The following is a 124,990-nucleotide window of genomic DNA, read 5'->3' as shown; positions in this document are numbered from 1 at the left end:
CCCTGAGTGTGGGTGTCAGTGAGGAGGCCCAGGTAATCTATTGGGCCTTGGGTAGTATTTATCCCTGGCAAACAAATAGACTTTGATTGCCCATCCCACAATGAGGGATGCTTTCTCAGCCTGGACTCTTGTGGGAGGGTCTAGGCCCTGCTCTGGATGAAATGACAGATTCTGGAGATCCACCATGGAGGGCCTCACCCTCCCTGGGGATCAGAGTGGAGATTTGGTGGGGGGACTGGGAGGCATAAGGGGGAGGGCAGGGTGGGAGGAGAGGGAGAGGGAGCTAGGATTGACATGTGAAACAAGCTTGTTTCTAACTTAAATTTTAAAAAGGAAGAGGAAAAAGCCAGAAAGGCACAGTAGAATAAAGAAAGCATCACCAACAAATGGTGCTGGTCTAACTGGATATCTGCATCTGCATTGATGGAAGAATGTAAGTAGATCCATATCTACTACATTGCACAAAACTCAAGTCCAAGAGGATCACAGACCTCAACATTAAACCAGATATACTGAAACTGATAAAATAGAAAGTAGGGAATAACCTTGAACACATTGGAATAGGACACAACTTCTTGAACAGAACACTGATAGCACAGACACTAAGAGCAACAATAAGAGGGACCTCATGAAACTGAAATTTGTCTGTAAGGCAAAGGACACCATCTATAAGACAAAGAGACAGCCTAGTGAATAAGAAAAGATTTTCATGAACCCTTCATCTGATAGAGGGCTAACACCCAAAATATATAAAGAACTCAAGAAACTATACATCAATGAACCAAATATAAAAGGGGTATATATATCTAAATATAGAATTCTCAATAGAGGAACTCCAAATGGCTGAGAAACACTTGAAAAACTTCCAACATCCTTATATATCAGAAAAGTGCAAACAAAAATGATTCTGAGATTCCATCTTACACCTGTAAGAATGATTAAGATCAAAAACACAAGTGACAGCTCATGTTGGTGAGGTTGTGGAGGGTAAACTTTTACAGCTGCTATGGAAATCAACAGGGTGATTCCTCAGAAAACCAGGAATTGATTTACCTCACAGGCCAGTTATACCACTCTTGGGCATGTAATCAAAGGATACTCTCATGAAGACACTTGCTCAATTATGTTCATAGTTTATTGATAATAGCCAGAAACTGGAAACAACAAAGATGACCCTCAACTGAAGAAAATGTGGTATGAATCCCACAATGAGGGATGCTCTCTCAGTCTGGACTCTTGGGGGAGGGCCTAAGCCCTGCCCTGAATGAAATGACACACTCCAGATATTCCCCATGGAGGGCCTCAAACAACCTGGGGAACGGAGTGGAGATTGGGGAGAGGGCTGGGGAGGTTGGTGGGAGGGCAGGGGAGGAGGGGAGGGAGAGGGAGCTGCGATTGACATGTGAAGCAACCTTGTTTCTAATTTAAATTTAAAAAAGCAAAAAAAAAAGAAAGAAAATGATATGGCCATTTTCAGATTCCACAGACAGTGAGGTCAATGTGTGTGTGTGTGTGTGTGTGTGTGTGTGTGTGTGTGTGTATGATTATGTATGTATTTCATTTTATCTTTATTCTTTACATTTTTTAATTTTAATTTTAAATAGCTTGTTTTACATGTCAATCCCAGGTCCCTCTCCCTCCCCTCCTCTCGCACCCCCCCACCATGCCCCCATCCTCCCACCCTATTGCCAATTCCTTCTGCATAGGGGATATCTAGAGTCTATCATTTCACTCAGGGTAGGGTCCAGGCACTCCTCTAAGAGTCCAGGCAGAGAGAGCAACCCTCTTTGTGTTATGGACACACGATGTCCGTTAGTATTTGAGGGATAAACACTGATCCACTGCTCAGGACCCAATAGGTAGCCCAGGGCTCCTCACTGACTCTCACATTCATGGGGTCTGGATGGGTCCCATGCTGGCTTAGGGGTCCAAGAGCTCTTCTCTGTTCAGATCAGCTGTCTCTGTTGGTTTTGCCAGCCCATTCTTTGCCAATTTGCTCATCGGTCCTCTCTCTCTGTCGCTGGGTTCCTTGGGTTCTGTTCAGTATTTAACTGTGGGTGTTTGCCTCTGCTTCCATCAGTAACTGGATGAAGGTTCCAGGATGGTTATAGACATCAAGTTCACTATCAGGAATGGTCATTCGAGGTGGTCTCTACACTATTGCTTAGCTTTGCCAATTGGTGTCATCCCTTTAGATCACTAGAGGTCACAATGGTGCCTGATCTGTCTTCTAACCTATGATTCCCTCTTCCCACTCTCCTACCCCCCCCCAGTCAACCTTCCTGTTCCTCCACAACCTACTCTCTATTCCACTTCTCCCTCTCTCAATTTCCCAGGTTCCCCTCCCCGCTCGCCATGCTCCCCATCTGTACAGAGGATCTTGCCTCATTTCTCTTCTCTTGGGCACCATGCATATCTTTTAGGTTCTTTCCTGTTTCCCAGACTCTCCGTCAGTGGAAGTGCAGACTGGCACTCTCCTGATCCATGTCAAAAATCCATATATGAGTAAGTACATACCATGTTTGTCTTTTTGTGACTGGGTTACATCACTCAGGATGGTTTCTTCCAGTGCTATCCATTTACCTGCGAATTTCAAGATTCCATTGTTTTTTTCTGTTGAGTAATACTCCATTGTGTAAATGTACCACATTTTCTCTACCCACTCTTCAGTTGAGGGGCATCTAGGTTGCTTCCAGGTTCTGGCTATTACAAATAATGCTGCTATGAACATAGTGGAGCAGATGCCCTTGTTGTGTGAATTTGCCTCTTTTGGATATATGCCTAAGAGTGGAATTACTGGGTCTTGTGGTAGATTGATTCCCATTTTTCTGAGGAATCTCCATACTGCTTTCCAAAGTGGCTGTGCGAATTGGCACTCCCACGAGCAGTGGAGGAGTGTTCCCCTCTCTCCACATCCTCTCCAGCATAAATTGTCTTCGGTGTTTTTTATTTTAGCCATTCTGACAGGAGTAAGATGGTATCTCAAAGTTGTTTTGATTTGCATTTCCCTGATGGCTAAGGATGTTGAGCACTTTCATAAGTGTCTCTTGGCCATTTTAGCCTCCTCTATTGAGAATTCTCTGTTTAGCTCTGTACCCCACCTTTTAATCGGATCCTTTGGTGTTTTGGAGACTTGCTTCTTTGTAAATTTCGGAGATTAGCCCTCTGTCAGATGTGGGGTCAGTGAATATCTTTTCCCATTCTGTGGACTGTCTTTCTGTCTTGTTGACTGTGTCCTTTGCCTTACAGAAGCTTTTTAGTTTCAGGAGGTCCCATTTATTAATTGTCTGTGCCACTGGTGTTATGTTCAGGAAGTGGTCTCCTGTACCAACTCGTTGAAGGGTATCTCTCACTTTCTCTTCTAAAAGTTTCAGTGTGGCTGGATTAATGTTGAGATCTTTGATCCATTTGGACTTAAGTTTTGTACAAGGTGATAAACATGGATCTATTTGCAGTATTCTGCATACCAGTACCCAGGTATGCCAGCACCATTTGTTGAAGATACTTTCTTTTATCCATTGTATAGTTTTAGCTTCTTTGTCAAAAATCAAGTGTTCATAGGTGTGTGGTTAAAATCAGGGGTTTCAATTTGGTTCCATTGGCCTATTTTTGTGCCAATACCAAGCTGTTTTCAGGACTATATCTCTATAATAGAGCTTGAAGTCAGGTATGGTGATGCCTCCTGAATTTCCTTTAATGTATAGGGTTATTTTGGCTATCCTGGGCCTTTTGTTTTTCCATATAAAATTGATTAATGTTCTTTCCAGGTCTGTGAAGAATTGTGCCGGAATTTTGATAGGGATTGCATTGAATCTGTAGACTGCTTTTGGCAAGATTGCCATTTTTATTATGTTGATCCTACCAATCCAAGAGCATGGGAGATCTTTCCATTTTCTGGTTTCCTCTTTGATTTCTTTCTTTAAAGACTCAAAGTTCTTGATATACAGGTCTTTCACTTCCTTGGTTAACATTATCCCCAGATATTTGATGCTGTTTATGGCTATTGTAAAGGGTGAGGTTTCTCTGATTTCTTTCTCGGTCACTTCATCATCTGTATATAATAGGGCCACTGATTTTTTTGAGTTTACCTTGTATCCTACCACTTTGCTGAAGGTGTTTGTCAGCTCTAGGAATTCCCTTGCTGAGTTTTTCGGGTCACTTATGTAAACTATCATATCATCTGCAAATAGTGAAAGTTAGAATTCTACCAGAAATTCAAAGAAGAGTTAATTCCAATACTCCTCAAAGTATTCCACACAATAGAAGCAGGAGGATCACTGCCAAACTCTTTTCATGAGGCTACAATTACCTTGATACCCAAGCCACACAAAGACACAACTAAGAAAGAAAACTATAGACAAATTTCCCTCATGAACATTGATGCAAAAATACTCAATAAAATACTCGCAAACCGGATTCAAGAACACATCAGAAAAATCATCCACCATGATCAAGTAGGCTTCATCCCAGGAATGCAGGGATGGTTCAATATTAGCAAATCTATCAATGTAATCCACCATATAAACAGTCTGCGAAAGAAAAACCACATGATCAGCTCACTAGATGCTGAAAAAGCCTTTGACAAAATCCAGCACCCCTTCATGATAAAGATCCTAGAGAGATCAGGGATAACAGGAACATACCTGAATATACTAAAAGCAATATACAGTAAACCAACAGCTAACACCAAGCTAAATGAAGAGAAACTCAAAGCAATTCCTCTAAAATCAGGAACAAGACAAGGCTGTCCACTCTCTCCATATCTCTTCAATGTTGTACTTGAAGTCCTAGCTATAGCAATAAGAAAGCAAAAGGAGATAAAGGGGATACAAATAGGAAAAGAAGAAGTCAAACTTTCACTATTTGCAGATGATATTTTTTACATTCTAATCCCAGTTGCTACTCTCTCCGTCTTCCTGCTCCCCCGACTTTCCCTCATGCCCCCTTTTGCTTTCAGAGAGAGTAAGGACTCCAATGGTGAGTCAACAAAGGCCATCCCATTACCACATTGAGGCAGCACCAAGGTGCTCCGCACACTCTAGGCTGAAGAAGGTATCTCGCCATAGGAAGCAGGATCTAAAAAGCCAGTTGGTACAATATTGCTAGATCCTGCTCCCCCCTCCAATGACCACACACACTTCTCACCCCATCTACTGTCCCTGAATTCAGGTGCCCTAATGGTCCTATACAGGTTCCCCAACTGTTAGTCCAGAGTCGGTGAGCTCCCACTAGCTTGGGTCTGGTGTTTCTGTGGATATCCCCATCCTGGTCTTGACCCCTTTGCTCTTATTATTATCTTCCCTCTCTTCTACTGGACTCCATGATTTCAACCCAGTGGTTAGTTGTGGATCTCTGCATCTGCTTCCATCACCTACTAGATGAAGTTTCTGTCATGACAATCATGGTATTCCTTGATATGACTATAGGGGAAGGCCAGTTCAAGCACCCTCTCTACTATTACTTAGAATTTTATCTGGGGTCATCCTTGTTTATTCCTGAGAATTGTGCGAGTGCCAGTTTTCCCACTAATCCCATAATAGCTCCTCTATCAAGATAATTCTTTCTTTGCTCCCTCCTCTGTCCTTCCCCAATTTGACCATCCCGTTTCTTCATATTCACTTCCCCATTACCCTTCCTTCTTCCCCTCTCCCCTACCATGGCCATCCCTCTCATTCTCCTGATTTACTCAGGTGAGCTTATATATTTCCCATTTCCCCTTACTAGGCAGATCCTTGCATGTCTTTCTTAGGATCTTCTTTGTTACCAGTTTCCACACTCAGTGAGGACATCATACATACATACATACATACATACATACATACATGCATAAGCACATACATACATAACATACATTTAAATGCTCAGGGAGGAGGACCATAGGCCACATGGTCCTATAACCCTCCTCCTACTCTGCCATCTCCCTTTAAAACGTTGACATTTTTTATTCTGAAGAGTGACACATAGTGAGGTTGGCTCCAGAAGGCAGATAAGGAAGACTGCCGGGTAGGTGAAGAATCAGGGGAAGATGTGACAGGAGAAAACAAGTGCCTACTACAAGAGATCCACTGTTGAAAATCACAAAGACAAGCATTGCTGTTTAAAAAGGGAGAAATATTGCAAAGTAACTGGCAATCTTAACTGTAATGGAAATTTTACTGGTCACATAGTCAGTAGCATGGCTTAGACAATGTGGTACAAAACTCACAATGTGTTCAACAGACAAGTTGTTTCATGGATTAGGGTGGAGATCGGTACACAATGTCTTCACCTCTTAAAATCTCTGACAAAACCACATGATGACTTTCCAGTCCACATTAACAACAGGAGGCAGGTGGTTATAGAACAGAACATGTTTTCACATTTGGAAGAGGACCCAGTGACTGCAGGTCAGGGGGCATGTGAGAATGAAGGACTACAAACAGCACAGCCAGTAACATGTCTCACAGACTCCCCTTGTTGCCCAGTACAAAAGAGGCTCTGCCTCTCGTGGTCAAATGACAAGGAAGAAGGATTACCCTGCCAGGTTGCCTGCACCCTCAGAGCTATCAAGGCACTCATAATGGCTTGTAGGCATGTGTTTCCAGGCCTCTACCAGCTCCTTCTATCATGCAGAAGCTATACACTGAGCACTGCAGTGTGGTTGCTAGGCAGCAACCCGGAGCAATGCCCAACTCCCTCATTTGAATAAGCCCACCCCACCCTACCTGTATGGCATACATGCCAGTTAAATGCTGGTTCCTCTTGACAATGTAAAGAGAGGTGCAATCTACACTCCCAGATGCTCTCTTGGATCATCAGAGTCTTTTAGCAGCTGAGAAATGCAGAGCATGCATAGATCCCCGGTACTACCACTAATTAACCCATGGGATACTTTCCACTGCTGGCCCGAGACAAGCAAGAGTAAACAGAAAGGCAAACTGGCCTCCCCACCTTCCAGTCTATGAGACCTGTATACCCAGGCCACAGCTGTGTATACTGGGATTACTGGAAAACATGGGACTCCTGAAATCAGTCCCGACAAACATTCACCAATAATCACCAGTGTCTGACACCATAACGATGCCAGGCAGACCTACAGTCTTACCTGCTCCCTGGACTGTCCATACTGAGCCTCTTATCTCTTTGCCTCCCTGTCTAAATGAAACCATTCATTTCCTGTCCTGCTGTGTGTCTTAAATTATTTTATTGATGCCAGCAAGAGCTTGGGTGGGGTGAGTGGGTCAGGGGTGATGCACAGTTATGAAATCCCAAGTCAACCTTCGCTATGACAATAACTGAGTGGACACATGGGCAATTCCTCCAGAAATCCACGATCTGCTGTGGCTGAGGAAGAAATCTTTTCTTCCATGTAGGGTCACACAACTGAATATTTCAGCTGATATAGAACATTGTGTCGCTGCCTAAAGCCTATATTCCTTCGCTTAAACTTATGAGAGTTGCAAGCTTATCTGTTTCTCCTACGCAGAATGTGCATCCCATCATACTTAAAATTCTTTTCGTGGGGCCACTCAAAAAACTGACATCAAGAAGGCATACAGAAAACATATGTATGTCTTATATATACATATATACATTCATATTTATACACACACATACACACACATATGATGTTGGTTCTTCATAACAGAAAATGGGAGCACTGAGATGGAAGGAAAATGAGTGAAAACTCTGTGTGTGAATCACATCATGGGGGATCAGGGTTCCTTGGTACCCAGTTTCCTTTTTAATAGTCTAACTCACACCACCACACCCACAAAGGCATGAGAAAAGCCATAAACAGAAAAGTTGAAGCCTTTCCTAGGACAATTCCCATCTTGGCACAAGTGTGGGGACTCATCCAAAGGCAGCTGAGGAGAGCCCAGGGCATTGAGCTGGCCAGAACACAATGTCTTAGTCAGATTTCACCTCCATCCTCTGGGAGGCAGCTCCTTAGCCTTCTTCCATCCTCTACTTGACCATCCTCTGGAACATTCTCATGCTTTCCTGCTGCCTCTATAGCGGGAACATCTGCTCTGGCTGCTGCTGCCCCCCGTACACTCTGGCAAGGTGCTAGATCTGTGGGCTCCCAGGTTGAGGGTGAGGCCACTGAGGCCCTGAATCAGCATTTCCCAGGAGGGAGTGTTGGAAGCTGTGTTCCTCTCTCCACTCTTCCCAGCAATGCTCAGAACATGGTTCTGGCATTGGAGCGAATTCTGATCTCTGTCACTCAAAGGAGAGCCTCTGAATTCCCGTTCAAGAACGTAAGGTGCGGGATTGACATGTAAAACAAGCTATTTAAAATTAAAATAAAAAAATAAAAAATAAACAAATAAAAGAACGTAAGGTGCCATGTGATTCTGGTGCCAACATTTCGAGTGTCTCGGGACATCTTTCTTCCTCTGAAGAAAGCCCTGCTTTTCCCAGTAGTGTAGCCCCAGGGCCTTCTTTTCATGGCCTGCATCTGGAGAAGCCCCTCTGACAGATTATCAGAGACACCTGGGTCAGGGCTGCTACTTAGGCTCAGATCACTGAGGCCCATACTTAGCTTTTCTGAGAAGGAAGGCTGAGAGCCTGCTTAGGTCTCTTGGATGCTTGTCATAGTGGTCATGAGGGAGGTCATGGAAATCGACATTGGATCCCATTTCTGCAGCGGATCCATGGGGAAGCCACACTGAGTCCTGGTTCCAGGAGGAAAAGTGAAGGTGGATGCTTGTGGAATAACTAGGCAATAGCCAGGAGGAATGTGTGCAGCCAGGAAAATCCAGACTGTAACAAGAGGTGAGAAGACAAGAAAGAAAGCCCATGATTATTCATCTCACTTTGTCCCTCATCTTCAACACAGGGCCACTTCCCGGGCTGTATCCAACGGTTACATGAGATGACACATGTCCAGAGAGCTCAGCACAGGGCCTGGCACATCATCAGCATTCCTGCCATGGCAGCTGGTTCTCCTTCTATTGCCTGACAGCTCATGAGGAAGGTACCATAGGGTGAATAACACTGATTCTTGCCTGACTCCCCTGACCCATAATTCTCAAAGGCATCTCTTATGCAATGTATCAACAGTGATGGACATTCTTCGTAAATGTTTGTACATATTTGAAGGGTAGAATTTTATGGGCTTACAAGGATTTGATCCCTAGAACCTACAAGTCTCTGGTGGTCACCCTACTAATCATTGACTTGCCATGCTGCCCTAGAAGCTGCTGTTTTGCCTGTGGGAACATTTCCATGGCATACACTGACATCAGACCAAAATTCCTCTCTTAGTGATGAGAATGCAAGAATCTTGGCAGGGTGTTTCATTGACTCAGAGACATATCTTTCCTATGTAGCAATATGTGACCTTAGACAAGAGCTTAAAAGTGAGTTTTTCAATTCACTAAATTTCAGGAATAGAAGTAGCACAGAGAGCTGACTACTGGTCAACTATTTGAATGCTGTCTTGATATTACCTCCTGTATTCCTAGACCTACTCATCAACTGGCATGTGACAAACACAGCCAAACTCCTCTTGCCCTCGGCAATTCCAGCTTTTTTATTCTTTCAGTTGTGTGGGCTCACTGCTCCTGGAAGCATGTCTGGCAGGTGCAAACTGATGTGTTACACAAAAGCATCTCCTTGTCCAAGTGCAAGGAATGTGAAACATGGGAAGAAAAACAAAAGGGATACTGAACAACCTGGGTAAGAGTGGCATCAGTGACAGAGAACAAAATCTAGAGTCTCAGTCTTCTCTCTCAGTCTTCTCAGTGCAGTAGGTATCTATGTCCCAGGAATTCCTTGCGGTCACAGGTGATGGGTGTGTTTGAGGGCTGAGTGTGGGAGGTATTGGTGTAGGTTGCTTGCAGGGGTCTTTCCTGCTGGCCTGCTAGTGTAACAGAGATGGGTGGGGGGAAGGCCTGGGGTTTTTCCCTAAGTCCTTGGGCTGAGAGGAGGTTTGGTCAAGATGGAATCCTGGTCATTCACTTCTCAATCTGCTCTGTGTAGTAGATGACTATGTCCCAGGGAGACCTGTCTGAGTCTCAGGGAAGCCCTGAATATCTTGAGAGGAGGACCGTGATCATCAAGAGGGAAAATGTATTCCAGGAAACCATTGTCCTGAAGATGGGCCGTCACCAGTTATCATTAAGCTTAAAATCCTCCTGTCTGTGGTTGGCTGAGCAGAGTAGAGTAGAGTGCAGGGAAAAGGCCATGCCAGGGACCTTCTTTAGTTACAGCATGGAAGAGAAAAAGCCAACTCCATGGGAGGGGAAAAAGCAGAGGCATAGTTTCTGATGACTTTGATGAATTATGTGGGACGAGTCTCTCTCTGTCATACAGTCTCTGCCTCACTGTCTTCCTTTCTCCCTGCCCCTCTCTTGACATCTGTATCTGCCTTTGTATTTCCTGAATCTCATGCTCAGGAGGCTCTATGATTGAATGGCAGCTGACTGGCAGTGCAGCAAGCGCCAGTATTTAGCATCCTCTTCTTGGAATCAGTTTCTTCACTCCAGTGCAGTAGCAAACTTAACTTGATCACCTCCCATACAGGTTAACAAGCATGGAGAATTTCCATTGTCAGTTGTCCCTTCAAGCCTGAGCATAGGGAGCATGGAATGCCTACCTCAGCCTCCACTGTTTTCTGACTGCCTTTCAAGAGTGTGAAAATACAGTCACTGTGGAGAGAGCTTGGTCAACGTCACCTTGCTGCTCTCTGCAGGCAGGGGTGTGACTATGCCTCGTGATCTGATCATCTCAGAAGAAGAGAAGGGTGGAGTTGAGGCAAGAATACATTCAACAACCTAAAGAGCAATATGGCAACACTAGAAATTAATGATTCTATATCAGAAAGACATGAACATCACAATGCAGAAGAAGCAGAAGAAAACCACCTAAAAATATGTTGATCGAGATTACAGAGGCCCTTAATGAATAAATATCTTAAAGAAATGGAGGAAAACACAAAAAAGGGAAGAAGTCAATAAATCCCATATAGAAAACTAAGAAAAAATAAAAAAATCCAAGACTTTAAAACTGAAATGGAAGAAATAAAGAAAACAAACTGGAGGGAATTCTGGAAATGGAAAGTCTGGATAAATGAATAGGAGCTACAGATGCAAGCATAAAAAACAGAATCCAAGAGATGGAGAGACGATCTCAGGCATTTAAGATACGATAGAGGAAATTGATACATCGGTGAAAGAAAACATAAAAGTCAATAGTCATACCACAAAATGTACAGAAAATCTAGGAAACCCAGGAAAGACCAAAACTAAGAATAATAGGCATAGAAGAAGTCCAGCTAAAAGGCACACAGAATATATTCAACAAAATCATAGAAGAAAACTTTCCCAATCTAAAGAAGGAAATTCCCATGAAGATACAAGAAGCATACAGAGTACCAAATAAATCGAGTCCCCCAAAACAACAACATCAGCAACAGCAGTCCTCTTGACGCATAAGAATCCAATCACAAAATATACAGAATAAAGAAAGAATATAAAGAGGGGCAAAGGAAAATGACAAGTAACCTATAAAGGCAGATAAATCAGAATAGCACCCAAATTCTCAATGGAGACTCTCAAAGGCAAAAGGTCCTGGACAGATATTGTGCAAACTCTAAGACACCGTCGATGCTAACCCAGACTACTATACCCAGCAAAGCTTTCAATCACTATAGATGTAGAAAACAAGATATCCCATGATAAAATCAGAATTAAACTGTACCTATCCATAAATCCAGCCCACCAGACAGCACTAGAAGGAAAAGTGCAACCCAAGGTGTTTAGATGGACACATGAATTTAAAGGCAATAGACAATCCCACGCCAAAAAAATCCAAAAAGAGGAAGCACATACACATGCACATGTACACTCACACACACATGCACACACAAACACACACACACACACACACACACACACACACACACACACACACACACACACTACCACCACCACAAAAAATAGCAGGACCCAACAACCACTGGTCATGGATATCACTCAATATCAATGGACTTCACTCACCTATAATAAAACACAAGCTAACAGAATGGATACAAAAACAGGATCCATCCTTCTGCTGCATACAAGAAACACACTTCAACTTCAAAGACAGATATTTCCTCAGGCTAAAGGAATAGGGAAAGACTTTCTAAGCATGTAGCTATCCTAATATCTAAAAGAATGACCCCAAACTAAAGGTAATGAAAAGAGATGATGAATGACATTTCATATTCAACACAGGAAAAATCCATCAAGAAGAAGTCTTAATCCTGAGCAAAAGTGTCTCATATACAAGTGCACTCACATTTGTAAAAGACACATTACTAAAGCTTAAATCACATTTCAAACCCCACACATGAATAGCGGGAGACGTCAACACCCCATGCTCACTCTGGACAGGTCTGCCAGACAGAAAGTTAAAAGAGACATGAGTGATTCAACATATGTTATGACTCAAATGGGCTTAGCAGACATCCATAGAACATTCCACTCAAACACAAAAGAATAAAACTTTTCCTCAGCACCCCATGGAACCTCTCTAAAACTGAGCACATATTCAGCCACAAAACAAATCTCCACAGACACAAAAAGATTCGAATAAAGCCTGAATCCTATTGGATTATCATGACTTAAATTCAGAATTCAACAACAGCACAAATTCTAGAAAGCATACAAAATCATGGAAATTGAACAATGCACAAGTGAATCATCCCTTGGGTAGGAAGAAATAAAGACAGAAATTAAAGCTTTCCTAGAATTAAAAAAAGGAATATTCAACACACCCAAACTTATGGGACACTGTGAATTCAGTGCTAAGAGGAAAGTTAATAGCACAAGGGACTACCTGAAGAATATGGAGAAATCTCACACTAGCAAATTGTAAAAACACATGAAAGCTCTTAAGTAAAAAGAAGCAAACTCACCCAGGAGAAGTAGGTGACAAGAAATAATCAAATTGAGGGCTGAAATCAATAAAATAGAAACAAACAGAAGAAAAGAACACAAACTAAACAATGAGCTGTTTCTTTAAGAAAATCAGCAAGATTGACAAGCCTTTATCTGAACTAACAAAAAGGCACAGAATACCCAAATTAACAAAATCAGCAAAGAAAAGGGGTACATAACAAAAACCAGTACTCCACAAAATTTGAAAATTAAAAAAAATGGGCAGTTTTCTAGATAAGTTCTACATCCCAAAATTAAATCAAGACCAGATAAACAATTTAAATATACCTATAACTCTTATAGAAATAGACACAGTCATCAAAAGTCTCCCAGCCAAAAAAATCCCAGGACCAGATAGATTCAGTGCAGAATTCTATCAGAATTGAAAGAAGAGCTAACTCAAAAACTCCTGAAATGGTTCCACACAATGGAAACAGGAGGAACATTACCAAACTCCTATTAGGAGGCTAAAGTTACCCTGGTACTGAAACCACACAAATATACCACAAGGAAAAACAATTACATACCAGTATCCCTCATGAACATTGATGCAAAAATAATCCATAAAATACTGGCAAACTAAATCCAAGAACAAATCCAAAAATCATTCCCCATGGCCAAGTAAAATTCATCCTAGAGATACATGGTTGATTCAACTCATGGAAATCTATCAATGTAATCCACCATATAAACAAACAGAAAGAAAAAAACCACATGATCTTATCATTAGATGCTGACAAAGCCTTTGAAAAATTCAACACCCTTTCATGATAAATGTATTGGAGAGATCAGGAATACAAGGAACATATCTAAACATAATAAATACAATATACAAACAGCTAGCCTGAACAAGGGGGAGCTCTTGGACCCCAGACTGATGGCTGGGAGGCCAACATAGGACTGATCCAGACTCCCTGAATGTGGCTGCCAGTGAGGAGGCCTAGGCAATCTAAGGGGCCTTGGGTAGTAGATCAGTATTTACCACTGGCATACTAATGGATTTTAGGTGCCCATCCCACAATGAAGGATGCTCCCTCAGCCTGAACTCTTGGGGAGGGCCTAGGCCCTGCCCTGAACAAAATGACAGACTCTGGAGATCCCCCATGAAGGGTCTCACCCTCACTGAGGAATGGAGTGGGGACTGGATGGGGCATGGGGGGAACTGGTGGGGGTGGGGGAGGAGAGGTGGGAGAGGGAGCTGGGATTGACATGTGAAGAAAGATTGTTTCTAATTTAAATTTTAAAAGCAATATACGGCAAACCAGCAGCCAACAACAAACTAAATGGAGAGAAACTCAATGCAATTCCATTAAAATAAGGAACAAGACAAGGTTGCCCACTCTCTCCATCTGTATTCAATATAGTACTTGAAGTTCTAGCTAAAGCAATAAGACAACAAAAGGAGATCAAGGGGATACAAATTGGGAAGGTAGAACTCAAATTATCAATATTCATGAATGATATGATAGTATACATGACTGACCCCAAAAACTTGATCTGGGAGCCCCTAAAGCTGATAAACACTTTCAGCAAAGTGGCAGCATACAATATTGATTAACTCAAAAAATCAGAAGCCCACTTTGGACAAATGATAAACGGGCTGAGAAAGAAATCAGAGAAACATCACCCTTTACAATAGCCACAAACAACATAAAATTTCTTGGGGTAATGATAAACAAACAAGTGAAAGAACTGTAAAGCAAGAACATTGAGTCATTAAAGAAAGAAATTAAAAAAGATACCAGAAAATGGAAAGATCTCCCATGCTCCTGGATAGGTAGCATCTTCATATTAGAAATGGCAATGTTAAGAAAAGCAATCTACAGATGCAAGGCAATCCCCATCAAAATCCCAGCACAATTCTTCACAAACCTTGAAAGAACAATGCTCAGCTTATATGGAAAAATAAAAAAACCCAGAATAGCTAAAACAATCCTGTACAATAAAGGAACTTCCGAATGTATCAGCATCCCTGACTTCAAACTCTTCTATAGAGCTATAGTAAAAAACAAACAAAAAAACAGTTTGGTATTGGCATAAAAACAGATGCATGGATGAATAGGATTAAATTGAAGACCCTGAAATTAATCCAAACACCTATGATCACTTCTTTTTTGATAAAGAAGCAAAAAATGGTACAGTGAAAAAAGGAACAAATCTTACCAAATGGTGCTGGCATAACTGGATGTCAACATGTAGAAGACTGCAAGTAGATCCATATCTATGCCCATGAAGAAAACTCAAATCCAAGTGGATTAAGGGGGTCAATATAAATCCAGCGACATTAAATTTTGTAGAAAAGAAAGTAGGAAGTGGCTTTGAAAGCATTGGCTAAGGAGATCAATTCTTTAATGTAACACCATTTTCACAGACACTGAAAGCAACAATCAATAAATTGGACCTCATGAAGCTGAAAACCTTCTATAAGGGAAAAGTCACAGTCAATAAGACAAATTGACAGCCTCAAGAATGGTAAAAGATCTTCATCAATCCCATATCATGCTGATCTACTAATAAAGAAATCAAGAAACAAACATCAAAATACAAAATAACCCAAATGAAAAGTGGAGTATGGTGCTAAACAGAGAATTCTCAACAGAAAAATCTTAAATAGCCTGAAGACATATAAGGAAGAGCTACCCATCCTTAATCATCAGAGAAAAACAAATCAAAACAATGCTAAGATATCATCTTACATCTGTCAGAATGCATCAGATCAAGAATACTGAGGAAAGCTTATGTTGGAAAGGATATGGAATCAGGGGGACACTCCTCCACTGCTGGTGGGAGTGCAAACTTGTACAGCCATTTTACAAATCAGTATTGCATCAAGTTCACTATCAGAAATAGGCATTCGAGATGGTCTCTACACTATTGCTTAGCTTGCCAATTGGTGTCATCCATTTAAATCACTAGAGGTCACAATGGTGCCTGATCTGTCTTCTACCAGAGACTGATGGAAGCAGAGGTAAACACCCACAGTTAAATACTGAACAGAACCCAAGGAATCCAGCGACAGAAAGAGAGGAGCGATGAGCAAATTGGCAAAGAATGGGCTGGCAAAACCAGCAGAGACAGCTGATCTGAACAGGGAAGAGCTCTTGGACCCCAGACCGACAGCTGGGAGGTCAGCATGGGACTGATCCAGACCCCCTGAATGTGAGAGTCAATGAGGAGGCCTGGGCTACGTATGGGGTCCTGAGCAATGGATCAGTGTTTATCCCTCGAATACTAACAGACATCGTGTGTCCATAACACAAAGAGGGTTGCTCTCTCTCCCTGGACTCTTAGGGAAGTGCCTGGACCCTACCCTGACTGAAATGATAGACTCTAGATATCCCCTATGCGGAAGGATTTGGCAATAGGGTGAGAGGATGGGGGGATGGTGAGGGGGTGTGGGAGGAGGGGAGGGAGAGGGAACTGGGATTGACATGTAAAACAAGCTATTTAAAATTTTAAAAATGTTTAAAAATCAGTATTTCCTTTTTGGCCTTTATTTATTTTATTACTTTAATTTTAAATAGCTTGCTTCACATGTCAATCCCAGTTTCCTCTCCCTCCCCTCCTCCCGCACCCCCACCATCCCCCCCCAGCCTCCCACCCTATCCCCACATCCTTCCAGGTAGGAGATATCTAGAGTCTATCATTTCACTCAGGGCAGGGTCCAGGCACTCCCCTAAGAGTGCAGGCTGAGAGAGCATCCCTCCATGTGGAATGGGTTCCCAGAGTGAATCTGTATGCCAGGAATAAATACTGCTCTACTCTCCAAGGTTCCACAGATTGCCGAGGCCTCCTATAGAACCCCCAGATTGGAGGGGTGTCTGGATCAGTCTTATGCTGTCTCCTCAGTCATCAGTCTGGGGTCCATGTGTTCCCCTTTGTTTAGGTCAGCTGCCTCTGGGGGTTTCGTCAGTCTGATCTTTATTCCTTTGCTCATCACTCCTCTTTGCAACTGGGTTACAGGAGGTCAATTTGGTTCCCAGCTGTGGGTGTCTGCCTCTGCCTCCGTCAGCCACTGGATGAGAGTTTTAGGATGGCATATAAGGTAGTCATCATTCTCATTATCATGGGATGACATTTAAGGTAGCCTTAATGCCAGTTGGTGTCATTCTTGTAGATCTGTGAAGATCTCACTAGTGCCAGATCTCTCCTCCAACTTATAATGGCTCCCAATTGGGAATCATTCTACCTCAAGACCCAGAGATACCACTCTTGGGCATTTACCAAAGGATGTCCAATCATAGCACAAGGACATCTGTCCAACTATATAATAGCAGCAGTATTTGTAATAGCCAGAATCTGGAAACAACCTAGATGTCCTTCAACTGAAGAATGGATAAGGAAAATGTGGTACATTTACACAGAGGAATACTACTCAGCTGTAAAAAACTGAAGACCTCATGAAATTCGCATGCAAATGGATGGAACTAGAAAAGCCAATCCCAAGTGAGGTAACCCAGACTCAGAAAGACAAACACAGTAAGTGTTCACTCATAAGCAGATATTAGATATAATGCAAAGAATAACCAGACTATAATCCACAGTTCCAGAGGAGCTAGGTAACAATGAAGAGTCTAAGAGGGACAAATGGATATCCCTAGGAAGGGAAATTAGATGAGATCTATGGGAGAAACATGGGGTGGAGACTGGTAAGATGGAGGGAAAGGGGATAGAGAATTTCTGAGAATGGAATGGACGAGGGGAGCAGGATGCATTGGAAGAGCAATGAAGGAAATGTCTTCACAGAGAGCCACCGCCCCCTTCCTGCTATTCTTCCACTGCCCGCGTTCTGCAACTGGAGATACCACAAGGGCTGCTGCCTCTGCAGGGACAGCAGATGCTGCTTGGGTGAGTGCGCTGCCTCAGCTGCAGGCTACCAGCTTAGCCCAGCGTGTCAAAAGTGACAAATGCCCATACCCCACATTGGCAAGAAAGATCTATAAGGGATGTTCTTCTAAAACAGGAGAGGGTAAGCAGACACAGAAAGTGAATCAAGCTGCCATCTGATACAGCAAGAATGGGGGTGTGACACCTTCATGCTAATGGAGTGTTGGGAACTGCACCAATGGTAGCCATCCCACTTGGCCACCAGAGCAAGTGCTGCCCTCCGGACTAGGTGAAATGGCTTCAGAGCCTTCTGAGGTGTATACCCAAGGCTGTGATGCCAAAATGCAACCCCCCCAAAAATTATTGAAATCACGCTGGTGGGTAGAGTTCCTTCTGGACCTGGAACTGGAATGCATTTGTCTATGCACTGCAGTGTACTCAAGGCATCTGGGCACTGATCCAAACCACCAGGCAACAACCAGGGCATACAGCAAGATTTCCAAGCTGGAGTTGCTTAAGGGCAACTGGCACAAGCAGACAGCCCGTGACAAAGTCCCATCCTAAGCGTCTGATTCTCATGCAGACAATGTACAAAAGACTTACAGTAGAGTCAAGAAAAACTTCAGATAGCACTAAGAGTTCCAGAATTTAACAGTACTTAACATTATTTAACAATGATAAATGGGACTTAATATCCCAGGGCTGGAGTGAGAGGCAGGTCCCTCTGATCTGTCACAGAAGGACAAGCGTTGCTTGGCATTTTAAACACAATTTACTAAAAGTACTTGCTGTGGGATGGTAGCAGTAAAGGACAGACATTTTAACAGAAGTCAATAAGTAGGCTAAAGTAGGTTTAAAAGTGACCTGATTTGTAAAAGGACATCTAGAGCACAGAGGGAAAAGCAGTAACCACTGTGTCTTCTTACTGCTTTCAGTGGTTTTTGTTTTTCTTGCTGTATGAGCTGGCAGCTTTATTTACTTCCTGGGTCTGTTTTTCCTCTCCTGTTTTAAGGAGGAGATGGCAGCTGAGGCAGCACATTCATACAAGCAGCATCTGCTGTCCCTGCAGAGGCAGCAGCCCTTGTGTTAGCTCCAGTAGCTGAACTGACCAGGGCAGTGGAAGAGTTCTTGGGGCAGACAGACTAGGGCAGAAATGGTGGGGAGCAGAAGGAGAGGATGCAACAAGGGACAGCAGAGATGCAGAGGAGGAAGAGCTCTGATGCTGGAGAAAGACAAGAGGCTGTGCGGAGCCAGGAATGAGAAAGGATGGAATCTCCCTCCCCGGAAGAGTATGAGGAGTTGGGAATGGCAGAAGGTCTTGAGATTCTAGGTCTTCAACGTGTGACAATAGCACAAATCAGGGGACAAGGGTCTCAACATTGCAGACCTGGGATGCTGGCCTCAAGGAACTGAGCTTCCTAAGGAACAAGTGTAGAACTTCGAAGTTCTTACTAGTTCTGGTCCTCTCTTCTGCTCAGAATCAAGGATTGCATTGGCTCCATTGTCTCACAGACACTGGGGGTTAAATCCTTGAGTAATAAGCCTCCAAGCAAGGATCAGGCAGCCAAAGTCTTTAGATTATTAAGTCTTACATAGAATTTAGTACTATTATTCTGACGAATTGAAATAATATTAAACTTCCCTCTAACTTGTATTTATTCCACACATTAGTTCATCTAAGAACTCTGCCTTTTGAAGCAGATGGCAATTAACACAAAATCTTTAATGGTCAACATGAAGAGAGTAATTGATTTGGTATGCCCCCATCTCCCTGAATGGTATATGTAAAGCATGAATCTGTCCCTTCCAATTTCCCTGGGGTCCCCAAGAAGAAGGGAAGCAAAGACTGTCAAAGTCAGAGGTGGCTGACATTTGTAGGGAAACTCCATTTTTGGACACACAAGACAGAACTGATGCCCACCTGAATTCAAAGGCAGCTGTGACCACATTCACAACACCTACACAAGATAAACCCAGGAAAAATCTCAGCACTGATTAGGGAGTAGCTCATGAATTTACACCCCTAGCTGAGGATCTCTCAGCAATTGATGGTTATTGGGGAAGATTCCAGTTTTATTAGGAATTTGGCTCCTGAGAGGGACCCAGGCTCCAGTAGACTTCCATAAACCCACACATATATAGGCACCATTACGTGGTCTCAGGAGGATGTGAAAAGGTACATGGAGATGGGAGGTGAAGGTGGCAGGAGGGACAGAAGAGAAATTTTAAGTAGGTGTGATGAGAGTAAGTTATATGAACCTGTGAATCAATAGAATTTTAAAAATGGTTAAAGGACCTGACACCAAGCCTTAATTTTTGTTTTCAATCACATTCCACTCAACCACTATACATAGATCATAACATTGAGCTTTGGGCAGTAGATCAGTACTCATCCCGAATATACACAGGGACTTTGGACGCCCATCCAACAATGTGAGATGCACTCTCACCCTGAACTCTTGGGGGAGGGTCTAGGCCCTGCCCTGGAAGAAATGACAGATTATGGACACCCCGATGGAGGGCCTCACCCTCCCTGGGGAAATGAGGGGATATTAAGGGGGTTTGGGGGGAGGGCACGGGAGGAGGGGAGGGAAACAGAGAGGGACCTGGAACTGACTTGTGAAGCAACCTTGTTTCTAATTTAAATTTAAATTTAAAAATAAATAATAAAAAATTTAGATAAAGACAAAAATAAGGAAAAATTCCAATTGTAACCAGCAATAGATTCTGCAAATAATATGTGTAAACGTTTTTTGTCTATGTATGAATTTTGCATTTTATATACAGCTTAGTTTTTTTAAATGGTTTATTTGAAAAGTCTTTAAGCTTAGTGAGACAACTGACCATGAGTGTTCTGTCTGACACTAAAGCAAGATTAAAAACTACAGAAGGATAAGTGAACTCAGAAAAATATATGGCTACAAAAAAACTATCAATTATCTTTAATTAAATTGCTGCTGAATAATATCCCTATAAAAACATATTCAAGAACACTACCATCAATATCACAAACTATTTGTGGAGAGAGGGTAGGTGGAAGGCATAAGGGAATGAAGCATTAAAATACATTGGAGATACAGTTTCAAGTAAGCATTCAGCCAGAGTTTCATGGTGGCAGTCAAGGGAACTAGCTACAGTGACATAATAATTGTTGTTATAGCAACAGGAATGATCTCACTGTACACGAGTGGTATCTGTTTGTAGCCACTAGAGAAAAGAACAGAAGAGCAGCTACAGCAGAGAAGCTCTACGTACCTTGAAACGTGCCCTGTGGCAGGGCCGAGAATCCTATAAACTGGAGCGAATATATAACTGGGTGACAAGAATGGGCCTGGCCAGGTAGAGTTTTAACATTTGTCCATTAATTTTTTTCATGTGTTTGGTCTCAAACAGTAGTTCAAATGAATATTCTGGCTTGGGGATCTTGAACTTGTCTTGGGTACGCATGGAATTTCTGTTGAATATATTTCCTTCACTGCCCGGTGCCATCTGCCTGCAGAGTGTGTGAATCCAGCAGAGCAGTCCTGACTGGTTCATTCCTAGACAAGGTCACAGATTTGGGTATTGGAACAGGGCTGAAAGTTAAGCACCCAAAAGTCAATTGCTGAATGATGACAGATTTTCCTCTCCCTTTTTAAACTATTTTCAGGAAGAGGCCACGAGAAGACAACGAGGAAGGCAAGCAACATGCTCCTCATTCAAAGAGGAATAAGAAGAACCAGGACTTCCAGGACTCTTGCGTTGTAGAGGTACGAGCCACAGTCACACAGCTTCTCCATTTGACTCATTGCCATACTACAGCATTCATTCTCAACGACACGATGACAAGAGAAGCTTCCCAGATGCCCTCATGAAAGTCTCCTCCTTGGCTGCAATGGTTTTGAGACAGAGCAGCATTTTTAGTGTTGTCTTAAGCAAGGATTTACAACACAACATAACACAACACAATACAACACAGACAGGGCCAACAGAGAGGCTTTCCTGAATAAAGTCGGGAGGAATGGGCTTCCAGGAATTTCCCCACTTTACAAAGGGGGAAGAATTGAATCCCGTCTTCTATGGTTAGAACAGAAATAAACTTGAAGAACAGATATGCATGCTACTAGCTGCAAAGATCTTCTTGCTTTCTTCCTGAAAGTAAAGTGGGGGTTGTGTGTAGGAATTTGGGGAAAATTTAGCAATGCTTGTACTGAGGAGCTGACATTTCAACGTCAAGAGTCTTAAGTTAACAACCAGGAAGTGGGTAAGGTAGCATGGTTTGAAAGGAAGCATAACTCAGTGAGGAGGGAGCACTGTAAAGGTTTACTGGACAAGGCTCACTAGATAATGAGTAAGTAGGGTTCATTTTGTCCCACCTCAAGCAAGAGATACAGGGCTTCTCCACATGTGTCAATCCTCTAGGACACAAACAGGTTTGGGATGAAATGTACCTAGTTTGGCTCTAGTCACCAAGGAGTGTTCTTGACCCATAGAATTCTCTCTTGCATGTGGTCACAAAATATGAATACTGGCCTTTGTTTCCAATGTTAGCATCTTTAGACCTTCACATGTAAATCTGATCCCTGGATCACAGGTATGAGATATGGTAGTGCAAACATAAAGACTGAAAGCCTCTGTACCTGTCTGTCTTCCTCATAAAGAACAAGGGCTTCACAGTGTTTTCCTGATGACTGGGTAAAGCAGGAAATAGAAAGTGCGAGGAGAGCATGAAGATTACTGGTACAGATCCCAGACTTCACTCTGCTTTTGATCACACGGAACCACTGCTCAAGCTCCAAGGAAAGAAGCAGAAAGACAAATGAGAAACATACATTAAGGGCCTCACACCTATTTAGTTTAGACAACTATGCACCCTGATTTTCCCCACCTGTTAGGACTATAGCTCTTTGTGACAGCACTGTTTCAAGCAGGAAAATTTAAGCTGTCTGCTGGAATATTTGATAACCTGTTTTATTTCTTTCTGTTATTACCAGTTTGTGGTCTGTAATACTTAGTTTAGCGGTCTGACTGACAGGACATAGAACCACCTGAGATAAGAATCTCTTTTTAAAACTCTTTTGTATTCTTTGATATTTCATGCTTAAATACACTATTTCTTGATCATTGTCACCTGAAACATCTCCTGCATCTTTACCCTGGACCATTTCTATACTACCCTGGACTTCCCCAACATGTATCTGTCTAGACTTCCTATCCTACTTTTGATTGATTAAGTATGCACCTATTTAACCCACTGTGTCCAGCTAGTTCTTCTGAAGTGCACAGAGCCTTGGGGTCATCCACTGATGGCCAGGGTCCATCTCCCCAGAGAGAAGTGACTCTTCCTTCTCTAGCAGCCATCAATTGCCAATAGCGCCTACACTGGAGGTTCAGCCACAATAGCAGCTCCCAGGAGATTTTCCTGGCTTTTGTGTGTTCAGGTCTTGGAAGGTAACCACAGCGACCATGTGTTCACATGTGCCATAGTCATACCATAACCAGGGACAGTATTTCACAGCGCTCCTCCATGTAATCTGTCTCTTGTGTTCTTTCTGCCTCCTCATCTGCAATACTGCCTGAAGCCTAATGGCAGGGGCGGGTGGATGTAGATGTCCCATCTGTGGCTGAGCACTCACGGTTGCTTAGTGTCAGTGCTTAGAATAGTTATGTTTATTTACATTGACCACTACTCATTGCAACTACAAGTTCCTCTAACCAGTGTGGAGAACAGCGCAGACATGCATGCAAACATAAATATATGCAATGCAGATTAACAACATGATCATTTAGCAGAAGTTTAGTAAGCCCTCCCCCAGCATTTCCAAGGAACAATGAGCTCACTAATAATAGGATTAGACTCTGTTTACAGTGTCAAAATATACTAACTCATATGAATCAGAACTCACATCCAATGAGGAGAACAAATGATTAGCCCCAGGAAGAGAATTGCAAGCACTAGAGAAGTGCGTTCATCATGCCTTGCAGACCATTATTATACCATACATTGTCCAGCCATGGGTGTGATCACTGATGATGTTTCTGTCACTAATGCCAGCATAACACCTTTTGGGTACTATGAACATTGGTTTGCTGGGAGTGTTTCCTGTTGATTTCAAAACTGATTTTCCTATGACCTATAACAACAGTATTCAGTGGCTCAGCTACAGTGTCCTACCAACTTGTTCTGTTGAGCAACCAAGAGTAGTGACAAATCAACTTTGCTATTTGGTCACATTTGGGGATGTTGGGTCAATATGGAGGTAATTTGTGTGCAATACTGAGATTTTCCTTAATAACCTATGGCTTTTGGGAATAACACTTAGCACTATTTTTGTTTAAAATAGCATCTATTGGGCCTGGAGACATGACTCAGTCATTTAGAATAATGTCTGGTGTTCCGGAAGACCTGAGTTCAAGTCCCTGCAACACATCACCTGTCTGTAATTCAAGTTCCAGGACATCTGACACCTTCACACAGACATACATGCAGGCAAAACACCAGTGCATATAGAATAAATAAATCATTAAAGCAATAGCACGTATGACCTCGTTTTCCATCTGGTGCATTTGCATAAAGCTTCTTCATACATCCTTAGTTTTCTATCACATGTCCACATCCTCACTTCTTGTGTCCACTCCTTTCCCCTATTCTCACCTGAACTTGTCTCCACCAGCATGCCCCTCACGTTCTTTCCTATCCCACGTCTTCCACCACCTCCTCTTACTATGCATTTTACTTGGGGTCTAAGGTCATCTGTTCTCCTGTTGATTCTTTCGGCACACTTAACTTTGGTTGACCCTTGTCACAACTCCTCCGTTTCTCATTCCCATCTCTTCACAAACTGTTTGAACCTTTCTGACACCAGGATTTCTACTCTCTACTTTCATTTACTAGTATTCTGCTATTTCCCGTTCTTTCTGCAAACTTCCCCCAATCCTATGGGCTGTGTATAGTTTCTTGATTTCAAGATGGACTCCAGGATGAGCACACAATACAAAATTGGAAACTAGGACCCACAGAGGAGTGAAAAGATGCGGTGTTTGCCCTTTGAGGGATAGAGTGACCTTTTTCTAGTTCAATTTATTGACTTTCAAAAAGTCTTACTTGGGAATTATTGAAATTATATTGGGAGCCGGAGAAATAGCTCAGTTGGTAGAGTATTAGACTGAAATCATGTTGGGATATGTCTGTGCGGGTCATCTTGATTGTTAGTGAATATGGAGAGACCCAGCTCATTGCAGGTGGTGCCACTGCCTGGGCAAGGCATCCAGAATATACAGGAGAAAAGGAAAGTCGGCTATAAGCAAAGGATCAACCAAGCAAAGATTCCTGTGCTTATTCTCTCTCTGATCCTGACTGTAGGTGAGATGTTGCTCTTATATTCCTGCTGTGACTTCCTGTCAATACGGGATGAAAACCTGTGTCTGTAAGACATAGGAAACCTTTCAACCCTGAGTTGATTTGGTCAAGGTGTTTTCTCACAGCAACAAAAATTAAATGAGCAGGGGTCCATTTAAATCCCTATGGATTTCTTTGTATGATCTGCATGATAGAACTTCTTTTTTATTATTAATTTTTTTAAGTTTAAATTTAGATTGGAAACATGGTTGTTTCACAAGTCAGTTCCAGATCCCTCTCCCTTTCCCTCCCTACCTCCCGTGCCCTCCCCCCAACTCCTCCATTATCCCCTCATTTCCCCAGGGAGGGTGAGGCCCTCCATGGGGGTGTGCATAGACTGTCATTTCATCCAGGACAGGGCCTAGACCCTCCCCGCAAATGTTCAGGGTGAGAGTTCATCTCACATTGTTAGATGGGATTCCAAAGTCCATGTACATACTCGGGATGAATACTGATCTACTGCCCAACGCTGAATAGATTACCTAGGCCTCCTCACTGACACCCACAATCAGGGGGTCTTGATCTGTCCCATGTTGGATTCCCAGGCATCAGTCTGGGATTCAAGAGTTAACCCTTAGCAGGTCAGCTGTTTCTGGGGTTAAACCAGCCCAGTCTTAACTCCTTTGGTCATCAGTCCTCTCTCTCTGTTACTGGCTTTCTTGAGTTCAGCTCAGTTAGCCGTGGGAGTCTGCCTCTTCTTCCATCAGGCACTGAATGAAGTTTCTGTTTCCCAGACTCTCTGGCCATGGGATTGTAGGCTGGCACTCCCCAGATCTATGTCTAAAATCCATATATGAGAGAGTACATGCCATGTTTCTCTTTTTGTGAATGTGTTACCTCATTCAGAATGGTTTCTTCTAGTGCCATCCATTTGCCTGCAAATCTCAGGATTCCATTTTTTTCTGCTGAATACTACTCCATTGTGTAAATGTACCACATTTTCTCTACCCACTCTTCGGTGGAGGGGCATCTAGGTTGCTTCCAAATTCTGGCTATTACAAATAATGCTGCTATGAACATAGTGGAACAGACATCCTTGTTGTATGAATGGGCATCTTTTGGATATATGCCTAAGAGTGGAGTTGCTGGGTCTTGTGGTAGGTTTATTCCCATTTTCCTGAGGAATCTCCATACTGTTTTCCAAAGTGGCTGAACCAGTTGGCACTCCCACCAGCAATGGAGTAGTGTTCCTCTTTCACCACATCCTCTCCAGCATAAATTGTCATTGGTGTTTTTGATTTTAGCCATTCTGACAGGAGTGAGATGGTATCTCAGAGTTGTTTTGATTTGCATTTCCCGGATGGCTAAGGATGTTGAGCACTTTCTCAAGTGCCTCTCAGCCATTTTAGACTCCTCTATTGAAAACTCTCTATTTAGTTCTGCAGCCCACTTTTTAATAGGGTCCTTTGGTGTTTTGGAGACTTGCTTCTTGAGTTCTTTGTAAATTTTGGAGATCAACCCTCTGTCAGATGTGGGATTAGTGAATATTTTTCCCATTCTGTGGGCTGCCTTTTTGTCTTGCTGACTGTGTCCTTTGCCTTACAGAAGCTTCTCAGTTTCAGTAGGTCCCATTTATTAATTGTTGATCTCACTGTCTGTGCTACTGTGTACCAATTCGTTCAAGGGTACCACCCACTTTCTCTTCTAGGAGGTTCAGTGTGGCTGGATTTATGTTGAGGTCTTTGATCCATTTGGACTTAAATTTTGTGCATGGCGATAAACATGGATCGATCCGCATTCTTCTACATGCCAGCCTCCAGTTATGCCAGCACCGTTTGTTGAAGATGCTTTCTTTATTCCATTGTATATTTTTAGCTTCTTTGTCAAAGATCAGATGTTCATACATGTGTGGGTTAACATCAAAGTTTTCAATTCGATTCCATTGGTCTACCTGTCTGTTTTTGTGCCAATACCAAGCTGTTTTCAGGACTATAGCTCTATAATAGAGCTTGAAATCAGGGATGGTGATGCCTCCAGACGTTGCCTTGTTGAACAGGTTTGTTTCGGCTATCCTGGGTCTTTTTTTCCATACAAAATTGATTATTGTTCTTTCAAGGTCTGTGAAGAATTGTGCTGGGATTTTAATGGGGATTGCATTGAATCTGTAGATTGCTTTTGGCAGGATTGCCACTTTTACTGCATTGATCCTGCCTATCGAAGAGCATGGGAGATCTTTCCATTTTCTGAGGGCTTCTTTAATTTCTTTCTTTAAAGATTCAAAGTTCTTGCGATGCAGGTCTTTCACTTGTTTGGTTAGCGTTACCCCAAGGTATTTTATGTTGTTTGTGGCAATTGTAAAGGGTGATGTTTCTCTGATTTCTTTCTCAGCCCTTTTATCATCTGTATATAGTAGGGCTACTGATTTTCTTGAGTTGATCTTGTAGCCTGCCACTTTGCTGAAGGTGTTAGTGAGCTGTAAGAGTTCCCTGGTAGAGTTCCTTGTGTCATTTATGTAAACTATCATATCATCTGCAAACAGTGAAAGTGACCGCTTCCTTCCCAATTTGTATCCGCTTGATCCCCTTTTGTTGTCATATGGCTCTGGCTAGACCTTCAACTACAATTTTGAAAAGGTACGGAGAGAGTGGACAACCTTGTTTTGCTCCTGATTTCAGAGGAATTGCGTTGAGTTTCTGTCCATTTAGTTTGATGTTAGCTGTTGGTTTACTGTATATAGCTTTTATTATGTTTAAGTATGTTCCTGTTATCCCAGATCTCTCCAAGACCTTTATCATGAAGGGGTGTTGGATTTTGTCAAAGGCTTTTTCAGCATCTAGTGAGATGATCATGTGACTTTTGTTTTTCAGCGTGTTTATATGGTGGATTACGTTGATGGATTTTCATATGTTGTACCATCCCTGCATCCCTGGGATGAAACCTACTTGATTGTGGTGAATGATTGTTTTGGTGTGTTCTTGGATCCAATTTGCCAGTATTTTATTGAGTATTTTGGCATCAATGTTCATGAGGGATATTGGTCTGAAGTTCTCTTTCTTAGTTGTGTCTTTGTGTGGCTTGGGGATCAAGGTTATTGAAGCCTCATAAAAAGAGTTTGTCAAAGACCCTTCTACTTCTATTGCATGGAATACTTTGAGAAGAATTAGTATGAGCTGTTCTTTGAATTTCTGGTAGAATTCTGCACTGAGGCCATTTGGACCTAAGCTTTTTTTGGTTGGGAGACATTTGATGACTGCTTCTATTTCCATAGGGGTTATAGGTCTATTTAAATTGCTTATCTGTTCTTGATTTAATTTTGGCAAGTGATAGCTAGGAAGTCTTCCATTTCCTTTAAATTTTCGAATTTTGTGGAGTACAGGTTTTCAAAGTATGACCTGATGATTCTCTGGATTTCCTCAGAGTCCATTGTTATGTCCCCCTTTTCATTTCTTATTTTGTTAATTTGCATGTTCAGTCTCTGCTGTTTGGTAAGTTTGGACAAAGGTTTGTCTATCTTGTTGATTTTCTCAAAGAACCAACTCTTCGTTGCATTGATTATTTGTATTGTTTTCCTAGTTTCTACTTTATTGATTTCAGCCCTCAATTTGATTATTTCCTGGCGTGTACTCCTCCTCGGGGAGTTTGCTTCCTTGTGTTCTAGAGCTTTCAGCTTTGCTGTTAATTCTCTTGTATAACTGTTCTCCAGTTTCTACATGTGGGCACTTAGAACTATGAACTTCCCCCAAAGCACTGCTTTCAAAGTGTCCCATAGGTTTGGGTATGTTGTGTCTTCATTTGCAATGAATTCAAGGAAGTTTTTAATTTCTTTTATTATTTCTTCTTTGACCCAGGAATGGTACAGTTGAGCATTATTCAATTTCCATGAGTTTGTAGGTTTTCTGCAATTTGTGTTTTTGTTGAATTCTAATTTTAAAGCATGGTGGTCTGATAAGATGCATGGAGTTATTCCAATTTTTTTTGTAGCTGCTGAGGTTTGATATGTTGCCAAGTATGTGGTCGATTTTTGAGAAGGTTCCATGTGGTGGTGATAAGAAGGTATACTCTTTTTATGTGGATGAAATGTTCTATAGATGTCTGTTAAATCCAGTTGGGCCATTACTTCTATTAGAACCTTTGCTTCTTTGTTGAGTTTCTGTCTGGTATTCCTGTCTAGTGGTGAGAGTGTTGTGTTGAAATCTCCCACTATATGGGTGTGGGGCTTTATATGTGGTTTAAATTTTAGTAATGTTTCTTTTACAAATGTGGATGCCTTTGTATTTGGGGCATAGATGTTCAGGATAGACAATTTTTCTTGGTGGATTTCGCCTGTGATGAGTATGTAATGACCTCCTTCATCTATGCTGATTGATTTTATTTTAAAGTCTAATTTGTTAGATATTAGGATTGCTACCCCTGCTTGTTTCTTGGGTCCATTTGATTGAAAAAATTTTTGTCTGTCTTTGAGGGTGAGGTGTGTTTCTCGTATGCAGCAGAAGGATGGGTTCTGTCTTCGAATCCATTCTGCTACCCTGTGTTTTTTTATGGATGAGTTAAGGCCATTAATGTTGAGGGGTATTAATGACTATTGATTGCTTCTTCGATTTGCAATGGTTGTTTTTGGTGGAATTATGTGTGGAATTTCACCCCTTTGTTATTTTGGCTGTTGGTAGAGAGGGATTCTCTAATGCCTTTGTTTTTCTGGATGTAGTTAACTTCCTTGGGTTGGAGTTTTCCTTCCAGAACTTTCTGTAGGGCTGGGTTAGTGGATACATATTGCTTTAATCTAATTTTGTCATGGAATATCTTGTTTTATCCGTCTATAGTGATTGAGAGCTTTGCCGGGTATAGTAGTCTGGGCTGGCATCCATGGTCTCTTAGTGTTGGTAGAATATCTATCCAGGACCTTCTGGCTTTCAGAATTTCCATGGAGAAGTCAGGTGTAATTCTGTTAGGTCTGCCTTTATATGTTACTTGGCCTTTTTCCTTAGCTGCTCTTAATATTCTTTCTTTATTCTGTGTATTTGGGGTCTTGATTTTGATGTGGCGAGGGGACTTTTTTTTGTGATCCACTCTATTTGGTGTTCTGTAAGCTTCTTGTACCTTCATTGGCATGTCTTTCTTAAGGTTGGGAAAGTTTTCTTCTATGATTTTGTTGAGTATGTTTTCTGCCCCTTTGAGGTGGTTTTCTTCTCCTTCTTCTATACTTATTATTCTTAGTTTTGGTCTTTTCATGGTGTCCCATATATCCTGGATGTTTTGTGTTAAGGATTTGTTGGACTTAAGATTTTGTTTGGTTGATGAATCCATTTCTCCTAGTGTATCTTCAACACCTGAGATTCTCTCTTCCATCTCTAGTGTTCTGTTGGTAATGCTTGTATCGGTAGTACCTGACCATTTGCCCAACTTTTCTATTTCCTGCCTTTCTTCAGATTGTGTTTTTTTATTGTCTCTATGTCAGTTTTCAACCCTTGCACTGTTTGCATTGTTTCATGCAATTTTCAGTTTATCTTTTCGTCCATTTGTTGCATTTTATGAATTTTCTGGTTTGTTTTTTCTTCCACTTCTTGCGTTTTTGGTTTGCTTTTTCTTCCATTTCTTGCATTTTTTCTTTTACTTTTTCTTCCAGTTCTTGTATTTTTGGTTTGTTTTTTCTTCCATTTCCTGCCTTTTTTTGGTTTGTTTCTTCTTCCATTTCTTTCATTTTTGTTTTGTTTTTTCTTCCATTTCTTGCATATTTGCTTTGTTTTTTCTTCCATTTCTTTGAGGGATTTTCCTATATCCTCTTTTAGGGCCTCTATCATTTTCATGAAAGTGGTTTTAAGGTCATTCTCTTCTGCTTCATTTGCATTGGACTGTTGGAGTCTTGCTGGTGTGGAGTCTCTAGAATCTGTTGGTGTCATATTTGTTTTTCTGTTGCTGAGTGTGTTTTTGTATTGTCTCTTTCCCATCTCTTCTTCTAGTGAGTGCAGAAAGAGCCCCTTACTGGTCTGGTGTTTAGGGGACCAGTGTTCCCTTTTGGTGGGTGCTAGCAAGTCCAATAATCTGGTGGTTCTTCTATTCCTTGTCCTTGTTCTGGTCCCTGAACCTGCTGGAACAGCTGGTCCCCTGGTCTCCCTGGATCAGCTAGTTTCCTAGTCTTGTTGGTGGGAGAGAAGTTCTGGAGTCTGGGGTGTTTGGCTCCCGCCAGGATTGGAAGCTCTGTGTAGTTCCCAGGCGATCCATGATAGAACTTCTTGAAGAAGTCATTAGAAGTCTCTGAGTCTCTTATCAAGTGAAGAGATTTCATTAGTTGTGTGTCAAAGCCTAAGCATTTATATCTTGAAAGATACATTCATTGTACCTGTTTACTTGGGTAGGGGATCTCTGACAAAGATGGCGCACTAGCCCATGGAGCATGCCAAAGTATGCTGTCTTCCTTCTCACCTTTGATTCTAAGCTGCTGCCTGCATTCCCACGACCTTCTGTTTGACAGTTCTTACCTACAGCTGCTCACTCCACCTTACATTTTTCTTTTCTTTTCTTTTTTCTTAAATATTTTTCTTACTTTTTTATTTTAGAAGCACTCTTATTTATATATCAATCCTCCCATTCCATCAACCTTCTGTCCTACCATGTACTCCACCAATGCCCCAACCCATCTCCCCACACACACCCCAAGGATAGTGAGACCCATCACAGGGTGTCATCAAAGTCCCTCCGATCATTTGGGGGCTGCAACAGTATCCCTCCATAGGGAATGGGCTTCCAAAGTACATTTGTGTTCCACTGTTAGAGGTCCCATAGACTGCCCTGGCCTTCTAGCTGGCACTCTCATTCAGAGTGCTTGCTTCGTTCGAATGCTTGTTCCCCAGCTTTATGACTAGGGTCTTGGGGCTCTTACTAGGTCAGGTCAACTGTTTCTGGGGTCTTTTCCAGCACAGTCTTGGCTCCTTTTCTTATCCCTCCTCCCTCTCTGCAGCTAGATCCCAAGAGTATGGCTTACTGTTTAGCTGTGAGTACCATTTCTGCTTCGATCAAATATTGTATGAAGACTCTAAGAGTAGCAACCAATGTAGTCATCAATCTAATATTAGGGGAAGGGAATCAAGGTCCACCTCTACACAATTTCCTAGATTCCTAATTGGGGTCATCCTTTGGATCCCCTGACATTTCCCCTGTGCCAGACCTCTCTCCAAACCTATATTAGCACCCTCTATCAAGGCATCTCCTTTCTTGCCCTCCCCTGTCTCAGTTCCCCTGTTCTCCTTCCAAGTCCCCTTCTGCTCCTCTCCCCTTCCCACCTTCCTCCTCTAACCCACATGCTCCAAATTTGCTCAGGGGTTCTTGTTCCCCTCCCCATCTTCAGGGGATCATGAATTCTTCTCTGGGGGGGTTCTCCTTGTTTCCTAGTTTCTCTGATAGTGTGGATTGTAGGCTGTTAGTCCTTTGTTAAATGTCTGATATCCATATATGATTAAGGACACAGCCTGCTTGTCTTTCTGTGATTGTGGTACCTCAGTCAGGATGTTTCCTTCCAGTTCCATCCATTTGCCTGTGAGTTTCAAGATTTCATCATATTTTCCACTGAGTAATACTCCATTGTGTAAACGTACCACATTTTCTTAATCTATTCTTCGGTTGATGGGCATCTAGGTTACTGCCAGATTCTGGCTGTTAAAAAGAGGTAGACTGATTCCCATTTTCCTGAGAAACACCATACTGATATCCAAAGTGGTCTTGCAATTTTGCACTCTCACCAGAGATTGAGGGCAAGAAGGAGAGAGACATTGCAAGAGAGAAGTACTTAAATATGTATCTATTCACTGTCATAATATTACGCTTATGCATGTCTTCTTGACTGAGCATTTGGTATTGAATAACCAATTGTATTGCCCTTTTCTCCCATGTGTGTTTTGGATTTTGTAGCATTGAGGTGTCCTCGGCATTCCCTGTCTATTTTGCAATGTATGTTGTGGTTGTACTTCAGTTCATAATTAGGCCATCATGATGGAGGGACTTTATGGCTGTAGCTTCTGGCATTCCTAGGAGACACAGTCTCACAGCAAACTCCAAGATCTCCACTTCTAACACTCTTTCTGTCCCCTCTTCCACTATGTTCATTGTGTCCACTGTGACTGCTATCTACCATGCTGCACTTTTGTTACTTGTGCTGTTCTTGAATGGTCTCTGTCTGTAGTTAAAAGAAGTTTCCATGATTATGCATGGGGACTTCCCTTCTCTGTAAGTATAAGGATAATATGTGGAATGTAGTTAGAGATTATGCTGACTTAATAAACTGGCAGTTACTGGTTCTCCACATTTCATTACTGTATCTACCACTGGGCCGTTGTCTAGATTTCCTATACCAGGTTTCCTCTTTCTTGAGTGGGCCTAAGGATGAATAAGGATCTGTAAGTCACCACTAATGTAGGTACACTTAGTATTTTCTTACCATGCTAGGCCTTGAAATAGCATGTGACTACCCAGTATTCTGTCACAATGCAGCCCCGATAAGGAAGGCTCCCAGCCACTGAGAAGAAAGTCCCAGGGTTGATTCTCTGTCTCGTCCTCTAATACAACTCTAGCAATTCTCAGGAAGCCATGCAGCTTCTTGAGCTCTGTGTTAAACATGCAGATTTTACTAAGGCCTTGAACAAAGTATAAATTGTCTTGCACATGGGCCTAGGCCACATCATCATTGTTTATCACACTTGGAATTTTTAAATGGTGAGACCTTCTTCCCCAAATTCATCTTAATGATGCTTTTATTTTGTGGAATGCATGGATTTGCAAGGACATGCCCATAATAAGAGCTAAACTGTGTTTAGAATGCAGGGATGCCAGAGTGGGCTTTGTGTGGCTAGAGAGATGGGTCAGCAGTTGCAGACAGTAGTTTCTCTCTCAGAGGACATGAACATCCATATTGAGGGGTTCCAACACCTGTAATTCCAGCTAGTGAGCATGCTTTTCACTATTCTGGCCTGCATAGGCACATAAGTATTCATCTTGCACATCGCATGTGCTCAGGAACACATAAATGAATCAATCTTGTTAATTATCCATTTGTTTATTTGTTTTTATTGTTTTAGAGACATGATTTCACTGTGTAGTCTGGCTGTCCTGGAACTCAGTCTGCACAACAGAGACCTGACTTCCTCTTACTCACATGTGCAGGGTAAAAGCATATACTGATACCAACATAGCCAATAAACATCCCTTTTTTGTAAAGGATTGGTCTTCCTACTTGAGTGCGCATTGTGAACAGATGTTTATGGAGGCAGTCAGAACATGCTAGGAAGCATTCATGTGTCAATGAAATTTTGGACAGTCTTGGAACTTCTCAGGTCTTGTATGTTCTAGTGAAAGAACTGGTTGTTGGCTGGGCATTGTGGCACATGCCTTTAATCCCAGCACTCAGGAGGCAGAGGCAGGCGGTTCTCTGTGAGTTTGAGGCAAGCCTGGTCTACAGAGCAAGTTCCAGGACAGCCTCCAAAACAATACAGAAAAACCCTGTCTCGAAAAACAAAACAAAAAAAGAATTCGTAGTCTATAAAACTCAGATGTAGGAAGAGGGAAATATTTCTGTTATGAAGAGCAGTTTTCCATGTCAAAGGGGCAGTCTGATCAAGCAGTAAACAAATCCCCACTGTATTAAAATATCTCTAATTCAAGGATTCCTTCTCAAGGTCATTCTCACAGCAAGACTGTTAAAAACTCCAGGCTTCATAACTGGGACGACTGTTGATAGGGTTCATAGCCTTGTAGATGGAGAAAGCACTACTGTAGGATGAGGGAGGTAGACTGTGTTTTCCAATTTGTAGGGCACTGAGCCCTCTTCTGAAGGTCTCTTCTAGAACTACATACAATTCAGGAACCTCGTTTAGATGTCAGGAGGAACTGAGTCCCATAATCTGTTTTCACTGGCATAATCATAGCATCTGTGATTCAATTAATTACACTGGGAATCTGGATTTTCTCTATACATTACTTGAAAATGAGTTGGAAAGTGAAGATACCCAGTTGCAAACTGCACAGGTATGTGGTGGTTTGAGTAAGAATGGCCCCAATAGACTCATATATTGAAATGCATGATCCTCAGTAGCTAAACCTGTTTTGGAAGGATTAGGAGATGTAGCCTTGTTGGAGGAGGTATGGGTTTTGAAGTTTCAAGTACCCATGCCATGCCATTCCCAGGTAGTTCTCTCTCAGTCTGTCACTCTGTCTTTCTGTCTCTGTCTCTCTGTCACTCTCTCTGTCTCTGTCTGTCTTTGTCTCTGTCTCTGTCTCTCTGTCTCTCTCTCTCTCTCTCCCTCTCTCTCTCTCGATTGCTTGCTCGCTCTTGGTTTTGTCCCAAATTATCTGCTCTCAGCACCTGTTGCAGCACCTGCTAACATGAGCCCACCAACGTGGTCATAGACTCTAACTACCCTCTAAAACTTAGGTCTCCAGTAGGTTTTCCATGAACTGCCTTGGTCATGGTGTCTTAACGACAATAGAAAGTAACTATAATAATATAACTGGAATGTTTTCCAACCAATTATTAGTATTGAAATTTATTAACTATACCTCAGTGTTTTCAAATGACTTGAGAAATACAGACATCCCATAAGAAAGCAGGGACATCATTGTGTATAAGCAAAAGCATGACTATGTTAACCTTGTTGCCAGAAATGGACCTGAAGACTCTATTTAATTAATAGATGTAGTATAATTTAGATTAGTTTAATTTACTTCAGCCTTTTTTATTTCTTCCTTTCCTCTTTTCTGCATTCCTGGATGGCTCCCTGTCAGACTCTGTCTCTCTGTTTTGGCAGGTTCTCAATACACAGCAGGGTTGGCCTGGATCTCAGTATGTAATCCATCAGGGCCTCCACATCCTCCTACCTTAGCCTCCCAGATGCTGGTATTTCATGTTTGTGCTAACATGCCCTTCCAGTCAATTCTCCTATACAAATTGGTAACTGCTTGCTGGTTCTTAATATTTAAGATGCTGAAGGTGTACAACCAGTCAGTATACATTATTGTAATGATGCCACTACACAACCAAGGTAAAAGTTTTATAATTTCATTAGAAACTAGAGGCTGATCATCTTTGCTTTTTTTCACAATGACTTTGAAGAGTTCCCTTGTGGGTTGTGAGGATTCCTGTAAGTTCTCCTAGGCAAGGGGTGTCTCAGGATAATCAAGGAAACATCAACTTGGCTATGTTTCCAAATATGAACATAAAATTCTGAAGGTGTACAATCTGTCAATGAACATTATTGTAATGAGACCACTACACATCAGAGGTAAAGTTTTTGTAAGTCAACTAGAAATTAGAGTCTGAACTTTTACTGTTTTATTCACAATGACTCTGAAGAATTCCCCTATGAGCTGTGAGTTTTCCTGTAAGTTCTCCTAGGCAAGGGGGTCTCAGGAGACTCAAGTAAACATAAACTGGCTGTGTTGCCAAAGATGACCATAACAATGACATTGTGATCCTCCAACCTCCACCTGACTCTACAAGAGTGCTTCTTTTTTTTGAAATTCCAACTTTCTTATGGTCTTTTTGGGAGCCAGGCATGAAAGCGGTGCAGAGATATATATGAAGTAAAATGCCCATATACATATGCATACAATAAAATCTGAAAAATACCTACAATACCAAAACATTCCAACTGTTGTGCCAAAATTTTGAACCCCAAAATCACCAAGATACCCATTCCAATGCAAAAGCAAAGAGTCTTTTATTATTTTGTTGTGTTGCTCTTGGTCTCTCTAATCCATAGGATGAAATTGCAAATCAGTTTAGTTTGCAGTCAGGAGTGCTTCTTAGCACCTGCTGTTCTGAGCTGGTTTTCAAGCCAGGACTTCCTGTGTGCTAGGGAGCTCTCTACCAACGTTACCATATACTCAGCCCCATAATGTACTATATCCCCTCTTCATATTATGCTTACATCTTCATGACACAAGAGTATAAACCAAATATGCTTCCATTTGTGATGGTTGCCTTACTTGCCTTTTTGTACAGAAGATAGTCCATCAAAAAAGTAAAACCCACACCAAACAACCAAGAAAGGAAATCTACCTAAGGGAACCAGAACCTGTACTAGATGTTTTTACCAATGAGATAGGTACATGGCTTTTGATTTATAAGCAAACTATATAGTGAAAGTGCTATGTGGAGATGTTTACACTGCAGGCCTTAGAAGGGGTATAGTTTGTCTGGTTTCCTCAGAGACCATGTTCACAAACATAGCCCTTGTAACCAGTAATAGCTATTAGACAGTTACTCACACAGATTCATTTGGCTTCTGTGTCTCTCAAGAAGAGTCTATGAATGCATGAATCTCGGTACATAAATACTTACTGTCATTTGATACTTCAGGTGATGTAGTGAGTTGAGGACTTCCACATGACCTGAGAATGATGACATGTCTTGGTTTCTGTCACAATCAGTTCCTACCTGGAAAAAATGGCCTTAAAGATATACAATACCAATATTGTTCAACATTTCTGTTCACATAAGCATCATTGTGATCACCTTGATAGTATTAAGATTACAGGCAAGCAGTTCCTGAGTGTGTGCACAAGTTTGTGTGTTGTACCCAATGAGATGGAAGCCAAGGTCCCATGCATGTGAGGAAAACAATCTTCCTCTGAATTTCATCCCTAGTCTACAGAGTCCCAGAATATAGCTCTTTAGGGTATAATATAATGTCACTACATATCATTACTAATATGACAGAGTGAAGTTATTTCCAGGACAGACAACATTAAGAACAAGCAAATCGTATACAAACTATAGCATACCCACAAATAGGAGACCAGGGGTGTTAGTCAACAGGATTGTTGAATTTTGACATACAGCTGCCATTAAAACATATCAAAAGCACTTTGAGATGAGTGGAGTCTTGAATTTTTACATGCCCACTCTAGGACATAGGTATGGAAAGACCCTCTTATTTGTATGTATGCACATATGTGTAAATGGAACTTTCCCCATCATTTCTTTGCCACGTTAGGGCATGACATACATATTACTTATTTTGGTACTAATACTGATCACATTCTGCAGCACTGATTGCTGCTTTCCCTGGAGCTTGGGAGCTTACTTCCCTGGTGCAGATAATCAGAATGCATGGTGACAATGGGTCAAAGGATATATGGTGGGAGTTTGAGTGAGAAAGTTTGTGTTCTTACCCTTTTCTTGACATTCCTAGAGACCGGACTTTGGGCCCATCACACATCTCCTTCCTTGTCTGCCAAATGGGTGCTATTCAGGTTGAGCAATAGTGCTGTTGTGAGGAGTAAATGAGCTATCCAAGTGATTGCACTTTATGGACAGTGAAGCCTTTTATAGAGTGTGATGCTTTCAAGATGAACAGAAAATGATGACAATATCATAATAGTCATCCTCCTTCTATCTTTCTCCTTCCAGTCGTCAAGTTGTGGTAATGCATGGAGCCACAGCGGCACCAGTAACAACAATGCAGAAAGTATGTCAGAGAACACCTTAAACAAGACCGTGCCTGAATTTAACTACAATGCCTACGAGATCTCCCAGGAGGATGATGTAGTGTTGGAAGGTCAAGGACCTTATTCTCATATTAACCAGATACTGAAGGAGGCCCATTTCTACAGCCTGCAGAAGAGAAGACAATCTCTGATGTGATAGCCTATGCACTACCTCATCCCTTGTTTATAAAAAGCAATGGCATTCACACAAAGCAGTCTCGACTTTTGTCTGTATTTCAGTAAGAGGTCAATGGGCATTTGTACTCTTTCACTGTTTTGTTCCACCATTTAGAATTCCAAGGGTCTTCATGATGCTTTGATATATTTTCTGTCAATACTGGTGTCCAATTCATGTTGAATAGCAACAGGAGGACTTCTGATACTGTCCAATACGGTTTGGGTTCTAATTCACTCTTTTAGGTTCTCCATGTTAAATGTAATTTTTAAATGTGACTCCTTTTTCTGAAAGTCTAAGTGTGCCAGAAAAGTGTGTGCTTTTTATTAAAACGTAAAAGGGCAAACAACATCAACAAAAAATCCAACACCAAACCAGTAATGAGCATTGGGGAGGAGGGAGAATGTGACTTGTTCTCATTCTGAAATGAAAGGCATGGCTGCTCTTTACAAGGGATATATTACACAGAATTTGATCTCTACATCTGATGGGGCAATGTCTCCCCATGTAGTTGTTAAAGTGAAGCCTGTTTCTAGTATCTGCACTCTTTGCATTCCAAGGGAGAAGCCTTCCTCCTTTAATGTTCCCACGTGTGCCCTTCAGACCTGTGGAATGCACTGGCAGTTCTGTCAGTGAAGTGCTTTGCAATGCTGTGGCTTAAGTTCGAAGTCTAGATATGAACAGCTTATGTGTTGTTCCTTAAAGATCTATTTGTTATGTCTAATGTTGATAAACTATAAGCTGCTGTACACCATAGCTGATTTCTTAGGTGTTGTAAAGCTGGGTCAATGACTGTTTGTTGTATAACAATCCTTTAGAAAGAGGCGTTTTCACAGCATCAAAACAATACAGTTGTTTGGGGTGGAGTGGACCAGTGATTGGCCTGCCAGGAGGACATAACAACAGACACTGAGGAAATCCAGAGAATCATCAGGTCATACTTTGAAAACCTGTACTCCACAAGATTCTAAAATTTAAAGGAAGTGGACAACTTCCTGGAAAGATATCACCTACCAAAATCAAATCAAGAACAGGTAAGCTATTTTAATACACCTATAACCCCTACGGAAATAGAAGCAGTCGTCAAAAGTATCCCAACCAAAAAAAGCCCAGGGCCACAAGGCATTAGTGCAGAATTTTACCAGTAATTCAAAGAACAGCTTCTACCAATTCTCCTCAAAGGATTTCATGCAATAGAAGCAGAAGGGTCTTTGCCAAAATCTTTTTACGAGGATTCAATAACATTTGATACCCAAGCCACACAAAGACTCAACTAAGAAAGAGAACTTCAGACCAATTTCCCTCATGGAAATTGATGCAAAAATACTCAATAAAATACTGGCAAATTGGATCCAAGTACACATCAGAAAACTCAACCACCATGATCAAGTAGGCTTCACTCCAGGGATGCAGGGATGGTTCAACATACGAAAATCTTTCAATATAATCCACCATATAAACAAGCTGGGGAACAAAAATCATAAGATCATCTCACTAGATGCTGAAAAAGCCTTTGACAAAATCCAGCACCCCATCATGGCAAAGGTCTTGGAGAGATCTGGGATAACAGGAACATACCTACACATAATAAAAGCTATATACAGCAAACCAACAGCCAACATCAAACTAAATGGACAGAAACTCAAAGCGATTCAGGCAAAATCAAGAACAACACAAGGCTGTCCCCTCTCCCCATAACTCTTCAATATTGTACTGGAAGTTCTAGCTAGAGCAATAAGACAACAAAAGGAGATCAAGGGGATACAAATTGGAAAGGAAGAGGTAAAACTATCACTATTTGCAGATGATATGTTAGTTTACATACATAAGTGACCCGAATAACTCTACCGGGAACTCTTACAGCTGATTAACACCTTCAGAAAAGTGGCAAGAACAAGATCAACTCAAAAAAATCGGTAGCCCTACTATATACAGAAGATAAGAGGGCTGAGGAAGAAATCAGTGAAACATGACCCTTTACAATTGCCACACACAAGATAAAATACCATGCGGTAATGCTAACCAAATAAGTGAAAAACCTGTATCCCAAGAACTTTGAGTCTTTAAAGAAAGAAATTAAAGAAGACACCAGAAAATGGAAAGATCTCCCATGCTCTTGGATAGGTAGGATCAATATAGTAAAAATGGCAATCCTGCCAAAAGGAATCTATATGCTCAATGCAATCCCCATAAAAATCCCAGCACAATTCTTCACAGACCATGAAAGAACAATTCTCAACTTTATATGGCAAAACAAAAGACCCAGGATAGCCAAGACAATCCTGCTCAACAAGGCAACATCTCTAGGCATCACCATTCCTGACTTCACGCTCTATTATATAGCTGTAGTCCTGAAAGCTGCTAGGTATTGGCACAAAAATAGACAGGTAGACCAGTGGAATTGAATTTAACACTCTGAGATTAATTCACAAACCTATGAATAGATGATTTTCAACAAAGAAGCTAAAATTATACAACGGAAAAAAGATAGCATCTTCAACAAATGGTGCTGGCATAACTGGATATTGGCATGTAGAAGGCTGCAAATAGATCCATGTCTATTGCCATGCACAAAACTTAAGTCCAAATAGATCAAAGACCTCAACATAAATCCAGCCACACTGAACCTGTTAGAAGAGAAAGTGGGAGGTACCCTTGAAAGAATTGGTACAGGAGACCGCTTCCTAAACATAACACCAATAGCACAAGCACTGAGATGGACAATTAATAAATGGGACCTCCTGAAAGGAGTAGCTTCTGTACGGCAAAGGACACAGTCAGCAAGGCAAAAAGGCAACCCACAGATTGGGAAAAGATATTCACTAACCCCACATCTGACAGAGGGCTGATCTCCAAAATTTACAAAGAACTCAAGAAGCAAGGGTCCAAAACACCAAAGGACCCAATTAAAAAGTGGGGGACTGAACTAAATAGAGATTGCTCAATAGAGTAGACTAAAATGTCTGAGAGACACTTGAGAAAGTGCTCAACATCCTTAGCCATTAGGGAAATGCAAATCAAAACAACCTGAGATATCATCTTACTCCGGTCAAATGTCTAAAAGCAAAAACACCAGTGAAAGCTTATGCTGGAGGAGATGTGGAGAAAGGGGAACACTCATCCATTGTTGGTGGAGTGCAAACTTGTACAGTCACTCTGAAAATCAGTATGGAGATTCCTCACGAAAATGGGAATCAGTCTACCACACGACTCAGCAATTGCACTCTTAGGCATATACTCAAAAGACGACCATTCATACAACAAGGATGTCTGTTCCACTAAGTTCATAGCAGAATTATTTGTAATAGCTAGATCCTGGAAGCAACCTAGATGCCCCACAACTGAAGAGTGGATAGAGAAAATTTGGTACATTTACACAATGGAGTACTAGTCAGCGGAAAAAAAACAACGGAATATTGAAATTTGCAGGCAAATGGATGGCTCTAGAAGAAACCATCCTGAGTAAGGTAACCCAGTCAAAGAAATACAAACATGGTATGTACTCACTCATATATGGATCTAGACATGGATCAGGGAAGTGTCAGCCTACAATACCAGGGTTAGTGAGTCTGGGAAACTGGAGGGTTCCCAAGAGATATCCATTATACCCCAGAGAAGTGGAAAGAGGCAAGATCTCCTGAGCAGATTGGGAAAATGGGGGGAGAAGAGAGGGAACCAGGAAAAAGAGAAGGGGATAAGAGGAGGGTAGAACCACAAATTCAAAGAACAGCTTATACCAATTCTTCTCAAAGTGTTCCACACAATAGAAGCAGAAGGGTCTTTGCCAAACTCTTTCTATGAGGCTTCAATAACCTTGATCCCCAAGCCACACAAAGATACAACCAAGAAAGAGAACTTCAGACCAATATCCCTCATGAACATTGATGCAAAAATACTCAATAAAATACTGGCAAATCGGATCCAAGAACACATCAAAACAATCATTCACCACGATCAAGTAGGTTTCATCCCAGGGATGCAGGGATGGTTCAACATACGAAAATCCATCAACGTAATCCACCATATAAACAAGCTGAAAAACAAAAATCACATGATCATCTCACTAGATGCTGAAAAAGCCTTTGACAAAATCCAACACCCCTTCATGATAAAGGTCTTGGAGAGATCTGGGATAACAGGGACATACTTAAACATAATAAAAGCCATATACAGTAAACCAACAGCCAACATCAAACTAAATGGACAGAAACTCAACGCAATTCCTCTAAAATCAGGAACAAAAAAAGGCTGTCCACTCTCTCCATACCTTTTCAACATGGTACTTGACGTTCTAGCTATAGCCATACGACAACAAAGGGGGATTAAGGGGATACAAATTGGGAAGGAAGAAGTCAAACTTTCACTGTTTGCAGACGATATGATAGTTTACATCAATGACCCAAAGAACTCTACCAGGGAACTCTTACAGCTGATTAACACCTTCAGCAAAGTGGCAGGTTACAAGATCAACTCAAGAAAGTCAGTAGCCCTACTATATACAGATGATAAAAGGGCTGAAAGAGAAATCAGAGAAACATCACCCTTTACAATTGCCACAAACAACATAAAATACCTTGGGGTAACGCTAACCAAACAAGTGAAAGACCTGTATCGTAAGAACTTTGAATCTTTAAAGAAAGAAATTAAAGAAGCCCTCAGAAAATGGAAAGATCTCCCATGCTCTTGGATAGGTAGGATCAATGTAGTAAAAATGGCAATCCTGCCAAAAGCAATCTACAGATTCAATGCTATCCCCATTAAAATCCCAGCACAATTCTTCACAGACCTTGAAAGAACAATAATCAATTTTGTATGGAAAAACAAAAGACCCAGGATAGCCAAAACAACCCTGTTCAACAAGGCAACGTCCGGAGGCATCACTATCCCTGACCTCAAGCTCTATTATAGAGCTATAGTCCTGAAAACAGCTTGGTATTGGCACAAAAATAGACAGGCAGACCAATGGAATCGAATTGAAAATCCGGGTATTAACCCACACACATACGAACATCTGATCTTTGACAAAGAAGCTAAAAATATACAATGGAATAAAGAAAGCATCCTCAACAAATGGTGCTGGCATAATTGGAGACTGGCATGTAGAAAAATGCGGATCGATCCATGTTTATCGCCATGCACAAAACTTAAGTCCAAATGGATCAAAGACCTCAACATAAATCCAGCCACACTGAACCTCCTAGAAGAGAAAGTGGGTGGTACCCTTGAACGAATTGGTACAGGAGACAGCTTCCTGAACATAACACCAGTAGCACAGACAGTGAGATCAACAATTAATAAATGGGACCTACTGAAACTGAGAAGCTTCTGTAAGGCAAAGGACACAGTCAGCAAGACAAAAAGGCAGCCCACAGAATGGGAAAAATATTCACTAATCCCACATCTGACAGAGGGTTGATCTCCAAAATTTACAAAGAACTCAAGAAGCAAGTCTCCAAAACAGCAAAGGACCCAATTAAGAAGTGGGCTGCAGAACTAAATAGAGAGTTTTCAATAGAGGAGTCTAAAATGGCTGAGAGGCACTTGAGAAAGTGCTCAACATCCTTAGCCATCCGGGAAATGCAAATCAAAGCAACTCTGAGATACCATCTCACTCCTGTCAGAATGGCTAAAATCAAAAACACCAATGACAATTTATGCTGGAGAGGATGTGGTGAAAGGGGGACACTCCTCCATTGCTGGTGGGAGTGCCAACTGGTTCAGCCACTTTGGAAAGCAGTATGGAGATTCCTCAGAAAAATGGGAATAAACCTACCACAAGATCCAGCAACTCCACTCTTAGGCATATATCCAAATGATGTCCATTCATATAACAAAGATGTCTGTTCCACTATGTTCATAGCAGCTTTATTTGTAATAGCCAGAACTTGGAAGCAACCTAGATGTCCCTCACCCGAAGAATGGATAGAGAAAATGTGGTACATCTACACAATGGAGTACTATTCAGCAGAAAAAAATAATGGAATCATGAGATTCGCAGGCAAATGGATGACACTAGAAGAAACCATCCTGAGTGAGGTAACCCAGTCACAAAAAGAGAAACATGGCATGTACTCTCTCATATATGGATTTTAGACATAGATCTGGGGAGTGCCAGCCTACAATCCTATTGCCAGAGAGTCTGGGAAACAGAAACTTCATTTACTGGCTGATTAAGTACTGAGCTGAACTCAAGAAAGCCAGTATCAGAGAGGGAGGACTGATGATCAAAGGGATTAAGACTGGGCTGGTTGAACCCCCAGAAACAGCTGACCAGACAAAGGTTAACTCTTGAATCCCAGGCATCAGCCTGGGAATCCAGCATGGGACTGATCAAGACCCCCTGAATCTGGGTGTCAGTGAGGAGGCCTAGGTAATCTATTGAGCCTTGGACAGCAGATCAGTACCCATCCCAAGTATACACACGGTCTCTGGACTCCCATAGAACAATGTGAGGTGCACTCTCACCCTGAACTCTTGGGGAAGGGTCTAGGCCCTGCCCTATATGAAACGACAGACTATGGACACCCCCATGGAGGGCCTCACCCTCCCTGGGGGAATGAGGGGATAACGGGGGGGATGGGGGGGAGGGCACAGGAGGAGGGGAGGGAAAAGGAGAGGGACCTCGTACTGACTTGTGAAGCAGCCTTGTTTCTTATCTAAATTTAAAATGGAAAATAAAAAAAATATTAATAAAAAAAAGAGGAGGGTAGAAGAAGACATGGGGTAGCAGGAAGGTTGAGTCGGGGAAAGAATAGAGGAGACCAGGATGAGAGATACCATAATAGATGGAGTCATTATAGCATTGACGAGAGAGCTGACACTAGCGAGTTTTCCGGAGATGTACTAGAATAACACCAACTGAAAAACTAAGTAATAGCAGAGAGACTACATTAATAGCCCCTTCCTGATGATAAGGTTGATGACTACCTTATGTGACATCCTAGAACCTTCATCCTGTTACTGATGGAGGCAGAGACAGATACTCATAGCTAAACACTGAACCAACCCCCTGGAACCCAGTGACAGAGATGGAGGAGTGATGAGCAAGACGGTCAAGACCGTGCTTGTGAGTCCCATAAAGACAGCTGACTGGACAAGGGGGAGCTCTTGAATCCAGACTGGTGACTAAGAGGCCGACAGGGGACTGATCCAGACTCCATGAAGGTAGTGTCAGTGAGGAGGCCTCAGAAATCTCTGGGGCCTTAGGTAGTAGACTAGTGTTCACCATGGTATACAAAGGACCTTTGGGAGCCCATTCCACATGAAGGGATGCTCTCTCAGCCTGGACACATGGGGAAGGGCCTAGGTCCTGCCCTGGATAAAATGACAGACTTTGGAGATCCCCCTAAGGAGGGCCTCACCCTCCCTGAGGAATGATGTGGGGATTGGGCTGGGGGTCGGGGATGCGGTTGGGGCTGGTGAAGGGAGAAGGGGGGAGCTGGGATTGACATTTGAAACATGCGTGTTTCTAATTTAAATAAAAACATACTTAAAATTTTTTTAAAAATACAAAAAAAAGAAATAGGGCCTGCCAAACCTGTGGCATACTCCAGTAATGGTAAAACTATCAACACAATTAATGTTACTTGTAATGAGTGAAGTGAGACCCCATTAGATGCAACAGGCAATGTCATTTAGCGATGGTTTTGTTTCTGTTGCTAGTCATATGGAGCATTCAACCCAACCTCACTTCATTAATGCCCTACTTTCTCAGTGATAAGGGTTGTGACCAAAGTACCAGAAGGTAGCATACCATCTTCTCTGGAACTGTGAGGACTACAACTTGTATTAACCTTTAAAGGAAAGAGCCTTGACATGTTTACTAACAAGCTCTGTTTGTAAAGGGAACTACGTGCCATGCAAAGTCTACTATTCCCAAAGTTGGAGAAGCAGGTCTGTAGGAGAAGATGTTATTCTTCATGGCAGGTAACAGTGAACAGACACTTGGTTAACATTTTCTCTGGAAGTGTAAAGCAAAGAACCTTATAATAAAGAGGAGAAGGTATCTGAAGTCTGAAAGTGCATTCAATCAACACAATTAAGGAACACCTAAACAGAATACTTCGGGGTGAAATCTATCGTAGATGGCTTATCATGTGTATGAACCACTCATGCTTACAGGTGAGATATCTTGGGGAATAAAGTTATTTTAACCTAACCTGACAACCCAAGTACAGTCCCTTGAAGTCACAGGATAAAAGGAAAGAATGGACTCCAAGAAGTAGTCTCCTGCCCTCTTAAAACGCAATCTCTCTCTCTCAATCTCTCTCTCTCTCTCTCTCTCTCTCTCTCTCTCTCTCTGTCTCCCTCCCTCCCACCCTCCTTCCCTCCTTCCCTGCCTCTCCATCTCTGTCTCTCTGTCTCTCCTCTGCTCTCTTCACATTTGACCAGGGCCAGCTAAGAATTCTCTTTGTAGACCAGGATGGTGTGGAACACAAGGAGGTCTGCTTACATCTGTCTCCTGTATCCTAGGATTGACTGTTTGGGCTATCATTTCTGGCCTTCTTAACACTTACTTTATTTGTTTGTAAACTCAGGCTCTTACCATATGACTATGTCTGAACTGAAATAACTGTGTTTACCTCCATTTGTTTCTGCAGTCTGCATCTTACTTGACACAGTAAATATATTATGTCATCTCCTTACTGCCTTTTGCAAGTATTTAACTGATAATCACCTGCATTAGTTATAACAAATCCCAGTCTTTATCGGAGAAATGTAACCTCACCTTCCACAAGTGCCACTCTTGTAGCCTAAACATATTTTTCTAAGACCAGTAGTTGAGAGAAGGGATCTTTTTCCTAATGAATCAAATACAAAGAACAAGGAAAGAATGTTTTGCCTAGGGTGATACAGGCTTGCATTTAGGAGCTGACCTCAAGGAGCAACCTACTGTGGGCCACAACCCCAGTGAGTTCATCCCAACACCTGTTGAAACAAGTGGGGTGAGCTTTGCAAGACACATGCAGGAAGGGAAACTGGGTGTAAGTCATCCTCCCGCCCAATCAGATCCTGAAGAAAGTGACAGGAGTCTATGAGCAACTGAAGGCACACAACTGGAGAGATAGAACAGCAGAGTTGAAAAACAGGTTCCTTCAGCTTAGTAGAAGCTCCCATTCTTCTAATGCATTTGGTTGTTTTAGACAAGGCCAGGTTGATTCTATAACCCTCAGCTGCTCATGCCCACCCATTCCATTGTTCTCCTAGATAGTATTTAAGCCTAGTGATGCAATGATGGACATAGTCAGTGGACCAGAAAGATGGAGGAACAGTCTCTCTCTTCCTCCCACCTTCCTGCTTCTCTGTCTCGTTCACCTGCCTCTTTCACATGCTGGCTCCCTCCCTGTCCTTCACTCTTTCTTTATCTTTCACTCTGTCCCTCCCTCTCTCCCCGGGTTCACTCCCTCCATCTCCTATTCAAGAACTGTGACCTGAACCCATGTTCTCCTCATAGTTTTTCATACACAACTACTACTTGGTACATGGAGCCTTTCAACGTCTGTAGCCATGTTGCCCTTGTTATTCATGGCCAAGTACAAGAGGGATATCATGGCTCACTTTATACAAGAAGGAATTTGCGGTACACACTGTCCGGTAGCCATGTTTGTACCCATTGAATGAACACTGGGCAAGTCCTCCTCACTGGATGTCATGTCACTTCCATAATTGTGAAGTTCCTCCACTGGGCCACTGGCAGGTGGTACTAGTTTCACTTTGTGACTTTTGACCTTTGAAGAGTGACAGTCACCTGCATGATATGACAACCCTCATGCTGTCCTTCCTTCTTGTTTGCACTTGCTCCCTACTGCAGATTAACATAATAATTAGATCGTTTCCCCTGGGAAACAAAGTCACATTGAGGTCTCCATCAAACCTTAACTATTGAAGGATTTTCTGAACTCTTGAGCCGTTCTCAGCATTATCATTGTTTTTCCCATATCATGTGAGGGCTTTGTGGTAACATCACTTGTGCCCCACCAAGTGAGGCAGACGTTGGAACAATCCTGACTAGCTGGCCTTTATTGCGGGTGTGCCCACCAAAGTTTTATGCACTGAGATTTCTTGTTACAGTGAAATAATTTAATTGTCAATTTCAAGACACCATGGAGCATACAGAAGAAATGAAGCTAAACAGGAGGTGCAAATAATTGGTGTCCCTCTGGAGAGAGACAGTACTGTCCATTTCTCCTTGTGGAAGAGGAAGCATGCGTATATCTTTGTCTTCAAATAGAAATAAAAACACAAGCCTGCTGGTGGTAGCATTTAATGCCAGTTAGCAGGAAGGCTGAGGCAGGAGTATCCCAGGCTCTAAGGCAGAATTACACAGAGTTCAAGTACACCTAGGTAGGGTCAGAAGACATTGTATGAAAAGGAAATGTCAAAAGATGGCTGGAAATTTAGCCCAGTGGTACGATATGCCTACCATGTACCAGGCCCTACATTCAATAGCCTGTACCGGCAAAAGTAAACATACACAAATAAATACAAATACGGTAAATGTCCATAAGTGAGATGGAAGATCTTTCCTACTTTCCTATGTAGACATCTGTCGGGAGTCAATGTAAGTATAAGACTGGATCTTCTTTCCTCCTAGTGAAAGGCATTCACATGGCACACACAGACAACATACTGGTAAGTTACTAAATAGGGCTGAACAGATGTAATGCAATCATAACTTTCCTTACCACTCTCTTCAACAAGGCTTGATCTGGTGGTATCCCTGTGACGCAGGACTGGACATTAACTTCCCAAAGCTCACCTTAAGCATAGTCCTTAGGGCCCTCATCAGTGATATTGACTTTCCACAACCTTGGTGAATTATCAACTCTGTGTGTGGCCTTGGGTGCATTTGCTTAAATATTAACAGTCTCGGATTGGCTGGTAGTACCCAGTCATGAAAAAGATGGTGTTTACTTTGACTGCAGTGGGCATATGATGGTCCCTGTGTATGCTCTACAGCACTCTGCGGTTGGGCATAGATACATTATGAGATTTGTTTGCCTAGTACTGCAGGCAGATTACAGGGCATTTTTATGCAGAGTCCATTGACCTAGACATGTCTCAAAAACCGAGACTGAAATTCCACAGTGAAGGCCTCCTAGGCTCTGTGGGCCTCAAGAGAGGGAAGATGAATTGGAAAGGCATTAGTCCAGTTTAACTTCCAACGTGTACTCTAATTTCAAAAGGCAGTTGTCTACACAAAGTCTGAAGCTGGAACACTACCCAAGAAGCCAACATTGGCAAATGGGCAGTGGAACATTTTAGACAGAAGTTTCTGTCCTGTCAAGTTCCGAAGTCATTTAGTCCCTAATAAACACACTTAGGCTTATATTAATTATAAACTGTTTGGCCTATGGCTCTATTGGCTATCTCTCTCTTAAGCATTAACCCATTTTTATTTATCTATGTATCTCCATGTTGTTCAGGCTTAAGGGAAAATGCCCTGACTGTAGTGCCTGCGCTACAAATCTCTTCAAGGATTCGGGCGAGGGCCTGAGGATTGAAATGAAGACAAAAAACAGCGGGTCATGCTTGCAAGGAGAATGCCATTTATTGTGACGAGAGGGGAGCATTATATACCAGTTAGCAGGCATGGTGGAAAATTAACAATGTCAGTACACGTTCCCAGGGTCCCCGGCAATAAGTACGGTCAGATAACAGGAACTTGCATTCAGGCAATAAGGATGGGCAGAAAACAGGAACTTGCATTCAGGCAATACTGGAAGGAGGTCAATAAGAAACATTTGTTAGAAGCTCCTAGACACATTCTTGTCAGAAGATCCCTATGGGTGAAGAGTCCAACACCTGACATTTGTATTATGGCATTACTGAATCCTGGTATTTGCCCGTCTCTTCTTCTCACTAGTGCTATCCAATGCCTTAGCCCTCGGTGACATGTCTATGCCAAGAGGCTTCAAATGGTATGTCTGACTGGCCTGGAATTTCTCTCTGCCACATCGTTAATATCCCCTTCAACCATATCTCTGCCATCTCCAACTTGGTCTCAGCCATCTCCAACTTGGTCTCAGCCATCTACAACTTGCTAGTTTCAAACATGATCTTACTGTCCCAATAGTTATACAGGTGTTTAACTTGCTCTTGTTAGTGCCATGAACCCCACAAGTTACCCTAACACCATGTTTCACCCTAAGCACATAGTGGCTTTCTCTATAAAGATATCACTTTCAATCTTGAAATTCACAAACAAATGCATGGTACTGGAAGAAACCATCCTGAGTGAGGTAATACAATCACAAAAATCCAAGCATGGTGTGTACTCACTCATATATGGATATTATACATAGAACATAGGATTACCAGACTACAATCCACAACACCAGGGAAACTAGGAAACAAGGAGTACCCTAAGATAGAAACACATGGTGCCCCGAAGAAGGGGAAAGGGATAACAACCCCTGAGCAAATTGCTAGCATGGAGGTAGAGGAAAGGGAGGTAGGAAAAAGAGAAGGGGAGAAGAGGAGTGGCAGGGAAATAAAACATATCTCTTTCCTTGCTCTTCCACTGCATCCATCCCCTCTTCAACCATCCCATTCTGACACATTCTCATTCTCATCCCCTCCCTCTTATAAGCCCACACCACCAGTTTACCCCACAGATCTCATCTAATTTCCCTTCCCATAGCTATACATGTGTCCCTCTTAGGGTGATCTTTGTTACCCAGCTCCTCTGGAGCTGTGGATTATAGTATGGTTATTATTTGCATTATATCTAGTATCTAATGAGTGAATACATCCTGTGTTTGTCTTTCTGAGTCTGGATTACCTCACTTAGGATGGTTTTTTTCTAGTTCCATCCATTTATCTGCAAATTTTCTGAGGACATCATTTTTTACAGCTGAGTAGTACCAATTTTCCTTATTCATTGTTCAGTTGAGGGACATCTAGGTTATTTCCAGGTTCTGGTTATTATGAATAATGATGCTATGAACATAGTTGAAGAGATGTCCTTATTGTATGAATGTGCATACTTTGGGTATATGCCTAAGAGTGGTATCTCTGGATTTTGAGGTAGATTGATTCCCAATTTTCATAGAAACTTCCATACTGATGTTTAAAATGGCTTTGCAAGTGTGCACTACCACCAGCAGTGAAGGAGTGTTCGCATAAACTTTTCTCAGTATTTTTTATCTTAGCTGTTCTGACAGATGTAAGATGGTATCTAAGAGTTGTTTTGATTTGCATTTCCCTGACGATTAAGGATGTTTAGCCCATCCTTGAATGTCTTCAGGCTATTTGATATTCTTCTGGTGAGAATACTCTCTTTAGCACTATACCCCAATTTTCAAGGGTATGGAATGGGTGAAGATATTTTACCATTCTTTAGGCTGTTGTTTTGTCTTATTGACTGTGACCTTTGCCTTACAGAAGCTTTTCAGTTTCAGGAGGTCTCATTTATTGATTGTTGCTTTCAATGTCTGTGCAAATGGTGTTACATTAAAGAATTGGTCTCTTTACCCAATGCTTTCAAAGCTACTTCCTACTTTCTCTTCTATCAGGGTCAATGTCACTGGGTTTATATTGAACTCCTTGAACCACTTGGATTTGAGTTTTGTTCATGGGCATAGACATGGAACTACATAGAGTCTTCCACATGTTGACATGCAGTTATGCCAGCACCATTTGGCAAGATGTGTTGTTTATTCCATTGTACAATTTTGGCTTCTTTGTCAAAACACAGGTGTTCATAGCTGTGTGAATTAATGTCAGGGTCTTCAATTTGTTCCATTGGTTCACCTGTCAGTTTTTATGTCAATATAAGCTGTTTTTTTATTACTATAGCTCTATAGTAGAGTTTAAAGTCAGGGATGGTGATGGCTACAGAAGTTGCTTTACTGTACAGGATTGTTTTTAGTAAAACTATCCTGGGTTTTTTGTTTTGTCATATCAAGCTGATCATTGTCCTTTCAAGGTCTGTGAAGAATTGTGTTGGGATATTTGTGGGATTGCATCAAAAGTGCATATTGCTTTTGGTAACATTGCCATTTTTATTATGTTGATCCTACATATCCAAGACCATGGGAGATCTTTCCATTGATATTGAGGGATATCCATGAGCAGTCGTTGTTGGGTCCTGTTATTTTTTGTGGTGGTGGTGTTTGTGTGTGTGTGTGCGCGCGCATGGGCGCACGTATGTGTTTGCATGTGCATGCATGTGCGTGTCCGTGTGTGTGTTTCCTTTTTTGGATTTTCTGGTGTGGGATTGTCTATTAGCTTTACATTCATATGCCCATCTAAACACCTTGTGTTGCACTTTTCCTTCTAGTGCATTCTGTTGGGCTGGATATATGGATAGGTACAGTTTAAATCTGATTTTTTACCATGAGATGTCTTGTTTTCTCCATCTATGGTGATTGAAAGCTTTGCTGGGTGTAGTAGTCTGGGTTAGCATCCATGGTGTCTTAGAGTCTGCACAATGTCTGTCCAGGACCTTCTGCCATTGAGAGTCTCCATTGAGAATTTGGGTGTTATTCTGATTTGTCTGCCTTAATAGGTTACTTGTCATTTTCCTTTGCAGCTCTTTATATTCTTTCTTTATTCTGTATATTTTGTGATTGGATTCTTTTTTTTTAATTTTTTTCTCTGTCTCTTTTTTTATTTTATTTTCCAGTTTAAATTTAGATAAGAATCAAGGTTGCTTCACAAGTCAGTTCCAGGTCCCTCTCCCATTCCCTCCCTTCCTCCCGTGCCCTCCCCTCCGCCCCCCGTTATCCTCTCATTTCTCCAGGGAGGGTGAGGCCCTCCATGGGGGTGTCCATAGTGTGTCATTTCATATAGGGCAGGGCCTAGACCCTTTCCCAAGAGTTCTGGGTGAGAGTGCACCTCACATTGTTCTATTGGAGTCGAAAGTCCGTGTGTATACTTGGGATGGGTACTGATCTGCTGCCCAAGGCTCAATAGATTCCCTAGGCCTCTTCACTGACACCCAGATTCAGGGGGTCTTGATCAGTCCCATGCTGGCTTCCCAGGCTAATGCCTGGGATTCAAGAGTTAACCTTTGTCTGGTCAGCTGTTTCTGGGGGTTAAACCAGCCCAGTCTTAATCCCTTTGATCATCAGTCCTCCCTCTCTGTTACTGGCTTTCTTGAGTTCAGCTCAGTACTTAACCAAGGGAGTCAGCCTCTTCTTCGATCAGCCACTAAATAAAGTTTCTGTTTCCCAGACTCTCTGGCCATAGGATTGTAGGCTGGCACTCCCCAGATCTATGTCTAAAATCCATATATGAGAGAGTACATGCCATGTTTCTCTTTCTGTGACTGGGTTACCTCACTCAGGATGGTTTCTTCTAGTGTCATCCATTTGCCTGCGAATCTCATGATTCCATTATTTTTTTCTGCTGAATAGTACTCCATTGTGTAGATGTACCACAATTTCTCTATCCACTCTTCAGGTGAGGGACATCTAGGTTGCTTCCACGTTCTGGCAATTACAAATAAAGCTGCTATGAACATAGTGGAACAGACCTCTTTGTTGTATGAATGGGCATCTTTTGGATATATGCCTAAGAGTGGAGTTGCTGGGTCTTGTGGTAGGTTTATTCCCATTTTTCTGAGGAATCTCCACACTGATTTCCAAAGTGGCTGAACCAGTTGGCACTCCCACCAGCAATAGAGGAGTGTCCCCCTTTCACCACATCCTCTCCAGCATAAATTGTCATTGGTGTTTTTGATTTTAGCCATTCTGACAGGGGTGAGATGGTATCTGAGAGTTGTTTTGATTTGCATTTCCCGGATGGCTAAGGTTGTTGAGCACTTTCTCAAGTGCCTCTCAGCCATTTTAGACTCCTCTATTGAAAACTCTCTATTTAGTTCTGCAGCCCACTTTTTAATAGGGTCCTTTGCTGTTTTGGAGACTTGCTTCTTGAGTTCTTTGTAAATTTTGGAGATCAACCCTCTGTCAGATGTGGGATTAGTGAATATTTTTTCCCATTCTGTGGGCTGCCTTTTTGTCTTGCTGACTGTGTCCTTTGCCTTACAGAAGCTTCTCAGCTTCAGTAGGTCCCATTGATTAATTGTTGATCTTATTGCCTGTGCTACTGGTGTTATGTTCAGGAAGCTGTCTCCTGTACCAATTCGTTCAAGGGTACCACCCACTTTCTCTTCTAAGAGGTTCAGTGTGGCTGGATTTATGTTGAGGTCTTTGATCCATTTGGACTTAAGTTTTGTGCATGGCGATAGACATGGATCGATCCGCATTCTTCTACATGCCAGTCTCCAATTATGCCAGCACCATTTGTTGAAGATGCTTTCTTTATTCCATTGTATATTTTTAGCTTCTTTGTCAAAGATCAGATGTTCGTACGTGTGTGGGTTAATACCCGGGTTTTCAATTCGATTCTATTGGTCTACCTGTCTATTTTTGTGCCAATACCAAGCTGTTTTCAGGACTATAGCTCTATAATAGAGCTTGAGGTCAGGGATGGTGATGCCTCCGGACGTTGCCTTGTTGAACAGGGTTGTTTTGGCTATCCTGGGTCTTTTGTTTTTCCATACAAAATTGATTATTGTTCTTTCAAGGTCTGTGAAGAACTGTGCTGGGATTTTAATGGGGATTGCATTGAATCTGTAGATTGCTTTTGGCAGGATTGCCATTTTTACTACATTGATCCTACCTATCCAAGAGCATGGGAGATCTTTCCATTTTCTGAGGGCTTCTTTAATTTCTTTCTTTAAAGATTCCAAGTTCTTTCGATACAGGTCTTTCACTTGTTTGGTTAGCGTTACCCCAAGGTATTTTATGTTGTTTGTGGCAATTGTAAAAGGTGATGTTTCTCTTATTTCTCTTTCAGCCCTTTTATCATCTGTATATAGTAGGGCTACTGATTTTCTTGAGTTGATCTTGTAGCCTGCCACTTTGCTGAAGGTGTTAATCAGCTGTAAGAGTTCCCTGGTAGAGTTCTTTGGGTCATTGATGTAAACTATCATATCGTCTGCAAACAGTGAAAGTTTGACCTCTTCCTTCCCAATTTGTATCCCCTTGATCCCCCTTTGTTGTCATATGGCAATAGCTAGGACTTCAAGTACCATGTTGAAAAGGTATGGAGAGAGTGGACAGCCTTGTTTTGTTCCTGATTTTAGAGGAATTGCATTGAGTTTCTGTACATTTAGTTTGATGTTGGCTGTTGGTTTACTGTATATAGCTTTTATTATGTTTAAGTATGTCGCTGTTATCCCAGATCTCTCCAAGACCTTTATCATGAAGGGGTGTTGGATTTTGTCAAAGGCTTTTTCAGCATCTAGTGAGATGATCATGTGATTTTTGTTTTTCAGCTTGTTTATATGGTGGATTACGTTGATGGATTTTCGTATTATGTACCATCCCTGCATCCCTGGGATGAAACCTACTTGATCGTGGTGAATGATTGTTTTGATGTGTTCTTGGATCCGATTTGCCAGTATTTTATTGAGTATTTTTGCATCAATGTTCATGAGGGATATTGGTCTGAAGTTCTCTTTCTTAGTTGTATCTTTGTGTGGCTTGGGGATCAAGGTTATTGAAGCCTCATAGAAAGAGTTTGGCAAAGACCCTTCTGCTTCTATTGTGTGGAACACTTTGAGAAGAATTGGTATAAGCTGTTCTTTGAATTTCTGGTAGAATTCTGCACTGAGGCCATCTGGACCTGGGCTTTTTTTGGTTGGGAGACTTTTGATGACAGCTTCTATTTCCATAGGGGTTATAGGTCTATTTAAATTGCTTATCTGTTCTTGATTTAGTTTTGGCAATTGATAGCTGTCCAGGAAGTCATCCATTTCCTTTAAATTTTCGAATTTTGTGGAGTACAGGTTTTCAAAGTATGACCTAATGATTCTCTGGATTTCCTCAGAGTCTGTTGTTATGTCCCCCTTTTCATTTCTAATTTTGTTAATTTGCGTGTTCACTCTCTGCTGTTTGGTAAGTTTGGACAAAGGTTTGTCTATCTTGTTGATTTTCTCAAAGAACCAACTCTTCGTTGCGTTGATTCTTTGTATTGTTATCCTGGTTTCTACTTTATTGATTTCAGCCCTCAATTTGATTATTTCCTGGCGTCTACTCCTCCTGGGGGAGTGTGCTTCTTTGTGTTCTAGAGCTTTCAGCTGTGATGTTAATTGTCTGGTATAACTGTTCTCCTGTTTCTTCATGTGAGCATTTAGTGCTATGAACTTCCCCCCGTAGCACTGCTTTCAAAGTGTCCCATAGGTTTGGGTATGTTGTGTCTTCATTCTCATTGAATTCGAGGAAGTCTTTAATTTCTTTTTTTATTTCCTCTTTGACCCAGGGATGGTGCAGTTGAGCATTATTCAATTTCCATGAGTTTGTAGGTTTTCTGCAATTTGTGTTGTTGTTGAATTCTAATTATAAGCATGGTGGTCTGATAAGATGCATGGAGTTATTCCAATTTTTGTAGCTGCCGAGGTTTGATATGTTGCCAAGTATGTGGTCGATTTTTTAGAAGGTTCTATGTGGTGGTGAGAAGAAGTTATATTCTTTTTTATGTGGATGAAATGTTCTATAGATATCTGTTAATCCCAGTTGGGTCATTACTTCTATTAGCCCTTTTGCTTCTTTGTTGAGTTTCTGTTTGGTATTCCTGTCTAGTGGTGAGAGTGGTGTGTTGAAATCTCCCACTATAACTGTGTGGGGCTTTAGATGAGATTTAAGTTCTAATAATGTTTTTTTAACGAATGTGGATGCCTTTGTATTTGGGGCATAGATGTTCAGAATAGACACTTCCTCTTGGTGGGTTTCACCTGTGATGAGTATAAAATTACCTCCTTCATCTCTTTTGATTGATTTTATTTTAAAGTCTAGTTTGTTAGATATTAGGATTGCTACCCCGGCTTGTTTCTTGGGTCCATTCGATTGAAAAATTTTTTCCCAACCTTTAATTCTCAGGTAATGTCTGTCTTTAAGGGTGAGGTGTGTTTCCTGTATGCAGCAGAAGGAAGGGTTCTGTCTTCGAATCCAATCTGCTAGTCTGTGTCTTTTTATGGGTGAGTTAAGGCCATTAATATTGAGGGATATTAATGACCAATGATTGCTCATCCTTCTTCGATTTGCGATGGTTGTTGTTGGTGGAATTATGTGTGGAATTTCACCCCTTTGTTCTTTTGGCTGTTGGTAGAGAGAGATTCTCTAATGCTTATGTTTTTCTGGTTGTAGTTAGCTTCCTTGGGTGGGAGTTTTCCTTCCAAAATTTTCTGTAGGGCTGGGTTAGTGGACACATATTGCTTGAATCTAGTTTTGTCATGGAATATCTTGTTTTCTCCGTCTATAGTGATTGAGAGCTTTGCCGGGTATAGTAGTCTGGGCTGGCATCCGTGGTCTCTTAGTGTAGGTAGAATATCTATCCAGGACCTTCTGGCTTTCAGCGTTTCCATGGAGAAATCAGGTGTAATTCTGATAGGTCTGCCTTTATATGTTACTCGACCTTTTTCCTTAGCTGCTCTTAATATTCTTTCTTTATTCTGTATGTTTGGGGTCTTGATTATTATGTGGCGAGGGGATTTTTTTTGTGGTCCACTCTATTTGGTGTTCTGTAGGCTTCTTGTACCTTCATTGGCATGTCTTTCTTAAGGTTGGGAAAGTTTTCTTCTATGATTTTGTTGAATATGCCTTCTGCCCCTTTGAGCTGGATTTCTTCTCCTTCTTCTATACCTATTATTCTTAGGTTTGGTCTTTTCATGGTGTCCCATATTTCCTGGATGTTTTGTGTTAAGGATTTGTTGGATTTAAGGTTTTCTTTGGTTGATAAATCCATTTCTCCTAGTGTATCTTCAACACTTGAGATTCTCTCTTCCATCTCTTCTATTCTGTTGGTAATGCTTGTATTGCTAGTGCCTGTCTGTTTGTCCAGCTTTTCTATTTTCTGCCTTTCTTCAGATTGTGTTTTTTTAATGACTCTGTTTCAGTTTTCAACCTTTGCAGTGTTTGCATTGCTTCTTGCAATTTTCTGTTTATCTGTTTGTCCGTTTGTTGCCTTTTATGAATTTTTTGGTTTGTTCTTTCTTCCATTTCTTGCATTTTTTGGTTTGTTTTTTGCTCCATTTCTCGCATTTTGTGCTTTGTTTCTTCTTCCATTTCCTGCCTTTTTTGGTTTGTTTCTTCTTCCATTTTTTTCATTTTTTGCTTTGTTTTTTTCTACCATTTCTTGCATTTTTTGCTTTGTTTCTTCTTCCATTTCCTGCCTTTTTTGGTATGATTCTTCTTCCAATTCTTGCATTTTTTGCTTTGTTTTTTCTTCCATTTCTTGCATCTTTTGCTTCATTTCTTCTTCCATTTTCTGCCTTTTTTGGTTTGTTTTTTCTTCCAATTCTTGCATTTTTTGGTTTGTTTTTTCTTCCATTTCTTTGAGGGATTTTCCAATATCCTCTTTTAGGGCCTCTATCATTTTCATGAAAGTGCTTTTAAGGTCGTTCTCTTCTGCTTCGTCCGCATTGGAATGTTGGAGGCTTGCTGGTGTGGAGTCTCTAGAATCTGGCGGTGTCATATTTGTTTTTCTGTTGCTGACTATGTTTTTGTATTGTCTCTTTCCCATCTCTTCTTCTAGTGGGTACAGAAAGAGCCCCTTACTGGTCTGGGGACCAGCGTTCCCTTTTGGTGGGTGCTAGCAAGTCCAATAATCTGGTGGTTCTTCTATTCCTTGTCCGAATGCTGGTCCCGTGGGTGGAGAAGAAGAACAGGAATCTGGGGCGCTTATCCTCTTACCTGGTCCCCTGGACCCTATGCTGGGTCCTGTTGTACTTGATCCTGAACAGCTACTCCCCTGGTCTCCCTGGGTCCTCTGGTTTCCTGGTCTCGTTGGTGGGAGAGAAGTCCTGGGGTCTGGGTGCTTGGCTCCCGCCGGGATTGGGAGCTCTGTGCAGTTCCCAGGGGATCTGCAGGCACTGGAGCACAGGCCGGGAAGCCGGCCTGTTTACCTGATGCTGCTGGAAGAACCGCCGCTTCGCTGGTCTCCCAGCCTCCTCTCCTTTCCTGGTCTCGTTGGTGTGAGCGAAGATCCGGAGTCTGGGGTGCTTGGCTCCCGCCGGGATTGGGAGCTCTGTGCAGGTCCCAGGGGATCTGCCGGCACTGGAGCACAGGCCGGGAAGCTGGCCTGTTTACCTGATGCTGCTGGAAGAACCGCCGCTTCCCTGTACTCCCAGCCTCCTCTCCTTTCCTGGTCTCGTTGGTGGGAGCGAAGATCTGGAGTCTGGGGTGCTTGGCTCCTGCCGGGATTGGGAGCTCTGTGCAGGTCCCAGGCGATCTGCAGGCACTGGAGCACAGGCCGGGAAGCCGGCCTGTTTACCTGATGCTGCTGGAAGAACCGCTGCTTCCCTGGACTCCCAGCCTCCTCTCCTTTCCTGGTCTCATTGGTGTGAGCGAAGATCCGGAGTCTGGGGTGCTTGGCTCCCGCCGGGATTGGGAGCTCTGTGCAGGTCCCAGGGGATCTGCAAGCACTGGAGCACAGGCCGGGAAGCTGGCCTGTTTACCTGATGCTGCTGGAAGAACCGCCGCTTCCCTGGACTCCCAGCCTCCTCTCCTCTGTGATTGGATTCTTATGTGGCAAGAGGACTGCTGTTGCTGATGTTGTTGTTTTGGGGGATCCGATCTATTGGTATTGTGTATGCTTCTTGTATCTTCATAGGCATTTCCTTCTTTAGATTGGGAAAGTTTTCTTCTATGATTTTGTTGAATATATTCTGTGTGCCTTTTAGCTGAACTTTTTATTTTTGGCTTTTTGAGACAGGCTTTCTCTGTATTGTTTTGGAGGCTGCCCTGGAACTCAGTAGACCAGGCTGGCCTGGAACTCACAGAGATCCACCTGCCTCTGTCTCCCGAGTGCTGGGATTAAAGGTGTGTGCCACCAACTCCCAGCTACCTGGGCTTCTTCTACGCCTATTATTTTTAGTTTTGGTCTTCTCTGGGAATCTCAGATTTTCTGCATATTTGGTGTTATGACTATTCACTTTTATGTTTTCTTTCACCTATATGTCAATTTCCTCTATTGTATCTTAAATGCCTGAGATCGTCTCTCCTTCTCTTGGATTCTGTCGTTTATGCTTGCATCTGTAGCTCCTATATATTTACCCAGATTTTCCATTTCCAGAATTCCCTCCATTTTTTTTCTTTATTTCTTCCATTTCAGTTTTCAAGTCTTGGATTTGTTTGATTTTGCCTTAGTCTTCAATAAGGGATACAATGTTTTCTTCCCTTTTTTGTCTTTTCCTCCATTTCTTTAAGATATTTCTTCTTTAAGGGCCTCTGTCATCTTGGTCAACATAATTTTAAGGTGCTTTTCTTCTGCTTCTTCTGCGTTGATATGGTCAGGTCTTTCTGATATAGTGCCATTAGGTTATGGTGTTGCCATATTGCACTTTAGGTTGTTGAATGTATTGTTGTATTGACTCTAACCATGTCTTCTTCCCATTGGTGAAGCCACTGCCTTTGCCTCTTGATCTGATAGTCTCAGTCTTCTCTCTCAGTCTTCTCAGTGCAATAGATATCTGTGTCCCGGGGAGTCCCCAAGGACACAGGGGATGGGTGGGTTTGAGGCCTGAGTGTGGGAGGTGTTGGCATGGATTGCTTGAAGGAGTCTTTCCTGCTGACCTGCTAGTGTGACTGAGATGGGTGGGGGGAGGGCCTGGGGTTTTTCCCTCGGACCTCGGGCTGAGAGGAGGTTTGGTCCAGATGGAAACCTGGTCATTCACTTCTCAATCTGCTCTGTGTAGTACATTACTGTGTCCCAGGAAGACCTATCTGTGCCCCAGATAACCCCTGAATATCTTGAGAGGAGGACCATGATAATCAAGAGGGAAAATGTATTCCAGGAAACCATTGTCCTGAAGATGGGCTGTCACTAGTTATCATTCAGGTAAAAATCCTCCTGTCTGTGGTTGGGTGAGCAAAGAGAGTGGAGTGCAGGGAAAAGGCCAGGCCAGAGACCTTCTTCAGTTACTGCATGGAAGAGAAAAAGCCAACTCCATGGGAGGGGAAAAAGCAGAGGCATAGTTTCTGATGACTTTGATGAACTATGTGGGACGAGTTTCTCTCTGTCATACAGTCTCTGCCTCTACCTCACTTTTTCCTTTCTCCCTGCCTCTCTCTTGACATCTCTCTCTGTCTTTGTATTTCCTGAATCTCATGCTCAGGAGGCTCTATGAATGACAGCTGACTAGCAGTGCAGCAAGCGCCAGTATTTAGCATCCTCTTCTTGGAATCAGTTTCTTCACTCCAGTGCAGTAGCAAACTTAACTTGATCACCTCCCAAACCGGTTAACAAGCATGGAGAATTTCTTTTGTCAGTTGTCCCCTCATGCCTGAGCATAGGGAGCATAGGATACCTACCTCAGCCTCCACTGTTTTCTGACTGCCTTTCAAGAGTGTGGAAATACAGTCCCTGTGGACAGAGCTTGATCAACGTCATCTTGCTGCTATCTGCAGGCAGAGGTGTGACTCCTGTGTCCCCATCTGTGAGTGACTCTAGACTTTGCTCTCTGTCACTGATGCCATCCTTACCCAGGTTGTTCAGTATCCCTTCTGATTTTCTTCCCACATTTCACATTCCTTGCACTTGGACAAAGAGATGCTTTCGTGTAACACAGCAGTTTGCACCTATCAGACATGCTTCCGGGAAGCATTGAGCACACACAACTGAAAGAATAAAAAAGCTGGAATTGCAGAGGGCAAGAGAGGGGTTTGGCTATGGTTGTCACATGCCAGTTGATGAGTAGGTCTAGGAATACAGGAGGTAAAGTCAAGACCACATTCAAATAGTTGAGCAGTTTTCAACTGTCTGTTATACATCAGGATGTCTATTCCTGAAATTTAGTGACTTGAAAAATTCACTTTTAAGCTCTAGTCTAAGGTCACAGAAAAGAGATATCTCTAAGTGAATCACCCTGCCAAGATACTTGCATTCTCATCACAAAGAGAGGAATGTTGTTGTGATGTCAGTGTATGTCATGGAAATGTTCCCACAGGCAACTGAGCAGCTTCTAGGGCAGCGTTGCAAGTCAGTGATTAGTAGGGTGTCCACCAGAGACTTGTAGGTCCTAGGGATCAAATCCTTGTAAGCTCATAAAACTCTGCCCTGCAAATCCATGCAAATCTTTATGAAGAATATCCATCACTGTCAATACATTGAAGAAGAGATGCCTTTGAGAATTATGGGTAAGGGGAGTCAGGCAAGAATCAGTGTTATTCACCCTATGATACCTTCCTCTTGAGCTGTCAGGCAAGAGAAGGAGAACCAGCTGCCATGGCAGGAATGCTGATGATGTGCCAGGCCCTGTGCTGAGCTCTCTGGACATGTGTCATCTCATGTAACCATCAGATGCAGCCTGGGAGGTGGCCCTGTGTTGAAGATGAGGGACAAACAAAGTGAGATGAATAATCATGGGCTTTCTTTCTTGTCTTCTCACCTCTTGTTACAGTCTGGATTTTGCTGGCTGCACACATTCCTCCTGGCTATAGCCTAGTTATTCCACAAGCCTCCACCTTCACTTTTCCTCCTGGAACCAGGGTTCAGTGTGGCCTCCAGCTCAGACTAGACCTCCATGGATTCGCTGCAGAAATAAATGGAATCCAATGTTGATTTCCATGCCCTCCCACATGGCCACTGTGATAAGCTCCCTAGAGGACTCAGCAGGCTCTCAGCCTTCCTCCTTGGAAAAACTAAGCATGGGCCTCAGTGCTCTGAGCCTCACTCCAGTCCTGGCCCAAGTGTCCCTGTTCGCTATTGGAGGGACTTCTCTAGCTGCAGGTGTGTGAGAAAAAAGCCCCGTAGCAGCAGTACTGGGAAAAACAAGGCTTTCTTCAGAGGAAGAAAGCCTTCCTGAAGCACTTGAGATGCTGGCACCTGGAACACATGGTAACTTATCTGCTTGCATGGGATGTCAGTGGTCCTCCTAGAACCTGCTCCGATTCCATGGCTGCATGCCAAACATTGCTAGGATGAATGGAGAGGAGAACACAGCTTCCAACCCTCCCTCCTGGGAAACACTGGTTCAAGGCCTCAGTGGCCGCACCCTCAACCTAGAAACCAAAAGACCCAGTCCCCTGCCTGAGGGGACTGGAGACCAACAGCAGCCAGAGCAGATGCTCCCGCTGGAGAGGCAGCAAGAAAGCATGAGAATGACCAGAGAATGCTCAAGTAGAGGATGGAAGAAGGCTAAGGAGCTTCCTCCCGGAGGACGGAGGTGAAATCTGACTAAGACATTGTGTTCTGGCCAGATCAATGGCCTGGGCTCTCCTGAGGTCAAGGCAGTCAGCTGCCTTTGGATGAGTCCCCACACTTGTGCCAAGCTATAATTGTCCTAGGAAAGGTTTCAACTTTTTTATTTATGGCTTTTCTCATGTCTTTGTGGGTGTGGTGGTGTGAGTTAGACTATTCAAAAGGAAACTGGGTACCAAGGAACCATGATCCCCCATGATGTGATTCACACACAGTTTTCACTCATTTTCCTTCCAACTCAGTGCCCCCATTTTCTGTTATGAAGAACCAACCTCATATGTGTGTGTATGTGTGTGCATGTGTATGTATAAATATGAATGTGTATATGTATATATAAAACATATGTGTGTCTTCTATATGCCTTCTTGATGTCAGTTTATTGAGTGCCCCCACAAAAAGAATTACAGGTATGATGGGATGCATATTCTGCATAGGAAGGACATATTCACTTGCAACTCTCAGAAGTTTAAGCAAGGGAATGCAGGCTTTAGGCAGCTACACAATGATCTAAATTGGCTAAAACATTCAGTTGTGTGACCCTACATGGAAGAAAAGATTTCTTCCTCAGCCACAGCAGATCCTGGATTTCTGGAGGAATTGTCCATGTGTCCACTCAATTATTGTCATAGCAAAGGTTGACTTGGGATTTCATAACTGTGCATCACACCTGGCCCACTCTCCCTACCCAGCATCTTCATGAGTTCAATAAAATAATTTAAAGACACACAGCAGGACAGGAAATGCATACTTTCATTTAGACAGAGAGGCAAAGAGAGTGAGCCCAGCCAGGTAACAGGGGCAGGCCAGCATGATTCCTAAACCTTTCATTCCTACCTTTACTTATTATTAAAAATAGATGGGGTGTTAGGCATTGCAGGTTAGGGAATAAGGACGTTGAGTTTTTAAGATTGCTTCCTGCTGACCTGGGGGACATTGACCATCTTTGGGGGACCTGAGAAAGCTGGAGTGTTGCCATGTCCTGGGGTAACTGGTTGTTCCATCACAATCCTGGCTGTATGGAACTCTCTAGCACCTCTTTAGACCTAGCAAGATGTTAGCAGAATGGCCCTTCCAGGCCCCAAACTCCGGCGATCCCAGCTAGGTGAGCTTGGGTCTCTGGGGGGGACTCTCCCCATCCTCCCCCTGACCCCCATCCCCTCAATCTTCTGGGCCGCTCCTGGCATCCAGAAGACCCGCCCACACAGGAAAGACATCAGCCCTTCCAGGCCCCAATCTCCATGGATCCCAGATAGAAGACCCACCCACACAGGAAAGATATCAGCCCTTCCAGGCCCCAAACTCAGGCAATCCCAGCTAGCTAGGAAAGACGTCAGCCCTTCCAGGCCCCAATCTCACTCAGCAGTCAAAAGACCAACATAACTCCACCAGAATCTAGGGAACCAATGCCAGCAAGACCTGAAAAGCACTACATAGATGAAGCAGAGGAGACAGACCTTAAAAATCATTTTATGAAGATAATAGAGACCCTCAAAGAAGAAACGAGGAAATCCCTTAAAGAAATAGAGGAAAAACAAGCAAAAAAATCCATGAAATGGGGGGGAAAATTCAAGAAATAAACAAATCTCTCAAAGAATCTAAAGGGTACCAAGAAAAAACAACAAAACAAATAAAGGAAACAACTCAAACAGTTGAAGGATTGAAAGCTGAAATACAAACAATAAAGAAAACACAGAACGAGGGGATGCTGGAAATGGAAAAGCTGGGTAAATGATCAGGAAATACAGATGCAAGTATCACCAATAGAATACAAGAGATAGAAGAGAGAATCTCAGGTGTTGAAGACTCATTAGAGGATATACAGTCGTCAACCAAAGAAAACCTCAAAACAAATAAATCCCTAACACAAAATATCGAGGAAATATGGGACACTGTGAAGAAGCCAAACCTGAGAATAATAGGTATAGAAGAAGGCGAAGAAATACAGCTCAAAGGTACAGAAAACACATTCAACAAAATCATAGAAGAAAACTTCCCTAACCTAAAGAAGGATATGCCTATGAAAATACAAGAATCTTACAGAACACCAAATAGGATGGACCAGAAAAAGAAGTCACCTCACCATATAATAATCAAAACATCAAACCTACAGAATAAAGAGAAAATATTAAGAGCAGCTAAAGAAAAAGGCCAAGTAACATATAAAGGCAAACCTATCCAAATTACACCTGACTTCTCAAGGGAAACGATGAAAACCAGAAGATCCTGGACAGATGTCCTACAAACGCTAAGGGAACAAGGATGCCAGCCCAGACTACTATATCCAGCAAAGCTTTCAATTACCATAGATGGAGAAAACAAAATATTCCATGACAAAGCCAGATTTAAACAATACATGTCCATGAATCCAGCTCTACAGAAAGTGCTAGAAGGAAAACTTAGATCCAAGGAAGATAACTACATTCACAAAGACACAGGCAATATATAATCCCACTTTACATAACACCAAAAGAAAAAGGGAGGAGAAACTACACAAAATAACTTCACTACCAATAAATCAAGCACAAACAAGAATCATCAATCAATGGTCATTGATATCCCTCAGTGTCAATGGCCTCAACTTGCCTATAAAAAGACACAGACTAGCAGAATAGATACAAAGACAGAACCCATCCTTCTGCTGCATACAAGAAACACATCTCAACATCAAAGACAGACGGTATCTCAGGGTAAAGAGTTGGGAAAAGATTTTCCAATCAAACAGACCCAAGAAACAAGCGGGTGTAGCAATCCTAATATCTAACAAACTAGACCTCAAATTAAAATCAATCAAAAGAGATGAAGAATTACATTTCATATTCATCAAAGGAAAAGTCCATTAAGATGAAGTCTCAATTTTAAACATCTACACCCCAAATACAAAGGCACCTACATTTGTGAAAGAAACATAACTAAAGCTCAAATTGCACATAAAATTGCACACACTAATAGTGGGAGATTTCAACACTCCACTCTCACCGCTAGACAGGACCTCCAGACAGAAACTTAACAAATATACAAAGGAACTAATAGAAGTTATGACCCAACTGGATTTAACAGACATCTATAGAACATTCTACCCAAACACAAAGGGATATACCTTCTTCTCGGCGCCACATGGAACCTTCTCTAAAATTGATCACATAATAGGAAACATAGCAAATCTCCACAGATACAAAAAATTGGAATAACCCCCTGTATCCTCCCAGACCACCATGCATTAAAATTAGAATTCAACAATAACACAATTCGAAGAAACCCCACAAACTCATGGATATTGCACAATGCTCAATTGCACCATCCCTGGGTAAAGGAAGAAATAAAAAAAGAAATTAAAGACTTCCTGGAATTTAATTAGAATGAAGACACTACATACACAAACCTATGGGACACTTTGAAAGCAGTGCTAGGAGGAAAGTTCATAACACTAAGTGCCCACATGAAGAAACTGGAGAACAGTCATACTAGAGAATTAATAGCACAGCTGAACGTTCTAGAACAAAAAGTAGCAAACTCACCCAGGAGGAGCAGACGCCAGGAAATAATCAATTTGAGGGCTGAAATCAATCAAGTAGAAACCAGGAGAACATGGAGAAGAATCAATGAAACAAAGAGTTGGTTCTTTGAGAAAATCAACAAAATAGACAAACCTCTGTCCAAACTAACCAAAAGACAGAGAGAGAGCATGCTAATTAACAAAATCAGAAATAAAAAAGGGACATAACAACGGACTGTGAGGAAATCCAGAGAATCATCAGGGCATACTTTGAAAATCTGTACTCCACAAAATTTGAAAATTTAAAGGAAATGAGGGGATAATGGGGGGTTGGGGGAGGGCACCGGAGGAGGGGAGGGAAAGGGAGAGGGACCTGGAACTGACATGTGAAGCAACCTTGTTTCAAATCTAAATTTAAACTGAAAAATAAATTAAAAAAAGAAAAAAAACAAACAGTCATCATGTTTCCATAAAACGAAGAGGGATGCTCTCTCAGCCTGGACTCTTAGGGGAGTGCCTGGACCCTACTATGAGTGAAATGACAGACTCTAGATATCCCCTATGTGTAAGGAATTAGCAATAGGGTGGGAAGATGTGGGGATGGTGGGGTGGTGCCAGAGGAGGGGAGGGAGAGGGAACTGGGATTGACATGTAAAACAAGCTATTTAAAATTAAAATAATAAAAAAATTTAAAAAATGAAGAAAGAAAGAAAGAAATCAAAGAGGATACCAGAAAATGGAAAGATCTCCCATGCTATTGGATTGGTAGGATCAACATAATAAAAATGTCAATCTTGCCAAAAGCAGTCTACAGATTCAATGCACTACCTATCAAAATTCTGGCACAATTCCTCACAGACCTGGAAAGAACATTAATCAACTTTATATGGAAAAACAAAAGGCCCAGGATAGCCAAAACAACCCTATACAATAAAGGAACTTCAGGAGGCATCACCATACCTGATTTCAAGCTCTATTATAGAGTTATAGTCCTGAAAACAGCTTGGTATCGGCACAAAAATAGGAAGGTAGACCAATGGAACCGAATTAAAAACCCTGATTTTAACCCACACATCTATGAACACTTGATTTTTGACAAAGAAGCTAAAACTATACAATGGAAAAAAGAAAGCATCTTCAACAAATGGTGCTGGCATAACTGGGTACTGGTATGCAGAACTTACAAGAATCCTTTGAGTTTGTGAAAACGTAAGTATTAGACACATCAGCATATTTATGTTAGAAGCACCTTGGCTGAAAGCATTAACATTTTTAAAATTGATGGTTATATTTAGCACAATGAAAAGTACCTTAATTTTGACTTTGCAGCTATGATCACATAGTGGTATAGTTGCTTAGTACTCTGTTGGAGTTAGATTTGTAGCTTATCAGAACTTTATTAATATTAAGACTATGAACAGTAGCATAATGAAAGAGAGTAATCTGGAACATATTTCATTCTTTTTAATGTCTCAAGTCAGTTTATTATATTACCATCTTATATAGATAAACCATCTGTTTTGTGACAGTTTGATCTCTGCCTTGTCCGTTACTTTAAGCTGGCAAAGCTACCAGTCATGAAAAGTATCAGAGTTCTTGAAAAGGATAAAATTTTACCTGAGATTGGAGAATGAGAGACTTACTAGCTGGCTGCATGGACACCCATCTCCAAGGTCCTCCACAGTTGTTGAGGGCAAAGAATTCAAGGACACCTGCCTTCTGCTGATAGTGAGACCAGTGGATTGGGGGTTTTTAGGAAGACTTCCCTACCATTGACCCAAGAAGCAACATTGAGAAAAGTCAATGCCACTCTCCGCTTGTCCATAGAAGAGTCCTTTGCAGCAGTTGAGGTGAAGGGCAGGGTTGCCCAGTGGCCAGTGTTGTCACCTTTGTGGGTGAAGTTTCTTCAGTGTCCACCAGTCTTCTTGGAGGAAATGGGGTGTTGCCAGCAGATGGCCTGGCTCTCTGTTATAAAAAGATTTTAAATGAAACATTTAAATGCCATGTTCTCTAGATCTCTGAGCATTTGAGGGCTGTTTGTCTTTTTAGTACACATAACAGATAAAATTTATCTTTAGTGACATGCCTTAAGCATATAGGTGACTAGAGAAAAATCCCCTTTTGTAACAGCTTTACCTTTGTAAACAGCTTACAAGAAGCACTGGGTGCTATAAATATTTTGTTAATTTTAAATAGACCCCTATAACTTTAAATGTTTACCATCATTTAAATATATAACGATTTAGAAATATTTGATATTTAGTGTAGTTGAATTTAAATTGTATATAAAGCTACCTTACATTCCTTAAACAATGGCTATATATACACATATATATTTAAAGAGACAGAGTCAGAGACAAGAAGGCAGATCTGCTGCATATAAAACAGGGGCCCTGGAAAGGCACAGTATTCCATAAACAAGCCATGTGTAACAGGGCGAGTGAAAGACAAAAGTAGAGACAAAAATAAAAGCGCAAATGAATCGTATATGTTAGTAGGCTTTGCTGGCAAAAGTTGGCTGGACTGAGACAGCCTGCCTACAGCTAGGTCGCATGGTAAACATAGCGGCCTCCAGGCTAAGCAGCATGCATTCTGGGATCAGCATGGACAGTCCAGGGAGTGGGTAAGACTGTACTGAAGGAAGGTTTGCCTGTCATTGTTATGGTGCCAGACATTGGTGATAAAAATCATTATCACCAGATAAGTAGTGAATGTTTGTCGGGACTGATTTCAGGAGTCCCATGTTTTTCAGTAATCCAAGTATATACAGCTCTGGCCTGGGTATACAGGTCTCATAGACTGGAAAGTGGGGAGGCCAGTTTACCCTTCTGCCTGCTCTTGCTTGTCTCGGGCCAGCAGTGGAAAGTAGCCTGTGGGTTAATTAGTGGTAGTACCGGGGATCTGTGCATGCTCTGTATTTCTCAGCTGCTAAAAGACTCTGGTGATCCAAGAGGGCATCTGGGAGGGCAGATGCACCCCTCTTTGCATTGTCAAGAGGAACCAGCATTTAACCTGTCTGTATGCCACACAGGTAGGGTGGGCTTATTCAAATGAGGGAGTTGGGCATGGCTCCAGGTTGCTGCCTAGCAACCACTCCTCAGCGCTCAGTGTATAGCTTCTGCATGATAGAAGGAGCTGGTAAAGGTCTGGAAACACATGCCTCCCAGCCATTATGGGTGCCTTGATAGCTCTGAGGGTGCAGGCAACCTGGCAGGGTAATCCTTCTTCCTTGTCATTTGACTACAAGAGGCAGAGCCTCTTTTGTACTGGGCAACAAGGGGGAGTCAGTGAGACATGTTACTGGCTGTGCTGTTTGTAGTCCTTCATTCTCACATGCCCCCTGACCTGCAGTCACTGGGCCCTCTTCCCAACGTGAAAACATGTTCTGTTCTATGACCACCTGCCTCCTGTTGTTAATGTGGACTGGAAAGTCATCATGTGGATTTGTCAGAGATTTTAAGAGGTGAAGACACTGTGTACCGATCTCCACCCTAATCCATGAAACAACTTTTCTGTTGAACACATTGTGAGTTTTGTACCACACTGTCTAAGCCATGCTACTGACCATGTGACCAGTAAAATTTCCATTACAGTTAAGATTGCCTGTTACTTTGCAATATTTCTCCCTTTTTAAACAGCAATGTTTGTCTTTGTGATTTTCATCAGTGGATCTCTTGTAGTAGGCACTTGTTTTCTCCTGTCACATCTTCCCCTGATTCTTCACCTACCCAGCAGTCTTCCTTATCTGCCTTCCACAGCCAACATTACTATGTGTCACTCTTCAGAATACACAATGGCAAAGTTTCAAAGGGAGATGGCAGAGTAGGAAGAGGGTCATAGAACCATGTGGCCTAAGGTCCCTCTCCCACATAGTCAAGTGAGCCACCTCAACCAACAACAGGTTCTGCTGTGACTCTCTTGGCATGGTGGATGCAGGAACTTTTTGCAGGATGACCCTGGCACAGCTGCCAACCACATTGCCCTGCCCTCTGGAAAACTCCATGACTTATATGCATAACAACATTTAGGGCTTGATCAGAGGCATTTTGGTGGTGGTTGGAGCCCCCAGCCATACCGTGGCTTCCCCTACAGGGTGGTCTTCTATGGGGACCAGTTAGTCCCCTTTACTTTGCCTTCAGTTATTTGAGTCCTGTGGATGCTCTCACTTGACCATAACTACTGACTCATCATCTCTACCTCCACTGATTTCATTTCTTTGTCCTGCTCCAAGGGTTGAACTGTACAGTTATATATGTGTGCTGTATGATTGAGTGCCTGTCCATGTGCGGGAGTGTGGGCAATCATGATGTGTAGGGGAAGGTTAAGGTTGTCTGTGGATGTGTTGCTCTATGACTATCTATCATGTGTTTTGAGGCAGATTTCTGATAGGACCCTGTAACTCACTGTATAACTTGATGAGCTAGATAGTGAGCACCAGGAATCCTCTCTTCCTAACAGCCCTAGGATTATGAGTGGGTCCTATGAGCCAGACAATTTACTAGCCACCATGCTCCCTTGTCCTGAGCTGTACACTTTTAATTAATTGAAACCTACCTTCAAATAATACCATCCCTTTCCTGAGTAGTGAAGCCCCCACCACAGTGTGTTCCCACTTCCTGACTCACACTCTTTGGTGGACTTTTTCCTGGAGGAGCAGACCAGGATATGTTTCTCACACTCACAAGATAGCAGGCAGCATCTTCACGAGCCATTTCCCATGCATTAGAAGTGTTGCCCCTGTTCCTAAAACCTCAGGTGTGTTTCAAAGGCTGACTGTACAAGAGAGACTCCAATTATGCTTGGATTGGAGTTGCCATGGTGATGCTATTGCAGCACATTTCATCATTGCTCATAATTTGCCTGTATGATTGCACTGTGATAACGTCTCCCAGCCAGTTTGAAATACACAGATATTCCCCCACTGCAACATTCTGATTTTCTCTCATGAGAGGTTGCAGATATGCTGTCCTTAAATGTCGTGCCTCAGCTTGAGGCCCCATAAAGACTCTGGACAGGAGGTGTTGGAAGAGGCTGTTAATTTTATCTTGAAACCACTGTCCCAGAGGACTTCAATATCCTGGGAGAAAAAGAGATTTTTCTGACAGGATGGAGTGCAGGTGGTTGCCTAGGTTACTAGGAGAGATAGCCAAGGCACATGGAGACTGCCACATGACCATACTCATTCTACAGGATCCAGGCCTGAAGCAAGAGTGCAGGGGACATGCTCACGATTTCAGAGCCTCTCAACATCAGGAGTTATCTGAAGGTGCCCTGAGTCTGCTTCTGACAAGCAAATACACAGTGAACAAGGGCACAGGCTCTGTCCACTAGCTCCATCACCCACTGGATTTTCAGTGAGTGTGTGCAGATTGGGAGACCCTTTCCTCCTTGTGCTAAAAGAAGAAGGGTCTGCGAACACCTGTGTTCCTGGTCCCCAAGTCCCAGATATTATTCTTTCTGTGCTGGTGGTCCTGTTGTGGTGCATGTGGAGGGTCCTTTCATAAGTGCTGAAATGGAACATTGGTTAGATTCCACCATCTGACGGTCGCACAAAGGAATTCTTAAGATTCCAGAAAGTACCTCTCTCTCTCCTCTCTCCCGCCCCCTCTGCCTCTCCCTCTCTCTCTCCCTTTCCCTCTCCTTCCCCTCTCCCTCTCCTCTCCCCCCCTCTCTCAGCACAGAATCAAGGAAATTGTGAAACTTCTCACACCATATGTTCACTCAGAGGATGTAGCACTAAGTTAACTGAGCATGAATATGTAAGTAAGTACGTATATATGTAAGTATGTATGTAAGTATGTGTGTATGTATGTATGTATATATGTATGATGTCCTCACTGTCTGTGGAACCTGATAACAAAGAATCCCAAGAGAAACATACCTGGATCCAACGAGTAAAGGGAAATGTGAAATAGTCAAGCTCTCCTGATTAAATCAGGAGCATGAGAGGGATGGTGGTGGTAGGGGAGAGGGGAAAAAGGAAGGGCACTGGGAAGGTGAACATGAGGGAACGGGATGTTCAAACTGGAAGAAGAACAGAGGCAGGGAGCAAGAAAAGTATTATCCTGATAGAGGAGCCATAATGGGATTAGTGGGAAACCTAGCAATAGAGCAATTCTCAGGAATTAAGAAGGATGAACCCTGATTAAACTCTAAGCAGTAGTAGGGGGGGAAGGTGCTTGTACTGGCCTTCCGCTGTAATCAGATTGAGGATAATCTTCATCTAGTAACAGATGGAATCAGATGCAGAGATCCACAATTAACCACTGGTCTGAAATCATGGAGTACAGTTTAAGAGATGGAGGATAATAATAACAGCAAAGGGGTCAAGACTTGGATGGGAAAAACCACAGAGACACCTGACCAAGCTAGTGGGAACTCACTGAGTCTGGACTGACAGCTGGAGAAACATCATAGGACAGCTGAATGCACGTGACAGTGGCTGGGGTGGGAAGTGTGTGGGGCCACTAGAAGTGGGAGCAGAATCTATCAATGGTACATGAACTAGTTTTTTGAAGCCCAATTTCCAATGGAGAGACATCTTGGTCAGCCTACACAGTGTGGAGAGCCTTGACCCTGCCTCAAGGTGGTGATGGGGTGGACTTTGTTGACTCACCATGGGATGCCTTACTCTCTCTGAAAGCAAAAGGGGGCATGAGGGGAAGACCGGGGGAGCAGGAAGAGGGGAGAGAGTAAGAACTGGGATTAGAATGTAAAAAATAAAAATTAAATATATACATATATACATAAACACACACACACATATATTGATCTCACTGTCTGTGGACCTGAAAATGGTCATATCATTTCACGATGACAAAATAGATTGTTTGCCAGGGTGAGTGAGGTCCATGTAACTCAACTTTACAAGGCTCTATTCCAAGTAAAATCTCTCACAGATGTGATCTGTGCCCTGAGACTTGACATCAAATGCCTGAACAATAGATCCAAGCAGAATCCCACCATGCAGCTGGAGAATTACAACACCCTTGCCAGAAAACATCATGGGGCTCCCCACAGATGCAAAGAACCCTAGCCCTCCAGGGAATCCCAAGTCATAGTGTGGCCTCCATGGACATTGTACTTACATGCAGATCCAGTCCCGTACATACACACTCTCTCTCTCCCTCTCCCTCCCCCATCTCTCTCTCTCTCTCTCTCTCTCTCTCTCTCTCTCTCTCTCTCTCTCTCTCTCTCCATACCTCTCTCACACACACAGCAAGACACACATACACAAATTGAAATAAGAGGTTTTCAATTACTGCTATTCTCTTGATTCAGTAAGTAAGTATTCAATATATTCCAAAAATCATCATCTTTATGTCATAGTTTTGTTTTCTTTTATTCAGAGTAAATTCTCTTTCCATAAAGTTCATCCTGATTATGGTTTCCCCTCCCGCTACTCTTCCCAATTCCTCACAACTTTCCCTCCTCTCTAGATCCACTCTCTTTCTGTCTCTCATTAGAGAAGAACAGGCTTCTAAGAGATAACATCAAAACAGCAAAATAAAATATACTACGATAAAGCAAACACTACCATATCAAAAATGACCATGGTGGCCCCAAAGGAGAAGAGTCCCAACAGTAGGCACACGATTCAGAGACCACCTTGTTCTCACAATCATGAATCCCATATTACTACTAAGCCAACAGGTATAATACATATGCAGAGGACCTGGTGTAGATCCATGTATGCCCTGTACTTGCTGTTTCAGTCTCTGTGAGCTCATATGTGCCATGTTTAGTTGATCCAAAGGACCTTGTTCAGCTGGTGTCTTCCATCTCCTGTGGTTCTTACAATCTTTAGCTTTCACTTCCATTGAATTTCCAGAGCTCTGTTGGGGAGATGTGATGGAGAAGTCCAATTTAGTCTCTCTCCAAATAACATCTTGCTCTTGGAATCTACATCTCTTCCCATCTGCTGTCAGAGGAAGCCCATCTGAAGATGACTGGATGAGGCACTGATCTTTGAGTATAGCAGAATATCATTTGAAAATATTTTATTGATTTTTCAGACCAGTACTGTTAGTATTTACCCTAGGATTCTGGGCTATCTAACTTGGTACTTGGTCATCCATGTAGGTCATGTGTGGGTTCCTTCTTGTGGAGTAGGCCTTAAGTCAAATCAGACATTGGTTGGCTACTCTGACATTTTCTGTGTCACCATTTCCCTGGCATATGTTACAGGCAGGATAGAATGTAAGTCAGAGGTTTTGTGGCTGCATTGGTGTCCATGTTTCCCTTTTGTTAGCCTTCCCTTTGTTAAACAGACTACCTTCTCTCACCAAAGAGACTAGAACATAGGGGTGAAAGTTCCTTGTAGGCAGCAGTTAGACTTCTCCATCCATCTTCAATGAGTTGTGTGGGTGTTGTCCTCAGCAATGGAACCCTAATGTCAATTTTCAGAGTGTGACCATTTCCTTGTCTTAGAAACAGCCTGGGTTGAGAATTTCCATGGAAATCCTAGGGTCAAGAACTCAATGAGTGCAATCTAGTCCCACCACTGCCAGCCATGGTCAGCTTCAATCCACGGCCACTTGAGACTCAGTCTCCATTCCCCATTACTAGGAGTACTCATTAGGATCACCTTCACACATTCCAGGAAGTTTTCAATGCATGAGTTTTCCACACCAACTCCCAAATGTCCCCCAATTTCAGCCTTCTCTCCACATAATCACTCCCTCCACAATATCGCTCAACTCTAATTCCCCATCTGCATTACATCCCCACCTGCCCCCAGTCTGCCCTTAAAATCTCTATTTATCCCTTCCAAGATATCCATGCGTCTCCAACTAGACCACTCTTCTTTATCTAACCTCTCTAGGTCTAAAGATGGTAACTTTGTAATCATTTACTTTTGCTTGCTTTGTTTCTTTTTTTGTTTGAGACAGGATCTAGTTATGTATAGCTGACTGTTCTAGAACTCAATACGTAGAAAAAACAGACCTGTAACTCACAGAGATCCAACTGCCTCTACCACACAAATGCAGGAAAAAAAGACGTGTACCACCACTGCCCACAGCTTATCATTTACTTAAAGGCCAATTTACACTTATAAGTGAGTGCATACCATATTAACCTTTCTAGGTCTTCCTTACCTCAGAATGATTTACTTCTAGTACAACCCGTTTGCCTGCAAATTCCATGATGTCATTTTTATTTTAATTTTTGCTTTTATTTTTTGAAATTATAATGTAATTATGTATTTTTTTCCTCCCTTTTCATCCTTCAAAAGCCTCCCATATATCCCTCCTTGCTTAAATCTTCTCAGCTTTTCAATATGTCACATATGGTCTTATTTCAATACTTCAGACACCTGTACCCTACCTAATGTGTCCCTATAACAAACTGTTAAAGTGTTATATAAACAGAACACTGACCATTTGCTCAGTGCTGTAAGATCTCTTAGCTATCTTTTCTCTTTCCCAATGAAGTCAACTATCCTTACCATGATGTCATTTTTTAATGCTGTGTAATGTTTCATTGTGTAATTGTACCAAGTGTTCATTATCCATTCTTCTTTTGAAAGCCATCGAGGTTGTTTCCAGTTTCTGGCTATTATGAGTAGAACAGCAATGAACATGGTTGAGCAAGTGTCACTGAGGTGGGATGAAATATGCTTTGGGTATATGCCCAAGATTGGTATAGCTGGATCTTGAAGTAGATTGGTTCCCAATTTTCTGAGGAACTGACAAATTGATTTCCATAGTGATTTTACAAATACCCACTCCAAACAGTAATGGAGAATTGTTCCCCTTGCTCCACCTCCTCAGTGGCATGAGCTATCACTTCTGTTTTTGATCTTAGCCATTCTGACAGTTGTAAGATGGTATCTCAAAGTAGTTTTAATTTGCATTTCTCTAATGACTAAGGAACTTGAACATTTCTTTAAGTATTTCTAGGTCATCTGAGGGTTTTTCTAATGAGAATTCTCTGTTTAGATTCATATACCATTTTTTAATTGGATTGTTTGTGTTTTGATACCTAGTTTCTTGAGTTCTTTATATATTTTGGAAATCAACACCCTATCAGATATGGAGGTAGTAAAAAAAAAGCAACCAATTTTTCCCATTTTATAAGCTGCTGTTTTGTCCAATTGATTGTGTCTTCTGCTTGTCCTTTGTGAATAGCAGGGATACTGATTTCGTTGGGTTAGTAATGCATCCAGACACTTTGATGAAAGTGTTTATCAGCTGTAGATGTTCTCTGATATAATACTTTGACGTCTTCCTTTCCAATTTGATCTTCAGTTGACTTATTGCTCTAGTTAAGACTTCTAGTACTGTATTACATAGGTATGGAGAGTGTGGACAACTTTGTCTTGTTCTTCATTACAGTGGAATTTATCTGAGTTTCTCTCCATTTATATTGATAATAGCTACTGACTTTCTGCGTGCTGTCTTTACTATATTAAGGTATGTCCATTATATCTATCTAGAACAATTATAATGAAGAGGCATTGCATTTCATCAGTGGATTTTTGTGCATTTATTGAAAATTGCATATGGTTTTTGTCTTTCATTCTGTTTATATGGTGGATCACATTTACTGATTTTTGTATGTTGAACCACCTCAGCAAATCTGGGATGAAGCCTACTTGATCATGCTACATGGCTTTTTGACATGTTCTTGGATTCATCTTGCAAGTAGTTTATTGAGTATCCTTTTGTCTATGTTCATAAGGGAAATTGTTCTGTAATTCTGTTTCATTCTTTTAGTCTTAACGGTATGAATATCAGGGTAACTGTGGTCTCATAAGATTAATTGGGCAATATTCCTTCTGTTTGTACTTTATGGAATACTTTGAAAAGCATTAGCTTCTTTAAGTCTTCTTTCAAACTCTGTGCTAAAAACCATCCAAACCTGTCTTGTTGTTGTTGTTGTTGTTGTTGTTGTTTTCAAAATGGGAGATTTCACTGACTTCTTCTATTTCCATAGGGGTTATAGGTCTACTTAAGATTGTGTATCTGTTTTTTGATTTACCTTTGGTAAGTGATACCTATTGAGAAAATGATCTTTTCCTTTTAGATATCCCAATTTGTTGGAACATAGGTTTTTAAATTATATCCTTATGATTCTCTGGTTTATCTTGCTGTCTGCTTTTCTGTGTACCTTTTAGCTTCTGATTTTGTTTATTTGGATGTTCTCTATCTCCTTTTAGTTAGTTTGCATGAAGGTTTGTTTATCTTGTGGAGTTTTTAAAGAACTAACTCTGTTTCATTTATTTTTGTTTTGTTCTCCTTGTTTCTATTTTATTGTTTCAAACTTGAGTTTGATTATTTCTTGGCAACTGCTCCTCTTGGGTGTAATTATTTCTTTTTGTTCTAAAACTTTCTGGTGTGCTTTTAAGTGGATAGTATGGGATCACTCCAATTTTTATGTAGGCCTTTAGTTATAGAATCATTCCTCTTAGTACCTTTTTCATTGTGTCTCATAATTTTAATTGAATTTAGAATGCCTTTAATTTCTTTCTGAATTTCATTCATGATCCATTCCATTTTTCTTTTGTATATTTTCTTTTTTTTCTTTTTCTTCTCTTTTCATGACAGGGTTTCTTTGTGTAACAGTCTTACACACATTCTGGAACTTTCCCTATAGACCAGGTTGGCCTGAAACTCTAAAACATCCACCTGCCTCTGCCTCCCTCCTGAATTAAAGGCATAAGCCCTCACCACCCAGCATGACCTATTTTTTCATTCATTAGTGTTGTTGGTCAGTTTCTATGAATTTGTATGCTTCCTGTTGTTTTTGTTCTTGATGATACCCAGATTTAATCTGTGGTGGTCAGACATGGTGCAGAGAATCATTTCAATTTTCTTGTTTCTGTTGAGACTCGCTCTTTGTTCAAGGATGTGATTAATTTTGGAGAAAGTGCTATCAGGAGCAGAGACATATGTATATTCTTTTGTGCTTTGGTGAAATGGTCTGTAAATATCTGTTAAGTCTTCTTTAGTTTACCATATCTGTGAGCTCATGCATTTCTCTATTTAGTGTTTGTCTGTGTGGCTTATCTATTGGTGAGAGTGTGGTATTGAAGTCTTCCACTACCAACGTGTAAGGTTCAATGTGTGATTTAAGCTATAGGAATGTTTCTTTTACAAACTTGTTCACCCTTCTGTTTGATTTGCATAGATGATAAGAACTGCAATGTCCTCTAGGTGGGATTTTACTTTGATGATGTAGTGTCCTTCCCTATCTCTTCTAATTGGTTTTGGTTTGAGGTCTATTTTGTTAGATATTAAAATGGCTACACCAGCTTTCTTCCTGGGTCCATTTACATGGAGCATCATTTTCCAGCCCTTTACCCTGGGGTAATGTCTGTCATGGATATGGAGGTTTATTTCTTTAATGCAGCAGAAGTATCAATGTAGTTTTCCCATCAATTGTGTTAGTCTATGTTTTTACTGGAGAATTACTGATAATGAGAGATATAAGTTACTAATGGTTTTTGATTCCTTTCATTTTGATGTTCCTGGTGGTGGTGGTGGTGGTGGTGGTGGTGGTGGTGGTAGTGGTGGTGTGTGTATGTGTGTGTGTGTGTACCTTGTTTAGTTTTTGCTGGTCTGTGGTTAATTATTTTCTGTTTTCATGGATGCAGTCAGCCTCTTTGTGTTGGAGGTTTCCTTCTAGAACCTTCTGTAGGGCTGATTTATAGATAGATGTTTAAATTTAAATTTATCATGGAATACCTTATTGTCTTTATCTATGGTGATTGAAAGTTACTCTGAGTGCAGTAGTCTGGGCTGACATCTGCCGTCTCTTAGAGTCTGCAACATATCTGTTCGTGTCCTTCTGACTTTAAGAGTCTCTACTGAGATCTCAGGTATAATACTAATAGGTCTTACTTTATATAATATGTGGTTATTTTCCCTGGCATCTTTTAATATTTTTTGTTCTGTGCAGTTATTCTTTTCTTCTACTCCAGCTTGTTTGGTGTTCTGTATACTTCTTATACCATTATAGGCATCTCGTTCTTCAAGTTAGGAAATTCTCTTGTGATTTTGTTGAAAGAAATTTCTGAACCTTTGAGCTGGGTTTCTTCTCCTCCCTCTCTATCAGGAATTCAGAACCTGTTGGTCATAAGCCATTTGGTGGATACATCAAAGGATCCTTTCACAGCATCACCTTTGGGCAGGAAAATTATACTTATGAATTAGCAACAAAATGACTTTATGGTTGAGGATCACCACAACCTGAGGAACTGTGTTAATGTGACACAGTATTAGGAAGGTTGAGAACCACTGCTCCATACCTATTAATCTTAGGTTTGGTACTTTGTAGTGTACCTGATTTCCTGAGTGTCTTGTGTCAGGAGTTTTTTGTTTGTTTATTTACATTCAGGATGTTCTATGATCAATGCATCCATTTCTACTATACTGTCTTCAGTGCCTGAGATTCTGTCTCCTAGCTCTTGTCTTCTGCTGGTGAAGTTTACCTGTAATTAGATTTCCCAAATTTTCATTTCAAGAATTTTGGATTTCTTTATATGATTCTATTCAAATATCAGGTGTAGGAGTGAGCCCCACAAAGCTATCCTCCCATGAGGCCAGGGACATGTAAACTGACACAGGTAGATATAAAAGGAAGTGAAAGGAAAAGGAACCTTCCTTTTTCTCTTGGAAGCCAGCCACGCTTCTAACTCCTAGCTAGTGCGACTCTCTCTCTCTGGTAAATAAATATATTGTTTTCCTTATAGCATCAAATATCCTCTTTAATCAGGTCTAGATCAGATTTATTCATTTCATTCTACTGTCTGTTTTCCTTGATATCTTCAAGGGATTTATTGATTACTTCTATGAAGAAGCTCTGCCATCTTCATATAGGCTGTGTTAAGTACTTTTTCTTGTGCTTCAGCTGTGTTGAATGTTCAGGGCCTGTTGTGCAAGGATAGCTGGAGTATATTGGAGACATCTTGCCCTGGATGATACTAATTGTGTTTTTACTCTGGTATCTAGGCATCAGGATTTGGGACGATTGCAATGCTCGATGCTTAATTCTGATCTTGTCTGCATTGTATGGGTGTTTTGTTCCTTGGTTTTCTGTTTCCTTTCTATTTTCAGAGTGTGTTGGTTATGTATTGTTTGAATTCCTGGCCTGTTGAGCTGGTATGTTCACAGGGAATGTCTGCTGATGTTGGATGCTGGGATACTGGCATGAGTTGGGGTAGGAAGACAAGGATTTTATGATCTATGGGGTTGGAGTCAGAGAGGAAAGGGGTCCACAGCAGGTTTCCTGCTCCAGATCTGGTGATGAAACTGGTGGTACTGGGTCTCAGGAGCAGTAGGAGAGGTGTGTGTCTGCCTTCAGCATTCTTGTTGCCCTGGAAGGAGCTGCTCTTTGGTTAGCAGGGGTGACTATTGGAGTTGGGCTCTGGACCAAAGCAACAAGAGTGGGGAGTCAGGATAGAAGGGGAAGATCTAAGGGAAACACAGTAGATGGAGGCAGGGGCAGGAAATATAGTCAAAGCTGCTCTTCTGTAGAGTCATGGATGTTCTGCTGTAGAGTTGGGGGTGCAATGGGGGATTGGGTCTGCCAGAAAGTGAGGTAGCAGGAGAAGGTCTACAGGCAGCCTTCCTGCTACCTCACTTTCTGGCAGTCATGGCTTGTGGTTTAACAGGGGCTGCTCTTTTACATGGAAAGTCAGTCCTTACATCTCATAGGTTTGCAGAGGGAGTCAGGGGTCTGAAACAGAGAACAGGAAACAGACACAAGAGGAATGCTAAGATATCAGGCTTTCATCCTTCCTTTTGGTTCCCTCATGGGCCCAAGTGGGGATTTGATGCTTTTTTCTTTCCTTTAGAATCCAAACAACGTCTAAGTGCCTGTTATACACCCAGACCGTGGGACAGACAGAAGACTTCAGGGCAAGAAGGATGCTGACATAGGCAAGGAGTTCTGAATTACCTGTGACCAGGGAAAAGGTCATCACTGTAAATACTGTATCTATGGAAGTCCATAATACTTTTCTATATTCCTCCCCACTTGTATGCATCCTGGGCTAAGAGGATTAAAAATGGTAGTGTGGGAGCAATGCTATGACAGACAATGTTTACATGTCCATCACTGGATAAGACATTGGCTCTCATGAGTGTGTGTTCTATTCTGAGAATATCAGTGTAATGGTGGAGACATCCTCGTGCCTCTGAATGGCACTCCAGAGCTGTCAGGCAGGTAGTCCTCTCCTTCCCAGAAACTCATGTTGAACAGGCCCCCAACCACTCCAGCAGAATGAGAACTCTCAGAGGTGCAGCCTCATTTGAGCAAAGACACCATTTACACTGGGGACTGAGTAAAACCATGGTGGTTGATGATGATGATGATGAAGTGGTACCCATGAACAGTGTTTCTCGGTCATTAGAATCTCATCTGGTGCTGCTTTTCCCTCTTCACCCATTCCCTTGTCACCTCGTTCATGAAGAGTAACGGGAAGTGGAAAACGAAACGTGGCTGACTTGGAGCTGATTCTTCACTGTGCATTTCACACTGATAGCAAGGGATGCATTCCCAGAAACTGCAGGCTCAGCTTGCACAGAGATGCTTCTGAGATAGAGTTCTCTCTTAAGTCCAGTGGAAGGAAGGCAGAGCGTTGCTGGCAATATACTCTGTAAAGTTTTTACATCCATGCCCCCTTGTCCTTCCTCCAGGTTTGACCATCATTGTGTAAGGTGCAAATATGGATTTGTTTTCCTGTCTCCATACAATGCTTCTTGCTGGGGATTCCAGCCTGCTGTGCACAGTCTGCCCATAGACTATTGGAGAATAATAATAATATCTTCATGTATCACAGGGACCCTCTGTGTGTCACTGCCTCACTTCCTGCATGACTGTGAGTGAAGCAGGGGAAGAGGACTAAGAGCTGGTGAAAGAGGAATTGTCAGGTCTTCTAGACAGTGTAGTTGTCTTAGGGTCTGTGGGAGCAGTGCAGGATTGTGAGGCATTGAGTCAGTCCGGCAGACAGTGGAGCTTTCAAAGACTACCTAAACTAGACCAGACATAATATCACAGATGTTTTGGGGAGCATGAGTTCAAGTTGGTGCACAGAGTGTCCAGGATCCCTGGGAGTCTTGGGTAAGAGTATCTGGGAGGAGACTAGAAACTGAGGACCATCACCAAGATGGAGGTACAGGTGTGGAGCTGAGAGTCAGCAGTAGATGGAGACACAGCACAGCACTTAAGACCCAAGGTACCTAGGTTGGCATGGAGGCTCCAGGACCTGTTAAATCCTTCACTGGGTACAGTTGGCCAAAGCCTTCTGTGCCTCCTCCATTTCAGTGTCAACAAGAAAGATGGTGACAAAAAGGTGAACGAACACCGTAATGCCTCTGCCATCAATTAATAAACGGTAGTGTTGCCATTTGTAGACATTGATTGCCTCTCCAGAGAGGAAGTGGATAGGCAGAAAGGTGGAGGGGGGCAAGTTAGGACTACGGAGCAGGTGAGTATAGGCTAATTCCAATGGGATTCATGTGTGCACTGCTGTGAAGAAACCCATTATTTGTGTTCTTTCTTTTTTCATTTTCTTCCTTTTTATTTTTAAATTTAAATTAGAAACAAGGTTGATTCACATGTAAATCCCAGCTTCCTATCCCTCTCCCTGCTCTCCTCCAATGCCCTCCCACCAGCCCCCAGCTCCCTTTCCCCAATCCGCACTCCTTTCCCCAGGGAGGGTGAGGCCCTCCATGGGGGATATCCATAGTCTGTCTTTTCATTCAGGGCAGGGCCTAGGCCCTCCCCCAAGAGTCCAGGCTGAGAGAGCATCCCTCATTGTGGGATGGGCTCCCAAAGTTCATTTGTATGCCAGGGATAAATATTGATCTACTACCCAAGGCCCCATAGATTATCTAGGCCTCCTCACTGACACCCACATTCTGGGGATCTGGATCAGTCCCATGCTGGAATCCCAGCCATCAGTCTGGGGTTCAAGAGCTCCCCGCTTGTTCAGGTCAGCTATTTCTGTGGGTTAAATAAGCCCAGTCTTCATCCCTGTGCTTATCAGTCCTCAATCTCTGTCACTGGGATACTTGAGTTCAGCTCAGTGTTTAGCTGTGAGTGTCTGCCTCTGCTTCCATCAGTTATTGGTTGAAGGTTCTGTTTCCCAGACTCTCTGGCACTGGGATTGTAGGCTGGCACTCCCCAGATCTATGTCTAAAATACATATATTAGGAGTATATACCATGTTTGTCTTTTTGTGACTGGGTTACCTCACTCAGGATGGTTTCTACTAGTGTTGTACATTTGCCTGCAAATTTCAAGATTCCGTTATTTTTTTCTTCTGAATACTACTCCATTGTGTAAATGCACCACATTTTCTCTATCCACTTTTCAGTTGTGGAGCATCTAGGTTGCTTCCAGGTTCTGGCTATTTCAAATAATGCTGCTATGAACATAGTAGTACTGACATCCTTGTTGTATGAATTTGCTTCTTTTGGATATATGCCTAAGAGTGGAATTGCTAGGTCTTGTGGTAGGCTGATTCCAATTTTCCTGAGGACTCTCCATACTTAATTCCAAAGTGGCTGTATGAGTTTGCACTGCCACCAGCAGTGGAGCAGTGTTCCCCTTTCTCCACATCTTCTCCAGCATAAATTGGTGTTTTTGATTTTAGCCATTCTGACAGGGGTAAGATGGTATTTCAGAGTTGCTTCGATTTGCATTTCCCTGATGGCTAGGGATATTGAGTACTTTCTTAAGTGTCTCTCAGCCATTTTAGACTACTCTATTGAGAATTCTCTATTTAGTTCTGTAGCCCACTTTTTAATTGGATCCTTTGGTGTTTTGTAGACTTGCTTCTTGAGTTCTTTCTAAATTTTAGAGATCAGCCCTCTGTAAGATGTGGGGTTAGTGAATATCTTCCCATTCTGTGGGCTGCCTTTTTGTCTTGTTGACGATGTCTTTTGCCTTACAGAAGCTTCTAAGTTTCAGGAGGTCCCATGTATTAATTGTTGATCTTAGTGTCTATGCTACTGGTGTATGTTCAAGATCAACTCAAGAAAATCAGCAACATTATTATATACAAACGATAAATGGGCTGAGAAAGAAATCAGAGAAACATCACCTTTTAAAATTGCCACAAACAACATAAAATACCTTGGGGTAACGCTAACCAAACAAGTGAAAGGCCTGTATCGCAAGAACTTTGAATCTTTAAAGAAAGAAATTAAAGAAGACCCAAGAAAATGGAAAGATCTCCCATGTTCATGGATAGGTAGGATCAACGTAATAAAAATGGCAATCTTGACAAAAGCAATCTACAGATTAAATGCAATCCCCATTAAGACCCCAGCACAATTCTTCACAGCCCTTGAAAGAATAATAATCAACTTTATATGGAAAAACAAAAGACCCAGGATAGCCAAAACAACCCTATTCAACAAAGCAGCATCTGGAGGCATCACCATCCCTGATTTCAAGCTCTAGTATAGAGCTGTAGTCCTGAAAACAGCTTGGTATTGACACAAAAATAGACAGGTAGACCAATGGAATCGAATTGAACACCCCAATATTAACCCATACACGTATGAACATCTGATCTTCAACAAAGAAGGTGAAAATATACAATGGAAAACAGAAAGCATCTTCAACAAATGGTGCTGGCATAACTGGATGCTGGCATGTACAAGATTGCAGATAGATCCATGTCTATTGCCATACACAAAACTTAAGCAGAAATGGATCAAAGACCCAACATAAATCCAGCCACACTGAACCTCTTAGAAGAGAAATTGGGAGTTACCCTTGAACAAATTGGTACATTATTTGTGTTCTTACAAACCCTTTTTGGGTGTGGGACTGAATTTCATTTTATAGAGATGCCTATAATGCAGGAAGCCTTTGATGTGGTTCCAAGCCTCACATAAAACAGATGTACTGGCATGGACCTCTAAAGCTGGTCTTGGGATGTGGAGGCTGCAGGATCAGAACCTCAAGATCATCCTGGTTAGAAAAGGAATTTGCAGCCAGACTGAGACCACAACACCCAAGCATATATATATATATATATATATATATATATATATATATATATATATATATTCCACACATTTCAATGAATACATAGGTGTTCACATTGACACACACTGTTCCTGGAGCAGCAAACTACTGTTTGATCTGCTTGGTGCTTCATATAAGACACACTGGGCAGTTCCAGTGTGATCCTCTTATAAACATACATAAATGATAATGGAATCTGGTGGCCTGTGGTGGACTCTAACAGTAAGGCAATCCCAGCCTGCCACACACTTGTTCTCACTCCTTTTCAATGCACCTAACTATGAACACCTCCCCCCTACACCACCACCCCTAAGACAGGGTTTAGGACCAGTTTTCCCACCCTCCACTGTTTGTTCACTCTCAGCACCTTGCAAGTGGTTCTTTCATCACAATGAGTCCCAGCAAAGCTGCAGAGCCCCTGGCAGGTCCCCTTCAGTGCTGCCACAGTGTCCACTAGGGCTGGGTGTGTAGTGGGGGGCTGATGGCCTCAAGGCCCTCAATCAGAGAGTGAAACTTCATTTCACATGAAAAGAAAAAAGAAATCTATCTGACTCCTCTAGGTAAGAAGCTGAGCAACAGTTAGACCTAGTCCTGTCTCCTCTCTGCAACTTACCTTACCTTTTCCCTACAGGGACAGAGCCAATCTTCCTGAGAAAGCATCCTGCATCTGCAGACAGGCTCTGGAGACATCCAGACTCCAGTTTATGAGAGACCTCTGCAGGAAGGGCCCAGGTTCTCTGCTCCATCTGTAGGCCTTCAGCTCTGGGACTCCTGCTGACTGTCTCCCCTCAAGGCTGCTCTTCATTGTACAAAATCCAGTTTCCAGGCAGCATGAACTGTGTCCAGAGACAGCAAATGGTGGTTGGTCTCCTATGATGAGGTGAGGTGAGAATCGGTGGTTCATGAGACTAGGAACATATGTGATTTTTATTTATCAAGCATACCTAAGCTTCCCAAGTGAGGAGTTGTATCCTGTTCCTAGGGACGTGGCTAAGACGTAATGATCTAAAACTCTGCGCAGAATATTTGGTCCTCTTCTGATTAGAGAATCAGGACCTCAACTGGTTGTATGGCACTGGGGAGCCCATTAGACTTGAATGAGTGTCAGAAGAGACTCCATTTTCAGGCTTTAGGCCACATGACTTACAGCATCCCTCTCACCCCCTCAATTTTTTTCCACCATTGGCAGGGCATGATGTCCGACCCCATGTAGCAGGATGCAAAAGTAAGCACTTTTGCATGATTCTTGGATGGTGTAACTTATACATTGAGTTTCATTCCAGCCATGGTCACATAGTGAAACTCTTTCTCTCAATAAAATAAAATAAATGTAAACAAAGCAAAAAAATTGCCCACCAAAGGAGACCAGGACTGCAACAAATATATACTAAAGAAACTACTTAATATGTACAGAAGTCCAGGACCCATGTGATGCCACCCAACTCAGTTTGGCAAAAGTCACCCATTGGTCATTTTGGGTCCTCAAGACCTGGGTTGCCAGTAGACATCCAGGACCCACCTGATTCTACTATGCTCAGACGGCCACATGGCACAGGCAAGCCAGTCGGGCTCCTAAATTCCTGGAATGGCAAGAAGTCACCCAGGGCTCATCTTATGCCACATTGCTCAGGTAGACAGAAGCCACTCACAGACTGCCTAAAGGCCTGTACTGGCAGAAAGACATCCAAGGCCCCAAGTGGTACTAGGCAGGTGGTTCACAATATGAGGAGCAAGTATGTGGTATAGAAAGAATCAGAATGGTTCATGTGCTGTAGAACAGGGCAGAACAGAAGCAAAAGTGGTAAGGAGTAGACATACGTGGGAGGCCTTGCCACTCAGGGCCTCTGTGACATGCGGACCCAGGCTCCTGCCAAGGGTCATCTCTGGATCCACGATCCAATCACAGCAAGAGTCTATGTGGCCATCTCCGGTCCATGTTGTCACCAAAGGCCACAAGGATGCCAAGTGTCTGGGATGCCTCCAGTGGACATGTAGGTGTCTAACAGCCATGCTGTTGCCAGAGCCATGATCAGCTTGTTGGACTGTGCTGCCAGCTGTGGCAATTGTGTGTTCCAGGCTTGAGTTGCTGCTGCTGAGGGGCATGTGTGGGTCCATAGCCCTAGAACAACCAGGGTCTGAGTTGACATCTGTTGCTCTCGTTGCTGTGTGGTTGCCTGGGGTCTGATATGCCACCTGGGAATGTATTAGTGCACAAGGGCCATACTGCATCTGGTTTATACAAATTAATTACATGTAATATTCTCTGATGCTATGATGACATCTGGGCCTACACTGCAGCTGGGGGATATATCTGGGCCTGTGGCCCTTCTGCATCCAGGATCTGTGTTGAGGGCTGTGGTTCTAGTTACCACAAGAGCCTTATGTATTCCTGGGGGTCTGGGCTGCCACCAATGGATTAATTCCATTTGCCGAAAAAACTCAAAAGAGCCTAATATAGACTCTGTCGTGTGGTTATTAGTGCTAACTGTAATGAAGATTTGTAATGAAAAGAAGCAAGCTGAACAGGGTAAATTACAAAATGTAAAATTTATGGTGAAATAGAACACCAAAAGTGGAATGGAACTAAGTCCTGTGTTCAAAGAGATAAACAGATTTAGAAATGGAATAAATGGAGTGGTGATTTCAGGGAAAGATCCCACTAGATGTTTCCAACATGTAAAAAGGAATTAAAGAAAAGCTTAGAGCCAAATATAGTGGTATACGCCTTTAATCCCAGCACTTGCAAGGCAGAGACAGGCAGATCTTATCCAGCTAAGTTTCCAATTTGTGAAAAGTAATTAAAGAAAAGCTTAGAATAGGATGTGTTGATGACCGCATTTAATCCCAACACTCAGAAGCCAGAGGTTGATGGTTCTTAGTAGGGGCCAACCTAGTCTACAGAGTTCAAAAACAGCCAAGCTTAGGAAACAGAGACATGGAAAACAGAAAGCTAATGAAAATGTAATTGAACATGGGGGCCATGTTCCAGCCCCACGAAGTAGCAGAACTTGAAAGTTTTTGGTCATGTGGTTCAGGCTTTAGATTTGAGGGTGCTAGAAATGGGTTATGGAAATAACCACCATGCTTAAGGAATGTCACTGAGACCAGGCATGTATCAGGAGTGTCCCTGACTGGAGGCCTAGTAGAAAGGCCATTATGTGAAGCTGTGAATTTGAAGCCTGGATTTCTTGAAGAATCCAAGATGCTAGAGATTTGAGAGTCGTGGCATACCTGCCGAGGAGGGCTGCTAACTGGGAATGGAACCAGTCCAACAGAAAGAAGTGTGTTACCATCAACAAAGCTGAACAGGGTTGGAGATGGTGTTTTGCTACAGAATTTGGAATATGTCCACCTTGTTTTTGGTCTTGTTGTCATCCTGTGTTTCCTCCCTATTCTCCTTTCCCTACATTTTGGAATGGCAATGTATAGCCTATGCCATTATATGTTGGAAGTATGCAATCTGGTTTTGGAGTTTGATTTTGCAGTGGATTACAGTTATGAGATTACATAATCTCAAATGAGACTTCATACTTTGGACTTCCAAACATTGATGAAATTGTGATAAACTATGAGGACTTTAGAATTTGAACTGAATTTATTTTGCACTATTACCCTGTTAAAAAGTTTATGGGGGCCAGGGAGAGGAATGTGGTAGTTTTAATGTATTTGCACCACATAATCTAGTAGAGAGTAGTGCTATTAGGTGATGTGACTTCGTTGGAGGAAGTGTGTATTGTCGGTGCAGGCTTTTTGGTTTCCTATACTCAGGGTACCATCAAATGGCTTGAATTAACTTTCTATCACCTACAAGATATAGGACTCTCAGTTCCAGCACCATGTCTGGCTGCGTATCTCCATGCTCCCCATCATTATGATAATGAACTTTAGGCTGAAACTGTAAGTGAGTCACCCCAATTAAATGTTTTCTATATTAAAATAGATGTACAAGAAGGTAAGGACTCTGTAGCAGCCAGGTTTGGAAAAGTCTTAGAATTCTAATGAGGGGGCTAATTAAAATATGATCTATCCCATATGAAAGTCTTCTGTGGCATAATACTAAGTGAAAATTGAATACTAGCATGGGTCACTTAAGTAATAGAGAGGACAGAGAACTCCAGAGTTGGTGTGCTCAGAAGAAGGGAAAGCCCTTGTGAAATCCTCCTGGAAGTTCTACCAACACCTCTTTCACGATTCTGTTAGACCTCGGAAACAACAGCTGACAGGACCTAAGCACAGAGGGAAAATCCTGTGTCTCCACAGTGAGCAGCTGGAGGATACTGAAGGGAGAGCACAGGAGGGAACTGGGGAAGCCTCTACAACAAGAATCAAGCTTACAGGGTCCAGTCGCCCATGTGAGGAAGGAGATGAACTCCCCCAGCAAGCAGAGTGAGAATGAACCCAGCAGCTCTTTCAGGACCTCCACTGCTGAGATTAGTACGAGAGACATCTTGCTTGGAACCTCTTATCCCTGAGGCAGGACATAGGGTCAACCCCATATGGCCTTCTGAAGCTTGCAGATGTTGACATAATAAATTTCAGTCACTTGTAGGCATAGCTTTGCTGGAAGATTGACAGAGCATTGATAGAAAACCAATTGGATTGGAAAAGGGCTCTTGTCCTGCATGTAAGCAGAGACCCCTTGTCCTGGGATGCTTCAGTTGTTAGCAGAGGAATTACAGAGCAAGTGTTTTCATCCCTACACTGGCTATTGTTTAACCCAGTGTGTCCAGAATATCTAGTGAGTGCCACGACATAAATAACAGGACTCCTGCAGTGGTATGGGTGGTGACAACTGGAAGTGCACGGTGGCTAGAAATCCTGTAACTTGACCAAACAATCAAGTGTTCCGAGGTTTCTTTGACTTTATCTCCCAGTCCTTTGTGATGAAGACAAAAAGAATGAAAAATAAGTAACCTACATAGGGTTGGCAAGCAGTACACACACACACACACACACACACACACACACACACACACACGCACACACACACACCAACTTTTCTTTTTGTCTCATTTATAGTATTCATCTCTCACAGTATAAATTCCCACCACAGCAGAGCACTCAGTCCTCCCTCCTCTCCTCCCTCTTTCACCTCTTGTCTCCCCAGATGCATTCCTCTGCTTCTCTTCAGAAAAGAGCAGGCTCCTGGAATACCAAAAGGACAAAGCATAACAAGTTGCAATGACAATAGGCACAAACCCACTTATCAGGGAATGACAAGACCAAACAGTAGGGGGGAAGGTTCCCAAGGGCATGAAAAGCATCAGAGACATGATCACTTACATTAGTAGGAGTCCCATGAGAGCAATGGGCTAACAACCATGAGATTGAAGCAGAGGACCTAGTACATAACCGTGCAAGCTCTGTGATTATTTCTTCAGTGTCTGTGAGCCCTCATAAGTCTTGATCAGTAGATTCTGTGTTCCTATTCTCCTGGTGTCCTTTAATCCCCTGGCTCCCACAGTTCTTCCTCTCCCTCTTCCTAGAGAGCCCATGGGGATCTCCAATTTGGGGTCTCTCTGTGCCTAATTGATTGGATGTGTGTCTCTCTCTGCATCTGGATGAGCAGTATTTTAAAGTTCAGCAGCTGCCATGCACAAATGGGAAAATCTAGGAGGCATCTTTATCTGGTGTATGGGCACTTCAGACATTTGATGAACATCCCACCTCAGTGTAGGATTCTGTGTACAGGCATGGGGGATCTGGGGATTTCCAGTTGATGGTGGCAAGTGGGTAGGATTATTAAAGGACCTGTATTGATGATAGTCAGTCCAAGCAGGTGTAGGTGAAGGAAACACCCCTGCTATGGAGGAAGCATGCCATCTCCTGTGTGGCAGGAGGGCTCCTTAAAGGTGACACAAAGAAGTGTTTCAGAATGCAGAAGACAGTGGGACAAGGAGGAAAGATAACTGTAAGTGTGAATGGAAAGTGAAGAAAGCCTCTGGGTAGGGCGATTGCTTACATTCTCCCAGGGTAAATAAAGTCTTTACATTTCAACAGACAAGGTTTTAAAATTCTCCCTGACACCCCTCACATCCCACCTCCTACCCTGCTTGTGTGGGTTACTAAAGTATCTTGGGCATGGGCTGTGTTAAGTAGTGTTTTGGAGATGCTGAAACAAAACATACATATTTTCAAGACCATCATACTGGGATATTCCCTGGAGAAGAAATATGGTCACAGCTTCAAACTTGAGTCTTGCCCTGACAAAGTGCTTAGAATGTTTATTCCTGAGATCTATGATTCTTCCAGGCCCATGACAGGCTACAGGGCAACATCTCTCAGTCAGTGTGTTTATTGGAAATGGTAGGATGTAAATGAGCCTGCAAAGAAAATTTTAAATCTGATTGTTCTGCAGAAGCCCTGTGAAATTGCCAACTGTTCATTCCAACCATCACCCAGTGAGGCTACAAGAAGCACTCTGAGGAAATCTTTGTCCCAGACACACCCAGAGCCCCATTTAGATCAAAATCATCGGGGCCTTCAGTCTGAGAGGGACTACTGAAGAGGCAGGTTAACCTTTCATCAGATCTGCACACAGAGTGTGGGAATGTACATGACCCTGAATGGCACTTCAGTGACCTTAGGGAGAGCAGAGAGAGGCTCATGGTCTCTCAAACCTTCTGATGCATAATCCTGAGTTTGAACAAAGGACTAGGTCAGTGTGGTTGTCCTGGGTAGACACTTTAAACCATGATGAGTTGCTAGGAAATGAGGAATATCTCTTGTGTGCTGTGTGTCAAGATCTCCTCAAAGTGCCTCCTGTTAAATAACACTCATCCATTACAAATAACTGTGCCTGTGTGGGATTAATTATTACATAAAATACACAAAGACATGAGGACTGAGAGAAATAACACAGTGTGTCTTACAAATGCTGCAGCCAGTACATAGACCCAACTTCACAAGTGTGGGGTGGGATGTAGACATAAGCTTGGATGTGGTAAGATCAGGACTTAGAAATAAGCTAAAACGGTTGGGTGGAACATAGATACAAGGTCAAAAATGGCGGGGTAGGATATAGGCACAAGCTTACAATTTCTGGAGCTGGGACATAGACACAACTCAAAAATGTGGGGTGAGATATACACACAAGCTCACAAATAGTGGAGCTGGGATATACACACAAGCTATGTGAACCAGAGCTGGCAGCCCTCTTGAAGGAATGGTCTCAGGTCCATTACTTGACTTATAGCTGTGAGCGCCCTCATTTGCATTTTCCCCTCATGTGCTGCTGACTGTGTCATTTCTCTGCTTTCTCTGTGGTCCCAGGACAGGCTTTTGAGTGAGCTGAGGCTGAGGCTCTTCTTTTCTTGAGTGTTTCCCCCACTGCCAGGCAGCCTTTTCAGTTCTACCAAGTCATTCCAGAAGCCCCAGGATGTCATGTGGTCACCATTTTCATCTGTGACATTGAGACAGCTGGTCTACCAGACACACACACGAAATCCAGTGGATGTGGATTCAGTGAGAACTAGAAGGGAGGGAAGAGAGCTGCTGGCATTTCTGTGAATGGTGCAGTGATGGTGGATCCCGGTTTGTCCCCACCTGCTGACATCTCAGACTCCTTCACCAGTTCTCCTACCTGCATGCTTCACACACTTCCACCAATGGCCTTGTTGGGGCACCACAGGGTGAATTTAGGAATGGGCCTATCTTCTTTCTATACAGATAGTTGGAATGTCTTTTGAACACATTGATTTCCATGGAGCCATTGTTTATATGACACTGTTAGGTGCCCTAATTCTGTTGGCAATGCTGTTCTTTGATGTGACAGTATTTGTTTTACCTTATTGTACTTGTTACATTTTAATATTGTCTCTTAGAGTCTGTTCCTTTATATTGAGAGCAGAAAGAGAGTGGATCTGGATGAGAGGGGAGGTGTGGAGGAACTGGGAGGAGTTGACAGAGGGGAACAAACCATAATCAGGATATATTTTGTGAGAAAAGAATCTATTTTCAAAAGGAGGGAAATTTAAAAGGAAATGATTCTACTCTTTTTTTTCTTTTTACTTAAATTAGAAACAATCTTATTTTACATATTAATCCCAGTTCCCTCTCCCTCCCATCCTCCCATGCCCCCCATGGACCACTTCTTCCCCCTCGTTCCACACCCTATCCACTCCCCAGAGAAAGAGAGAGGCCTTCCATGGGGGATCACCAAATCTGTCAGCCCATATATTTAGGCTGAGAAAGTATCCCTCCATGGAGGAATGGGCTCCCAGGTTCCATTCAAGCACTATTAATAAATACTGGTTGCACTGTAAGAAGTCCCATAGACTGCCCAAGACTCTGTCACCTAAGTTCAGGTTCAGTCCTATGCTGGTTCCCTTATGAATGTAGTTGTTTCCATCAGAAACATGGAATGGAAAGTTAACATGCTCCAGAACTGTTCCTACCAAGGTTCCAGTCAGTGCCATCCTTGTGAAAGACTCTGTATCCTCAGGATTTTCTCTGTTTCCAGCTGAACATTCATGTCCCTTGTCAGCATGATCTCTAATATGTAGTGCAGATCGGTGGCCAGTTGCAGCAGGCTTGCACATTGTTCTCAGGTGTTCCTTAGTAGTCAGGAGAGATGTAGTTGCAGATTCACAGAGTATTAGCTCTGGTGCTAGTATTGCAACAGGGAATTTGAAGCACTGAAAAGGTGAGCTTGAGCCTTGACCATGTGCTCTGGGGGAGGATACAAGGGGACTCAACTCCTGTTATCTACAGAAAGGCTTCTTTCCAAGACTGTGGGGTAGATGGTGACTACTTACAGGGCACCTCTCTGGAGACTTAGAAACAACTACTCAGTGGAAAATAACTTCCAGGACTATCATCTGCACAACTAAATGGCTAGTGGTGAAACCATCAAAGCCCTGCTTTCCCTCTGTGGTTCATCAGACAGTTCTGATCCTTCACTGATTCTCTGCTCTACAGCCTCACCCAACATAGATGGGAGAGCAATAGTGACAAATGCTGTAATTTAGGGGGCCTTTCTCCATGTCAGACACTTATTTATCCAGCTACATTTACTAGGGGCCAACTATGTGACAGGAAGTAGCCTAGAAGCTGGACATATGGTAAGAAGGGGTCTAAGACTTGGACATTATCAAGGGCACTGTTGAAAATGCCCACACTTGTAGAGTTTATCTTGTACTTTGGTTTACCAAAGTAAAAACTGAAGTTAATGAGTCAACATGCTGTGATTTGCAGTGCAGTATGAGGCAGAATTTTGCTGTAAGGAAAGCAAATGTGGATGGGGATGGGGATTGGAGGTTGGGTGTTGCCAATGATGATTGGTGGACATTCACTTAAGGTTCTTTGCGATCAATATTTCATCGTTTCATTTCCCCTTGTTAACCCCCAAGACCTGCCATATCATCTTCCTTGTTCTCTTTCAAATTGTCTCCTTTTCTGTGAATCATTGTTGTATTCATATATGTATACATATTCCTAAATTAATAAATACAACCTGTGCAATCTGTTTAATGTTACTTGTATGTTTATATTTTCAATACTAAGCATTTGGTATTACCTACTAATCCCCGGTCTCAGTATCCCTTAGTTTTCTGTACTTCTATTAGACTTCATGCCTGCTGCCCCCACTCCTCAACCCTGTCCATGTTGGCATGTCTTTTAGGGTCATCCTTGTTCATCTCATATTTATGCAGTCATGCTGGTGTAGCTTCTGACTTCCCTAGGAGACACAGGCTCACAGCAAACTCCCCTGTTCTTCTGGCTCTTACAATCTTTCTATGCCCTCTTCCACAATGATCCCTGAGCCTCGGCTGCAGGAGTTTTGTTGTAGATGTATCTGTTTGGATCTTCTTCACAACTCTGCATTTTGACTGGTGGTAGTTTTCTGTATTGATCTCTTTATGTTACAAAGTGAAGTTTCCTTTGTGATGGTTGAGGACTACATTTATCTGTGTGTATAAGGGAAAATATTTAGACTATATTCGGGGATTATGGTGGCTTAGTGAGCTGCAGAATCTCCTCCAAGATTCATGACTTCACCAGGCTATGGATACTTGACTAGCTGTCTGGTACCAGGCATGATGTCTCACTTTTGTGTGGGTCCTAAATCTAAATAGAAACCAGTTTTTATACCCAAGGTACACATGCCTGTCAATACTACACCCTGATGGTTATCATGCCATAACTTTTGTTGTTGTCCTGGATTTGCTTTCTTTTGTTTTTGAGACATGGTATTTTGTCTACATAGGCCTGGATGTCCTGGATCTCACTCTTGAGACCATGCTAGGCTGGAACTCAGTTCTACCTGACTCTGCCTCCAGAGTACTGAGATTAAATGTGTACCTCCATGCCAAGCTCTGGCCCAGCATGGAGTGTTCAGTGCCATCCTCACTGAGATCCTACCCGTGCAGATAGTTGTACATAGAGAGAGATCATAGTGGTAAACAATGAGGGATCAGAGTGTAAATGTGTGTGGAGGAAGAGTAAAAACAGGAAGAATAATTATATGAGAGGTAAGAGAGTATTATAGCCTGTGGCAGGACATTCAAACACTGTGCTAGGCAGGGGAAGACATGGACTTGTTGGGAAGACAGCTACTCTAGAAGTGGTTGCAATCTAAGACAGAAACTGTGGAATATGAGGAAAGAGGGTACACGGAATCTGGAAAACCTGGTCACTCTGTGAGTGGAGGCCTAATGCTTTGCTCCATTCCGGGAGCAGAGGGTATGTGGGAAAAGGTTGCCAATGACCCTCCAAGCAGCATGTAGTAGGTATTAGGAGTCAGAGGAGATGAAGCTTGTTGTTGTCATCCTCCATTTTATTCAGGAGTCAAACATCACTGGCTACATTTGATATCCTGAGAGCCCACTTGGAGGAGAGCAGGTCCAGTCACCCATCAAAAGCAGCTTTGTATTTTTCAATTTCTATTAGTGTATATTAACCAAAGAATAAATCATTTTATAGTTCCCTTTTTGCATATATGACAATCTGTAAAGGTTTCAAGAAGGCTCCATAACTGTCTCCAAAATAATCAGACTGATTTTCATATCCTGGTGGGAAGCCTATCTAATTTATTCAACAATGTTCTGCGTGTGGCCTTTGCCTTCATTTGTCCTGCCCCCTTTCTGTCTGTCCGTCTGTCTGTCTGTCTGTCTGTCTGTCTCTCTCTCTCTCTCTCTCTCTCTCTCTCTGTGTGTGTGTGTGTGTGTGTGTGTGTGTGTGTGTGTGTGTGTCTGGGAAAATTAACATAAGCATCTTTGTCCACAAATCTTCATATGATAAGCCAGTTATTTCCTTGGTTTCATAGGGAAACTGCTGTTGTTTCCAATAATTCCTTTAGTGCACAACCCCTGTGCTATCACTCATAGGCCCTCTACCCAAGAATCATAGGTTGTATTACTCTTTAATACAGGTGGTAAACAGTTCAGAGAAGTAAAAGAACTTGATAGCCAAACCTTCCCCTGCTAACATGTCCTCAGCTTTTCTCCCATGCATCAACACATTCATGCCTGTATCCCAAATATGTCCCCACAAATACATCCATAGCTAGGAATTATACATATCTAAACTGTTATAGCACATGCATGTGTTGAATTCACCCCACTCTGACCATCTCCTCCCCCAGTTCTGTCCCCAGAAATGTTGTAGCTACTAGCTGCATGGACAGTTCTGGAAGGTGGAAGATGACCTGTGTCTTTGTTACTGTTCTCACCAAGGCATTTTGTGCTCTCCATGATCTGACCTGTACTGCTAAAAATTACAAGTCATGTGACATCGCTGGTCAACCTCAATCTGTTCCCAGTAGCTTTATGCTTAGGTTCTGGTATTCTAATTGTCTCAATAAGGTGTGTGAGTGAACCAAGTATGTTCTGAGCTATGGGTTACATAGACCATATATACCATACCCAGGAATCTAGTACATTTATCCCACTCTGGTTAATATGGCTGTGGTTGATGGAGACAGGGGTCCTTTGGAGTTGGATTAGGGGAGTCATTTTGGTCTGTTCTGTTCTTCTATGCAAGCAAATGGGACTGTGACTGTAGCACTCTTTTTAGGGCCTTAAGTACTACTATTAGCAGGCACTGTGTTTGTAGAGCCTGGAACCTCAAAGATATCCTCTGAGAAATGACTGCCATTAATCACATTATTCCAGTGAATAAGAGCTTAAAGGAAAGGTTAAAGAAGAGGCTATTTGTGAAACATCTCTTTAGAAGACACCAATGTCTTACATTGAGTAATAGTGATCTGTGCCTCCACTTGAAGGAATTCTGTCCTGGATTCCCAATGTCTCACATAATCAAGTACAAGGAAAACTGGGCTAAAACCCGTATTTCAGATGCAAAGAGCACACGGTTTGCTTCTGGATATTTCGGTACCCATAAACAAAACAAAACAAAATAGCTGTATAAACCAGTTAGAAACCAAGATTTCCATTGCTGAAACCATCAGGGGCTCCTCCTGAGATGTGTATATGCGTGTGTTTGTAGGTGCTCCAGGAGTGTGAGCAGCAGGAGCTGTTTTCAATTGACCCTTGTGTTTCTAATATGTGCTTTCCTTCTTTGAAAGGATGGAAGAAGAGCAGCAGCCTGAGAGTTCAAGACCACCCCAAAAGAAAGCAAAGATAGCTGAAATCAAGAGAAAGAAACATGTCAGGTTTCTCTTGCCTCACCAAAGTTACAGGAAAAGGAACCCCTCTTCCTCTCAAAACGCAGATCAGAAGATGTTCAAATGTGAATGCCACTACTGCCAGAAATATGTGGGAAACACATCTGGGATGTCTGCAGGGACAAGGACAGAAGCAACCTCTCATACACTCTCCTTAGAAAAGCTGACACTAGACCTCGGTAACTTGACACTCAACCCATGTACCACACAGCCCCCTCTTATGCAAGAAAGAACACAAAAAATAGAAAATGACACCATGAGTTGCAAACCGAACGGCAAAAGAATATTTAAGAGACTTTTCCACGAATGAACAGAATAACTCTGTCCTTAATACCCTCCTTTGAAGACAATCACAGCCTACAGGATCGTGAATGTCAACATCACCAACTGATGCCCGGGGTGAAATCTTTTTGGCAGATTGGTCAGGAGGAGTAACAACGTCCAGCCTGGTGACAATAACACCATCACATGTTGAGACTTAAACCTATTCCAGAAATGTTGCATTCTTTTCCTTAGTAGTTTTGGCATCCTTCCTGGGACATTCTGGGGAGAGATGCTCCTCGGCAAGGGCAATTACATAGCCATGGTTCTATACTCCCCATGCTGCTGTTACCATAGACGAGCTACCCTGTTCCCCTCCTCAGGTTTAAGCTTTTCCTTCCTTCCTTTGTTGCTGTTCTCAAAACGTCCTCCATTCCATTTTATTGACTGGAGGGCAGAATGAGCACTAGGTCTAGTGGAGGTGTGTGTGTATGTGTGTGTGCGCACACGCACGCAATTTTTGTTTCAAAGCTGGCTTCCAATATTTTCTTTCTGTTGTGACAAGCTTGCCTGGAGATCAGTGGAACGAGGTAGCTGTTACTTAGCCATAGAAGATAGGTGGTGGTAGTTCAAGCCTTTAATCCCAGCACTTGGGAGTTGGAGACAGGAAGTGACAAGGTAGGGCAAAGACAGGTTCTCAGCCCATTTGGTCAGAGGATCCTGAGAGGTAAGAAGTTAAACTGGTTTTCACTGTTTTCTGTCCTTCAGATTCTCTGTTATTCCATGTTACTAGGCCATTTTTACTTCTTTTTTTAATGATTAAGGTTCATTATAGTTATGCTTCACTAGACTATTATAGATACGGAAGAATGAGATCATATCGAGCATCCTTCATCTAATTCATTCCCATGATAGTTTACCTTACTTTTTTGCCAGAATGCTTTTTTATTAATGTTTCTTTTTTCTTTTAGAAAAAATTTTATCTGACAAATCAATCCCAGTTCCCTCTTCCTCCCATCCTCACATACCCCCCACCAACCCCCACTCACTCCCCAAGGATAGTAAGGCCTTCCATGAGTAATCTTCAAAGACTGTCATATCTTTGGAGGAGGGACTAGGCTCTCTTTCGTGTATCTGGGCTGCAAAAGATTCCCTTCATAGGGAATGGGCTCCTAAAGTCCGTTTGTGCACTACGGAGAAACACTGGCTCCACTGTTAGAGGTCCCAGAGACTGCCCAGGCCTCCTAGCTGGCACCCACATTCAGAAGGCTTGGTTCGGCCCAATGCTGGTTGCCCGGCTTCAAAACTGGGATCTCAGAGCTCTCACTAGGTCAGGTCAACTGTTTTGTGGGTTTCTTCAGCACCATCTTGGCTCATTTGCTCATCTCTCCTCCCTCTCTACAACCAGATTCCAGGAGTATGTCTCAGTGCTTAGCTTTAGGTGCCTGCTTCTGCTTCGATTCGTTACTGCATGAAGGGTCAAGGATGACAACCAAGGTAGTCATCAATTTCATTGTAGGGAAAGGGCATCAAAGACAGCCTCTCCACTACTGCCTCGATTCTTAGTTGTGGTCATCCCTGTGTATTCCTGGACATTTCCCTAGTGCCAGACCTCTCTCTATACAGATACTGGCTCCCTCTATCAAGGCATCTCCTTTCTTGCCCTCATCTATTCCTCCCATGACTTTGTCTTCCTGATCCCTCTTGTTCTCACCCCTCCTCTTCTCCCCTTCTATTTTCCTACCTCTCACTTCTCCACTCTACGTGCTCCCATTTTGGTCCCTTGACCCTTCTTCGGGGAACCATGAATTTTTCTCTTGGGGTCCTCCTTGTTTCCTAGTTTCTCTGGTGATGTGGATTGTAGGCTGGTAGTCCTTTGCTCTGTGTCTAATATCCATATATGAGTGAGTACATACCATGCCTGTCTTTCTGTGATTGGGATGCCTCTTGGGATGTTTTCTTCCAGTTCCATCCACTTGCCTGCGAATTTCAAGATTTCATTTTTTTTTCCACTGAGTAATAATCCATTGTGTAAATGTACCACATTTTCTCCATCCATTCTTCAGTTGAAGGGCATCTAGGTTGCTTCCAGGTTCTGGCTATTACAAACAATGCTGCTATGAACATAGTTGAAAATATGTCCTTGTTGTATAAATATGCATTCTTTGGGTATATGCACAAGAGTGGAATTGCTGGGTCTTGAGGTGGATGGATTCCCATTTTTCTGAAAAATCACCATACTGATTTCCAAAGTGGTCATACAAGTTTGCACTCCCACTAGCAATGCAGGAGTGTTACTCTTTCTCCCCATCCCCTCCAGCATAGACTGTCATTGGTGTTTTTATTTTAGTTATTCTTACTGGAATAAGATGGAATTTCAGAGTTTTGAGTTGCATTTCCCTGATGGCTAAGGATGTTGAAGTGTTTTTCAGCCATTTTAGATTCCCCTATTGAGAATTCTCTATTTAGTTCTGTATCTCATTTTTTAATTGTTTTATGGCTAGCTTCTTGAGATCATTGTGTATTTTGGAAATCAATCCTCTGTCAGATGTGGGGTAGGTGAATGTCCTTTCCCATCCTGTAGGCTGCCATTTTGTCTTGTTGACTGTGTCCTTTGCCTTACAGAAGCTTCTCAGTTTAAGGAGGTCCCATATATTGTTGATCTCAGTGTCTGTGCTACTGCTGTTACGTTCAGGAAGTCGTCTCCTGCACCAATCCTACTTTCTCTTCTAAGAGGTTAAGCGTGGCTGGATTTATTTTGAGGTTTTTGATCCATTTGGACTCATTGTGCCAGCACCATTTGTTGAAGATGCTTTCTTTTTTCCATCATATAACTTTAGCTTCTTTGTCAAAAATCAGGTGTTCACAGGTGTGTAGGTTAATTTCAGGGTTTTCAATTTGATTCCATTGGTCTACCTGTCTGGTTTTGTGCCAATGCCAAGCTGTTTTCATTGCTATAGCTCTATAATAGAGCTTGAAGTCAGCAATGGTGATGCTTCCGGAAGTTCCTTTATTGTACAGGGTTGTTTTGGCTATTCTGGGTTTTTTACTTTTCCATATAAAGTTGAGAATTGTTCTTTCAAGCTCTGTGAAGAATTGTACTGGTATTTTGATGGGGATTGCATTGAATCTGCAGATTGCTTTTGGCAAGATTGTCATTTTTACTATGTTGATCCTACCTATCCAAGAATATGGGAGATGTTTCCATTTTCTGGTATCTTCTTTAATTTCTTTCTTTAAATACTCAAAGTTCTTGCGATACAGCTCTTTCACGTGTTTGTTTAGTGTTACTGCAAGATATTTTATGTTGTTTGTGGCTATTGTAAAGGGCAATATTTCTCTGATTTCTTTCTCAGACCATTTATCATCTATATCTAATAGGGTTACTGTTTTTTTTAAGTTAATCTTGTATCCTGCCACTTTGCTGAAGGTGTTTATCAGCTGTAGGAGTTCCCTGATAGAGTTTTTCAGGTCACTTATATAAACAATCATATTGTCTGCAAATAGTGAATGTTTGACTTTTTCCTTTCCATTTTTTACACCCTTGATCTCCTTTTGTTGTCTTGTTGCTCTGGCTAGAACTTTGAGTAGAGTATTGAAGAGATATAGAGAGACTGGACAGCCTGGTCTTCTTCTTGATTTTAGAGGATTCACATTGAGTTTCTTTCCATTTAGTTTGCTGTATTTTGCTTTTATTTTCTTTAGATATGTTCCTATAATGCCTGATCTCTCCAAGACTTTTATCATGAAGCGGTGTTGGATTCTGTCAAAGGATTTTTCAGCATCCAGTGAGATGATCATGTGATTTTTTTCTCAGTTTGTTTATATGGTGGATTACATTAATGGATTTTCATATGTTGAACCATTCCTGCATAACTGGGATGAAGCCTGCTTGATCATCGTGGATGATTTTTCTGATTTGTTCTTGGATTCGATTTGCCAGTGTTTCATTGAGTATTTTGCATCAATATTCATGAGGGGTATTGTTCTGTAGTTCTCTTTCTTAGTTATGTTCTTGTGTGGCTTGGGTACCGGGACAATTGTAGCCTAATAAAAAGAGTTTGGCAATGTCCCTTCTGCTTCTATTGTGTGGAACAGTTTGAGGAGTACTGGTATTAGATCTTCTTTGAATTTCTTTTAGAATTCTTCACTGGCCCTGGACTTTATTTGGCTGGGAGATTTTGAAGACTGCTTCTATTTCTTTAGGGGTTATAGGTCTATTTAAATTGCTTATCAGTTCTTGATTTAATTTTGGTAAGTGGCATTTGTCCAGAAAATTGTCCATTTCCTTTAAATTTTTGAATTTTGTGGAGTACAGGTTTTCAAGGTATGACCTAATGATTCTCTGGATTTCCTCAGTGTTCATTGTCCTTTTTATTTCTGATTTTGTTAATTAGCATGCTCTCTCTCTGCTTTTTGGTTAGTTTGGATAATGGTTTGTCTATCTTGCTGATTTTCTCAAACAACCAACTCCTTGTTTCATTGATCCTTTGTATTGTTTTCTTTGTTTCTACTTTATTGATTTCGGCCTCAATGAAGTTGTTTTTAAGGTCCTTCTCTTCTGCTTCATCTACATTGGAATGTTAAGGTCTCCCTGCTGTAGGGTCCCAAGATTCTGGTAGTGTCATAATGATCTTTCTGTTTTGAGTGTGTTCGTATACTGTCATCTTCCCATCCCTTCTTTAAGTGGGTGCAGGAGGTCTCTCCCTCTCCTCTCGTTTCCCAGTGGGCCAAGACTTCAGTGTCGGCAACTCTGGATGATACGGCCTCTCCTGGTATTCTCTTCATTCAAGCTCAATCAGAGGGCTGAGGGCGGGGGGGGGGCAAGACTGAGGTGTGGCCAGACTCTGGGTGATTCGTCCTGCCAGGACACTTCCACTACTAGCAGAGCAGGCCCAGGAAGCTCCAATGGGGGGAATAGAAGGAGCTGGGCCCCAACAGATCCTGATAGTTTACCTTACTCTTTACGCAACTATATACCACTTCAAGCACAGTACACTGACACTGGCATAATGGGTGTGTAGAATTCTCTTTCTCATCATCATATGTGTAAATTCATGTAATTTTCACCACAATCAAGTCTCTTCTCTTTCATCAGATGGAGACAATAAAATGCATCCTTACAGGCATTAAATATTATTAACTGGTACAATGTTGATATTTTCACTTTAGGCTTGATTTGGTGTACACACATACATGCATGTGTTGGCATGTGTGTGTGATTTCTTTTCTCTTTGTTTCAGGTGTAGAGTCTGGTGATATACTCACTACCCACGTTGGCATATCAACTGATGTTGTCATTGTAGGTGTCTTATTTATGTGACCATAGATTCTATAGATGCATTCTATAGATTCATTTTCCCCATCACATATTGAGGACACGTTTTCATTGCAGCTGCCGTGGTCCTCTGGCACTTACAAATATCCTGCCCCATCTTTTAATATATTCCCTAACCCTTTAGTATAGGGGTTCTGTTGTAGATGTATTCAATGGGGATGGGCCTTCCACAGTCAGCTATTCTCAGCAATTTGACCAGTTGTGTATTTGTATAATAGTCTCATTCAGCTGCAAAAGGAGGCTCCTTTGATGATGTTGAGACCTAATATGCTCATCTATGCATAAAAACATAAGGATTTAGAATGCACTTAGAAATTGTATAGGAAGTGGTAGCAGTGAACTCCCCTCTAGAGCCCATAGCCTCACTATATTCTAACAATTTTTTGTTTGTTTTTGTTTTTCTTTCTTTTCAGAATTTATATTGTATTTTTCTCATTGTATATTGCTGCATTAGGTTTAGGGTTCTTTTGTTTGTTTATTTTTCCTTTTTTGTGTTTACTTAAATTTTTTCATACAATATCTTATGTTTACCCTCACCCAACTCCTCTCAGATCTATTTATCCTGGTCAACTATTCTGTAGCATGGGGCCCTGGAGTATAGTTGATACACCCCTTGACATTCCATTGTACAAAACTGGTTTTCCCTTTGCCACCAGGTATCAGTTGCAAATAGCTACATGGTTAGTGGTGAGTCCTTGTATCTACTTCCTTTCTCAGTGCTGGGGCCCAATCTGGCATGAACCTGTACAGGTCTTGTGCATGACCCCACAGTCTTGGTGAATTCACATGTGTATTGGTCCTGTTTTGTCCAAAAGACACTTTTGCCTTTGGGTCACCTTCACCTTGAGAAAAGGCTTTTGATAAAGACATCACATTTTGGACTGAGTGCTCAAAGTGTCTCACTCCCTGCACATTGTCCATTCAAGGTTCTGTATGTTAATGCTAATATGCTGCAAGAAAAAAGTTCTCCAATGTGTGCTGAGGGAGGCACTGATCTGTGTGTGGGTATAGAAGTATGTCATTAGGAGGCAATTTATACCTATACCTATGGTCCTTTACAAGAACAATAATAGCTTTTCCTGCAGGTGAAGGATCTAATTAGTCTCAGACTCTTGGACACATTAACAGTGTCAGATTTTGGTCCCACATCATGGAGGAGGTCTTAATTCCAATCAAAATCAATTCTAGAGTCCCAGAACATTTAGGCCACTATCACAAACAAATGGAGTAATGGTATACAGTAGAATTTAGTTGGAAGACTAAAATCAGAAATAAGACAAGGCCGTCCACTCTCTCCATATCTATTCAATATGGTACTTGAACCTTTAGCTAGAGCATAAGACAATTGAAGGAGACCAAAAGTATACAAATAAGAAAGGAAGAAGTCAAAGTATCATTATATTTCAGATGATATGATAGTATAAATAAGTTACTGAAAATTCCACTGAGAACTCCTACATTGATAAACGCTTTCAGCAAAATAGCTGTATATTAAATAAACACACACACACACAAAAAGAATTTAGTTGGAAGATTAGGAGTGCAAAAAAATGAATTTTTGATCGATAAATCCATTTTGCAGGGGAAAGGGGGCAGTTTAGTACATGCACGGAGAAGGGGGATATTAACTGATGCTGGCATGCAAAACAAGTAAATAAACAATGAAAAACACAAAACGTGGGCTCATAAAGTGGGTAACAGATAGATGGTTTAATGATTAGTATGACTGCTATTTTATAGAGGAGCTTGGATCAATTCCCAGCATCCACACGGCAACTCACAGCTGTCTGTAACTCCAACTCAAGGAGATCTGACACCCTCACACAAACACACATGCAGGCAAAAACCAATGCGCATATCATAATAATAACAGATTTTTAAAATCAAATAAGGAATAATTTGCAGTTTGAAGACAAGGCAGAAAAAATAGAGAGCTCAGCTAGAGAAATGTTAAATCATTTTTAAAAAGAAAATACACTGGGTGGTGGTAGTGGACTCTTGTTATCCCAACACTAGGGAGGTAGAGGCAGGCATATCTTTGTCCATTTGAGGCCAGCCTTGTCTACAGAATGAATTCCAGGACATAGAGGGCTATTACACAGGGACACCCTGTCAAAAAACCAAAAAGAAAGGAACAAAAGAAGGAAGGAGGGAGGGAGGGAGAGAGGGAGGGAGGGAGGGAGGGAGGAAGGAAAGAAAGAAAGGAAGGAAGGAAGGAAGGAAGAAAGAAAGAAAGAAAGAAAGAAAGAAAGAAAGAAAGAAAGAAAGAAAGAAAATCTATGACAAAACACCAAGTAAATATGGGACACCATAAGAAGATAGCTTCTACAAATAATAGCTACAGAGGAAGGAGAAAAAACCTAGGACACAACCACAGAAAATGTTAATAAAACCATGGAATTAAATTTCCCCAATCTAATGAAAGAGAAACCTAACAAGAAACAGGTTCGCTGTAAAATATCAAATAGAGAGAGCCAGAAAAGAAATCCCATATAACACATGATAAGCAAAACACTAAACATACAGAATAAAGAAGGAATATTAAAAGCTGCAAAGGAAAAAGACCAAGTAACATACAAAGAAGACCTATCAGAAATAAACTTATTGAAAATTGACTTTTTCTGGCATGTTATATCTGATTACGATTTCCTCTCCCTCTATTCCCCCAGTTCTTCCCACCTCTGTCTCATCCAAATCTGCTCCCTTTTTGTCTCTCATTAGAATACAAATACAAGATTTTAAGAGGTAACAACAAACCATAACACAATAGGATAAAACAAAAACTGTCATATCACAGTTAGACAAGACAGTCTGAAGGAAAAAGACCAGGAGAAGACACAAGAATCAGAGACCACTTCTTCACACACTCAGGAATTCCACAAAAACACTAAAGTGGAAGCCATAATATTAGCGCGGAAGACCTGAGAGTTCATATGATCTTTGCTCTGTTGATTTGGAGGGCCTTGTTCTCCTGGTTTCCTCCATCCCCTCTGTGTTGCTTACACTCCTTCTGCCTCTCTTCTAAAGGGTTCCCTGAATCTTGAGGACAGTGATTTAATTGAGACATCCCATTTAGATGCACCAAGATACCTTCCTCTCTGTAATGTCAAGCTATGGGCCACTATATTTATTTCCATCTGCTGAAGGAGCAAGCTTCTCTGGTGATGACTAAAGAAGGCAATGATGTATGCATATAACAGAAGGTCATTAAAGTCATTTTATTGCTTACATTTTTTAGAACATAAGAACTGGGCTTTACCCTAGGAACCTGGACTATCTAGTCTCTGTTTCTTGGTCACCCAAGCAGTATCAGATGCAGGCTCCATCTCATGGAGTGGCCCTTAAATCAAATCAGATATTGGTTGGTTACTCCTACAAGTTTTTGTAGTGTGAGTGGGGTATTGAAGTCTCCCACTATTAGTTTGTGGGACGTATTTGTAATTCAAGTTTTAGTAATGTTTCTTTTACAAATGTAGGAGCCCTTGTGCTTCGGATATAAATGTTCAGAATTGAGGTTTCCTCTTGATTGATTTTCATGTGTTCAATATAAAATACCCTTCTTTATCTTTTTATTTTTTATTTTTTGATAGAGTCTGTGGGGTTTTGTTTGTTTTCTTTTCTTTTTCTTTTTTCTTTTTAAATTTAAATTAGAAACAAGGTTGCCTCACATGTCAATTCCAGGTCCCTCTCCGTTTCCCTCCCCTCCTCCTGCGCCCTCCCACCAAACCCCCATATCCCCTCCTTTCCCAAGGTAGGGTGAGGCCCTCATGGGGGTGTCCATAGTCTGTCATTTCACCCAGGGCAGGGCCTAGACCCTCCCCCAAGAGTTCAGGGTGACAGTGCATCTCTCATTGTTGGATGGGAGTCCAAAGTCCATTTGTATACCCGGGTTAAGTACTGATCTACTACGAAAGGCTCAATAGGTTACCTAGGCCTCCTCACTGACACCCACATTCAGGGGGTCTTGATCAGTCCCATGCTGGATTCCCAGGCATCAGTCTGGGATCCAAGAGCTAACCCTTGTCAGGTCAGCTGTTTCTGGGGGTTAAACCAGCCCAGTCTTCATCCCTTTGGTAATCAGTCCTCTCTGTCACTGGATTTCCTGAGTTCAGCTCAGTGCTTAGCCGTGGTTGTCTGCCTCTGCTTCCATCGGCCACTGAATGAAGGCTCTGTTTCCCAGACTCTCGGGCCATGGGATTGTAGGATGGCACTCCCCAGATCTATGTCTAAAATCCATATATGAGAGAGTATATGCCATGTTTCACTTTTTGTGACTGGGTTACCTCACTCAGGATGGTTTCTTCTAGTGCCATCCATTGGCCTGCTAATTTCAGGATTCCATTGGTTTTTTCTGCTGAATAGTACTCCATTGTGTAAATGTACCACATTTTCTCTATCCACTCTTCAGTGAAGGGGCATCTAGGTTGCTTCCAAGTTCTGACTATTAAAAATAATGCTGCTATGAACATGGTGGACAGACATCCTTGTTGTATGAATGGACATCTTTTGGATATATGCCTAAGAGTGGAGTTGCTGAGTCTTGTGGTAGGTTTATTCCCATTTTTCTGAGGAATCTCCATACTGATTTCCAAAGTGGCTCTACAAGTTGACACTCCCTCCAGCAGTGGAGGAGTGTTCCCCTTTCACCACATCCTCTCCAGCATAAATTGTCGTTGGCGTTTTTGATTTTAGCCATTCTGACAGGAGTGAGATGGTATCTCAGAGTTGTTTTGATTTGCATTTCCCGGAAGGCTAAGGATGTTGAGCACTTTCTCAAGTGCCTTTCGGCCATTTTAGACTCCTGTATTGAAAATTCTCTATTTAGTTCTGTAGCCCACTTTCTAATTGGATCCTTTGGTGTTTTGGAGACTTGCTTCTTGAGTTCTTTGTAAATTTTGGAGATCAGACCTCTGTCAGATGTGGGGTTAGTGAATATTTTTCCCATTCTGTGGGCTGCCTTTTTGTCTTGCTGACTGTGTCCTTTGCCTTACAGAAGCTTCTACATTTCAAGAGGTCCCATATTAATTTTTGTCCTTACTGTCTGTGCTACTGGTGTTATGTTCAGGAAGTTGACTCCTGTACCAATTCGTTCAAGGGTACCACCCACTTTCTCTTCCAAGAGGTTCAGTGTGGCTAGATTTATGTTGAGGTCTTTGATCCATTTGGACTAACAGACTACTCTAGCCAGGACATGAGACAAGACCTGAATGAATTTTCCCATAAGAAGAGATTGGACAAGAAATTATACAGCTATCTCTCCCAGGACTTGAAAGTTAACCCAAATTTTTCTTTTCAGAGTTCCCTAAAGATGACATTGCACCCAGACAGCAGGAAGTATATTTAAGAACACAACACCCACATTCCTGTGGTGTTATGTTTCTTGCACTAATAAAGCCTTTCTGGGGTCAGAGAATGGACCTTGCCACTAGCTAACCATAGAGGTCTAGATGTCTATAAAGACAGACAGTAATAGATATGGCTGGGCGGAAAGAAGAAATATTAGGCAGTAGGTAACAGAAGCTCACTCTCTTTTTGGCTGAGAAATTGGTGGGGTAAGATATGGCTGTGGCTTGCTTCTTTGTCTCTCAGATTTTTCAGCATTTACCCAAATAAAACTGATGCCACACCCTTGTATTTCTGATCTCTCCAAGACATTTACCATGAAAGGGTGTTGAATTTTCTCAAAGGGTTTTTTTAGCATCTACTGAGATTATCATGTGTTTTTTTCTTCTTTTAGTTTGTTTATATGGTGAATTACATTGACAGATTTTCATATATTGAGCCATCTCTGCAATTCTGAGATGAAGCCCACTTGATCATGGTGAACAATCTTCTTGAGTTCTTATTGGATTTGGTTTTTGAGTATTTTATTGATTGTTTTTACACCAATGTTCATGGGGGAAATTGTTCTCCTTCTTTGTCTTCTAATCAGCTGTCTTACCTCTGAACTTTCTGTTTGATTCTGAGGTTTTCATTTCCAGTTTTATTTTTTTCTTTAGTCATTCTATATTTTTGATTCTATATTTTTGATAAGTCCTACTTTAATGTCTTGAAATATTTTCAAAATTTTATTCAGCTGTTTGTATTTTTATGTTCTTTATTAAGACATGTATTCATATCCTCTTTAAGGTTTATGATCATATTCATAGATTCTGCTTTCAAATCCTTACTTTCTGTTTCAGCTAAATTGTTATTCTCAGGGCCTATTGCAAAAGAGTACCTGGCTTCTGGAGGAGACATTACTGTTTTTACTTTTAATCTTTGTGTTTCTGTAGTAGGATATAGACATCTGGAGTCATGATGTTTGAAATGTCCCTTGGCATAGATTTCTGGTCTTCCTGTGTGGGTGCACCATTCTTTGGTTCCTGTTGCTCACTCTGAATCTTATCTACATGTGGTGGTGAAGTGAGTGCTTTCTAGAGAAATATTCTTCACGTATGTATGTGCTACAAGGGAATGGAAATGGGCTAGAAGGAAAGGCTAAAAGGGTTCACGTGAGATACTAGGATGACCCTGAATCCTGGTTTGTTTGGGTTTTTTTCTCTTTTGTTTTTTCTTTCTGTAGATAGAAATCAGGGCTCTTGCTTGACAGGAATGAGCTCTAAACTTGAAATAGAAATGGTACTCAACTAGAATATTCAACTCAATTGACTAGATTCCATGTTGCTTAAAGGTACTTTGAAGGCTCCCTCATCCAGTGACTGATGGAAGCAGAGGCAAACACCCACAGTTAAACACTGAACTGAACCCAAGGAACCCAGTGACAGAGAGAGAGGAGCAGTGAGCAAATTGGCAAAGAATGGGCTGGCAAAACCAGCAGAGACAGCTGATCTGAACAGGGGAGAGCTCTTGGACCCCAGACCGACAGCTGGGAGGCCAGCATGGGACTGATCCAGATCCCCTGAGTGTGAGAGTCAGTGAGGAGGCCTGGGCAACCTATGGGGCCCTGAGCAGTGGATCAGTGTCTGTCCCTGGCATACAAACAGACATCGTGTGTCCATAACATAAAGAGGGATACTCTCTCAGCCTAGACTCTTAGGGGAGTGCTTGGACCCTGCCCTGAGTGAAATGACAGACTCTCGATATCCCCTATGTGGTAGGAAATGGTGATAGGGTGGGAGGCTGGGGGCGATGGTAGGGGGTGCGGGAGGAGGGGAGGGAGAAGGAACTGGGATTGACATGTAAAACAAGCTATTTAAAATGAAAATAATAATAATAAAAAAGAAAAAGAAAAAAACGTACTTTGAAGGCTCCCAAAGGAGAAAGGCAATCATCAAAATCACACAGCTACTAAAACTATGACTTAAAACAGCAACCATTGTAAGATATATTGATGTGATAGTGGCCTAAATGTTCTGGGACTGGTGAATTGATTTTGATTGGAATTAAGACCTCCTCCATAATGTGGAGCCAAAATCTGATACTGCTAAAGTGTTCAAGGTTCTGAGTCTAATTAGATCCTTTGCCTAAAGGAAAAGCTACTACTATTGTTCTTGTAAGTGGTCATAGCTAAAGATATGAATTGCCTCCTAATGGCATGCTGTTATACCCATACACAGATCAGTGCCTCCCTCAACACATACTGGAGAAACATTGTCTTGCAGCATATGAGCATTAACATGCAGAACCATGAATGAACAATGTACAGAGAGTGAGACACTTTGGGGCACCCAGTCCAAAATGTGATGTTTTTATTAAAAGCCTTTTCTCGGGTCTCGGAAATGTATGTAGAAGGGGAGGAGAAAAGATTTTAAGGATCAGAGGTGAAAATGACTCAAAGGAAAGTGTCTTTTGGACAAAACAGGACCAATACACATGTGAATTCACCAAGAATGTGGCAGCATGCACAAGACCTGTACAGGTTCAAGCCAGACTGGATCCCAGCACGGAAAAAGGGAAGTAGACACAGGGTTTCTCCACTAACCATATAGCTATTTGCAACTGATACCTGGTGGCAAAGGGAAAACCAGTTTTGTACAATGGAATGTCACGGGGTGTATCAACTATACTCCAGGGCAGGCCCCATGCTACAGAATAGTTGACTAGGATAAATGAATGTGAGAGGAGTTGGGAAAGGGTAAAGCATAATTATAATATATGGTATGAATAACTTTTAAGTCAGCAACAAATAGGAAAAATAAACAAACAAAAAAACCCTAAACCTAATGTGGTGATATACAATGACAAAATGCAAAACAAATAGTGAAAAACAAAAAACCCAAAACAAAGAAACAAAATGTTAGAATATATTGAGGTCATGGTCACTAGAGGGGAGCTCACTAGTTCCTCTTCTTACACACTTTCTAAGTACATTCTAAATACTCATGCTTATATGCATAGATGAGCATGTTGAGTCTCAACTTCATCAAAGGAGCTTCCTTTTGCAGCTGAGTGAAACTATTACAGAAATGCACCACTGGTCAACTTGCTGAGAATACTGTGCAGGGCACATCCCGAATGAATACATCTGCAACACAACCTCATACTAAAGGCATAGTAAATATATTGAAAGATGCATAAAGAAGATTGGAAGTGCAAGAGGACAAGGACAGATGCAATGAAAATGTGTCTCCTATATGTGATGGGGAAGTTGCACACAAAAAAATCTAAACACTATGATCACATAAGACACTCACAGTGACAACATCAGTTGATATGCCAACGTGGATGGTGGATATCTTAAAAGACTCTACACCTTAAAAAAAGAGAGAAAAGAGAAGTAATCTCTCTCACACACACACACGTGAAAACATGCATGTACGTACACCACAAACAAAGCAAATGTAAAAAAAAACCATTGTACCAGTTAATAATATTTCATTCCTATAAGGAGGCATTTTATTGCCTTCCTCTGATGGAAAAGAGATGAAGCTTGATTATAGTAGTAATTGCATGAATTTACACATATGATACAGTGAAAGAGAGTTCTACACACCCAGTGTGACAGTGTCTGTGTCCTAGTCTTGAAGTACTACTTAGTTGTGTAAATTATATCACTGTGTAATGTGTAAGTTAAACTATCAAGGGGACTAATTAGATGACGGATGCTCTATATGTTCTGATTCTTCTGTATCTATAATGGTTTAGTGAAGTATAACTGCAATGAACCTTAATTAATAAGGTAACTTTCAAATAGTCATCATCTAGAACACACTCTTGGAAAGGACTTGGAAAGAAGCCTTTAAGTAGAGGTCAGGAGCTGAGTCCCCTTATCTCCTCCCCCAGAGCACCTGGTCAAGGTGCTCAAACTCAACATTGCACAGTGTTCTGTTGCACATAGTAGCACCAGGGCTAATACCCCGTGAAACTGCAACTGCATCTCACCTGAGAGCAATGAGCAAGACTCCTACATCTGGCCACAGATCCACACTCTACTATTAGAGCCCCTGCAAAGAAAGGATATGAAAGTTCAGCCGGAAAGATATTCAAGCCTGAGGGTTTCGAACCAGTCACAAGGATGGCAGTGACTGGATCCATGGTAGGAACAGCTCTGGAGACTGTGAACTTTCCATTCCATGTTTCAGATGGAATCATCTACCTTCATGGGGGGACAAGTATGTATCACAGTGAAAAGTCAGTGGGAGTGGGGTTAATAGACTTGAATGACTTGAAAGAGAACATCAAAATAAATGGGCCTGAAGAGTAGAATCCCTTCCTGTTAAATTTTCCTCCTTTTGAAAATAGATTTTTTTCTCACAAAACATAACCTTATTATGGTTTGTTCCCCTCTGTCTACTCCTCCTAATTCCTTCATCCAGATCCACTCCCTTTTTGCTCTCAATAGGCATGAACAGACTGCTAAGAGATAATATTAAGATAACAAGCTAAGTACAATAATGTAAAACAAATACTGTCACATCAATGAACAGCATCACCAAAAGAATAGGGCACCTATCAGTTTCATATAAACAATGGCTCCAAGGAACTCAATGTGTTCAAATACATGATATATTATGAAGTGAGCCATCCCAACTATCTATGCATAAAGAAGATGGGCCCATACCCAAATTCAGCCTGTGGTGCCCCAACAACTCCAGTGGTGGAAGTGTGGGTAGCATGCAGGTAGGAGAACTGGTGAAGGTGTCTGAGATGTCAGCAGATGGGGACAAACCAGGATCCACCATCACTGCACCACTCACAGAAATGCCAGCAGCTCTCTTCCTTCCCTTCTAGTTCTCACTGAATCCACATCCACTAGATTTCTTGTGTGTGTGTCTGGTAGACCAGCTGTCTCATTTTCACAGATGAAAACAGTGACCGCATGACATTCTGAGGCTTCTGGAATGACTCAGTAGAACTGAAAACGCTGCCTGGCAGTGGGGGAAACAAGTAAGTAAAGAAGAGCCTCAGCCTCAGCTCACCCAAAAGCCTGTCCTGGGACCACGAGAAAGCAGAGAAATGACACAGTCAGCAGAATGTGAGTGGAAAATGCAAATGAAGGTGCTCACAGCTATAAGTCAAGTAATGGACCTGAAGACCATTCCTTCAAGAGGGCTGCCAGCTCTGGTTCACATAGCTTGTGTGTATATCCCATCTCCACTATTTGAGAGCTTGTGTGTATATCTCACCCCACATTTTTGAGTTGTGTCCATGTCCCAGCTCCAGAAATTGTAAGCTTGTGCCTATGTCCTGCCCCACCATTTTTGACCTTGTATCTATGTGCCACCCTACCACTTTGATCTTGTGTCTATGTCCCACTCCACCACTTTGATCTTTTGTCTATCTTCCACCCAACCGTTTTAGCTTATTTCTAAGACCTTGCTCCACCACTTGCAAGGCTGTGTCTCTGTCCCACCCCACCATTTATGAACTGTGTCTTTGTATTCTCTCGAGCATTTGTAAGACACACTATGTTGTCTCTCTCAGCCCTCTAGTGTCTTTTGTGTACAGGATGTAACAATTGCTCCCACACAGACAGTTATTTGGGATGGTTGAATGTGATTCAACAAGAGTCACTTTGAGGAGATCCTGACACACAGCACAGAAGTATTCCTCAGCTACTGGCAACTCATCATGCTTAAAATGTCTGCCCAGGACACCCACAATGACTGAGTCCTCTGTTCAAACTCAGACCCATGAATCAGAAGCACTGAGAGACCATGAGCCTCTCCCTGCTCTCCCCACAGTCACTGAAGTGCCATTCAGAATCATGTGCATCCCTACACTCTGTGTGCAGATCTGATGAAAGGTGAACCTGCCTCTTCAGTAGTCCCTCTCAGACTGAAGACCCCTACGATTTTGACCTAAATGGGGCTCTGGATGTGTCTGTGACAATGATTTCCTCTGAATTCTTCTTGTAGTCTCACTGGGTGATGGTTGGAATGAACAGTGGGCACTTTTCACAGGGCTTCTGCAGAGAAATCAGATTTAAAAGTTTTCTCTGCATGCTCATTTACATCCTACCATTTCCAATAAACAGACTGACTAAGAGAACGTACCCTGTAGGCAGTCATGGGGCTGGAAGAATCATAGCTCTCAGCAATGAACATTCTGAGCGCTTTGTCAGGGCAAGACTCAGGTTCAGAACTGTCACCATATTTCTTCTCTAGGGAATATTCCTGTATGATGAAGGACTTGAAAAATATGCAGGTTTTGTGTCAGCATCTCCAAAGTGCTACTTAACACAGCCCATGCTCAAGAGACTTAAGAAACCCCTACAAGCAGAGTGGGAGGTGGAAGTGTGAGAGGTCTCAGGGAGCATTTTAAAACTATGTGTATTGAAATCCAAAGACTGTATTTGCCCTGGGATAATGTAATGAAGTGCCCCAACCAGGGCCCTTCTCTTTTCATTCACACTGACAGGTATCTTTCCTACTTGTCTCACTCACCTCTTCTTCATTCTTTAACAAGTCTGGGTGTGTCATTAAGAAGCCCTCCCAGGACATGAGGGATGGCATTCTTCCTCCATAGCATGGGTGTTACCTTACCTTACAATTGCTTGGTCTTAACCTAAATACTCTGTTGACTATCAATACAGATCCTTTAAAAAATCCTACCTACCCTCCAGTATCAACTGGAAATCCACAGCTCCTGCATACCTTATAATATCATCCTAAACTAAGGTGTTGAGTTCATCAATTGTCTGCAGTGTTCATGCACCAGATAACGATGTCTCCTAGATTTTCCCATTTGGGCATTGCAGCTGCTGGACTTGTTTAACTACTGCTTGACTAGATACAGAGATGCACAGTCAATCAACTAGGATCAGAGAAAGCCCAAATTGGAGATCTCCATTGGTTCCCACCCTGGGAACTCATGGATCTCCCCAGGAAGAGGAAAAGGAAGAAATATGAGAGCCAGGCTGTTAAAGTTGAGAAAGTATGCCAGAGAACTACTTAAACCAGAACATGCCTAATTTTAACTCCAACATCCCCAAGTTCTCCCAGGAGCAGTATGCACTGTGGTGAAACCAAGGTACTTACTCCCATATTAAGAAGATATTGAAGGAGGCCCATTTCTACAACCTACAGCAGAGAGGACAATCTCTGATATGATGGCCTAGGCGCTCCTCATCCCTTGTTTATAAAAAGCAATGGCATCCACACAAGGAAGTCTTGGCTTTTGTCTGTATTTTCAGTAAGAGGTCAATGGGCATGTGTACTCTTTCGCTGTTTTGCGAATTCCAAGGTCTTTCATGATGCTTTGATATGTTTCCTGTCAAGTCTGCTGTCCAATTCATGTTAAGTAGCAACAGGAGGACTTCTCCTGATACTAAATGGCTTATTTGTCCAATTTGGGTTGGGTTCTAAGTCACTCTTTTTGGGTCTCCATGATAAATGTGGTTTTAAATGTGACTCCTTTTTCTGAAAGGCTAAGTGGCCTGGGAAAGCGTGTGGTTTTCATTAAAACATTAAAGAACAAACAACATTAATAAAAATGCCTACACCAAACCGGTAATGAGCATCAGGAAAGAGGGAGAATGTGACTTGTTCTCATTCTGAAGTGAACAGCATAGCTGCTCCTCACAAGGGAGATGCTTCACAGAAATCTCTCTCTACCTATGATGGGGACAATGTGAGCCCGTGCAGTTGTTAAAGTGAAGCCTGTGTCTGGTAACTGTACTCTTTGCATTCCAAGGGAGAAGCCTTCCTCCTTTAATGTCTCAGCGTGTGCCCTTCAGTCCTGTGGAATGCACTGTCAGTTCTGTCCGTGAAGTGCATAGCAATGCTGTGGCTTAAGTGCAAAGTCTAGATACGAACAGCTTACATGGTGTTCCTTACAGTTCCATTTGTTATGTCTAATATTGATAAAGTCTAAGCTCCTGGACACTGTATCTGACTTCTGAGGTGTTGTAAAGCTGGGTGGGATGAATGTTCATTGTATAACAAGTCTTTCACAGGAAAGAGGGCATCTCACAGATTCAAAACAATACAATTGTTTGTGGCGGGGTGGGCCAGGGAAACAGAGCCTGTCTAGCCTGTGTCATACCCCAGTAATGGTAAAACTATTAACACAAATAATGTGGCTTGTGATGAGTGAAGTGAGCCCCTTTAGAAAAAAGCAGTACCATTTAGTGATGGATCTTTTTCTGAGAATTCCCTGCCAAGCCTGGATTTTGAGTTTGTTCTGGGGGATCCCACCTCAGGCCCTCACACCTACGAGCCAGACACTTTACCAGCCACCTGGCTCCCCAGCACTGAGCTGTACACTTTTTATTAATTGAAACCTACCTTCAAATAATACCAGCCCTTTCCCAAGTAGTGAAGCCCCCACAACAGGAAGCCCCCACTTCCTGATTCACTCTCTTTTGTGAGATGTTTGCTGGAGGAACAGGCCAGGATATGTTTCTCACACTCACAAGAGAGCAGGCATCATCTGCATGAGCCCTTCCCAGTGCCTTAGGAGCGCTGCTGCTGCTCTCAAAACCTCAAGTGTGTTTCAAATCTGGGTGTACAAGAGAGACTCCAGTCTCATCTGAAATCCATCATTTGTGACATTTCATGTCTGGCTTTGCAAAAGAAAAGACCTCTGAATTCAATGATAAAGTTTGCTTTGGCTGGTAGATTCCATATCAGGCAGCCATTGAGGAAAAGGCTGCCAGAGAGTTTGAAAATTCTAGTTGGACATATTTGTGTCACCATCACTAACTAGATTCATTTGCTGGCAAAAGTGGTATGTGGGTTCCCATAACTACAGTTCCATATTTTATGGTGCCCTCTGTTGAAATTTCTGGAGTATCCAAGGCAGAGGTTAGAAGCTGACGTGCACAGGGACCCTCATGTAGAATAGGTCACACTACCCCACCGAGTCCCTAGTAATAGGCCTTTTCCTCACTGCTTGTATGCCCGATGTCAGGCCTTCCCACATCTTCCTCCTTTGAAAGGAAGTCAATGGACTGTCCTCAGGGACCTTTTAGGAACCTCCAGGACTTAGTAAATACATAGAAAGTAACTCACGACAACATGCCCCAATACTGCACGTCAACCTCCCAGCCACAGCCTGAGAGCGACCTATGATATCCATGACACCTTTCTTCTGTGTCCATAAAACCTGCTGGCAGACCAACTTAAAACCATCTGAATCTCAAAAGTCTCACTGATAAAGTGGGTAGTCGGAGAGGAGGCTGGGAGTCCAGGGAAGCAGCTGTTCCTAAGACAGCATCAGGTAAACAGGCCGGCTTCCCGGCCTGTGTTCCAGTGCCTGCAGATCGCCTGGGAACTGCACAGAGCTCCCAATCCCGGTGGGAGCCAAGCACCCCAGACTCCAGATCTTCTCTCCCACCAACGAGACCAGGAAACCAGAGGAGGCAGGGAGACCAGGGAGTAGCTGTTCCGGATCAGGTACAACAGGACCCAGCATAGGGTCCAGGGGACCAGGTAGGAGGCTAAGCGCCCCAGATTCCTGTTCTTCTTCTCCACCCACGAAACCAGCATTTGGACAAGGAATAGAAGAACCACCAGATTATTGGACTTGCTAGCACCCACCAAAAGGGAACTCTGGTCCCCAGACCAGTAAGGGGCTCTTTCTGCACCCACTAGAAGAAGAGATGGGAAAGAGACAATGCAAAAACACACTCAGCAACAGAAAAACAAATATGACACTGCCAGATTCTAGAGACTCCACACCAGCAAGACCCCAACATTCCAATGCGAACGAAGCAGAAGAGAACGACCTTAAAAGCACTTTCATGAAAATGATAGAGTCCCTAAAAGAGGATATAGGAAAATCCCTCAAAGAAATGGAATAAAAAACAAACCAAAAATTGCAAGAAAGGGAAGAAAAAACAAACCAAAAAATGCAAGAATTGGAAGAAAAAACAAACCAAAAAAGGCAGGAAATGGAAGAAGAAATGAAGCAAAAAATGCAAGAAATGGAAGAAAAAACAAACCAAAAAATGCAAGAATTGGAAGAAGAATCATACCAAAAAAGGCAGGAAATGGAAGAAGAAACAAAGCAAAAAATGCAAGAAATGGTAGAAAAAAACAAAGCAAAAAAATGAAAAAAATGGAAGAAGAAACAAACCAAAAAAGGCAGGAAATGGAAGAAAAAACAAAGTACAAAATGCGAGAAATGGAACAAAAAGCAAACCAAAAAATGCAAGAAATGGAAGAAAGAACAAACCAAAAAATTCATAAAAGGCAACAAACGGACAAAAAGATAAACAGAAACTTGCAAGAAGCAATGCAAACACTGCAAGGGTTGAGAAATGAAATAGAGACATTAAAAAAACACAATCTGAAGAAAGGCAAAAAATAGAAAAGCTGGACAAACAGTCAGGCACTAGCAATACAAGCATTACCAACAGAATAGAAGAGATGGAAGAGAGAATCTCAAGTGTTGAAGATACACTAGGAGAAATGGATTTATCAACCAAAGAAAACCTTAAATCCAACAAATCCTTAACACAAAAATCCAGGAAATATGGGACACCATGAAAAGACCAAACCTAAGAATAATAGGTATAGAAGACGGAGAAGAAATCCACCTCAAAGGGGCAGAAGGTATATTCAACAAAATTATAGAAGAAAACTTTCCCAACCTTAAGAAAGACATGCCAATGAAGGTACAAGAAGCCTACAGAACACCAAATACAGTGGAACACAAAAAAAATCCCCTCGCCACATAATAATCAAGACCCCAAACATACAGAATAAAGAAAGAATATTAAGAGCAGCTAAGGAAAAAGGTCAAGTAACATATAAAGGCAGACCTATCAGAATTACACCTAATTTCTCCATGGAAACTCTGAAAGCCAGAAGGTCCTGGATAGATATTCTACCTACACTAAGAGACCATGGATGCCAGCCCAGACTACTATACCCGGCAAAGCTCTCAATCACTATAGACGGAGAAAACAAGATATTCCATGACAAAACTAGATTCAACCAATATGTGTCCACTAACCCAGCCCTACAGAAAATTTTGGAAGGAAAACTCCCACCCAAGGAAGCTAACTACAACCAGAAAAACATAAGCATTAGAGAATCCCTCTCTACCAACAGCCAAAAGAACAAAGGGGTGAAATTCCACACATAATTCCACCAACAACAACCATCGCAAATCGAAGAAGGATGAGCAATCAATAGTCATTAATATCCCTCAATATTAATGGCCTTAACTCACCCATATAAAGACACAGACTAGCAGAATGGATTCGAAGACAGAACCCTTCCTTCTGCTGCATACAAGAAACACACCTCACCCTCAAAGACAGACATTACCTGAGAGTTAAAGGTTGGGAAAAATTTTTTCAATCAAATGGACCCAAGAAACAAGCAGGGGTAGCAATCCTAATATCTAACAAACTAGACTTTAAAATAAAATCAATCAAAAGAGATGAAGGAGGTCATTACATACTCATCACAGGTGAAACCCACCAAGATGAAGTGTCTATCCTGAACATCTATGCCCCAAATACAAAGGCATCCACATTCGTTAAAGAAACATTACTAGAACTTAAATCTCATCTAAAGCCCCACACAGTTATAGTGGGAGATTTCAACACACCACTCTCACCACTAGACAGGAATACCAGACAGAAACTCAACAAAGAAGCAAAGGGTCTAATAGAAGTAATGACCCAACTGGGATTAACAGATATCTATAGAACATTTCATCCACATAAAAAAGAATATACCTTCTTCTCACCACCACATGGAACCTTCTCAAAAATCGACCACATACTTGGCAACATATCAAACCTCAGCAGCTACAAAAAAAATTGGAATAACTCCATGCATCTTATCAGACCACCATGCTTTAAAATTAGAATTCAACAACAACACAAATTGCAGAAAACCTACAAACTCCTGGAAATTGAATAATGCTCAACTGCACCATCCCTGGGTCAAAGAGGAAATGAAAAAAGAAATTAAAGACTTCCTCGAATTCAATGAGAATGAAGACACAACATACCCAAACCTATGGGACACTTTGAAAGCAGTGCTACGGGGAAAGTTCATAGCACTATGTGCTCACATGAAGAAACAGGAGAACAGTTATACCAGAGAATTAACATCACAGCTGAAAGCTCTAGAACACAAAGAAGCAAACTCCCCCAGGAGGAGTAGACGCCAGGAAATAATCAAATTGAGGGCTGAAATCAATAAAGTAGAAACCAGGAAAACAATACAAAGAATCAATGCAACGAAGAGTTGGTTCTTTGAGAAAATCAACAAGATAGACAAACCTTTGTCCAAACTTACCAAACAGCAGAGAGTGAACACGCAAATAAACAAAATCAGAAATGAAAAGGGGGACATAACAACAGACTCTGAGGAAATCCAGAGAATCATTAGGTCATACTTTGAAAACCTGTACTCCACAAAATTCGAAAATTTAAAGGAAATGGATGACTTCCTGGACAGCTATCATTTGCCAAAACTAAATCAAGAACAGATAAGCAATTTAAATAGACCTATAACACCTATGGAAATAGAAGCTGTCATCAAAAGTCTCCCAACCAAAAAAAGTCCAGGTCCAGATGGCCTCAGTGCAGAATTCTACCACAAATTCAAAGAAGAGCTTATACCAATTCTTCTCAAAGTGTTCCACACAATAGAAGCAGAAGGGTCTTTGCCAAACTCTTTCTATGAGGCTTCAATAACCTTGATCCCCAAGCCACACAAAGATACAACTAAGAAAGAGAACTTCAGACCAATATCCCTCATGAACATTGATGCAAAAATACTCAATAAAATACTGGCAAATTGGATCCAAGAACACATCAAAACAATCATTCACCACGATCAAGTAGGTTTCATCCCAGGGATTCAGGGATGGTTCAACATGTGAAAATCCATCAACGTAATCCACCATATAAACAAGCTGAAAAAAAATCACATGATCATCTCACTAGATGCTGAAAAAGCCTTTGACAAAATCCAACACCCCTTCATGATAAAGGTCTTGGAGAGATCTGGGATAACAGGGACATACTTAAACATAATAAAAGCTATATACAGTAAACCAACAGCCAACATCAAACTAAATGGACAGAAACTCGATGCAATTCCTCTAAAATCAGGAACAAAACAAGGCTGTCCACTCTCTCCATACCTTTTCAACATGGTACCTGAAGTTCTAGCTATTGCCATACGACAACAAAGGGGGATCAAGGGGATACAAATTGGGAAGGAAGAAGTAAAACTTTCACTGTTTGTAGACGATATGATAGTTTACATCAATGACCAAAGAACTCTACCAGGGAACTCTTACAGCTGATTAACACCTTCAGCAAAGTGGCAGGCTACAAGATCAACTCAAGAAAATCAGTAGCCCTACTATATACAGATGATAAAAGGGCTGAAAGAGAAATCAGAGAAATATCACCCTTTACAATTGCCACAAACAACATAAAATACCTTGGGGTAACGCTAACCAAACAAGTGAAAGACCTGTATCGTAAGAACTTTGAATCTCTAAAGAAAGAAATTAAAGAAGCCCTCAGAAAATGGAAAGATCTCCCATGCTCTTGGATAGGTAGGATCAATGTAATAAAAATGGCAATCCTGCCAAAAGCAATCTACAGATTCAATGCTATCCCCATTAAAATCCCAGCACAATTCTTCACAGACCTTGAAAGAACAATAATCAATTTTGTATGGAAAAACAAAAGACCCAGGATAGCCAAAACAACCCTGTTCAACAAGGCAACGTCCGGAGGCATCACCATCCCTGACCTCAAGCTCTATTACAGAGCTATAGTCCTGAAAACAGCTTGGTATTGGCACAAAAATAGACAGGTAGACCAATGGAATCGAATTGAAAACCCGGGTATTAACCCACACACGTACGAACATCTGATCTTTGACAAAGAAGCTAAAAATATACAATGGAATAAAGAAAGCATCTTCAACAAATGGTGCTGGCATAATTGGAGACTGGCATGTAGAAGAATGCGGATCGATCCATGTTTATCGCCATGCACAAAACAAGTCCAAATGGATCAAAGACCTCAACATAAATCCAGCCACACTGAACCTCTTAGAAGAGAAAGTGGGTGGTACCCTTGAACGAATTGGTACAGGAGACAGCTTCCTGAACATAACACCACTAGCACAGACAGTGAGATCAACAATTAATAAATGGGACCTCATGAAACTGAGAAGCTTCTGTAAGGCAAAGGACACAGTGAGCAAGACAAAAAGACAGCCCACAGAATGGGAAAAATATTCACTAATCCCACATCTGACAGAGGGTTGATCTCCAAAATTTGCAAAGAACTCAAGAAGCAAGTCTCCAAAACACCAAAGGACCCTATTAAAAAGTGGGCTGCAGAACTAAATAGAGAGTTTTCAATAGAGGAGTCTAAAATGGCTGAGAGGCACTTGAGAAAGTGCTCAACATCCTTAGCCATCCGGGAAATGCAAATCAAACAACTCTGAGATACTATCGCACTCCTGTCAGAATGGCTAAAATCAAAAACACCAATGACAATTTATGCTGGAGAGGATGTGGTGAAAGGGGGACACTCCTCCATTGCTGGTGGGAGTGCCAACTGGTTCAGCCACTTTGGAAATCAGTATGGAGATTCCTCAGAAAAATGGGAATAAACCTACCACAAGACCCAGCAACTCCACTCTTAGGCATATATCCAAAAGATGCCCATTCATACAACAAAGATGTCTGTTCCACTATGTTCATAGCAGCTTTATTTGTAATAGCCAGAACTTGGAAGCAACCTAGATGTCCCTCACCCGAAGAGTGGATAGAGAAAATGTGGTACATCTACACAATGGAGTACTATTCAGCAGAAAAAAATAATGGAATCATGAGATTCGCAGGCAAATGGATGGCATTAGAAGAAACCATCCTGAGTGAGGTAACCCAGTCACAAAAAGAGAAACATGGCATGTACTCTCTCATATATGGATTTTAGATATAGATCTGGGGAGTGCCAGCCTACAATCCTATGGCCAGAGAGTCTGGGAA

At 42.0% G+C, this 124,990-nt stretch overlaps 1 protein-coding gene, 1 long non-coding RNA gene and 2 pseudogenes across 2 annotated transcripts; 3 read left to right on the top strand and 1 right to left on the bottom strand.

The window, feature by feature from the left end:
• Positions 1-7,947: 7,947 nt before the first annotated feature.
• On the bottom strand, positions 7,948-8,638 carry LOC121139798 (annotated as a pseudogene).
• Positions 8,639-20,933: 12,295 nt separating this feature from the next.
• Positions 20,934-38,727, top strand: LOC121132770 (protein FAM104A-like). The gene is made up of 3 exons (XM_040743794.1): positions 20,934-21,074; positions 21,385-21,484; positions 38,450-38,727. Exons 1-3 carry the CDS (start codon positions 21,061-21,063, stop codon positions 38,681-38,683), a joined length of 348 nt encoding a protein of 115 aa, XP_040599728.1. The 5' UTR covers positions 20,934-21,060; the 3' UTR covers positions 38,684-38,727.
• A 10,359-nt stretch (positions 38,728-49,086) lies between these two features.
• LOC101822720 lies at positions 49,087-63,879 on the top strand (annotated as a pseudogene).
• A 22,962-nt stretch (positions 63,880-86,841) lies between these two features.
• On the top strand, positions 86,842-99,505 carry LOC121139796. Its single transcript, XR_005876678.1, has 3 exons — positions 86,842-86,953; positions 87,025-87,273; positions 98,920-99,505. It is a non-coding gene; the product is annotated as an uncharacterized LOC121139796 (long non-coding RNA).
• The last annotated feature ends 25,485 nt before the right edge of the window (positions 99,506-124,990 follow it).

The sequence above is a fragment of the Mesocricetus auratus genome, unplaced genomic scaffold (genome assembly GCF_017639785.1).
Source record: "Mesocricetus auratus isolate SY011 unplaced genomic scaffold, BCM_Maur_2.0 Super-Scaffold_100003, whole genome shotgun sequence".
NCBI lineage: Eukaryota > Metazoa > Chordata > Mammalia > Rodentia > Cricetidae > Mesocricetus > Mesocricetus auratus.
This window is presented reverse-complemented; position numbering and strand designations above follow the sequence as displayed.

Excerpts from the sequence above, each read along its gene's own strand:
- LOC121132770 (XM_040743794.1), top strand. Across the intron at positions 21,485-38,449 it reads AGGACTCTTGCGTTGTAGAG|TCGTCAAGTTGTGGTAATGC; the intron begins GTACGAGCCACA and ends TTCTCCTTCCAG.